The sequence below is a fragment of the Sorex fumeus genome, unplaced genomic scaffold (genome assembly GCF_029834395.1).
Source record: "Sorex fumeus unplaced genomic scaffold, SorFum_2.1 ptg000043l, whole genome shotgun sequence".
In the NCBI taxonomy this organism is placed as follows: domain Eukaryota; kingdom Metazoa; phylum Chordata; class Mammalia; order Eulipotyphla; family Soricidae; genus Sorex; species Sorex fumeus.
The window spans coordinates 45,394,966-45,528,344 of record NW_026606100.1 but is presented as its reverse complement, the minus strand read 5'-3'; the positions used below and the strand labels follow the sequence as shown (position 1 = coordinate 45,528,344).

Sequence of the window (133,379 nt, the reverse complement as noted above, 5' to 3'; positions counted from 1 at the left end):
ATCAAAGGGACAGGTGAGCTCCAGCCTTGAAGTAGAAATGAATCTTGTTTCTTTGCGGTAAGTCTGATGGACAGTGTGGCAGGAGACCGCGTAGAGTGACAGAGCAGAGGATGAAGTCATGAGGCATTTGGGGACAGAGTGGGTCTGGATTTATTGGTCATGATACAACTTCAGCTGAGAATCATTTGAGCGCTGAGACCTGACTTGAGTCTGATTATAACAGTCATTCTGGTCACTCTGTTGCCAATGGCCTAGAGGAAGGCAAGGGCTACTCGGAGGCTTATGCAGTGCCCCTGGTGGGAGATGATGGCAGTTGGGGTCAAGAGGGCAGCTCTGAGGGGGAGAAGTGTGTCAACAGTGCTCGCCAGGTTATTTTCTCTGTTATTTTTTTAATGTAGTGTTTGAAGATGCAATGATATAGAAGAGTCCATGTTTCTTTCTGCAGACAGAGAAAATAATCACTCATGATCCATCCCTTTTCCATTTTATTCTGGAATACTGGATTTTCTATTGAGTTTTGTCAGACTAATTCTTATGCTGTGTGATAGGAAAAACTTTGTTGGTATTTCTGGGTCACTCCTGGCAGTGTTCAGGGGCCCCACTGGCTCAGTGCTTGGGAGATGCTCTGGCAGTACTCAGGGAACCATATAGATATCAAACCTAGGACTCCTTCTTGCGAAGTATGCACTCCAGACCTTTGGGCTATTCCCTAGGAGTCATGGACAACAGTATTTTAATGAATCTGTTTGGTTTTATTTGTTTTGGCAATGCAGTATTTTTCTGAAAATTTTTGGAAAATGTGTTTCTAAAAGAGATTATGCTTCTAAAGTATTTTCTGAGTAAGGCTTTATTTGTATGCATATTTTGCAGTAACACACCATTTGCATGCAGACATAAAACAAGCATCTCATAGGGAAGTATAACCTCTACCAAGGAAATATTGTTGTAAACTATAACTTGGTGAACAATAGACTATAATTAGATAGTCATCACATACTTGTTAAATTATACACAATAAAAATGCACATAGCATCAACACAATTCATTATAATTACAAGTTTCTCTAGAAGGCTACTTGAAGTTTCCAAGTAGCACGCTTTTCATAATAGTAATTTACTATACCAGAATGTGGTATATTAAAATTGCAGTTTGAAAAATTAATTTAAATTCTTCCACATCCAGCAAAGAAATTGGGGTAATATAACATGGAAAATTATCACCATCAAAGAGGCGATTGCAAGGAAAGGAGCCATTCGGAGGATTTATACCAATGTCTAAAACTAACAAATCGTGTGTGTGACTCCACAATAATTTAGAATGCCTGAATTCTAGAAAATAGCTCTTAGGAAAGGAACATACATAGCATGTTGATTGGAGCATGGACATCTGCACTGGATCTTGGTTAAGGACGGGTAGGACTTCATTAACGTGTGATCTTTGGTCTCAGATTTAACTAGCCAAGCTTCTGATTCCTTATCTCGAACACTGGGATGATGTGTAATTGTGAAGGTGTAATGAGATCACGTGAGTTCGTGATCCTCTTAGCTTGGCACGTTGCACACAGTAAACACTCAATTGAGGGGATTTTAAGAATTATTCTTTTATTTCTTTAGCCCAATTCAGTTTCCTGTGCATGCAGAGTGGTGTTGCACCAATGTCCTGGAGAAAGGCTGGGCTCCTTTTCCAAACAAGCCCAGGAGCAAGGCCAGATAGAAGGGAGGGTCCCCCATGGATCCATGTTCTGTGGGAGGTGATGACAAGCAAAGTCAGGATGAAAACAGCTTGAGCAATAATGGCGAAGTGAGCTGAGAGGACCACAAAGGGAGAGAGTCATAGAAAACAGCCTCATTAGGGAGCCTGATGAGGCAGGTAGATAATAGGTGATGAAAGCATGAATGCTGGGTGGGAACTCCAGGAAGAGGAAGAGGAAAAGTATACCCAAGGGCGGGAACAAGAGGTGACTTATGGGTAAGCGCACAGAGAGGGGGCCATGACTTGTTTCACTGTGGATTCATCCAGTGCTCTAAGTTGTCTTTTCATGACCAACAGCATTCCTCACCCTGACTCATGGCTGGGTCATACACTTCCAATCCTTCATCACAAGGAAAACCAAAGCTTGAGCAGATGTGTGTCAAACCCGCCAAACACATTTTCAAACTGTTAGTGAGTAGGCATCAGAGACTCCATTTTATGTTGTTCTTCTTATAACCTCTCTGTCTATCTTGGCCCTTGCCCTGTCTCTGAATCCAAAGAAAGGGTCTTGGGTGCTGTATGTTTTTGTTTGTTTTATTGAATCACCATGAGATACAGTTACAAAGTTTTCATGTTTGAGTTTTAGTCATACAATAATCAAACACCCATCCCTCCACCAGTGTACATTCTCCACCAATGTCCCCAGTATTACACGCCTCCCCTTTTCCAACCCTCCTTCTGCCTCTATGGCAGACAATGTCCCCCATACTCTCTACTTTTGGGCATTATGGTTTGCAATATAGATATTGTGAGGCTATCGCATTTGGTCCTTTATCTACTTTCAGGGTGCTGTATGTTCAATGTGAAACTAGTCTGGTTATGGATGGAGGGGCAAGAGCAAACCTCATGTCATCTGGACAGATTCGTGAAGGTCATCTATCGTGCAGCCCCCACAAGTGGATGGCTGTTTTATCATATTATCAGAAAGCTTTATAAAGAACAGCCCATCATCTCCCAGGACTTATTAGCCACTGGTGCCAGCCAGAAATGTCTCAAGACTGGATTCCTTTTGGCTCTGCCTACATGTATAAATTTCTTCTCATTTCCCAGCAAGTCTTCTACCTCATCCCTAGTCTGAGAGAAAGATGGAGTTTTGAAGACAAGAAGTTCATCATCTTCTCAGATTGTTAGCACCTTAATAAAATCCCTCCCCCACCTCCTCCCACCCCAAATCAACACTTGTCTCCAGATCAATTGTCCCTTGTGCAGCAGAGAGCTGGAATCCTTTAATCTGGAATCTGGGTTCAGTAAGAAAACGAAACTATTTGAATGTCCTTCTGTAAAAGGACTTACCCTGCATTTCAAGCCTCCTGAGCAGCAGCGCCAGACAGTTTCACTAAGATAGCTCGACTACAGTCCCTTCAGGTGCTTAAATTTCTTTGCCCCTACTTTCCTTTTGGCTTCTTGCCTAGTCTGGATGGTGATTCTGGAGGTCGGCAGGGGCAATCCCACACGCGACTAAGGGAAATTTGGAGAGAAGGTTTATAAGAATGAGCCTGATTCCAGCTTGTGATATTTGACTTTGCAATCTCCCCTTTCCTTTTTTTCTTTTCTACCCCATTTTGGTAAACTGGGAAGTGCGCCTGTTTTATCATGGTTGGGTATTTCAGGTCATGCAAGCCCCCTTGTGTGGGAACCTCACCTCTTTTTTTTTTTTTTTTTACTTTTTGGGCCACACCCGGTGATGTACAGGGCTTTCTTCTGGCTTTGCACTCAGGAATTACTCCTGGCGGTGCTCAAGGGACCATGTGGGATGCTGAGAACCAACCCGGGTCGACTGTGTGCAAGGCAAATGCCCTATCTGCTGTGCTATTGCTCCAGCCCCAGAACCTCACCTCTTGACCACCACAAAGTCCTCAGCCTGCTATCACTCCTCTCCTCCCACTGGCCATTCCCAGACCCACATGGAGGTGCCCTTACTTGCACCGCGTCCTTCCCCCCACCCCACAGCCCAAGACTCTTGATGAAAGTCTAACGCCTTTCCCTATTCTCTTAGTATGTAGTATGATTTGTCTTGACACCAAGCCCAAATTTGTCACAGGGAACGGTCTTTTCAGAATGTCCAAACCTCATTTAGTTCACATTTGAACAGTAATGTATTGGGCCCAGGCATGAGTGTGCTCAGTCCTGTGCCTTAGAAGACTGAACAAACACACTCCATGCATATTGATGAATTGGTGACGCCTGATGCCCATTTTTTCAGGATCATCGATGGTATGGCAAGGTGGGTTATTCTAAACACCCACTATTGTGACCAACCCTGTTCAGGTTACATACAAATGCTTCCCATTTCTTGCCCCATGTTCTCAAAATAAGGGGACTTACCTAAGACCAGAGAGATCACTCAAAGGAAACCAACCAGGTGGAGCAACCCCAGAACATGGTCAGATATGGACCAACCTCCTCTAACTCTGTCCCTGCATCCCCTTTCCCCAAAATAAAACCATCAGAGTAACTTCACCTGAACGCTGTCACTGACCACATCAGAAGGGAACACTGATTTCAGGTCTGTGGAAAGTTTGAGTGGTAGAAGGTTCAGACCTTCAAAAAAAAAAATGATGACCTAATATGCTTGACAAATTGCTCCTTCAAGCAGAGTGACAGCAATCGATTTTTCTAACTAAGCATCCTTTCTTAGTCATGCCCCATATTCCTCTTATTATTTCACTTATTACACCGATCTGAGGTTTCATAAATTAGAACGGTTTTTTAAAAGTTGCATGTGGTACGTGAGGAATATTTGACAATATTAAATAAAAAGTCTTTCTTTTCACCAGGGAAACTAAATGAACTAAAGCTATAGCTGGGCAGATCTATCCAGGGTCAATCAATCAAGAGACACAGTGATGGAGAAAGAGCTTTACTGGCAACCCGGTGGCGAGCAGCTGGCAGGATGGAAGATGATGGACTCATGTCCTCAACGCAATTGTCTTGTCTGCATGGCCATGAGGAGGGTTTCTAGTGAAAGCACTGGCAGTTTTCAGAAAGGGTGTGTTGCAGACTGCTGAGTGTCAGACTGAACAATAAAATCCCCTCCTAGATCTGGTCTCTTCCTTCAAGGCACACTGAGTCTCATCTGCAAATCTGAACAAAGCAAGTGGTAAGTCTGGGGAGAAAGACAAAAGCGAGGAGCACTGTCCTTATCTAATGGCTCTCGGGGAAAAGTAACACAAAACTTATGTACTTGTCTACAGGAGGTTACCATTCCTAATTTATTTCTGGGGGGTGGGGTTCACTCAGCAGTGCTCAGGGTTTCCTCCTGACTCTGTGCTTAGGGACGACTCTCAGGGTGTTCTTGGGACCAGTTGTGATGTCGGTGATAGAGCCAGAGTCAGCCTTGTAACGCTTGGGAGGCACCTTAACCCTTGTATTATCTCGCCAGCCCATGAGCAGTTATTTAATAAAAATTAAAATAAAATTTAAGTGAATGTAAGATAACTGCTGCTTTTCAAAATGTTATCACTTATATATTTCTTGATCGAATCACTTAAACTATATAAATTAGAAGTTTTCCTTTTACGTTTGATGAGTTTTTTTTTTCTTTTTGAGTCACACCTGGAGATGCTTGGGGGTTACTCCTGGCTCATGCACTCAGGAATTACTCCTGACAGTGCTCAGGGTATCACATGGGATGCTGGAAATTGAACCTGGGTTGGCTGCATGCAAGACAAACGCCCTACCCAGTGTGCTATCGCTCTAGCCCCAACACATTTGATGAGTTTTAAATATTTTGAAAAAATATTTTTGAATATATGAGAAACCATTTTGATTTCTTATTTTATATTTATATCCATATTTCCTAAATATATTTATTATATCTCATATTTTCTATCTTATATTGATGTTTTAATCCAGAAAACATAAGACTTAGACAAACCTGATTACTACAGTTAAATTAATGATTTTGTTGAAGTGAAGGCAAGAAAAATAATAAGTTACTAGGAGCTGGTCTCAGAATGAAAGCTGTGGTATTGGGAAATAGCACGGTGGTGAGGGCTCAGGTTTGAGTCATTATGCCATGTGATCCCCCAAAACATCACCAGGTATAGCCTTGGAGGCCCCCAGAGCCCCTAGGGTGGCATGAGCATTCCCAGTGTCACAAAGCCTGAGAAAGACCCCCATCCTCAGACCTGTTCACTAAATCACAGGCTCAGTGGCTAAGAATGACCAGTGGGGCCCCCAGGACTCCTGAGCACTTCTTGGGAACCCCTTCCCCTGCAGGAGAGGAGAGGAAGAGAGAAGAAAGGAGAAGAGAGGGGAGATGAGGAGTGAGGAAGGGAAGAGAAGAGAAGAGGATCAGGGAGGGGAAGAGAGAAGTAAGAAGAGGGGAGAGGAGAGGAGGAGAGAGAATATGAGAGGGGGTAAGAGGCGAGGGAAGGGATGAGGAGGGGAGAGGAAAAAGTCAGCAAGCATCCCTGGGCTTGGGCTGTCAAGAATATCCCGAGAATTTCCCATATACTGTCCTCTCCTCAAAAGCCTAATCAAGGAAGATAATGTAGAGGTCAGACTTAGCCAGAAATCCTTGATAGTCACAAATATGTGGCAGATGACATGACTCCCCGTTACTTCACCATGTGTTGTAGATGCACTGGGTGAAGAGCACAGTGAGAGAAGTAGCCTGGAAGAATGGTGCTTCCACCTTACACCTCTATCCACCTCCATCACTGGGGGATGTGCCGGGGAGGGTTAGTCTGGTAAAATGTGCCATGAGCAGCTATGTGGTACAGTGGGAGTGCCCCACTAGCCCATGGGCAGCTGCAAGACTACACCTGCTTGATCTACAAGGTGCAGAGATTAGCTACCACCACCTGAGCTCTCTGGGAGTCACAGACTCAGGCTGTAGCAAGGAATTGCTCTGTAGGAAAGAGAAAATTAGTGCTAACCTCTGCTAATGTTTCCTGGATCATCATCTTCTCTAGCAGAAATGAATTCAGGGAAAAAGGGAAAATGAACAGCTAAGTAAAAATAGTGTTATTTAGAGAAATATGAGCAAAAGGCAGAGAGAGTCAGAGAGAGAGAGAGAGAGAGAGAGGGAGGGGGGACTTCTCCAGAAGGCAGAGAGCCAAGAGTACACATCTCAAGCGACACCTAGAAAGAGATTGTACTGGGCACCACTGGTCTTTTTAAAGATGGGTTTATAGGGCTTTCCCCAAACTGCCCCAGCCCAGGGATTTCTCTGAAGTCAACAGTCTGTTCCTTGAGTGCTGTCAAGGGAGCAACCTTAAAGTCTATGCGGTCCTTTTCATTCTCTCATCACGGCCTTTTGTTTCTCCCAGAATTTCTCCCTTTTTGAGGGATTCTTTCTTGTCTGGTTAGTGCCTCATTTTCTGAATCTCCAAATAGAGCCCAGAGACTAATTCATAATGGAATTATGGAATTTATGGACCATCTCGTGCCCACCAATCCACAGCCCCCCTTTCTGAAATACTTTCCAATCTCTACATCATAAACTAAACTGCTTCTGACCATGCAGGCAAGATGGTTATCGAGGATGTAAATCTACCATCTTCCAACCTGGTGGTTGCTGCAACAAAGCTCTCTCTCTCTCTCTCTCTCTCTCTCTCTCTCTCTCTCTCTCTCTCTCTCTCCCTCCCAATTAATGTGTCTCTAAATTGACTGACACTTTCAAGTAGCAGTCAAATGTACCTTCTTAGTTACAGGAATGCATAAATCAGTGCATAAATTCTATATTTTAAAAAATATTTTTGGGTCACACCCAGCAATTCACAGGGGCTATTCCTTGGCACATGCACTCAGGAATTACTCCTGGCGGTACTCAGGGGACCATATGGGAATGCTGGGAATTGAACCCGGGTCGGCCATGTGCAAGGCAAATGCCCTACCCACTGTGCTATCACTCCAGTAAGCAAATTAAAATTTTTTAAATTTTAATTTACTTACTGGACATTCTCTGTCCCATTATCAGAAAAGACCAGACACAGGAAATAATAAATTTGATTGTCTTTGATAGTTTACTTATTGTAACATATTAAAAACATGATACATATATAAATGGGAACCAATGATTTCTAGGAACAGCAAACTCTGACTGAGTTCACTTGTCTTGCCTTATTCTTCCTCTCCCTCCCACAAAAGCTTAAAGGTAAGGTAGTCTTTCTCGGCTCTTCCTTCCCCAAAAGCCTAACATGCGCTTGGTTTAGATTTGTGTGTAAGACAAAGTATGCCTCAGAAGACCAGCCCATGAAGGTATTTTTACTGTTCATTCTGTTGGGTGCCCACTAGCTGGTAACCCACTCTATCTGACATGCTTTTTCCCTATAGCCCCCACACCCCTTCTTGATATCACACATACAAGATGGTCATACAAGAGTCTGCCATCTTCCAACCTGCTGTTGTGTTGCCAATAAAGTTCTTTCTTGACCTGTTGCTATGTCTCTCAATTGGTTTTCCCTCAAGTCACAGTTAAACATAACCATCCCAGTTACATCCCCTTAGTCTTTCAAAGTAAACATTTTAGGGGAGTAGTTTGATAGAATATGAGATTAGTATCAGATTTATTTCTATAGTTGAAGTTCAGTTCTTCAGATAATCTCCATTTAATAGTCATACTATGTCAAACTGATTTTTGCAACTTTGTGCTTTCTATCTTGCCCTGAGAAATTTAAGATTCTCTGAAGTTAGGAAAAGTTAAAACAGTCTGGCCTGAATGGTGCAATCCTGAAGGTGCTATAATCTCTCCCAAAGAGAAGCTGCCCAGTGGCATTCTGTTGGCTCATATTAGTGGAATTTTAGAAACATATTTGCATAAGGACCCCAGGAGCCTGGCCAGCTGGTACCAGCCAGACTCCTCCACAGAGCTCTTTTTGACCTTAGACTTCTTGCTCTTCACCACCACACTAAGAAAACACTCAGTAATACTTCTCCACCCTTTCCTATATGTGCAACATATGTTCTTTGTATGTTTCTCAGTTGTGCATACTTGTTGCTCTCCCTTAAGAATATGTATGAATTTCCTGAAGAACTACTAGAGTATGCTGGAGTTGTTTCTCTCTGTGTGCTGTGCATAACCTAGAAGCCATTCTCCAGCCTGTGCTTGATGAAGTTGCCATAAAGTCTCTCCTCTATTCTGTTGCTCCTGTGCTTTTTCAGGTGAATACACATGGTTCTCTCAGTACACACATTTGTTGCAGGGCATGGGAAGAGTGAGTCTGAAGAGTTTTTGTGTTTTTGATTTTTGTTTTGGGGGCCATACCTGTCAGTGCTCAGGGCTTACCCTTAGCTCTGTGCTCAGGGATTGTTCCTGACAGGGCTCATGGGGCCATCTGTGGTGCTGTGGATGGAACCTGCACTGCCTGCATTCAAGGCAAGTGCCTGAACCCTGAACTCTCTCTCTAGCCCCAGTGTTTGAAGTTTTACCAAATAATTTAAAGGCATCAGCAATACCATAAAAAACACCATATCTGTATTTAATGTTGTTGTTTCTATAAAGGAATATTATTATTAAAGTAGAAAAATTGAGTATATATTTTTATTTATTTATTTTTAAAATTTTATTTATTGAATCACCGTGAGAAAAGTTACAAAGCTTTCAGGTTTAAGTCTCGGTCATACAATAATCAAACACCCCTCCCCTCACTAGTAATTATTTTTTACCACCAAGAACCCCGATATACCACCCACCCCTCCCAATGCCCGTGAGGCAGATGATTTCTACTTAACTCTCTCTACTTTGAATACATTCATTATTTCAACAAAAGATGCACCATTATTATTTGGAATTTTCCCCCAACTTGGGCGATAGCACAGTGGGTAAGATGTTTGCCCTGTAAGCGGCCGACTGGGCCGATTCAGGTTCAATTCTTCTTCCCCTCTCCAAGAGCCTGGCAAGCTACTAAGAGTATCTCGCCCACACAACAAAGCATGGCACACTACCAATGATATATTCTATACGCCAAACACAGTAACAGCAAGTCTCACAATGGAGACGTTACTGGGCCCACTCGAGCAAATCGATGAACAATGGGAGGACAGACAGACAGGACAGACAGACAAATAATTTTAAACTTATCTACAGCTTGATTAATAACTTATAAATACTTTACATATGAATAGTAAGCCTCCACCTGTGCTCTTGCCCAACACCCCATGGATGTTAGCAGCATAACTAATAATAGGATTAGTTGTGTTTACTTATAACTTCCTGGTAAAGATTATATTATTGTCATGTAGGTGTAGGACTGATTTCCAACAATACTGTGCTTACTAACCAGGTCAAAGGTGTCAGCAGACTTTGTCTCATCAACATGAAAAGAAACTCTATGCCTCACTTTAAAATTATAGAAAATTAAGATGTGAAATGTATGAAACTAGAAGATAGTCTGAGGGGCATTCAGTTACCATATATGTCCAGCTGTACACAGAGATCTTGGACTTCATCATTGCCTACTCAGAATGGAAGTTGTCACCTATCAGGGTTCAATTCAGCCACACTATTTGCACCATCTTTTTTTTCTTTCCTTAATGAATATTGGAAGAAATAAAAGCGACCAGAATTCCAGTGTGCAAAGATCTTTCTAATTCGACATAAAAACCGACTTCCACCAAGATGACATGAGCTCATCCTATGACGCTACGAAGAAAATGGTGGTATACGTTTAATGAATGTCCATCAATACAATGAGCATTCAAAAGATTAGTCATTTCCCAGAAAAAGACGAAAGCCCTGAGATCTTAGCACTCACGTGCAAAATAAACTTGAATACTTTGGTCTGCCCAAATTTTACATCCTAAAAAGCCGACGCGTATAGACAATCATCTTCTAATCCTCTGGGTTCTTTAATGGCTGGGTAAAGAAACAAGCAAGTACTAGACAAATATATGAAAGAAAAAACCAAAAAGAAAGTTACTAACAATATGAATACCTCCTGGACATGGGAAAGAGCCAGCAGGAGTATTTTACTCACTTGGCTGCAGACATCAGTTTAAAATCTAAAATCTTAGCTAAAACAAGTGTTATCAGAGTGGAAGGGGAAGGTTATTTCAGGAGACATTTAGGGAGGTTATCCAGGAAGGTAAGGTAAAACAAAGGTAAGCAGATCTTAAGTATAGCTATCTTCAGTGAAATGGTTGGGGAGTAGGTGTTTCTGCACAGTTAGGAAGAAGGCCTGGAGGGAGAGATTTTCCTTAGGCATATCAATGTCTGTTTTCAGAAAGGCCACTCAGCCTTCAGGAGTTCTGCCTGGAGTCAAACCTTTTGTCCACAGCATTTTTCAGAGTCAGATATTGTTTCCTTCTTTATCAGCTAATAATAGACTTGTAATGGAAGGAGACCTTTCCAAACTATATTACATATCAAAATAATTTTTTATACCCTAGAAGAGAGAAAAATTGAATTATTTCTCTTTTTCCCCCTTTTTAAGATTTATTTTTATTTTTATATTTTATTGAATCACCGTGAGATACAGTTACAAGGTTTCATGTTTGAGGTACAATCATACACTGATCAAACAACCATCTCTCCACCAGTGCACATTCCCCACCACCAATCTTCCCAGTATACCCTCCCTTTCCCACCCCTTCCCCGATGACAGGTAATTTTTCCCATTCTCTCTACCTACTTTTGGACATTATGGTTTGCAATACAGATACTGAAAGGTTATCATGTTTGGTCCTTTATCTACTTTCAGCACAGATCTCCCATCCCTACTCATCTCTCCAACCATCATTTCCTTAGTGACCCCTTCTCTATTTCAGCTGCTTTCTCCCTCCACTCATGATGCAGGCTTCCAGCTATGGAGCAATCTTCCCGGCTCTTGTGTCTAATGTCCTTGGGTGTCAGTCTCATGTTATATTTTTTTATACTCTACAAATGAGTGCAGTCCTTCTATGTCTGTCCCTCTCGTTCTGACTCATTTCATTTAGCAGGATACTTTCCATTTCTATCCACTTATAAGTGGTTAGACTTCATGATTTCATCTCTCCTAACAGCCGCATAGTATTCCATTCTGTAGATGTACCAAAGTTTCTTTAATCAATCATCTGTTCTTGGGCACTTGGATTGTTTCCAGATTTTGGCTACTGTGAACAGTGTTGCAATGAACATATAGGTACAGATGTCATTTCTACTGTGCTTTTTTGTACCCTTGGGATATATTCCCAGAAGTGGTATTTCAGGGTCATATAGAAGCTCAATTTCTAGTTTTTGAAGGAATGTTCATATTGTTTTTCCAGAAAGGCTGGCCCAAAAAGCATTCCCAACAACACTGAAAGAGCATCCCTTTTTCCCCACATCCGCACCAGCACTGGTTGCTTTTGTTCTTTTGAATGTGTGCCAGTCTCTGTGGTGTGAGATGATATCTCATTGAATTAGTTTATTTCTTAAAAAACAACTATATAAAAGTATTTCCATATGAATAAGTGAAGTAGGGAGTAAGGTAAGAGGTCCTTGGGGAAAAAATTCAGAAAGCCATAAAGCCAAGAAATGTCAGCAAAGAGTAGGAGTCATTCTTCCCTTGAGGGTCAAACACACTCAAGAGAAAATTTCTAAGCAGGAACAAATATCCTAACAAGACTGAGAGAACAAGGAAATCACCAGAGCTCAAAGTCTTTCTGTCAACAGTACCCTAGCAACAACTCTTTTTGCACAGAGAGCCCAATTGGAAGCAAACTCCTTGGAAAAGACTCTTTGTAACCAGTTTTCTAAAACAATTCTGGGCTTTCTATTCTGGAGCTGCTCACTCCTGTCTTTGATCCCCTTGATTTCTTTATAGGATTCTGGTCTGAACAAACCCACACTGGCCTTGAACTCATATCTGTAACACTGTAGCACTGTCCTCCCATTATTCATCGATTTACTCCACTCCTCTCAGAGAGCCCGGCAAGCTACCGAGAGTATCTCGCCCACACGGCAGAGCCTGGCAAGCTCCCCGTGACGTATTCGATATGCCAGACACAGTAACAACAAAGTCTCCAATGGAGACGTTACTGGGCCCGCTCGAGCAAATCGATGATCAACGGGAGGGCCTTTACTTACTTTACTTACTCGACAGGGTCCAGTAACGTCTCCACCGTGAGACTTGTTGTTACTGTGTTTGGCATATCAAATACGCCACAGGTAACTTGCCAGGCTTTGCCATGTGGGCGAGATACTCTTGGTAGCTTGCCGGACTCAGATCTTCCCATAATAAATATTTTTTCAGAGAGAGTAAAAGGGAATGTGTCTGCCATAGAAGTAGGGGGGTGGGGATGGGGCGGGGGTGGTGGGAGGGATACTGAGAACATTTCTGGTGGAGAATGGCCACCTGTGGAGTGATAGGTACTCAGTCATTGTATGACTAAAACATAATGATGAAAGTTTTTAAGTATGTAATTGTATTTCACGGTAATTCACTAAAAAGTATTTAAAAAATGAAATAGTATTTCAGAAATAACAGAAAAATAAATTTAACTTTAAATTTTCAAAAAAAATTTTTTTGGCTTCACTGTCTTCTACAAATCTTTTCTGTGATAAAAGACAAGGATCTGGACATCAAGTGGAGGATGAGATTGATATCTTTTTTCCTGAGGAGAGAACAACTCACTACAATCTGTATAACCACAACTCCTAGAAAACTCTGGTAGCTGGGATAAGTTCCCAGGTTATGGAGATCAAGGGGGTCTCTGATGCAGCTTGATGGCTACTTGTCAGGTACTGGAGTGTCTATGACATGCAGTAGCCATTGCAAACACTAAATAAATTCTGACATTCCCAGTACTCAGCTCATTGACAACAGATACATCAAAGAATATAAATGAAAAGTGAAAGAAAAACTAATACTAGAAATATGTTAGCCAATAAATAAAAATTTCATGGTCCTATATTATGTAAGGTTATTGGCATTTTCAAAGTTTTGAACCATAATTTTTCTGAATTCTTAAATTTCTCCAGTCACTTTAAAATATATAAGCATCTGCTTTCATATTTTAAGTTCTATAATCTTCTGAAACAATGCCTAACAGCATAGAAACTACCCTTGTGCTTATCATATTTATGCTGTGTTGATAATATTGTAGTTATCAGAAAACAAGGCACATACATTCATCATTGGTGCATTTAAAACTTATTAAGTCTTTACTGCTCAATTGAGCAGATAATATCTACAATGTTCAGATCTCAGATGCCACTACCCAAAATACAGCCAAGAAACATTTCCTTCAGACCTATTGTCTTATTAAGTAACTTGTGATTTTGCAATATCAATAAAAGGGAGGTCAAAAGATAAAATCAAAGCTAGTAAAGATACCCTGTTAGCACTTGACTTCATTCCTTTAAGATCATGGTTCTCAAGAATTCCTTTAGCTATTCTTGGGGGTATTACAAAGCGGTAGTAATTAAAACAGCATGGTATTGGAATAAAGACAGACTGGCAGGACAGTGGAATAGAGTTGAATATCCTGAAACAGACCCTCAAATACATGTTCACTTAATCTTTAATAAAAGAGCAAGAAATATGAAGTGGAACAAGGAAAAGCCTCTTCAACAAGTGGTGCTGAGAAAACTGGGCAGCTATAAAAAAAAAACCCTCAGACCTCTTTCTAATGCCAGGCACAAAATCAGACCAAACAGACCAAAATGGATTAAAGACCTCAACATCAGATCTGAAACCATAGGTCCTTGGAGGGAAATGTAGGCTGTACCCTTCATACACTGATGCTAATGGCATCTTCAAAGATGAAACACCACTGACCAAGAAAGTGGGAGCAAAGATGAACAAATGGGAATACATTAAACTAAGAACCCTGTGCACCTCAAAAGAAATGGTGACCAAACACATAGCTCACAGAATGGGAAAATTTATTTATCCAATACCCATCTTATAAAGGGTTGATATCAAAGATATATAAGGGACTGGGATATGTAAGGCACTGGTAGAACTTTACAAAAAAAAAAGACATTCAACCCCATCAAAAAATGGGTGAGGAAACGAAGAGAAATGCTTTAAAGAAGAAATACAAATGGCCAAAGTGCACATGGAAAAATACTCTACATCACTAATTATCAGGGAGATGCAAATCAAAACAATGGGATATCATCTCATACCAAGAGATTGGCACACATCAAAAAGAACAAGAAAAACCAGTGTTGACATAAATGTGAGGAGAAAGGAACTCTCATCCATTGTTGGTGGGAATGTCTACTGGTCCAGTCTTTTTGGAAAACAATATGGACACTCTTCAAAAATCTTAAAATTGAGCACTTGTATGACCCAGCAATAGCACTTCTGGGAATACACCCTAGGATCCCAAAATCACACAACAGAAGCACTGTCTGCACTTCTACTTTTATTGCAGCACTATTCACAATAGCCAGACTCTGGAAACAACCTGAGTTCCCAAGAACAAATGGCTGTATACAGAAACTATGGTACATCCATACAATGGAATACTATGCAGCCACTAGGAAAAACAAAATTTGCTTATAAATGTATCGATATAGAGAGTATCATGCTGAGCTAGATGAGTCAAAAGGAAAGAAACAGACATAGAATAATTGCACTTATCTTTGGGATATAAATGTAGTATGAGTTATGTGATTTTCTATATGGACATGATGGCCCCAGGAGGATTAGTCCATGAATGGAAACTTGTCACAAGTGGAAGGATGGGGAAAGGAGGGCAGTTAGGATAGAGATGCTGCCACTATGATAATGGTGAAAATGAGAGTTGGAAATGATCATTATGGATAAGATCTGATTGCTGAAAGCAATACACACACACACACACACACACACACACACACACACACAGAGCCCAGCGGGTAGGGCGTTTGCCTTGCACGCAGCCATAACAACTGTAACAAGTCTCACAATGGAGACGTTACTGGGCCCACTCGAGCAAATCGATGAACAACGGGAGGACAGTGCTATAGTGCTATATCCTGTATATCCTGTCAGTACCTGTATTGAAAATCGTTTTACCCAAAAGGGGAGGAAGGAGAGAGGAAGGAGGGGGGAGAGAGAGAGAGACAGAGAGAGAGAGAGAGAGAGAAGGGAGAGAGGGAGAGAGGGAGAGGGAGAAGGAGAGAGAGGAGAAAGACGGAGGGAAAGGGAGAGGAAGAGGGAGAGGGAGAGAGAGAGAGAGAGAGAGAGAGAGAGAGAGAGAGAGAGAGAGAGAGAGCCTGCCATAGAGATAGAGATAGGCTGGAGGGCTGGGAGTGGTGGTGGAAGGAAACTGGGGACATTGGTGGTGGGAAATGTACACTGGTGAAGGAACAGGTATTGTAACACTGTATGGCTGAAACTCAATCATTGTAATTGTATTCAGTATCAATCATTGAATCCCAAGCACTGTAACTGTGTGTCTCACAGTGATTTAAAAAAAATGATCATGGTTCTCTTCCTCCATTCCCTCTTTCCTCATACCTAGCATATCCATTTCCTCTGCTCCTGCTCCTCTTAAATGATCTTACTTCCCTTTGGAGCGATAGCACAGCGGTAGGGCGTTTGCCTTACAAGCGGCCAACATGGCCAACCCAAGTTCGATTCCTCCGCCCCTCTCGGAGAGCCCGGCAAGCTACCAAGAGTATCTCGCCCGCACGGCAGAGCCTGGCAAACTACCCGTGATGTATTCGATATGCTAAACACAGTAACAACAAGTCTCATGATTGAGACGTTACTGGGCCCGCTCGAGCAAATTGATGAACAACGGGAGGACTGTGTGATATACTGTGTGTGTCACATGTTTATGATTACATGCTTTTTAAAAAATATGGAATACAGAAGTTTCTAGCATATTTTATCATTTTATTTTAATTTCTGGCTCACACTTGATGGCATTCAGGTGTTAGTTCTGGATTTCTGCTCAGGGCTCACTCCTAGTGGTTCTCAGGGGCAATTTCAGGTGCCAGGGATCAAACCTGGGTTGGTCTCATGCAAGGCAAGTACTTTACACACTGTATTGTCATTCTGGTTCACAGCATGTGATTCTGTTGTGTTGAGAATGGTACTGATCCTCTCTGTTCTGCTGAAAACATAATCTAAGTCTTCTCAAGATAAAAATATCAAACTGCTCCATATTGAAGAATCACTATCACCTGGTTGTTCATCGATTTGCTCAAGCGGGTGCCAGTAATGTCTCCATTCGTCCCTGTCATGTGCTAGTGTAGCCCGATGGCAGATTGGGGGCTCTTTCAGGGTCAGGGGAATGAGGGCCATCATTGTTATTGTTTTGGGCATGTCGAGTATGGTAGCTTGCCAGGCTTTGCTGTGCAGACCGGATACTCTCAGTAGCTTGCCGGGCTTTCCGAGAGGGATGGAGGCTTTGGGGGCAACCTCCAATCACCTTTACAGGTTTTTCCAGTCAGGCATATATGTGGGCAGGATGCTTTTAGTAGCCTGCCAGATTCTCTGAGAGTGAGAACTAGAGAATAAGAGGTCACGCAGCCACAAATGCGGCTGCGTGCTTCCAGGAGCTTGGTTTTATAGTCTCTAGATCCTGGCCATTGATGGGGTACATGGCAGTTGGTGGGTGTAACTGTCTAGATACTGGAAGATGGGGCATCTGGGTGGAGGAGGCCAGTCCCAAATCGAGCAGGCATGGAGATCTCAGCCCCGGGTCCCGCACACCTGGGTTCCTCTGCCGGTTCCTTCATGTGTGAGGCTTGCCTGAGTGTGTGGAGAGTGGTCTCAGCATGGCTGTGGCTGGGTCCCGGAGGTCTTCAGCTGCCGGAGTTCTGCTCAGGGCAGAGAGGGAAACTCAATCCGCCCTCCTCCAAGGGGCCCTTGTGAGGACAGCTAGGCAAGGGCGCAGGAGACTCTGCGCTGTTCTCTTCCGGGAGCAATATTGAAGAAAATTCTACAATACTGAAGAAACTTGTATAAAATGTCTAATCCGAACTCCTCAAAACTGTGGGCTAGAGAGATGGTAAAGTGGGTAAAGCACTTGCCTTGCATGTGGTCAACCCAGGTTTGATCTCTGGTACTACATAAAAGCCCCTGAGCACTGCCAAGAATGATCCCTGGGCACAGAACCCGGGGAAAATCAGGAGCACTGCTGGCTGTGGCCTAAAAACAAAAACAAACTCCTCAAAGAAAAAGAAAACTCCTCAAAGCTATAAAGGGCACCCGGGGAGCTGGAGAGATAGTACAGCAGGCAATGCACTTGCCCTGCATGCAGCTGACTTAGGGTCAATCCCTGGCACCCCAGATGGTACCCTGAGCACCCCCAATTGTGGACCCCTGATAACAGAGCCATGTGTAAGTCCCAAGCACAACTAATTGTGGCTCAGAAACAAAAGAATTACTAATAAGGGCAACAAAAACAAGAAAAGTCTGAGAAATTGTCCCTGTCCTGAGTAGCCTAAGGACAGTGGCCATTAAATATAATGTGGTACTTTGGACTCCTAGGTCAGGATAAATTCAGTATGGATAAAAGGTGGAATTTGGTTTACAATAATATATCAATCTGAATTCATTAGCTATGACAAATGCACCACAGTTGAAAGATGTTAACAATAGTAAAGACTGGTATAGGCGTGTTAAGGAACATTCAGGAACTTTCTCTATCTTTGAAACTTTTCTGCCAAACCCCAATTCATGTAAAATAAACATTTGCTTTAAAAACATAACCATAAATATCTACATGTGTGTCCCATTTGGCAGATCAGATTCATTCTTCAGAGAGCTACTTGTCAAAACACGGGTAAAATAAATACATTTAGAGTTAAATGATTCCATTTTATATACCCAAAGGATCCATATTTTTCTTTTAAAAATAAAGTGCACATACCAAAGAATAAATTTAGATTGATTCTAAAAAAATTGTAGTATGAAAAATTCCTGTACTTTTTTGTTTTGTTTAATCCAAAATTCCAGGGCTAGTCATCATCCCTAATCCCAAATCCTCTTTAATATTTTTCTTCAACATTACTTCCATGTGAAGTTTAACAACTAGGTTAATACTTGATGTATGATTTGTTACTGATTTTTATCAGTAAACGTTATACCATATATTTTTCATAGTCATTTTAGTGGCTACATAATAACTGCTCTAACCATTTCTTTATTGTCAGATACTTAGGATATTTCCTTCTCTTATTTTTTTCTTCCTGTATTATAAATAAGCTGGCAGAGAATATCTTTGGATATAAAGCTATTTTATATATTAAAGTTATTTCCTTCTGATTGATTCCCAGAAGTGAAATTACTGGGTCAAGAACTTTTAATGCTCTTGATGAATTCACTGCTTGAATTTTTATTGCAAAATTGGCAGGAGTCAGCATCCTTGAAACAGCTCTTTCCCTTGCTTTCAAGCCAGTTGGTGAGCTCCCAACACTAAAGGCACTCAGACTAGATTGTAGTCATTTTCTTATTTCTTGTCATGCTGGGAGAAATGAATAACCAAACATCAGAGCATTGTTTTATTTGATAGGGAGCAGTTGATAGAATAACTAAAGTGAGCTTGTTCTGAGAACCACTGAATTAAACCACTGACTTAAGAAGCAGAGGTGATCTATAATAAGAGGGAGAACATTAGAATAGTAATATCTAACACGTGCCAAACTTTTCCCACATGTCCCTCCTAGAATAAAAGATTAATGGAAATTACCTTTTTTTCACATCATACTAACCCCAGGAGGAAGTGTGGCAGAGGATGCCAATTACCTTCCAGAGCCAATTCCCCTCATCTCTGATGGCAACACAAACCTGGTTTCCATTTATCATGATTCCTTCAGGAATAAAGACTCATTTCCTAGCTTCCATGCAGTCATGGGACTAAGTGTTGGCTAATAAGTGACAGGGGAAGTATTTTGTAAAAGTTTTTGGAAGGTTACTTATAAGGAATCGGGCCCATTTTTTATCCCCTTCCTTCCATTCTGCTGCATGGGGCATGGATAAGATAGCTGGATCTAGTCTTGGAACACAAACATAAGAAAACCTGGAACGAATCACGATTCACTTTGACCTCATTCCTCACTTATCATTATTAAAAATATGCTTGCCAATAGAAGCACAGAAAATGTAAGTCTTTTAGAAAGTATGAAGGAATGACATGGCCATGGGTAAGCAATTTCCAATCCCATCTGAGATATAATATATATATATATATATATATATATATAGAGAGAGAGAGAGAGAGAGAGAGAGGGAGGGAGGGAGGGAGGGAGGACATGCAACATTGTGGAAAGAGCCTAGACTTCAGTCTGCCACATAACCTCATTTTATCTTTAGGTATCAAACGCCTTCACTTCCAAATGAGTTACCTGTGGCTGGTGTTTAATGTTCTGTCATACCCTGACCCAAAGGTAGAGTTGCTTGGAAGATGTGTTAACAAAGGACAAGATAATTGAGCAGCTGGAGGTCAAAGAACTCAAACTTTCAGTTATCAGAGAGATGAAATCTGGAGACTGGGAGGTGACTCATGGGAAAGGAATATGCAAGGGCCTGTGTTCCATTCCTGGCACTGTAGGCTCCCTGCCCACCCCCACACTGGATAGGGTTGTGGTAGCCATAGGACATCACTGGGCCCAATGACCAAGCTATAAAATTTGCAGGGAGCATCTGAGATCCCCTCCTCTGTGTTCTCTCTCTTGCCACAATGCTCACAGAGCAGGAGAGGATTCTACCAGCTACCACAGTGACTAGACACTGGAGCATATATTTGAAATGTTCCTAAAAGTCAGTCTTAAACTACAGATCACAGGGGTTGCTATGTGAAGTGATTAAGTTGACTGCTATTGTCATTTCTCAGTGTAAGTGAAAAGAAAGTCATCAGATTGTACACATTGAATATATATGTTTGAAGCCACTCTAAGCAGTAGCTAGAACCCCTCCTTTGCAACCTCACCTGTGCATGGTCTTGTGTCAGATTCCTGCTATATCATTGGTGTCAAGTATGATCCTAATACTTCTCTGAAATCCCTGTGGTCACAACAATTAAACAAACAAATTTGATATAATTTTGTCAACTGTACTTTGCCAAAGCTTAAAACCAAAAGAAATGAATCACTGGATAAAGGAGTAAAGGCAAATCTATTAATATTCAAAATACAATTTTACCAGAGGTGATATAATGGAACAGATACTCATTTCTTAAATCAGTGTGCAGAGGGACTGCTGGAACATCCAGTCACAGTGACACAGGAGTCACCCACGGAGTCAGGTCTTGCCTAAGACATGACTTGTATCATGAAGCAATTTGAATGACAGACCTGCGGGTCAAGAAAAGTAAAGGAGGAGAGGAAACCGACATTTCCCAAGTTCCTTTGCTTTCCTGTATTAGATATAAAAGATACATGAGATCATGCTGTTCTTGCAATTACTCCCCCACAGTATTTTTTTCACTTCCGTTTCATTTAGATAAGGAAGGTTACCTTATGGAAATGAAAGACATAATGAAACTAGGACTTGAACTCAGTAGAAACTGTAAATACTGCAATGTCTTACAATAGTCTTTCAAACTGTTAGTGCTTTCTTCCCTCTCTTTCAGTGTCTTTCTGTTTGTCTGTCTGTCTCTTTCTCTCTCTCTCTCTCTCTCTCTTTCTCTCCTCACCTCACTTCTTTCTCCCCAATACTTGGAATCTATCATTGAGCCACAAGTAAGCCTTATTTATTCCCTTGCTCTTGAAATATAATTATTCCCATAATTCTCTCTTTTCTTCATGCTTTGGGGAAATTTTCTCCCCTGGTAAGATTGCCCCTCTGTGCCTTCACCCTCTGTCTCCACACAAGAAATTTCCAAGGCCCAGTGTGGCAATAATCTTGGGGCCTTTCTATTTGGGTGTTTGATGGAATCATGAAGAAACTATATTCTCTCCAATGAGCTTTTCCTTAAGCCTTTCCTGTGCTTGCTGTAGGGCTTGCCTGTCTTCAGTATAAGCTAAAAACATCCACATTGTCTTTGATGGTCTCTGGGAGGGAGAGAAGGAGGAAGGAAGGGATAGCAGATGGAAGGAAGGAAGACGCAGAATGGTAAATGAACTCATCCTGACTTAGCTAAACATATCAAAAAAATAATATTTGTGTTTGTGACTCAAATTCTGTAATTACAACCTTCAGCACTTATGGAGAAGGAAGCAATGATTCAAATTTATCCACTCTATTCTTTGTTAATTTTTAGTATGTATATTTAGACACTGGATGGTGGAGGGTGGATCGACTCCAAATCTGATTCTCAGTCTCTGAAATCCAAGCATCACTATTACGTATCATTTTCTTTAATATATCCAAATTAACAAATGTAACAAATGTAGATATAAGGTAATTATATAAAATATTGAGAAGTACAAGGATATTTATAATCTGTAATATTTAAAATACATATTCTAATTATGTGCAAATATTTTCCCCCACAATAAAAAGTTCTAGGAATTTATCTTTGATACTGATGATTACTCACTTCTAATCAGCTAGATACAGGAGGGTTTTCAATGTTTTTAAATTTGGGGAAAGGCCCAGGTGTGCTCAGCTGTAACTAGGGACCACTCAGGTGGTGGTGCCAGGCAAGGCATGTGGTGCCAGGCATATGTGGTGCCAGGCAAGGCAAATGCTTTAACTTCTATACTATCTCAACTACCCTAACATAGGAAACTTTTATTAATTAGTTTAATAGTATTTATTTGTGCTTCTGTATTTCTAATATGTCTAGTTCACTTGATCACTTGACATCCTTTTATTCATAGATTTGCTTGCGCAGACAAAAGTAACGTCTCCATTCATCCCTGTTGCATGCTAGTGTAGCCCAATGGCGTCTGCTAGTTCTAGGAACATGAAGAGCCTCAAACTGACCATTCAGGGTCTTGACGGAGAGGTCTGACCACATTGTAGGTGGGCGACCGGCCATGCGATCTTTTGATGTCCCATGGAATCAAGAACATAATTGCTCCAGTCCAGCGGTCGTCTCCAAATCGCATTATGTGTCTAGCCCATCTGATCTTGAATGCCTCGGCAAATGAGACAGCGTCCCTGATTCTTGGCCATTGACGGAGGTCAGAACTCTGGATTCAGGGCTTGAGCAATAGCACAGTGGGTAGGGCGTTTGCCTTGCACGAGGCGGACCCGGGTTCAATTTCCAGCATCCCATATGGTTCCCTGAGCACCGCCAGGGGTAATTCCTGAGTGAAGAGCCAGGAGTTACCCCTGTGCATCGCTGAGTGTCACCCAAAAGGAAAAAAAAAAAAGAACTCCGGATTCTTTCTCTCATTTGAGTGAAGCAAGATACTCCAAGCATAGCTCTTTCAGTTCCTATTTGGGAGACGTGAATAGTGTTCTCATCCTGTTTTCATAGGGCCCAGGTCTCTGAGGCATATGTTAATGCAGGAAGAACAGTGGAATCGAAGAGATGTGCTTGGAGTCGAAGGTTCTTCTTCCTCTTAGTTATTTCTTCGACGCTCTTGAAGGCGTTTCAAGCCACTCTCTTCCTCCTGTGCAACTCAGGTGCCAGGTCATTTGTCATGTTCACTTCTTGACTTAGGCACACAAAACTGTTGCATTCAGAGATGTTCATTCCATTGAGAGCAAATGAAATGTCAGGAACTAAACCATTTCTCATAAACATTGTTTTCGTGAGATTCACCTGTAGTTCGACCTTTTCACACTCATGGTCGAAGTTGGCCAGCATTTGTGCCGCTTGGCTAATGTTTGGTATTATAAGAATGATGTCATCGGCGAAGCGGAGGTGGTGTAGTTGCCAACCATCTCTCTTCACTCCCATTCCTTCCCATTCCAGTTATTGCAATGATGTTCTCGAGGGTGGCACTGAAGAGTTTTGGTGAAATGGTATCACCTTGCCTAATCCTTCTCTTGACATGGATGATCACTTCCTTGTAGAATGGTGAGATCCTGGTAGTGAATCCGTAATACAGCTCACGGAGGATCCTGATGTATTGAGTTTGAACACCCTGTTTGACTAGGGCTAGTTGTCTAGTTATCATCTTTATTTTAAGAAGTAAATTTTCTGAGGCAACAAGTCAGCGATAATGTGAAGATAACTGGATTTTCTATTTTAATAAATGCAGCAGTAGATTTTCTATTTTAACAAATGCAGCGGTACTTGGGCTGCTGTCAAGAGTGGCATGCAACTCTTGAAGTTGACTGAATAAAGTTTCTTAGGCTTACTACATGGGTTGGAGCGATAGCACAGGGGGTAGGGCGTTTGCCTTGCACGAGGCCAACTTGGCCGACCTGAGTTCAATTCCTCCACCCCTCTCGGATAGCCTGGCAAGCTACCGAGAGTATCTCGCCTGCACGGCAAAGCCTGGCAAGCTCCCCGTAGCATATTTGATATGCCAAACACACAGTAACAACAAGTCTCACAATGGAGACGTTACTGGGCCCGCTCGAGCAAATCTATGAACAACGGGAGCACAGTGCAGTGCTACGGGCTTACTACATGATAAATTTTTTAAAAAAATACAAATTACCCCAACACATTTTAAACAAAGAACTTATTTCCCTCTGGAGGTTTTCATATTTAAATTTTCCACAACAATATATATGATCTAGTGTCTTTAAAAAGCATCCTGAGAAAACTCTGGAGACAGAGAAACAGAAGGAAGACATTTCTGTCTCTGTTCTGCCATCAGCCAGTCCTGACTTAGAACAATGCCCTTTCTGAGTCTGAAAGAGACCCTACTGCACTATGAAGAGTTTGCTCTTTGTAATTCAAGGTCCTTCCTGGCTCTCAAACAGTCTCTCCTTTAAATCTTAAGGATCATTTCCAGTTGAGTAAGTGCTTTTGAGAAAGAAAAGGACCACTTCGACTTTTCACCATGATGCTGATGTAGCAACCAACGTGAGGTGCCACCCTCAAGTGGCAGGACTTCTTACCCTCTGGGCTGACTCGGTGTTTCCTCATAATTGGGCCACAATTCTGATCTCTTCCTAGAAAGCAAGTCTTCTCCTAGGGCAGGATTTCAAATTCAGTAAATTAAAGCATGGCCAGTGACCTGAACTGAAACTGAAGTAGCCCATGAAATCAAGGTGTCTTGGTGAGTGAAGGGGTTCACGTGAAGGGGAGATGCTGCAGAGGGCAGAAGTGAAATAAACGTGAGTGCTAATTTTTACAGAACAGGCCCTGACATTCCTTCCCAGGTCCCCCTTTGTAGAAGTGGGAAAGCAGGATGCAGAAACAAAGAGCACACCACCTTTCCATCTCATCTTAGAGAACCAAAGTCCAGCAAGAATCCTAAGAAAGGAACAAGATACCAATGACAGATGAATGGATTATGAAGATGCGGAATATGTTACAGTGGGATGCTATGCAGCTACAAGTAATAATGAAATCGTGCAATTTTCTGCAACATGGATGGAACTGAAAGATACCATGTCGAGTGAAATAAGTCAGAAGAAAGACAAACACAGGATGATCTCACTTATCCGTGGAATACAAATTACTGGATGAGGAAATGTATTCTAGCAAAGGAGGGGGATACCTATATCACCCTTGAGCTCATTGTTTAGAGAGGAAACAGACAAAAAAGGAAAGAAATGAAAGGGGGAAGAAGACAACGAGAAGTAATGGGGTAACAGGCATCAGGACTTCAGTTTTACCAGTGATAGAAGTGAGGGGTATAGCCATATACCCCAAACATAGACTCAACAGAGCTGAAAACATGAGATTCAAGCGGGCAACCATTGAAACTTTGTAATGCGCCCTGTCAAGTTGACAGGTGGGGGTGGGGTGGGCGATGGGGATGGGGAGGGAGTCTGGGAACACTGATAGAGGGAAGTTGACACTGGTGGTGAGATTGGTGCTGAGTTATTGTGTGCCTAAAACTCAACTATCAATAACTTTGTAAATCATGGCTCTTAAACAAAAAGGAACAGGACCCACTGACCAAAGATGAAGGGCTTCTCAGAAGAAAAACATCTTCTAAGGTGCAGGACCCCAAATGAGAACTAGTGAATTACTCCAATAACCTATTTGACAGTGTTATTATGTCTGTGGAGGGACGTGCACTTGTAACAAACAGGGTGTTAGGGATTTAAATATTCAATTTGCCCTCAAGGAGAGTACATTCTAGTAGAAGTCATGACATACACATTGAGAACTTTAAAACCAGAAAGAAAGTAAAATTTATGAACTGAGGAGAACAGTAGTAAATTCAATGTCACAGGCAATGTTCAAGGAGAGACAGCATCACTACTGGGGTGACGTAACAGAGATTTATACATCTGGTACAAAGTTAAACGACATGACCTTCAGGATCCTTTCCACCACATGCTTTGTGATTTTATTAAGAATGTCACTACAAGAATCTTTTTTAAAAAAACCTGATGGTCTTATTTTCTGTTCCACTTAGATTTGAGTTAGGTGTTACTGTCAGCTGCAGAAATGAATCTGTGTTTTATATTATCACTTTTCAACACTAGTTCTTAGAATATTCTTAATTAATTAAAACACATCTGAGAATTCAATCAGAAAAAGTCAATGGAGCATATTTAAAACCATTTCTGAAAGGCAGATACCAACATTTTTCTAATAGAATATAATATAATCAAAGGGATTTTTTAAAAGGAAAACAATTATTTTATATAATACAAACCAGGAAAAATGGGTCTAATATAAACTAATTTACAACAATCTATAATTTCCATTTACTCTTCTTCTATTTAGCTTTAAGATTAATTGTTCAGAATCTTATTTCACAGTCACTCAACTTTTATTGACTTTGATATTGACAGACTTGGTACAAGTTATAAAGCCTTATGTGGCATGAGATATAATTAAAATACATTGTCTCATAACTTACATTAATGGGTGCATGTCAGAGAATGCCTGTTCACCAGAGGATAATGCAGGCCCAAATTAAGTAATTTATTGTAGAAATGCCTATCAGTGCCATTATCCACTTTACCTTTGCTTGACACAGGCTGTGCCTGGGAGCTTACCCCTTCCTTAACTGGACTCAACATACCCTTTCCTTCATGGGACTTCTGTTCATCGTAGTCATATTCAGCTAGTGATTAGGTAAGTGTAAGATATAAGTCCTCTAGATTAAAATTATTATTTTTTTTGCAAACTCATAATTTTGTTTTTAATTTACGGGCCATCCCAGTGGTGCTCACATCTTTAACCCAGCTCTGCCTTCAGGGATCATTTTTTTAATTTATTTATTTTTTAATAGTGAGGCACCATGAGGTACAGTTGTAGACTTACACATTTTTGTGCTTGGGTTTCGATTATACAATGATCAAACACCCATCCCTCCACCAGTGCGCATTTCCCACCACCACGGATCCCAGCATCCCCTCCCCCCCCCCAGCCCCCATCCCACCCTGCCTCTGTGGCAGGGCATTTCCCTCTCTCTCCTTTTGAGTGTCATGGTCTGGAAAAGAGGCATTGAGTGGCAATCATGCTTGGTCGACAGTCTACCCTCAGCATGCTCTCCCATCGTGGGCGGATCCTCCCAACACCCTTTATTTGGTGTTCCCTTCTCTTTCTGAGCTCCCCCTTCCCCTAACATGTGTGGTTGTTCTCCGGGTCATTGAGTAAAATTCCTGGTACTAATCTCTGCCATACTTGGGTGTTAGTTTCCTATTTTGTTACTTTATGTTCCCCAGATGAATGCAATCTTTCTATGTCTATCCCTTTCTTTCTGAGTCATTTCGCTTAACATGATACTTTCCATGTAGTATCACTTGTATGTAAACTTCATGATTTCGTCTTTTCTAACAGCTACATAGTACTCCATTGTGTAAATGTGCCAGAGTTTCTTCAACCAGTCATCTGTTCTCGGGCACTCAGGTTTTTTCCAGATTCTGGCTATTGTAAAGAGTGCTGCAATAAACAGACAATTGCAGATGTCACTTCGGCTATACTTTTTTGCCTCTCTGGGATATATTCCCAGGAGTGGTATTGCCGGGTCAAATGGGAGCTCAATTTCTAGTTTTTTGAGAATCGTCCATACTGTTTTCCAGAAGGGCTGAACTAGTCGGCATTCCCACCAACAGTGAAGGAGTGTCCCTTTCTCACCACACCCGCGCCAGCACCGGTTGCTTTTGTTCTTGTGGATATGGGCCAGTCTCTGTGGTGTGAGGTGATACCTCATTGTGGTTTTGATCTGCATCTCCCTGATGATTAATGATGTGGAACATTTTCTCATGTGTCTTTTAGCCATTCGGATTTCTTCTTTGTCAAAGTTTCTATTCATTTCATCTCCCCATTTTTTGATGGGGTTGAATGTTTTCTTTTTGTGGAGTTGAACCAGTATTTTGTATATCCTTGAAATTAACCCCTTATCAGATGTGTAGTTGGCGAATATCCTTTCCCATTCAGTTGACTGTCTTTGTATTTTGGTCACTGTTTCTTTTGAGGTGCAGAAGCTTCTTAGTTTAAGATAGTTCCATTTATCTATCTCTGTTTTTACTTGCTTGGCCAGCGGTGTGACATCTTTGAAGACACTATTAGCTTCTATGTCATGAAGGGTTTTGCCAACATTTTCCTCAATGTATCTTATAGATTCCGGTCTGATGTTGAGGTCTTTAATCCACTTAGATCTTACTTTTGTACATGGAGTTAGGCAGAGATCTGAGCCCATTTTTTTTGCATATAGCCGTCCAGTTTTGCCAGCATAATTTGTTAAAGAGGCTTTCCCTGCTCCACTTCACTTTTCTTGCCCCCTTATCGAAGATTAGATGCTCGTATGCTTGGGGGGGGGGGGCGTCAGTATATTCAACCCTGTTCCATTGGTCTACAGCTCTGCCTTTGCTCCAGTACCATGCTGTTTTAATTATTACTGCCTTGTAGTAGAGTTTGAAGTTAGGGAGGTTGATTCCTCCCATTTTCTTTTTCCCAAGAATTGCTTTAGCTATTCGTGGGGGCTTATTGTTCCATATGAATTTCAGGAGTGTTTGCTCCAATTCTTTGAAGAATGTCATGGGTATCCTAATAGGGATTGCGTTGAATTTATACAGTGCTTTGGGAAGTATTGCCATTTTGACAATGTTAATTCTCCCGATCCATGAACAGGGGATATTTTTCCATTTCCTCGTATCCTCTTTTATTTCCTGAAGTAGAGTTTTGTAGTTTTCTTTGTACAGGTCCTTTACTTCCTAGTTAAGGTGATTCCTAGGTACTTGATTTTCTGGGACACAATTGTGAATGGGATTGTTTTCTTCATGTCTTTTTCTTCTCTTTCACTATTTGCATATAGGAAAGCCATGGACTTTTGGGCATTGATTTTATAACCTGCCACTTTACTATACAAGCTTATTGTTTCTAGAAGTTTCTTGATAGAGGTTTTAGGGTTTTCTAAGTATAGTATCATATCATCTGCGAATAGTGAGAGCTTGATTTCTTCCTTTCCTACCTGGATGCCCCTAATATCCTTTTCTTGCCTAATCGCTATTGCAAGCACTTCCAATACTATATTGAACAGCAGTGGAGAGAGTGGGCATCCTTGTCTCGTCCCTGATCTTAGAGGGGAGGCTCTCAGTTTTTCGCCATTGAGGACGATGCTTGCTGTAGTTAGCAGATTATCTTTTTCTTGGAACCACCCACCAGTATCTTTGATTAGCAGTTTAAGTAACTGCACCAATTTCCTATTTCCTCAGAACTTGGCAACAGATTATTCATTCCATGTAGTCTTTTCAAGAGTGCCTTTTTGGGGGTTTTTGAGTCACACTCAGTGGTGCTCAGGGATTATTCCTGGCTCTGTGCTCAGGGATCACTCCTGATAGCATTCAAGGGACCATATAGGGTGCTGGGATCAAACCCCGGTTGTCCATGTGCAAGGAAAATCCCCTACCTTCTATACTATCAATCTGGCCCCTCAAAAAGTGACTTCACAGAGGTAAGGACACCTCTCAACTTTTGTTCCATACCACTCCTACACCAGTGCAACTGACTCGCAATGGAATGGCCCAACCATTTTTAGAACACTAAGCTCTAAATATTAAGATCTGACTGACTGTGTATTCAACAAGTGAATAAAGAATTGTGGTGCTCTCTTGCCACCTGTGCTCAGTGTTCTGGGGCTGCTTCCCTCACTTTGGATGGCCGATGGCATGGGCGGACTAAGGAGGAAACGAAGGCCAGGCTTGCTGGTGATCAGTTGCAGTATTCCAATCTAGTCCTCCTCTGCCTCCTTCCAGTCTCATTCACTGTCCATATTCCTTTTCCTCCAGCCCACTCCAGCCTAGTTATAGAGAACAATCACCAACAGTTGTGGGTAGCAATTACACCCAGGTGAAAAGCACAATCAACATATGTAAAGCCCTTCCTTCTGGGGAAGCTCTTCTAAGACAAAGATCTCCTCCTGCTAGGAGATCATCCCCTCAAGAGCAGAATTTCATCTAAGGACATACTTCTTCTTTCCTTAGTTTATAAAGGATCATCTTAGATTTACTTCTTCATAATCTTTCTCATCATTTTGTATGGACACAGTAGCACTGTAGCACTGTCCTCCTATTGATTATCGATTTGCTTGAGTGGGTACCAGTAACATCTCCGTTGTGAGATTTCTTGTTATTGTTTTTGGCATATCGAATATGCCACAGGGAGCTTGCCAGGCTCTTCTGTGTGGGCGGGATGCTCTTGGTAGTCTGCCGGGCTCTGCTAGAGGAGTGGAGGAATTGAACTCGGGTTGCTGCATGCAACGCAAATGTCATACCTGCTGTGCTATCTATTAAGCTTATAGGGTGGCTCCCTTGGGACCATCTCGCAATAGATCCCAGACCACAGTCCTCAGGACAGATTAGCCCTTCCTAATTCCTACAGGGTCCTTGTCCAATCACTTCTCTTTGGGTCATGACAGAATTCATCTACTAGTGTGCTCTTAGTTTTTTATAAGTTTTATGGCACTTAGCCTGGCCTATTTCAATCCAGCATAGCTTATAGCCTGTCTTGGGTCCATCCAGTCCCTTTATCAGGACCCTGGTTTTGGGGTTCTAGGAACTAAAGGCAACTGAGGCTCAAATCGAATAAATATGACAGATGCCCAGGCGTAAATATTATTCAGAGTCAATTAACTATAGGTTACAAAAGCATAGCATTAACTGTCTTCCTGTGTCTACACAAAAAGGACATTGCTCTAAAGTGAACTATGCAAAGGACATAAGGAAAGAGAAAAGCAATTTTTCATTTACAAATAGAAATCCAGAGATCTCTGAAGAATTTGACTTTCGAGTCACAGGTTCTGGTTAGGAGAAATGAATGATAAATAGTTAGGGGAAGCAGAGCATGGAGAAGTTAAAGATGAATACCGAGGTAATGGGAGTGCTTTGGGAGCATTGAGATGGGTATTACTCAGTAAACCTAAGCCCCTTGCATCAAGGGAGAAAGGACAAATTAATGTTATCCTACTGCTGACTACATATTGATCAAGACACTACTCTGTTTTTACACCCAAGAGTGAGAAGTCTACAGTGACTGATTTAGCTACTCAAACTGACAAAAGTCTTCTCTGTAAACTGGAGAGCAAATTTATTGTGTAAACATTTCACTTCTGAGGAGAAAAGATATTCTAGCACCAGGTAATTGTGGGCTCTCCCCAGGCATATCAATAACACTCCTGTTATTCAGGAGCAGAGTTTCTGATCAAGGGGAACAAGGTGAATGATATTGATGACTAATGGTATCCATCAAGAGAAAGACCAGGCATCTATTTCCCTGGTAACAATATCCTTGAAGTCATTGTTAAGGTGCATTTCTTCCCCCTTGACAGTCCTGAAGTCACACTGAAAAATCCCTGCTCTGCAAAATCTCTAAAGAGAGAATCCACACAACTTGTTCTCTTTAATGCATTCTTTAACCAAAGGATGATTGAGCAAAAGGCTTGGGGTAAGGCAGAGGTTAGTCAACCCAATGTCCTGAGGTTCCAGCTCAAACTGGAAGTCAGTGAAGCAGAGGGTATGTGAGAGAAGCCAAGTGTTTGACAAATAACCAAATTTACTTTGTTTCCTGAGCATAGTATCAATGGGTATGCCTGGTACTTTTGATATTCGAAATTTTAAATAAAAGACAACATTGGAAACATAGAAACAAGTATGACTGGTGTTTTCTTTCATTGTTCTGTTATCTTAGACTTGTTGTGGCGCCTGTGAACCCCCATGAAGACGCTACAATCAGGTCATAAATGTAGACTAAGCCAGAAAGCCTTTACCAGGCACAGAAAGTTGATTTACTTAGCTCTATACTCAAAGATGGAGTTCACAAGCCCGGATGCTATTGCCATTATTATCCAGGGACATGCTCAATTTTGGTATCTCGACATCATTGCACTTAGTTTTCCATTACTTATTGTTAGTATAATAACTAATATTTAGCTCTTTTAGTTTTATTATAACTATCAAATGGTAAATGTAAACTTTCTAACATTTCAGTGTTTATGTTCACAAAGGTTAACATCAGACATGGCATTTTGCTTCCACTTCTACAGTTTTGGAAATGTACTTTAAGCCGTGGCATCCATTTCAGCAAAATGATTTCCATGTAGGATAATGAGCCAGATCTTTCCTTGCCAAATTAGTTTTTAAAAGATACAACTTCATTTCAAGTGAGCAAATTGAATTGCCCATTTGTGCTGTTTGCGAATTTTCTGCAGAAAACTATTCCAAGTTGATAGGTTCTAACTTTAACCCTAAAGGCCAAGTCTTTGATTCATTTTTCATAGTCAGAGATTAAGAATTTTCATTCAAATGGCATAGAGGTGTGAAAAAGTATTACTCAGCACTTAACCATGTAAACCCATGCATTGCAACTGACCACCATAGTGTACATCTAAATCAAACAGAAGCCCTGGACCACCCGGACTTTATGCTATGAGAATTTCATACCCACTTTAAAGAGTTCATTACTGCATTGGGGGGGAGGGTAAAAAATTGTCACTTATTTAGGACAAAGCCATTCTTGGCAAATGAGGTCATCAGGAACACTGGAAATGTTGCCCTCTTGAATTTAAGCTTTCATGTTGACATTCTTCATTGCAGGCATTGAATCATGGATTGTTTTGACCATTTATGGTTTGCCTATTTTGTTGCAAAGAGAAGTCATTTGATGCTCTGCTCCAGATACAAAAATCTCTCATAAATAACTCTTACACAAACGGAGGTAGGGTGTTTGCCTTGTAGGCAGCTAAATGGGGTTTAATTCACCAGGAGTGATGCCTGAACACAGAGCCAGGAGTAAGCTCTGAGCACTGCCAGGTGTGACCCAAAAATGAACCAACCAAAACCAAAAACGTCCTTCCCCCCAAAACACTAAAAAGATCATATTATCAATATCTGTGCTGTCATCTGCAATGCAAATGCTGCAACCAATAAGGTACTATTAGCTGTTTGGGGAACCATATAGTGGTAAAGATTAGATGTGTGCCTCCTCCTACATGCAAAGCATGCACTCTAGCCCATTGAGATATTTCTCTGGCCCAGATTTCACATTTTTAATGCAACATTTCTATAACAGCTAAGACATAAGTTAATTTGCTGGTCAATAGTACTTCCAATAAGACTTAAATTTATAAATGCTTGTCACTGTAGAACACATGATTTCTTCTATCTTCTTTAATGCTTATTTGCTTGTCATCTATAAAAGCTTTTGATATCTGGGAAATATTCTCATTGAATATTTAACCTCTTTTACAGTAGCATCAGAAATTTTGTTCATAGTCAAAGACAACAGAACTTCAGTCCCACTTTCTGGTTCAGTTTTTCATCTTCAACAAAGAGCAGCCATAGATTTCATTGTGATTTATTTTATATTTTATATTTTCCTAAATTCTGATTCTTTTAAATTATGACACATTCACTTGCATAATCTGTACAGAAGAATAATTCTAATTTCATCAAAGAAAGATGATGTCTCCCACCGTATCTGAATCAAGCGCCATTTTTTCTATGTTCAGCGGAGATGCAGGGATACAAATCTCTAGTCTAAGATCAATAAGTACAACTGGCAACTGAAATGAATTTGAGTGTCAGAGAGACAATAGGGATTGATGGCGATTGTAGTTAATCAAAAAGTAAATGGTCTAGCTAAGGACATGGTAGCTGTTGTTCTATATAAGAAAGTGGTTGAAAATTTTCATATAGAAAAGTAGTTCTAATGTTGGAAAATTATATTTGTTTTAGGCAACATCCAGATGAACTGAGGATATACTCCTGGCTCTGCCCTCAGGGATCACTCCTGGTAGGCTTGAGGGTCCATATAGGTTCTGGGGATCAAACCCAGGTCAGTTGTATGCAAGGCAAGTGTCAACGCACTGTACTATCTCTCCTGCTAAAAAACTGATGTTATAAAAGAGAAACTGAATGTTACTGATTCAATTATTAAAAAGAAAGAAAAAACACTGTAAGTCAGCAGCCCATACAGAATAAGCAGCAAGTTGGGTTAATCCCATAGGCATTATTAAAACAATCTCTATTAGAATATTAGGTATTTTCATAGGACTGTACTTCATGTGACAACAGTAACCATCATGATTGGGATGTTTCTTACTTGTCCCAACATCAACAAAGCACTTTAAATTTGTAGTAAGAAGTTCTTATTTTTGTTAGTTCTATGATTTCTCCCTACTAGTCAGATTCCAGTTGCAGGTCCCACCAACCAGCTTGCAAAGAGGGTGCAAAATGTTGGGGGCCCAGTCACAATGCAGGGTTTTGTTGTGGGACACAGAGGTAAAACCAGGTTATTCTGATTCATTTCTGGGTTTTTGATTAAAAAATTAACACTCTCCTTTTGGGGGTTTTACCGCCCCAATGAAATCATCTTTTGTCATCATTTACAATGAGTTTAACTCAAAATTATATCAACCTGAATTAAGATCTCAGAACCAGCTGTAGATATCCTCTTGCACATTTCACCTAAAATAGTGAGTATCTAGGGTACATAAGTTCTTTAAATTGTGAAATGAATTTTAAACACATGATTGATCAATGGACTGGAGCGATAGCACAGCGGAAAGGCGTTTGCCTTGCACACAGCCAACATGGCCGACTGGAGTTCGATTCCTCCACCCCTCTCGGAGAGCCCGACAAGCTACCGAGAGTATCTCGCCCGCACGGCAGAGCCTGGCAAGCTACCCGTGATGTACTCGATATGCCAAACACAGTAAAACAAGTCTCATGATGGAGCCATTACTGGGCCCGCTCGAGCAAATCGATGAACAACAGGAGGACTGTGACCGTGACCGATTAATCAATATTTTAGCAACTTTCACAGTGATCAATGTGTAGAAGAAACGTAATCTTGTCTTCTTAACAAGACAGACCAAATTTACTTTGATAAATAAGTAATAAGGGAACTCTCTTTCTCCCAGGTTTTGGGTCACATCCAGTTGTGCTCAGGGCCTACTCCTCATTTAGTGATCAGGAATCACTCCTGGCTATGCTATGAAACCATATGTTGTGCCAGGGATCAAACCCAGGCTGACTGTGTGTGAGGCAAACACTCTCCCTACTCTCTGTACTATCTCCCTGGCCAAAAAATTCATCATCTTTAAAAATAAACTAGCTCAAGACCTTTCTTAAAGGGTAAAAAATTATAACCAGTATAATTTTCATACTACTATATTCTTAAATTGGTCATTAAAATTGATAAATTGGTAACCTATTTAATTTTAAACTATGAACGCATGAAAATAAGTCATGTAAATTTTAATTGCATGAAAATAAATAAAAGATCTTGCATATACTAAACATTTGAAAGTTTCTACTTTAGACCAGTGTTTCTCAACCTTTTTCCAACCTAGGCCTCCTTTCCACAAGTTTGCTTCCTGTGGCTCCCTCTCTGAGTTGGCTTCTTAGTCTTATGACATAGCCCCCCATTTCTATGATTCTCACCTGCAGGCCCCTAGGAATATCTTGGGGACACAAAGAGGAATAATATGGTGGCCTCTAGTTGGGAAATGCTACTTTTGAGAAACATGGAAATTTTTTTAAAAAATGATAATTATTTGAGTGAAATTTTCTTCCCTTTTCAGTAACCAGAAGAATAAATTTAGAATGTTAAAGCAAGTGACCAAACAAAAGGAAGAGGAATACATCATTAAGAGTCTTAAATAATGGTATTCTAAAATTTTAAGTGAGCAGGTTCCCTCAAAAATCAATGTGCTCTCAATGCCTCTTTTGCAAACCACAACACCCAAAAGGAGAGAGAAAACAGAGGGGAATGCCCTGCTACAGAGGAAGGGTGGGATGAGGGGGATAGGGGGTGGGAGGGATACTGGGATCCATGGTGGTGGGAAATGGGCACTGTTGGAGGAATGGGTATTTGATCATTGTATAATTGAAACCCAAGCACAAAATTTGTAAGTGTACAACATTACCTCATGGTGTCTCACTAATAAAAATTAAAAAAAAAATCAATGTGTTTTTAAATGTGTTGCATAGCTACTATTGCTAAGTTTTTTTCTACTTATCTTTTCTTGGAAAGGAAGATTAAGTCATATAATCTATAAGTACCTTTTTAACCTACATTCTGTCACATGTCCACACAGCAAAAATAATCTACATAGCTATACTTTGGCTTTGCACAGTTACGCATAAATAAAAGGGATTTGAATTTACATTATTTTCTGTAAATTCATTTGCATTTTCACTCTAAATTCACACTAAATTCTCACAAATTAAAAGCCTTCATTTATGTTCTATACCATCCAGCTAATCTATCCAATGTCACATTTATGTCTGCTTATGAAATATTTCAAATAAAAAAGGAAATATCTAATGTAAAGAAAAGGTGATTTCATTACTTAAGAAAGAAGAAGGTGTTGGAGAGATAGTACAGCATTTAAGGAGCTTGCTTTGCACACAGCAGATGTGGATTCGATCTCTAGCACCATACAAGGTTCCCCCAGCCTGTCAGGAGTGATCCCTAAATACAGAGCCAGTGTTAAGTCTTGAGCATCATCAGGTGTGGTCTCCAAACAAAAACAACACACAGGAAACAGGAAGAAAACACATGATTGCTTTCCTACTACACAAAACTGTAATATCTCTTAATAAAATATATCCATCATCTCACTGTGGATCCACAAAATCAATTGTGAGCCTAAAATAGAACTATCCTTAAGACCTACTCTATGAGTCTGTGATTTTTCACAACTGACAATTGATAACTTTCTGAAAGAAGATTTCATTCTCTCTTCTTTTTTCAATAAAAAAGGTGGGCATGGGGAAAGAGGAATAGAGGAGTTCAAGGGAGTAATTCAAGATTAGCACTTTTCAAACAAAGATGAGGTGTTTGTTCTTTCCAGCGTTCAGTCCTCTTGTTTGTAAGTCTTACTCTCCACTGCACTTTGAGCTTGTCAGGGGTTGCACCCCAGTCTCTTCATCTTTCTACCCTCAGCACCTCTTCCAGTTTATAAGAATTAGGAGGAGAAATCTAGTAAGAGTGTTGTAGGAATTATGGTCATGGTCCTCCTGTTATTCATCGATTTGCTTGAGCAGGCCCAGTAACATCTCCATCATAAGACTTGTTGTTACTGTGTTTGGCACATCGAATATGTCATGGGGAGCTTGCCAGGCTTTGCCATTCGGGCGAGATACTCTCGGTAGCTTGCCAGGCTCTCCGAAGGGGTGGAGGAATTGAACATGGCTCTGCCCTACTGCTGTGCTATTGCTCCATGAATGGTTGAAATACCAAGAGCTAAGATTCTGTCCTCAGTCTGGCCACTGATTCTTTTAGAGTAGAAATGAAGACACCACATTAATTAGGACAGTGGGGCCCAAAGAAAAAAGCAGAATAATAATTATTATTATTATTTTAAACCCATGAAATAATGAAAACAAATTTAAAACCATTACTCATCTATCGAGACTTAGATAAAAGTATGACTGGTCATGGAATAGAGTAGAGAGAAATGGGGTTAGGAACTAAACAAATATTTTGCCCATGAAAGCCATTTTGATCATGGTTGAATTTATATTTTTAATTACAAATGTTAACAATGTTTTAGAACAAGGTGCCATTTAGAATTGTCTCTTACCTATTAAAGACCTAAGTGGATAAGCTGGCATACAAGGGGAGAAAAAAAAAGGAAAAACAAAACTCTGCTAAAGGGTGGCATTCTGCTGAAAAGAAAACTGAATTTTAAAAGGACAGAATTACTGGGTTCTCAATACTGTTGATCTCCATCCTGATACTCAGGAACATTATTTAAAAACGAGAGCTTTGAGACATACTGATGTGTTTGGTGTTGAAAGTGTCTGTCCCAGGATTTTCTTACTGACTTTCCTGTGCACAAAATAGATATCCCTGAGCAGTTTCTGGCGCCTGCTCATGTATTTTAACAAGGCTCTTGGCAATACTGTTTCACTTAGAGGAATACTGATGATTAGAGTGATCACATCAAACACTTCGAAGATTAACCCTTCAAAAAATGGAATCAAGAACTGTATATTGATTATGGTAAAGCTGTTTCATATTATTCTTTCATTTATTTTTGCATTTCTTAATTATAGAGAAAAAACAGTAATGCGATATACTAATAAAAATCTTCCTAAGTACACCTTCTACGTAAAAAACAGTCTGAGTAAAATCCATACCCAAGCCATTTCAGATAGACTGCAAGCCCCTTCAAGAAGGCTCCAATTGAGAACAAAAGGGAACGCCCTGCCACAGAGGCAGGGTGGGATGGGTGGATGGGTGTGGGAAGGATACTGGGATCCATGGTAGTGGAAAATGGGCACTGGTGGAGGGATGGGTATTTGATCATTGTATAATCGAAACCCAAGCACAAAAATTTGTAAATCTACAACTACACCTCATGGTGTTTCACTAATAAAATTTTTCTTTTAAAAAAAGACTTCAATTCTAAAGCAGACAGCAAAAAGACCACACTTGAGCAGAAATAGCCAGGACTAAGCCATGTGTATTCCCATGGTTACTGCAGTTCCTGGGAGTCAGTCCACAGGGATTACAGCAGTTCCTGGGAGTCAGTCCACAGGGGATACTTCCTCCCAAGGCCTGCTGTGCTGCTAAGTACCATCTCTGATGCCATTAGAAACAATTTTGAGAAGAGCAACAGCAATCCAGGAAGAGGAAGAGTAGAAGTGTCCTGGCAAAGCAAAGATGATACTGTTCCAAATCCAGCTTCAATACATTATTATAACCACCTCAATCATCATCGCTGCAGTATTTCCTAAAACACCAACTTAGGAACTAGGCATTTATAAACAGAAGCCTAATTTCATCTGGATTCTAACATTACACCAATTTTCTTGAAAGCCAATATCATTTGTTTTAAGGGGTAAAAACTGGAGATCAAATCAGTTTTTTTTCCTTATGGGGGTCACATCCAGCAATGCACAGGGGTTACTTCTGGCTCTGCACTCAGGAATTACTCCTGGCAGTGCTTGGGGAACCATATGGGATGCTGGGAATCGAACCCGGGTCAGCCAAATACAAGGCAAACGTCCTACCTGCTGTGCTATCGATCCAGTCCACGAGATCAAATCAGTTTTAAAGAAAAGAGTAAAAAGAGGCTCTCAGGCCAATGGGACAATTTCAGCCACAATGCAAGTCCCTTCAAGTAGATTCAAACTGAAATAAAACCACAGGAGTGGGAAACCACCAGTGATCCATCCACCAAATGGGAATCTAAGTTTCTATATTTAGTGCTCAGAAGCTTCTTGAATTTTACCACAATTTTGTTCAGTAATTGTGAATTACTGCTGAATTATTTTATGGACCACTAGAAAAATGTTCCATGATACTAAATCCACTAGAAGAGAGGTTCTTTCTGGAATACCAAGCAGGTACTTTGTCCTGAATTCGTGCCAGGGCATTACAAACAAAATCACAATTTCTTCTGCTTTCCATTCAGAAGTCAGATAGTGCTGAGAGAGAAAATGTCCTTTCTTAATGACTGTAATATGCAAAATGGAATCAGGTAAAGAGAGCCCTGGGTTCTATCTCAGAGTCAAGAGGTTCTAGAATTATATCTACAATGATGTCTAATTTACTTGGATTACAAGATGTTCTCTGGAAGATGAACAAGATGATCTACCAGAAGGATCATCTGCTTTGACCTGTTGGACAAAGAAAAGGCATATTAAAGGGCTTTTATGACTAGTTCAGATGTCTGGTGGCAGCAGGGTAAGGGTGGTGAAAGAAATGGAATTCACACTTGCAGACTGCAAAAGAAGGGAGAACCATGTGTTCCTGCCTTAGTGGAGAGGAAAAAATCCACAAGATATTTGCCCTCAAAATCCACCCCAAGCTAGAAATTTGTCTGTCATTTGCCAGAATGCTAGACTCCATCCAGAGATTTGTTTCTTCTCCAAACAGAAGGGAGTCATGAAGGAGAGAATCAAGCGCTGAAAGCTTACAGAAGAAAACAAAGCCCAGTTGACCGAGATGCTTCAGTATAATTCCTTCCTCCACAATTTCCACAATAGCAAAATGCAATTCAAAGGTGTGACTAATGAAAATAATTATGTTTGGCTTGCGGCCACTAGCCAAGAACCAGATGTGGATGGCCCAGTCATAGCTGTATTGCAAGTATCCGCCACTGACTAGAGATAAGGTTTCTGATGGTGAGTGAGAATGAATGAATCGCTTTGTCTGGGTTGATATTGGGCAGCTTGTGCAATCAGGGCTTATGAGCAAAGCTCTCATGACTCCCTCCAGCAAGTGGGCAGGAGGAGAGGATGATGGAGGAAGCCAAGCGGGCCATGTCACTGAAGGCTGGCATCAAGATTCACAAGATTTCTCATCAACACTGGCTCACCCATCCTAGAGTCTATACAGAGAAAGAAAGGGATAGGGCCTCACTTGGCTTACAAGTGCACCGGGCAACCCTCTCGGTTACTCACCCGTCACTCACTCCTTTCTACAATTTTAAACAAGTTGGTCTTTGAAGACTGTCAACTTACCGAAATTGGTTTCTGCCACAAGCACTGTGGACAGCCTCTTCAAAATACACAGTACAATGCGCAGAATGGCCAAACGCTCGGGAAGGGCCAAGCTGGAAATTGTTTTCCCCAAGGAATTCAATGAACCATGAAAATATTTTAAGCTTTCACTGAATCTTCTGCTTAGCTGGATTCCTTGGGATGCTTCAAAGCCTTGGCATTCATTTTGACTTGTTTTGTTTATACAGAGTTTTTCTCTCCTAAAAATAAGTTAAATTGAAGTATATGTAGCATCTGATAAGAAATGCAGATCCTCGGTGCTCATTTCAGTGAAATTTGTCCGAGTGAAATAGAAAGGAGGTAACATTTACCATTTCACCCATATTAAGTGAACCATTTAGTGGCACCAAGTATATCTCAATGCTGTGAGGTTCCCACACCTTTAGAAACAGAACTTCTTCCTGTTTCTAAACTGAACCATGGACCCTTCAGCACCTGCTCCCTCATGTGGAGGGACATCTTTTCTTCTTTTTTTTTTTTTTAGATTTACAATTTTTTGTGCTTGGGTTTTGATTATACAATGATCAAATAACCATCCTTCCATCAGTGCCCATTCTCCACCACCATGGATAATATCCCTCCCATCCCCATCCCCTCCATCCCACCCTGCCTCTGTGGCAGGGCATTCCCTTTTGTTCTCTCTCTCCTTTTGGGTGTTGTGGTCTGCAAAAGAGGCATTGAGTGGCAAACATGTTCAGTCCATAGTCTACTTTCAACATGCATTTCCCCTCCTGGGAGGATCCTCCAAACACCCTTTATTTGGTGCTCCCTTCTCTATCTGAGCTGCCCTTTCCCCTAGAATGCCCAACTGGCCACTAAGCTATGGAGTAATCCTCCTGGTGCTGATCTCAGCTATTCTTGGGTATTAATCTCATATTTTGTTACTTTATATCCCCCAGATGAGTGCAATCTTTCTATGTCTATCCCTTTCTTTCTGACTCATTTCGCTTAGCATGATACTTTCCATGTTGTACCACTTGTATGTAAATTTCATGACTTCATCTTTTCTAACAGCTACATAGTACTCCATTGTGTAGATGTACCAAAGTTTCTTTAACCAGTCATCTGTTCTTGGGCATTCAGGTTTCTTCCAGTTTCTAGCTATTGTAAAGAGTGCTGCAATGAACAAACAAGTGCAGATGTCACTTCAACTATACATTTTTGCCTCTCTGGGATGTATTCCCAGGAGTGGTATTGCTGGGTCAAATGGGAGCTCAATTTCTAATTTTTTTAAAATCGTCCATACTGTTTTCCAGAAGGGCTGAACCAGTCGACATTCCCACCAACAGTGAAGGAGGGGACATCTTTTCATATCCTGTCCCTGCCAGTTGTAAATCCTCTTTGGTGAGGTGTCTGTGAAGGTCTTTGTTCCAAATTTCAGATCTTGGGGAGCTGGACCAAATCCAGTGGTGCTCAGGGCTTACTCCTGTCTCTGTGCTAAGGGGGGGTCTCTCTTGGCAGGGCTAAGGGAGCCATATTTAGGGTCAGGGATTGGACCTGGGTCCTTCATGCAAGGCAAATACCTGTGTACCCAAGGCAAGCACACTACCCACCATACTATCTCTCCAGTCCTAGCCCAATCAGTTGTTTTCTTATTCAATTCTAAATTTTCTTTGCAGCTATTGGATAGCAGTCCCTTTACATTATACATTCAGTCACATGTTATAATAGTTTTAAACTTTATGTAAAGTTATGTAAAGTTACTGTGCCCTCCCACCACCCAAATGCTACCCACTGTCCCTCTGTCCCCTCTATCCACTTCTTCAACCATCACTGCTTGGGCATCTGAGTTTTGTAATCAAAAGTCAAGAATTTTTCACTGTTTGAACTGTTTAGTTACTTGCTTTGTCTCTTTTACACAGATGAGTGAGATCATCCAGTATTTGTCTTTCTTCTTGTTGTGCTCGACATGATGCCCTCCAGTTCATGATTTTATCTTTGTTTACAGCTACGTAGTATCCTGCAATGTATACATACCACAAAACTTCTTTGGGTAATAGTTATTTAGTAGATATTGTTGTTCTCTTTTTTTTTGGAGTCAATACCTGTGGTGCTCAAGGGATACTCCTGGTTTAGTGCTCAAAGATTGCTCCAAGTTGTGTTCAGGGAATCCTGTGATGCCAGGAATCAAACCAAGGTCTCCCACATAGAAAACCTGCATTCTGATTCTTGAAGCCATCTCTCATACCCAATATTTCTTTTGCAATTATTTTCTCCCTAACTGTAACTTATCTTTTGTCTTTCACAGAGCAGAAAATTTTCATTTTAATGGCATCTAGCTTGTTCATTTTTATTGGTTCATTTTAAAATGTTACTTTATAGGAACTTTCTTGATATTTTAGAATAAGCCTTATGTCAGTATTGTGATCTATGAATATTTTTACCAGCTTGTAACTTATCTTTTTACTTTTAAAGAACAGCTTTGATGAACAGAATTTTTAAAATTCTGATATAAATCAATTTCCTACTGTTTCATTTTTAATAAAATGATTAGCACCCTTTTCATCCTTTCCAAATACCTCTGCTTATCTCAAGATCTCTTTTCCTTCTAAAACACTTTGGTTTTACACTTACATCTGCAATCTATCTCAAATCAAATTTCATCCATGTAGAGAGAGGGATTTGAGTGCACTTTTTTCTAGAGGTTTTTCCAGTTTATCCAGAAAATTTTTCTAAAAAGATTTTGTTTTCCCTTGGATTGCCTTGGTACTTTGGCCAAATGTTGGTTGGTTATATTACACGAGGCTACTCATTTACTCGATTCTATCCCATTTGATCTATATGTTTATCTTGAGCCAACATAAAAAATAATGTCTTGATTGAAGATCTAAAAACAAGTTTTGAAATAAGCATAACTCTTGTTTCCTTAGTAAATATGTTTGTGACTGTCCATTCATTTTAATAAGGAACCAGATGCTCTATAATTTATTGCATGCATTTTGCCACTGACATTTTTCCAAAATTTGGGTATTTTGTTACTAAACTGGCATAAACCTGTTTGCAATATTCAAATTCCCTTTGTTATGAGTACAGAACTTGTAGTGATACCCTTTTCATTTCAAACAGTGACCAATTATGTTTTCTCTTATTGGATTAGACATCTTATCAATTTAATTAATCTTTCAGGGGAATATCTCTAAGCTTTTATTTTTTTTGTCTTGCTTTGTTTTTATTTTTGGGCCACACCTGGTGGTGCTTAGGATCTACTTCCAGTGTTTCACAGGGATTGCTCCCAGATGTGCTGGGGAATTATATGGTACCAGGGATTGAACCTGGCCCTTGGCATACAAAGCATGGTTCAGTCCACTGAACTATCTCTCTGGCCCTTGACTTTGTTGACATTTGCCTATTTCACGAATTTCTACTTTTATTTTTATTATTTCCTTTCTTCTTGAGTTTCTTTTGCTTTTTATTTTCTGAGCTTAAGAGTAGCATTATTGCTGTTTCTTCCTAACAGACATTTTAAATTGTTCCCTCTCATCATTGCTTCCACTGAATGCTACCAATATTGAGATGTTGTGTTTTCCTCAGTACTTAGTTTATTTTTAAAATTTCCCTTCTGATTTTTGGAACCTGTGGATTTTTCAGGAGTGCACTGTTTAAATATTTGAGGGATTCTCTACTTTATTGTTAATCTTTTTTAGCAATCTGCTTCAGTTCCCTTTGTTTTGTTTCTGTGATGGCTGAGGGTAGTCTTCTTGAGGTTGTATGCCGTAACTACAGGGCTTGCACACATCGGAGATCACACTCCAGTGTAGGGGTGTGTAAGGGATGAGACCCATGGTCTCAGCATCTTATGTTTCCAAACACGTGCTCTACCAAGAACCTTATCTTTGGATTCAATGACGGATTTCTAATTTAATACTAATGTGGTCAGAGAATATACGGTGTATGATTTCAGTTCTTTGACATTAATAATATTAAGAATTATTTTGTCTCACAGTTATGACCTTGGTGAGTCACTCGTGATTACTTGAAAAGTCTGTACCATGATGTGGTTGGATATAAAAGTTCTATACATGTTCACTAGGCCAAGCTGGTTACAAGTGTTGTACTAACAAGCGTTGTTTCCTCATTGATTTTGATCTACTTGTCCTATTAGTTACTGAAACAAAATCTTCAACTATGATTATAGATTTATCTAATTTTCTCTTCAGTGACATGGATAAGATAGGAACATATTCATTTCTATATTCACATATTCACTTTTGAGAGAATTCTTCAGTGGATATTCTGCCATCAAGGTTTGTTTCTTATACTATATTCATTTCATAAGTATTTACTGTATTATTTTAAATATGATATTTAATTTTAAGGTACATTCAAATAAAGCATTTTAGAGGAAATCACTATTTAGTGCCCATAAATCCAGGTCTTCCGGGGAAATTTAGATGTTTGCATATGTATATTAGGCAGAATAATGCCCTCACAAAGACTGCCACATCCTAATCCTCAGAACCTATAATCATACTATGTTACATGGAAAATTGGAAGTATTTGCAAATAGCCTTAAGGTTGCTCATCAGTTAATCTTGTATGGGGAGATTATCATAAATGCCGTGAAGCATGATAGAATCACAAAGGTCCTTTCTAAGTGAGAGAGAGAAGCAGAGAATAAGAACTAGCATTCCTCATAAGGACAGAATCCCACTGTCTTTGACCACGAGAAATGGAGCCAAAAGCCCAGAAACTGCAAAAGCAGTCTTTCTCTGTACCTCTAGAAGACAAACCAGCAGGCACCTTAATTATACCTAAGCAAGATCCACTTTTGTTTCTGACCTTTACAGTTTTAAAATAAATGCATTATGCTTAAGCCACCAGGTCTGCAGTAACTAGTAACAGTAGCTATAGGAAATGAGCAAATTACATCACCTATCAATATGAAATATTTGTATGCACATATGCAAACTCCACATTGCTGTTTTAAAAGGTTACTTTACCATAGTTTCTAAATTATTTTTCAACTTACTATATAATAAACATTTAAAAAATTTATAATAAAGATATTCCTCAATGTCCAGTTACATATTTATACCTTTATTTTTATACCTTTAAATTAATATTTAGGCCACGAACAATTTTTTTTACCTACCAATGATATGGTAATATTTTCCTAATCAATCATATATCCCATGCTGGTATGTAAAAGGACAACTCAGTTATAATTCATGAAATTTAAATGTTGATGCATTTTCAGAAGTATGGTCAGTAAGAGCAGTTCCTTTCCTCCTATTTTCAGCATGACTGGGCATAATCTTTTGTGTTTAATTTTTGCCAATTTACAGGAAAACTTGCATCTTGTTTTTATTTGCATTTCTTTAATTATAAATGAGTTTGAACATCTTTTCCAATATTACCCTTTGAGTCTTTTCTATTAATTATTTATATCCTTTGCTCAGTTTTATATTATTTCCTTCTATGCTCTTGAAGCTCACTAATCTATTCATGTTAACCCTTCATTTATTAGTTGTAGCAAATATACTTTCTTCCTCTCTCTGTGTGGGGGGGGTCTTTTGTTATAAGCATTAGATTTAGACAAGTGTTTAAAAGTATTTGGCACAATGTCTAGAGCACAGTCAGCATCTAAGGCACAGAACCATAATTATTAATCTTGTCCTGAGACCAGTTTGCAGTATGAGCCAACTTCATCTGCCTGTTCTTATAAGGTCCCAGAAGGTAGCTAAATGCTTCATCTTCTATTCACTTCTGACTTATTTGAGAGTTTATCCCTACATACACCACATCATGTTGTGAATAATTGAATTACTACATTATTTTTGTTTCTGCAGTGCCAAGGATCAAACCCAGGAACTCCTACATGCAAGGTATGTGTTCTCCCACTAAATCACATCTCTGGCCCTTGAAATACAGGGTTCTTCCTGTCACAAGCTGCAACAAACCCACTGAGTTGAAATCTTCTCTTTAATACAGTTCAACTCACATTAAAACTATGAATACCGTTTATCCTGACAAGGTAAAGGTAAAGGTAAAGGCCCTCCCGTTGATCGTCGATTTGCTCGAGCGGGCCCAGTAACGTCTCCATTGGAGACTTTGTTGTTACTGTGTCTGGCATATCGAATACTCTCGGTAGCTTGCCGGGCTCTCCGAGAGGATCCTGACAAGCATCAGAAAATATTTAAAAGACTGTAGAGAAAGCACAGCAGGTAGGCACTTGACTTGTGCACAGCCAACTGGGCACACCATATGGTCCCTCAAACCCTTCCAGGAGTAGTTCCTGAGTACAGATCAGGAGTAATTCCTGAGCACAGCCAGGTGTGGCCCAAAATAAAAAGAAAAAAGAAAGAAAGAAAGAAAGAAAGAAAGAAAGAAAGAAAGAAAGAAAGAAAGAAAGAAAGTTAAGTACTTATGACTCATCATTGTGAACACAGTGTCCTCGTCCTCAGATGGTGGAACCTGGGTGTAGCAGGTGTCAGCCAATATTGCCGTCACTATCTCAGGTTTTCTGGATGAAAAATAATGTACCATGGATACGACATGAATAGTGATGTAATGTACACTTTCTGCCACAAGGGAAAGACTTGAGTGAACTCTCTTGCTCTTGCTTGCTGTAATACAATAGACTTCAATGATATAAACAGTGTCTGTAGAAGTTGTTGAGTACAGGCTGTGTGGGAACCTAGATGAAAAAAAGTGACAGTTGTCCCAGGAGGAGGTCAGGAAGCCCACTTGCAAATAAATCTTCGAAGTAAAAGACTCCTGCAAAGAGCAAGTCCTGCATCCTGTATATCAATGATAAACTCCTTTAGCCCAGATTAATTAAGTCCAACAAATTTTCTGTCATTGAGATTGTGTGACCAGTGAGATGAGCAGATGGCTGGATGCATCTTAGCATTACATTGACACGTATCCTTACATATTTTATCCTATCTTCAAGCAGCCTCATCTATATTTTTAACAAAAATCATCCACCCCCAAATTTGTTTTTTCAACAACTATTCATTAAGTCCTTGCTAAAATTTTTTACTCATCCTTTGCATGTGGGAGCCTGAGGTTAGATCGCAGGGAACACATTGTCCCCTGAGCTTGGCCCAGAGTTACCCATGCACCTCTGGGTATACATCCCCATTCCCATAAATAAAAAGAGGAGTAATAAAATGTTAAAATGCGCCCATGCCTGCGCGCGCATGCACACACACACACACACACACACACACGTACACACACACACACACACACACACACACACACCTACCTCAGGATTTACTGGGGACTTTTTTTGCCTTGCATGTATGGGACCTGGGTTTGATCTTACTTGCTCCCTTCTGGAAAGCTCTATTCACAGACCTCTTTCATGTCACACTCACCTGGGTTTTTCTTCTCCCCCTTACTCACAGGTCTTTGCTTAATCATCACCTACTTGACCCTTAAATTTTGGTAGTACCTCCAGGGTTTGTTAGAGACTCCTTTGAATTCTATTCATTAACTCAGGCCATTTCATCTACCTCCAAGTTTTCAACTATTGTCCATATGTTGACAAGCTTTACTTTCTAATTCAAGTCTCTAGAGTGACAGTGAATTGACAGTGATCACAGAACTAGCTGTCTTGGGATTCTCCACTTAAATAGCATTTCAGTTATGGTCATTTCCATATGGTCATCATAACTAAACTAGAATTCATCTTTCAACTCCCTTCAGCACCCCACAACAGCTCTCTTCACAAAGGACACTCCCATGCAACTTTGCACTCAAGCTGAAACAGGAAGCCATTGGCAGACTTCCATCTCCTTCAGCTTCCCCCACAAATTTTCCAATTTGCACCATCCATATGATCATGGGAGTCTTCTCATTCTAGGACTTCAATGTTTCCCAATCTGACTCTTCCCAATCGTCTCCATCATGACCTTGGTCCAAAGCTGAATTCTCACTCCTCCTCCAAATGCTCTGGTCTCTCCATTTTCAGTCATGCTGTTTCTCTTCTTTTCCGTTCTCAAACTGTAGTCTGTTTTTATGGTTTTTATTTAAATTTTTGGACTGTTGAAGCACACCCGGCAGTGCTCAGGGCTTACTCCTGGCTCGGCACTCAAAAATCACTACTGGTGGGGCTTGGGGGACCATCTAGGGTGCCAGGGAGCAAACCTGGGTCTGCCACACACAAGGCAAATGCCTTACCTGTTGCATTATCTCTCCAGCTGTAATCTGAATGAGATAATTCTGCCCTCTGTTGAAAACCTTTGTCCACTGTCCCTCAGTTAAAATGAGAACAGTTGGAATAACGTATCTTAGGGAGCATCCTGGCTTAGGTAATGATGGTGTCAGATGCTCAAACAGAATAGACTCCTATCCTACCACCTTTTTCATGTTTCCTGATTCACCCAGCAAACTGCCCATGTGGCAGAGAGGGCTTCCTCCAATTTCCTGCAAGTTTTTGGTTTAAGTAGCCTTATGGAAACCAAGTGCCTTTCTCAAATCACACCAGCAAATTTCTACTCTGGTTCTCATTGTCCTGTAGTGGACATGGTGGTGGGCCTGAACCACAATCAATGGTTCTGACTGGTTATGGAGGTGGACAAGGAATCAGATCAGACTCTTGCACCCCCTCACAACAGAGGAAGGGGAGGCATATTTCTCCAAGAGAGATGGAAGTACTATTACCAAGCAAAAGAAGCATGACAGGAAGTACTTATTCTATTCCAAGTACTCAGAACTTCTGTGTATTCAGCAAGGCTTTGTTCAATTATTATTTTCTTTACAAAGTCATTTGGTGCCTTTCTTAATACAGGTACAATGAATCAGCCCCTACCCCAGTTAGATCCATAGCATTACATAATGTCCCTGAGTATGCCAGAGGCCATGCCTCAGATGAGAGCTAAAATGAGTACTTGAGCACTGCCTAGCATAAATGACCCCAAAATTCACTCCCTCCAAAAAGAACATAAAGCTACTTTGAGAGTTGGCAATCTGAGATACTTTTTTCAGTAAAGTATCTCAGCTTATCTAGTGATCAATAAGTATATATTGAAATAGATATAAAATTAATAAGCAGGAAGTATCAAGTATGGTGCCAGGCCTATGGAATAAATAGCATAAGTGAATTAGGAAACAGTCTATATATTTATTTATTTGCCTATTTATTTGTCCATATATTTATTTATTTGTCTATATATTTATTTATCTGTGCATATATATATGTGTACATTGATACATACATATATACTTCTTTTAGATATGATGTATATTCTGTTCTCAGCAGTCTGCAAATGTAAGATTTCTAAGGTCCCTGAAGGCACCTTACAGCTCCTTTATCTCTCAAGTTGCCATATCTAAGAATCATGGCACACTATAAAGAAATGATTTGTCCATATTTGTTCAAAGAAGGATACATATTTTGTTCAAGTTCTGAATAAAAATATTCCAGGCAAAACTAAAGAACTCATTATATCTATATTAAGCTATTAGAATCAATCCTTAAACCAATCATTAGGATGTCATTCTTCATGACAAGCACCAGGAAACAATTCCTATTCTTAATTTATAACCAAGACTATTTGCATAAGCTGTGCTATATTCAAACAGTAAAAATTATGATTAGAACACTGCCAACTCATGATGACATGATTTCACTCTCTTTGGCACTATCAAATTACACATCTATTGAATTGTCTTCTCAACTTGTCTTGTGAAATTTTGATGTTGCAATTTTTCTATACACACAAAAACTTCATTTGTTTCTGAAGACAATCCAAATATAGACTGTCTTTGTTTTATTTCCAGCACACCTTTTTTATTGGCAATCCAAAATTTATATACTAAAGGATTTATATAGCAGAAATATAAAAGAAACCAGATGGCTTTTTGTAACTTTACAACCTAGGGTCTAAACTGACTTTAGCATTTGCTAAAATGCACTCAATGACAGTGATTTGCAGACTTAATTAATATTGAAGATTAAATTTTATTTGTACCTGAGAATCCTGCTAAGTTTATCATGTTTCTTATTATCTTATGAAAGTGACTATAAAATAAAGAAGGAAAGGAGTATAACTCGCAGTTGCTTTGCCTAAATTTCCCATAGTCACTGTACCCATTTCCCAAAAATATCCCATACTGGGTATAGAAGCTCTTAACATAATGAATAATACATGAAAACTGAAGTGATATTTTGGCACTTATAAGTTGGCTTGATAAAGAACACCTCAAAACACTTCCAATCAAGAAAGTTAATATGGCTTGGTGTAAATTAAAGCAGGGCCTTAAGCAGCTGGGGAGATAGTACAGTGGTTAGGGGTAGGGCACTTACCTTGAATGCAGCTGATCGGGATTCAATCTTCAGCAACATATATAGTACCCCGAGCCTCGCCAGTAGTGACCTCTAAGTATAAAGCCAAGAGTAGTCTCTGAGCACTGCCAGGTGTGGTTTAAAAAACAAAAAAGCAGGGTCTTCAAGGATAAAAAGTTATTATGATCAAATCACATTAAAAAGAATTATTACCATTTAACATTCTAGTTTTGCCTGATCTTAAACCTGGAATAAAAGTAAGGGGTGTCCATAGTATTTACTACAATAATAATGATGGAGGGTCCATCCATTAGAGTCTCCTATTCAATATCAAATATCACTGACTCCATCCAATGATGCCAACTACTTTGCTCTTACAAAGATTGGTGAGCATGTTTTCTTCAGTGCCTATTTCGCCAGCCTCTCAGATACAGTTCGGTTCACATGGAAGACTACACCTTTGCCAGCCAAGCCATGCAATACCCATCCAATGCTGCTATTAGCACACCATTTTTGCAAGTTAGACCCTAACTGCATGCACCTCATTCCAGGAGCACAGGTATGAGATTACCTTCTTGAGATCTTCCTTCAAGGGCATTCATTTGATATAGTCACCCAACTTTAGTAGAAAATTTTTATTTTTTTAAAATTTTTATTAGTGAAACAACAGGTACAGTTGTAGACTTAGTAGAAAATTTTTAAAACAATATTTTTTATTGCTACAGAGGTCAAATTCTGGCCCAAATTATAGAGTCACATCTAGTTACTGCTATGGAAGTGAAGGCTTGGTTATTTTGATTCTCTCCTACTCTAAGGAACAAAAACACGTATTCATTCTGGGTTCGAACATATAATGACCCTTAGATTATCCCCCTCCTCACCTACCACCAGTTACATTTATCCCCAGATAAATAAACTAGCTAACTTTTTTTCAACTAGCCAGTGGAAAGGAGAACCAAGAAAGACTACTTCAAGTCAAGACATATTATCCAAAGATGAGATACACAGAAAGCTAGGATCCAAGCAAAGGTGAGTGAGAGAAGAGTTCTTATTGAACTAAGGCAAAAACCCAAATTCCAGTTTCAGTCTAGCTACTTCTGTAGTGATTTGATCATTTATGTGCTACCCACTTACATAATCATTCATGGACAGCTGTCAGTGTTGGGTGTATCACGAAGCCCTAAGTGGAGAAGGTCCCATATCTCCCTTTAGAGTTTCAGTTTTCATGATAAGGCTCTTCCCTAAAGAGCCAATGAAAAGGAGAGGTGCTGGTTGAGTTTCTTTAGTCTTTACTTTCGTCCAAGTTATTGCTTAAGAGTCCAATCATTTACATGCTTCTTTTTTTTTTTTTTTTTTTTTTTTTTTTTTTATAATTTATTTATTTATTGAATCACTGTGGGAAAAGTTACTGAGCTTTCGGGTTTAGGTCTCAGTCATGTAGATACCGAACACATTTCCCTTTACCGATACTCATTTTTAACCCCGAACCCCAATAGACCCCCACCTCCCACCCCTCCCAATTCTTGTGAGGTAGATGAGTTCTAGTTAATACTCTATCTACTTTGACTAGATAGATTATTTCGATAAAAGATGCACAATTATTGTTAAGAGTTTACGACCCACCCCCCCCCCCCAATCAGACATGCTGAAACAGCGTTGTGAAATGATTTGCTTTCTACAACTTGGTTTAAGAATAAAATGATGTCGCGCGGCCGCGATAGCGGCCGCGCGGTTTTGAATTTCTGCTATTTTACTTATTGACCCTGGAAGAATTTCTATTAAAAGTTAGCTAGTTAAGAGATTGGTTTCTGTGTCCTGGAGTCGTGGCCGTGCCGGAGAGCCGCTCGTGGGGGGCAGCTGGCGACCCCGGTGGGGCGTGGGGGACGGCCCACAAAGCCCCCCTTCCCATGAGGTCCCCGCTGCTCCCCCCCCCGAGCCCGGCTCAAACCCGCTTTCCACAAGGCTCCCGTGCGGCCGCCATCTTTCTTTCCAGAGAGGAACGGGCGGGCTGGTCAACGCCCTTCCCCCTCCGGGCAGGCTTGGTGGCGCGGATCAACACGAGTCCATTTGCTTTTCTGCTCCAAGCGGCTGGTTCTCTGTGCTAAGTCCTTGTGCCTCCGGGGCCGTGGCCGTGCCGGAGAGCCGCTCGTGGGGGGCAGCTGGCGACCCCGGTGGGGCGTGGGGGACGGCCCACAAAGCCCCCCTTCCCATGAGGTCCCCGCTGCTCCCCCCCCCCGAGCCCGGCTCAAACCCGCTTTCCACAAGGCTCCCGTGCGGCCGCCATCTTTCTTTCCAGAGAGGAACGGGCGGGCTGGTCAACGCCCTTCCCCCTCCGGGCAGGCTTGGTGGCGCGGATCAACACGAGTCCATTTGCTTTTCTGCTCCAAGCGGCTGGTTCTCTGTGCTAAGTCCTTGTGCCTCCGGGGCCGTGGCCGTGCCGGAGAGCCGCTCGTGGGGGGCAGCTGGCGACCCCGGTGGGGCGTGGGGGACGGCCCACAAAGCCCCCCTTCCCATGAGGTCCCCGCTGCTCCCCCCCCCCGAGCCCGGCTCAAACCCGCTTTCCACAAGGCTCCCGTGCGGCCGCCATCTTTCTTTCCAGAGAGGAACGGGCGGGCTGGTCAACGTACATGCTTCTTTCATGAGTAACTTGCACCAGACTTAGACTTGCTTACCCAGTGAGAACAAGAGAATGGCACAAATTTTTGAGACATTTTTTAGGCACTGGGGACGGAGCAGGGGAAGAATCTGAAATAGGAACCAGATGGATTTAATCAGCAGTAATTTTGCCCCTAATGCATTAAAAAAAAATAGTAAGTGCCCGCCTGGCAAAGTCAGGCAAGTTAGGAGGCCTTCCTGTACTCAGAGGCACATACCCAAGTTCCAGGCAGCAGAGGCACTGCAATCTCTTGGGCAGGGTGCCAGAGAAAATGCTGCTATCCAAAACAGGTGGTCAGAGTGAGAACAAAGAACTCAAGTAAGGGCTTGGTTTTGGGAAAGGGTTGGGTTTAAGAACTTCAAGAAGGCCACACCTTAGAAGAGAGCCTATACCTTAGAGCAAGGGCCATTGTCCTAAGACTAGTTTAGAATAAAAATAGAACCGCCCTAACAAAGAATAATATTCACAGTATCAAAATATTTTCCAGTGTTCTGAATGCCCGTCAGGAAAAAATGCCCTTAAAGAGTTATGATGTATCCCTAACATTATCAGCATCAAAGAATTTTCAATACTATCCAGGGAAATGTTCTGCTCACTGAATGAGTGGACTGTGGCTCCGATGCAAACAAAAACCTATTACAGAATTCATCTGCAAAAATTTTAAGCACAGGCAAAGATAAATAACAGTGAAAAAAGAATCAGAACCACAGTTATCTGAGACATGGCAGTGGTGGGGGGTAGGACTTTTTTGAAAGGAGAAGCTTTCTGGGAATAAACTGTTCTCTCTCTTGGTTTGGGTGATATCTGGACTTACCTGTTCAAAGCTCATCAACTTAAAACCTGTATAAGATTGCATTCATCTGGGGAACGTAAAGTAACAAAATAGGAGACTAACACCCAAGAATGGCCGAGATTAGCACCAGGAATTTTGCTCCATGGTTTGGAGGCCAGCCACACATGCTAAGGGAAAAGGGACCTCAGATATAGAAGGGAGCACCAAATAAGGGGTGTTGGGAGGATCCTCCCAGGATGGGAGAAGCATGTTGAAAGTAGACTCTAGACCAAACATGATTGCCACTCAATGCCTTTTTTGCAAACCACAACACCCAAAAGGAGAGAGAGAACAGAGGTGAATGCCCTGCCACAGGGGCAGGGTGGGATGGGAGGGATGGGAGGTGGGAGGGTTACTGGGATCCGTGGTGGTGGGAAATGGGCACTGGTGGAGGGATGGGTATTTGATCATTGTATAATTGAAACCCAAGCACAAAATTTGTAAGACTACAACTGTACCTCATGGTGTCTCACTAATAAAAATTTTTTAAAAAACTTGTACATGTAACTGCATATTAATGATCTCTCAATAAAATTGATACAAATTAGAAACAAGAGTAAGGGGAAATACAGAATCATATTCACATGGTGACAATGAACTTTTCTGGCAAATAGGAGATGTTTTTAAACAATTTTATTGAAGCCCCTGATTCATACTGCCATGCAATTGCTAAATATTAGGAACTCTGCAAGTGAGTATTTAAGCTGCTGTTAGTGTGAAGCTTGACATGGCTGGAAGTCTTAACATCCCATCACAATCTCAGGCTCCCCACACCTCGCAGAGGACTGAGTCTTAGCACAGCACTGGATTTATCATTTAGAATCAAGTGAAAGGTGCTGTGAGTGCCCTGCGTCAGACCCTGCCCACAAAGAAATCAAGCTTTCCCAAACATTTATACAAAGATTTTATGTATCCACAGAGACTACCAACACCCTTTCCCTGCACCCCATTTCTATCACTCCAGACCCCAGGTAATAATTTCCACTCTTTCTGATTGTTTAGTTTTGAACATTTGCCTCCCAGTGACTAAATGACACACACAGACAGATGCATAGTTCTTGCGGGATTAACAAGATCTGCATCCTGTACTGGATGACAAGAATTTGTCATCCTTTGGACAAGAATTTTTCTTTCCTTCCCAGATGGACATACCTCACCTGTCCTGTACTTCCAACATTATCTGAGTTGTTTCGTTAGACCAATATTAAGGTCTGCCTTCTTCTAACTATGAAAATACCCGCATTATGGTATGTAATAATGTCTTTTTCATCCTTGCACAATTTTTTGTTTTTTCTTTTCTGGAGTTGATTCAACATTTGTATCTTTATTTCATTCAGTTTCTCTGTGCACTTATAGGATAAAAGACCCCAATTTTATCTCAGCTGTTTTTAAGTAAAGAGTTCAAAGCACCAGGTATTTCAGCAGTTGGGTCCTGGAAACACTTTCTGGAGGCTTCTCTGGCAAAACTCTGATCCTGGGAAGAATCTTCCTTATATAGATGAGAGTCCATTCTATCAGGTCTACTGGTAAATAAGAGATTGACCAATAACTGAATTGGTACTCATATGAGTACTACACTAGAGAAGTCTGAAGCTACACTAAACTCAGGGTCCTTTAGGGGTAAGCGTGTTTTTCACCATCAAAGCTTATAGGACCTCTGTTCTTTGTACAATGACATTTTATAATGATGTCCTTTGGGCAATAGATCTAACCATTAACTCCACTGGACCATTAATGGGGCCTTTGGATCTAAAAAAGTCATGTCCTTTAAATCTGAACATTTTCTCTTCTGATTTTCTCTACTTTCTTTCTAGACTATTATTCAGAAAAGTTAAACAAAGTGTAAAAAAATCTCTGATATTTTTGTCTTGTTCTGAAGCCACACCCATCACTGACTGGGCTATTCCAGAGCTGCTCCTGGAACAGTGCTTGGGAGACTATGCTTGTGCTTGTACCAAAAAAAAAAAAAAAAACCAACTCAGACCTCTTGCATGCAAAACATGAAAACTAACCCTTTGAACTGCTTTCCCTAATTCACTCCCCTCCCCCAAATCTCTAATCTCCCATTTTCCTTTTCACTCTTTTGATTGTTTTGGTTTTTTTTTACACACCTGATGGTGCTCAGGACTTTCTCCTGGCTACTCACTTAGAGATCACTCCTGGTGTGCTCTGAGGACCATAGTGGGATAACTGGGCATCAAATCCAGGTCAGCCACATGCACATGTTCAAGACAAGTGCCCTATCCCCCATACTATCATCTGAACCCTCCCTCCTTTTTTCAATTTCTGTCACATTTTTATTTATTTGTACCTTATCATGGCAAATATCTTCTCTCATCTCTAGGAAGATATCAAGAACTTGTAAGTGACTTGGCAGGAGAGATGGGTGAGAGATTGGGCCATACCGGATATAGCTCAGAGCTTCCTCTTGGCTCTGTGTCAGGGCATGGGAGGCTCAGGGAACATGTGATTTTGGGCATTAAACCAGGGTCAATGATATGAAAATAAATGCCTTAACCCCTGTGCTATTTCTCCAGCAACCATAAGAACTTTTCCTTTTAAGTTTCCATCTCCATGTACAATCTCTTCATTTCAGGCTGCATTTGGTCTTGTCCATCCAGTAGACTCTCATGAAACTACAAGGACAGCCTTGCATGCTGATGGTTTCTACTTGACCACAGGGTTGCCCAAGATGAGCTAAGAATTCTGGACACGTGGGTGGCACTTGTCAACTGTGGGCTTCACATTGCAGCCATCTGGCCAGTTTGTTTCATTGAAAACATCTGACGTCTTATTTTAATCTCATGAAATGCCCCAGTGAAGAATAGTCCTGTCTTTTGTGTGAAGCAATATGTTTCTCTTGAGTGTGTATCAGATTCTTGTTAAAATAAAGATTAAGGGCTGGAGAGGTGGTATCGTGGTTAAGACTCTTCCCTTGCACGCAGCCAACCATGGTTTGTTCTCCAGCACTGAATATAGATCCCTGGGCACTGCCAGGAGTGATTACTGAGTACAAAGCCAGTGTAAGACCTAAGCACTGTTGGGTATTGCCCACCTATCCCTAAATGAAATTAAAAGGTTAAAACATGTTAATAAAAAAAATTCTAGTTCCCATTGCTGTTTCTAATTCAGCGGACCTAGCACTTAGCCTAAAACTTCTATTCCCAACAAGTTCCTAGATGACAGTGAATCTGCAATCCTGGGACCCTAGCTGGCCAACACTGACCTAGAAACTATGCAGTGGGTGACCCAAAGGAAGAGAATTTAAAGGATCAGGCGTTGCAGCATTCAGAGAACAAGTTTTTCTTTATTGCTCTGCAGTGATCACCTCAGCAGTGCCCAGAAGGACCTATACAAGGAAAATTACAAAAAACTACTTCAAGAAATAAAAGAAGACATTAGGAAATGGAGACACATTCCCTGCTCATGGATAGGGAGGATTAACATGATCAAAATGGCAATACTGCCCAAAGTACTATACAAATTTAATGCAGTCCCTATCAGGATACCCATGACATTTTTCAAAGAAATAGACAAAAAACTCCTTAAATTCATATGAAACAATAACCCCCCATGAATAACTGAAGCAATTATTGGGGAAAAGAATATGGGTGGCATCACCTTCCCCAACTTCAAACTGTACTACAAAGCCGTAGTAATTTAAACACCATGGTATTGGGCTAGGAACAGACCCACAGACCAATGGAACTGAGTTGAATATTCTGTCACAGACCCCCAAATATATGACCACTTAACCTCTGGTTAAGCTGATTCTGAGGTTCTTGATTTCCTGAGGTACTATTGTGAACAGGATTGTTTTTTTTTAATGTCTCTTTCTTCTCTTTCATTATTTGTATATAAGAAAGCCATGGACTTTTGGGTGTTAATTTTGTAGTAGCTCTGGGGCCACACCTTACACTCCTTGCTGTGGGGCTTGTGCACTCAAAGCTGCAGCACAGCAGAGATCACACTGTGTCCCAGCACTCAGGGTCCCAAGACACATAGCTGCCAGGCTCCCAGTGGCCCCCGTGTAGCCTCCTGCTTACAAGCCCGAAGCTGCAGCTCCAGAGCCATCCCTGGTTCCCTCTCAGTTGCCTCTTATTTTTCTTTCTTTTTTTTTTTGGCTTTTTGGGTCACACCTGGCAATGCACAGGGGTTACTCCTGGCTCTGCACTCAGTAATTACCCCTGGGGGTGCTCAGGGGACCATATGGGATGCTGGGAATCGAACCTGGGTTGGACGCGTTCAAGGCAAAAGCGCTACCCACAGTGCTATTGGTCCAGCTTCTCAGTTGCTTCTTAAACACACACTTATCCAGTTCCTTTGCTCCAGGCCCACCTGCACATTCATTCCTGGAGGCCCCTGGGCTGCTGGTTCCAAGAATGCTGCAGATTCCGTAAGGGCAAATCTTGACACCTTTCTTATTTCTCTCTGCTATGCTGGCCTACATTTTCTCAAGTCTGCTCAGTCATTTCCCACCCACCCATCTCCTTTCCCGCTTTCTCAACAGCACATTACTAGCAACTCCTCTACATATTCTCTTTGCCCCTTAGACTGGAAGAGAAAATCATTTTACTTTTAGTAGGGGTCCAGGGTAAAAGCAAAGGGAAAGGTCCGTGTTCAATTTGCTACCTTCAAATGGAAGCAATTTCCTACCTTAAACCAATTTCCCCGACGCTGTCTATATCTCAGAATGAAAAACAAACATGATTTGCTTGAAAGTTGTGCTAGGTGGTCAGGTTAGCCGGCAAAGATATCAATGGGATGTTCCTAGGAAAGCAGGCTCTCAGCTGCTGGAACCTTGGTCTGTCCCACAGTTTAGTGAGTTCACGACTCTGGGCAACAAACTGAACAGGGAATTCTAGGACCCAAAGCAAGAAATGAGTTTCTGTGCTAGTAAGCTTATCTGTGCGTGCAAAGAGCAAAGCTGAAATATTAAGCCTGGCTATGGTATTCATCTTCTCACACTCTGTCCAGTGATTAAAATGATGACTTCCTGAGCATAAAAGGAAAGTGAGGTTTACATTGATTATATTCCCCATCTTACAAAGTCTTCACAATAACCCAACAAAACAACTAATCTTTTATTCCCAGCTAGGAAACTGAAACCCAGAAGAGTTCATTTCAGTAACTAGCCCAAGGCCAGACAGGAAGGGCAGAGTCAGTACAGGACAGCAGATCTGTCTCACAATAAAACTGCCGATCACAAACCTATTTGAAATAAGTTAAATACAATGCATACACGCATATATATATATACACACACATATGTACACATATATATGTATATATGTGGGTTTTTTGGAGGTGTTGGGCCACACCTCACAATGTTTAGGGGCTACACTAGCTATGTGCTCCAAGATTTCCCCCAGTGATGTTTGGGTGACCTTGGGAGCACTGAGGAATCAAACCTGGGCCCCCAGTATACAAAAATACACTCAGACTTATTGAGCTACATCTCCGGATTGAAATATATGGAATACCAACCAAGCTGATTTCATAATGTAACATGTGCTTTAATGTAAGGTGTATATAGATTAGGGGAAGTTGGGGTATGTATATCTGTGTGTGTTTGTGTGTGTGTGTGTGTGTGTGTGCGCGCGCACATGCACGCGTTTCTCAACAACAACCAGACAGCATAAACAGAGCCAAAACTCCAGAGACACTCTTTAAATTGAAGGCATTTTAAATAAACGTAATTGCTCGTTGAATAACTGCACAAGAACAGGCTCAGTTAATAGTATCATGGATTTATGTATATATTGTAAATAAGTAGATAGATTTCTGCCAGGAGAGTCCATGGAATAGAAAATCTTCAGATATCTGGCCAGACCTGGTTACCTAACTTTACTTTGCAGTATCTTCTCACTTTTTAAATAAAAACCAGATTCTGAACATTCCCAATAGACACCTAGAGGGCAGATATTTTTGCTTTTGTTTATATAAGGTCATTCTGAGCATTTATATCCTTTGGGAATAGTTCCCAATGAAGACTTCCACCATAAAAAAAAAGACTTATTTAGGGAATAAACATCAAATTTACTTTTTAGACGTATAAATCTAAAAAGCAAAGGGAACACAGCTTTCTTTTGTACCCAGGAGTAGAAGTAATCCTGTAAAACAGATAAAAAGCTAACTGTGAGGAACAGGAGTGAGAATGTTCATCAATTTGCTCAAGCGGGCCCAGTAACGTCTCCATTTTGAGACTTGTTCTTATTGTGTTTGGCATATTGAATACTTCACGATAGCTTGCCAGGCTTTGCCATGTGGGCAAGATACTCTCTGTAGCTTTCCAGGCTCTCTGAGAGGGGCAGAGGACTCGAACCCGGCTCAGCCGGGCTGGCTGTGCGCAAGGCAAATGCCCTACCGCTGTGCTATCGCTCCAGCCTGAGTGGAAACGTAGAGGAACATAATTAGGAAAGCATATTTGGAAGCGGTCAGGAAGAAAATATAGATAAGCTAAAATTTAGGAGGAAGAGAAAAAGTGCTGATTTAAAACTGTGAGTGGGATGTATTTGTTATGGGATTGCAGGCCTGCAGAACCCAGTTTACTGGCTGGGGGAATCATTCCACAGCATGAGGTTTTCATTTCATTGTAGGCCAAGAGAACCCGAGAAAGTAGACTGCCTTATCCAAATCCAAATGCATCACTCAATTTAAAAGGACTTTCTAAACAAACAAACAAACAAACAAACAAAAAACATACATGAAATAACTGGTGCAATTTACCTGTTCTAATGAACACAAGGATTTCACTGATGGTCTCCTCCAAAGGTGTCCACATCCCTGTCTCAAAAGCCTATCAACGGGGTCTATCACATGGCAAAGAAGAAATCAGGCAGCAGGTGGAATGAGGTCTTTTCCTCTGACCAATCCTGAGCTGGGAGGAGGCTCTGAATTCTCCAAAGGTACGATAGCACAGCGGTAGGGCGTTTGCCTTGCACGCAGCCAACATGGCTGACCCGAGTTCGATTCCTCCGCCCCTCTCGGAGAGCCTGGCAAGCTACCGAGAGTATTTCGCCCGCACGGCAGAGCCTGGCAAGCTCCCCGTGACATATTCGATATGCCAAACACAGCAACAACAAAGTCTCCAATGGAGACGTTACTGGGCCCACTCGAGCAAATCGATGATCAATGGGAGGGCCTTTACTACTTTACTTTTACCAAGATCAGATGGGCCCTGATAGAGCGAAGAGGAAGCCCTGGAGAGATGCAGTATGGAGAGGATCAGCCAGGGGACAAGAGGAAGATGGACGAAGGAGCCATGAACCGAGGATGGGAAAGGCTCTGATTCTATGGATTCCAGGAGTGTCTACAGGAACCGGTGCTTGGACACCACCTCGCCTCACATCCAGGGAGATTCATGTCACGCTTCTGACCCCCAGAACTATAAAATGGCAAATGGTAGAATTTTGTGGTTATTGTTTGTTGGTTATCATATTTCATTTCAAGTCACTAAGTTTGTGGTAATTTGTCCTAGCAGCAGTGGCTTACAAATACAAACTGACTTGAGTCAATGCATGTAAACTTAAGATGAGTTTACCTTCCTCTAAAGCAAGCCATCACAATCCTGTGAGCAAACAAGGAATGAATTGGGATTTTGAAAAAATAAAAAGCGACTGCTTTCTCGAACTTTTTTTTTTCAAAGTATATTCCCAGTTAAACCTGATGGGTGAATTTTTATGAAAACAGAAATGAGGCCTGACTTCCATATATATCTGTAGTCTATTTAACACATCATGGTACTGTTTTCGTTTGGTCAACTCAGCTTCTTCCTTATACTTGCAGAAAACCAGTCTTGTTTCCTAAAATAACTATTGGTCTATATGTATGTACATCAGTTTTTCAATTTTAGAAGTCTGCCATCAATAATTCTTTTCTAGATGCCTTTTCCAATGTTCCCACAGGGTTGGCTATATAGCTTAGTAGCAGATCCCACGCCGCATATGGTGTGCCTATGTTAGATCCCCATTACTTCCTCCCAAAGGTCAATTTTATGGGCCTGGGAGGTGTCTCAGTGGAAGGGCATCTGTCTTGCATATATGAAGCCAAGAGTTGGATCTCTGTAACCATTTCACACTCTTGGAGTAAGATTTCTGACTCTTCTGGTGGAATCCTGGCATTGCAACCAAGTGTGTGACCCCAGGCCACAACCCCAGCACAGCACCACCAAAAACAACAACAGCAAAGGGGAGGGTGAAAAAATGCCCCCATGTTAATATGACTTTCCCTCTGAACATTTCCCACTGAACACCGTTCACGGTGCTGTGTGAATGGCAAATGGTGGTACCGAGTATAAATCTGAGTTGTTTGAGGGGAAAGAATCATTAGGGCAACTATTTGAGAAAGAAAATAAAAAGTAGATCGCTAGTGTAGAAAAGCTGATGTGAATTTGGTTAAATTTTAGCACACACCTCTTCTCGCCAAGGCCATGGAAAATGGTTGGGTTCTAGGACGGTCTATGGCACCTACCCAATCCACTGATTATATGAAACAGAAGCTAGCCACAGCCAGGAAACCTCCACAGTAACTGCACACCTGCTCTGCACAAGGCACCGTGGGTGGAAAGAGGGTCCCGATTCTGCACGTATTCTCAGGCAGCAACAAGAGGTTTTGTTGATTGGACACATGTGACACTATCAAATATTTAATTAGCATTATATTCATAGAGTCATTATTCACCCAAACTTCCCTTCATTATCAGAAATGCTGCAAAATGCTTTTTATCATGGACAGAATTCTGTAATCGTTAGGTCATAAAGATGTAAAAAATTTTAAGCAAAGTTTTAAAGGAAACACATATCTGGTAATACAGCTAAGGGTCAATTTCCAAAATGTCTAAGCAGATGAACTGTACGTCACCTGATTCACGAATAAATCATTGAGATCATGATCAAGGTTAACAACATATACAGAAGTTATGTAAGTAACAAACTGGAATGAATACCAGCTGTTAATGTGGTGTCAGGCAAATGTCAGTTAGTTAGAGTTTTTAAATTAAAAAATAAAATGCATTTATTTAACGAATATGGATCTTTTAGGGGTAGCAAAGGTAGGATAAGAAAATTTCTAAATATTCCAAATATGTCAGTGTCCTCCCATTGTTCATCTATTTGCTCAAGTGTGCCCAGTAACGTCTCCATTGTGACACTTGTTACTGTGTTTGGCGTGTCGAATACATCATGGGTAGCTTGCCAGGCTTTGCTGTATGGGCGAGATACTCTTGGTAGCTTGCCGGGCTCTCCGAGAGGGAAGGAGGAATTGAACCAGGGTTGGCCGGGTTGGCCGCGTGCAAGGCAAATGCCCTACTGCTGTGCTATTGCTCCAAATACTTTAATATTATTAAAAATGTACTTTTAAAGTTCATTACAATGTACTCTTGAAGGTATGTCATACTAAGTTGAAAATTAGTACCACGTATATATTTGCAAAAATTTATTAATTTCACATTTATACTTAGATAAGTGAAGACAAATGAAAGAAATGAGAAAATGGAAATATTCTAAAGGATGTCATTTCCAAACTTTCTCTGTAAAACTGTTTCTGTAGTACCAGGGAAATCCAGCAGATGGCACTCATACTTTTTTCTAAATTCGTATTGTACAGAATAAAAGAGGATTGCTTAAATTTTGTATTTCAGACGAGAATTACCAAATAAATCATAGTCAGAAATGAATGCATTTCAAAATTTTCTATTACCATGTAGAAATAATGCTTTTAAGCTACTCTAATGCACATTCATAGCTTGTGAGTAACTTAAAATTTTCACTTGCTATTCCAGCTGCTGGGGGAAGTACGCATTCATAACCATTGCCTGCCAGTCATCAGCTTGATAATAAAAAGCTTAAGTGACCATTGAGAGACCCAAGACTTCACCCATGATGTGATATGGTATCATTATTTTCTTGTGTTTTTTTTTTTTTTATCACAGCTTCTTTTGGTCGTTCTACAGAGATAGTTTCTGACAATTAGAAAACATTACTACGGCCATTTAAAAAAAAATTTTATTAGTGAAACACCATGAGGTACAGTTGTAGATTTACAAATTTTTGCGTTTGGGTTTCAGTTATACAATGATCAAGTACCCATCCCTCCACCAGTGCCCATTTTCCACCACCACGGGTCCCAGTATCCCTCCCACCTCCCATCCCCCCCCCCCCCATCCCACTCTGCCTCTGTGGCCAGGCATTCCATTTTGTTCTCTCTCTCCTTTTGGATGTTGTGGTTTGCAAAAGAGGCATTGAGTGGCAATCATTTTGGTCTATAGTCTACTTTCAGCATGCTTCTCCCATCCTGGGAGGATCCTCCCAACACCCTTTATTTGGTGCTCCCTTCTCTATCTGAGCTCCCTTTTCCCCTAGCATGTGTGGCTGGCCTCCAAGCCATGGAGCAAAATTTCTGGTACTAATCTTGGCCACTCTTGGGTGTTAGTCTCCTATTTTGTTACTTTATGTTCCCCAGATGAATGCAATCTTTCTATGTACTACGACCATTTTTAAGCTAAACAAACAGACAGAAAGAGTAAGACATAGACAGGGTTAAGTCAACCAAGAAGAAAATCAGTGGTAAGTAGATCCATTTTCTTTAACTAGAGAATCAAATTATACTTACTTCCTCAATTAATAAATACTGGCCAAAAGAACAAGTTTTTAAGCCACATTTCAACACTTTTATTGACATTTGCTGACACTGTTGCAGGTTCTAAGAGTGATACTTAAGATGAACAACACTTTCCTCCCCCAGAACTTTTGGCTTAGAGGCGACAAGCAGAAAGTCCTGTGCAAAGAACTAGAGTGTGTGATGGGGCCAAATGCTTTTAACTGACTGCAAAAACCAAAGGCTCCTGCCAGGAGATGTTTCAGCTGACACCTGAAGGACAGAAGCAGTCAATAAATGACTTGGAGGAGGAGTCTTCTTGGCAGACTGTCTGGGGAGTGGGTGACTCCAGGAGAATGGTCTGACGCGTGTTCTGAGACGCAGTCAGGAGCCACAAAGTATAGATGAGGGCAGAGATGAAAAGGAAAAGGAAAAAAATGAGTCAGATTGCTAATTACAGGTTTATTTTTTAAAACATTTCAATCCGTGGATCTTTCTGGAAGCTTTCTATTAATTCGCAATCCTGACTTAACAAAGAAGAATGAACATAATAATTTATTGTTTTGTATTTTAACAAGATGCTGTTCTTTGGATTATACTTTATCAATGACCACAGGAGAGCACTGGGAAAAAAAAGCATCTGTAGAAATTGTTACCAAAATAGAAAAATAGGTGTTAATTTCAAGAGCTATCCAGAAGGTGAAGTTTTTCAATAATACTTGATTTGAGTCTGTTATGTACTGATCTTCTCCTTTCTCCTTAAGGAGTAGAAAAGATATTTTTGGTTAATTAAATATTCACATTCACTGATTCTGATTAATCAGTGTTTTCTAGAACCAGAAAAGTGATTTAAATGATTCCCAAATTTCTCCCACTTTCTAATATTTACCTGTTGTATAGATTTTATTATAAGCAAATTTTCAAAAGAAATATATTATTTTAATATTGTTAGAGCCAAATGTCAAACAATTACACTGTAAATACAGAGTCCTAATGGTCCTCTGTATGTCTGAAAATAAAGTTGCCCAAGAGCCTCTGATCTTAGACCAATCAGATCACCAATCAGATCTCAGTTCCTCCTGTAAAACTGGGATAATTATATATATATATATACACACATATATACATATATCCCAGTAATTATATATGTCACTGTCACTGTCACTGTCCTCCCATTGTTTATCAATTTGCTCAAGCAGACCCAGTAACATCTCCATTGTGACAATTGTTACTGTGTTTGGCATATGTATATATGCATATATATACATATATATGTGTGTGTGTGTGTGTGTGTGTGTACGTACATTTGGTCTGCACTAAAAATTCAGTAAAGAGCTTTGAGTTTACTGGATAAAACTATTTTCATAAATACAGCTGCGGTGTTTGACAACTGACACTGGAGTTGGGAGCTGCCCCTCACTTGTCACTCAATCCAACCAGGAGCTTCTTTGCCTGAAGTTCACACACGCACACACACACACACACACACACACACACACACACACACAGAACCAACAGCCACGCAGTTCAACCCTGGTTTGCATTCGCAAATATTCAGCAATCACAAAGCCATATCTAGAAATATTCATTAGTAATTGTATTTGCATCTATTAAATGTAGATTAAGAGGATTTTATTTTAACAAGATTTTATTTACCAACTAATTAGAATGACAATTTATTACAAGTATGAAAATAATTAACTTAGAATAATAGAGTAGTGTAAGCTCTTTTGGTTGTAAGAAAAAAAATCAAATCATTTTTTCTTTCACTCAATGGGCCTCATTTTGCATAGCAACCCATATTAGTCACTGTTATTAATTTCGCATTTTTACTTTATTTTTACAGACATCTGAATTCTGGTGCTGTCGATTTTGTAAAGGCCTTTTAAAGATTAAATTCACTGTGTATCAAAAGCAGTTGTTTAAATAAACCTTCTATTCTGACAGTTTTGCTCTGGATACTCTCAATAGGCAGCTAGGAGAACATTTTACCATCAGTCATCGCTTGCTTTGTTAGGCCTTCATTTTTTTTTCCTTCCTGTAATCAAAGTAAATATGTTCTTATAAGGTGCCATAACCTGAAAAAATTTTGATAAATGTGACCTCAGTACAACGAACAACAAATATGTGATTCTGCTTCTCCCCTATTGAACAAGGAGAGGTATTAGATTATCTTTCTGGACTGGTCCATGCTGTCTCATTATTACTCTTTGTCAAATGTCAGTAACGTAAATAAGAAAAGAAAACTTCTTTGCCGGTAGAGTAATTTGATGGTGAGCAGGTTGAACAAAAACTTACTGAACTTGGAAACAAAATGGTTAGAAAGCACAGACTCACTTTACCATACATCCCACCCGCAGATTTGTCAAGATAACCTCATCCCTCCCCTTCTATCACTGGGAGGAGAAAGATAAAAGGGTGGCAAAACCTCAAGACTTAATTCCTGCTTCAGGCTAATGGCAAAAAATGTTTTTCATTTTTAGTTAACATTCTTCTTTAAAAAATCCCCTTGACAGAAAATGTTCTGAACTAGACCCTGAAAGGCAAATGCATTTGCTTCAGTTGACAAATGAGAGGAGTCAAAAAGAAACATAAAAGTTGACCTAAAATAGGTTGCCTTTAAATGCTAGATAGAGTACTAGGAGGTGCTGGTGAGGTAGTAGTGTGCATAGTTGCCTTCCAAATGTTAAAATACCTTTTAGTATACTAAACAACTCAAAAATTTAAAAAGTGTACTCTTAGTACTTACATGTCAAAGCTTACCCAGATACACCTAGGGTTAAAAGTCAGATTATTTCTATTTCTCGTCATACCACTGAATTGCTACTGTTTTCTGGACTATAAGTGAATGCCTTATTTATAATAGTGTAACACAGTTATGTATGATTTATTGGAATGAAATAGAAAGGAACTTTGTCCTCAGCTGGGGCTGAGAATAAGGCCTGCCCAGTTCATGCTGGTGGTCCATCTGTGTCTAGTCAGCTTGGTTTACGGATGGCCTTCTGGTCAGAGATTTAGTAGATTTTGCACAACATAATTTCCACTCTACAACAAATCACAGATCCCAATGGAGCGTGGTTTGTGATATTTCTTTGTGATATTCCAATTCAATACAATGCAATGACTTCACCCTCATCTTAGATTTTGAAGATTCTGATCAACGTGCTGGAGAGAAAACTCCAAGGCTAGAGCATATGCCTTGCATGCGTCAGGACCATAATGCAATCTTTGTCACTTCATGGCCATTCTTCTCCCTGCACCTCAACACTTACCACCCTGCTTGGTGGGCTATCAGGCCCAGTATTGACCAGGTGTTTCCACTGCTAGAAAGCCTCCACCCGTGTACCCCACTCCATCACCAGCAAATGATTTTCAGACTTCCAGGGGAATAATAATAATCACTTAACTTCCCGTTAGTCGTCGATTTGCTCGAGCGGGCGCCAGTAACATCTCCATTTGTTCCTGTCGCGTGCTAGTGTAGCCCAATGGCATCTGTTCGCTCTGGGAACATGAAGAGCCTCAAACGGATCGTTCATGATCTTGACGAAGAAGTCTGACCATCTGGTAGGTGGGCGGCCACGCGGTCTTTTGACACCCCCTGGAATCCAGTCGGTAACAGCTCTAGTCCAGCAGACGTCTTTAAATCTCATTACGTGACCAGCCCATCTGATTTTCGATACCTTGGCAAATGAGACAGCGTCCCTGATTCTTGATCGACGACGGAAGTAGGAACTCCGGATTCTTTCTCTCATTTGAGTGAAACGTGATATTCCAAGCATAGCTCTTTCTATTCTTCTTTGGGAGACCTGAATAGCGTTCTCATCTTGTTTGCGTACGGCCCAGGTCTCTGAGGCATATGTTAATGCAGGAAGAACAGTGGAATCAAAGAGATGTGCCCGGAGCCGGAGGTTCTTCGTCCTCTTAGCTATTTCTTTGACGTTCTTGAAGGCGTTCCAAGCCGCTCTCTTCCTCCTGTGCAGCTCGGGTGCCAGGTCATTTGTCATGTTGACCTCTCGACCTAGGTACACATAGCTGATGCATTCGGAGATGGTCGTTCCATTGAGAGCGAATGGGGCGTCAGGAACAAGGCTGTTTCTCATAAACATTGTCTTCGTAAGATTCAGCTGTAGTCCTACCTTTCCACACTCAAGGTCAAAGTCGGCCAGCATTTGTGCCGCTTGGCTGATGTTTGGTGTTATTAAAACAATGTCATCAGCAAAGCGGAGGTGGTGTAGTTGCCGACCATCTATCTTCACTCCCATTCCTTCCCATTCCAGTCGTCGCATGATGTTCTCGAGGGTGGCACTGAAGAGTTTCGGTGAAATGGTATCACCCTGCCGCACCCTTCTCTTGACATCAACGATCACTTCTTTGTAGAATGGTGAGATCCTGGTAGTGAATCCGCAATACAGCTCACGGAGGATCCTGATGTATTGGGCTTGAATGCCCTGATTGGCTAGGGTTTCAATGACCGCTTCTGTCTCAACAGAATCAAAGGCCTTCTTTAAATCAATGAACGTTAAACAGAGCGGCATCTTGAACTCCCGAGACACCTCAATGAGCTTGGTTATCGTGTGGATGTGGTCGATGGTGCTGAATCTTTTGCGGAACCCTGCTTGCTCGCATGGTTGTCCTTCATCTAGTGTTCTGCCAATCCTATTTTGGATGACTCGAGTGAACAACTTGTAGATGACAGACAATAGGCAGATAGGGCGATAGTTGCCAATGTCTTTCCAGGGGAAAGAAGGCAGAAAAAGTGTTTCCTAATTTTTGGTGTTTTTTTTATTGTTTGTTTTACATAAAAATACTCTACCATGGGCAAGATAATGAGTAATATAGATCTCTCCCTGATCGTACACATCTTAAAGGTTGCCTCTGTTTAAAACTCTCGTCAATGATTCAGCCAAGAGAGAAGTAAGGGGTGTCAAGTTTCATGGTCATATCCTATATTCTGTAATGTTTATCTCCTGGCTCGAAAGCTCCATTAATCAGGAGACAATATACAGAAAACTGGTCTATACATCCTAATATTATCCCCATGGAGAGCTGAGAAGTAGAAAGCCACTTCTGAAAAACTGTCACAGGAGAATGACAGTGCAATGCCAGAACCTCAAGAACTGTTTTAATTTGGGTTAGTCTGAGTTTTGGTTAAAAGTATATGGACATTGTAGTGGAGTAATAACTCCTGATGAAGGCATGTAAAAATCATCCTTTTACAGTTCCAAAATCTTTGTAATTAAAGTCAATTTGGGACATATTTTTACTTAAATAATTTCAGTTGGGCTGGAGCGATAGCACAGCAGGTAGGGCGTTCGCCTTACAAGCGGCCAACATGGCCGACCCGAGTTCGATTCCTCCGCCCCTCTCGGAGAGCCCGGCAAGCTACCGAGAGTATTCGATATGCCAGACACAGTAACAACAAAGTCTCCAATGGAGACGTTACTGGGCCCGCTTGAACAAATCGACGATCAACGGGAGGGCCTTTACCTTTACCTTGAGCAAATATTTTCAGTTATCTTTTCTACTTAAGAGTTCTATGAATTACTAATGCTTTTTAAAAAACCCTAAAAACTCTACTGTTGATATTTTATTCTGATGGCACAGCTTAGTTTCATACACTATGATTTCTACTGTGAGTTGTACTTCCTTTGTTCAGTGAACTTGTTCCTTTGATTATGCTGATTCTAACAGGCCCAGTTATTCTGACATGCCTCACATGGGCAGTGTTCAGTATTAGTGTGCCATGGAGGACTAAAATAATCATTCACTTGATTGAAAAGAAATTTAAATCTTTAAAAATGCATTTTGAAATAGCGAAAATACTGAGTCTTCCTTTTTATTCAAATTCGACTCCTATGAATCCTAATCCATGACTGAATCTTTAGTCTAGACATTTTGTTTGAAATTCATATAAAAAGACAGTTGTATCAATGTGTTTAGTCTGTGTATGTACCAGTGTGTTTCGTTATGCAAATAAGTGGCTAGTAGACTGCTAGTTCTATTAATATTTTAGTTACAAAACCAGTAATGAACTAAAATTATGGGTAAGAAAAAAATCTTTATAAAATCTGCATATTGATATATGCCATATGGTCTGGAGAGATAGTACAGAGGGTTGAGTGTTTGCATTACATGAGGTCGACCTGAGTTTGATCTCTGGTATCTCAGAGGGTCCCCTAAGCCCTGTGAGGAGGGATCCCTGAGCATTACTGGGTGTGTCCTAAAAAAAAACAAAAAATATGCTGCACATTTAACAATAGTTAAAGACTTTGAATTTAGTATGTGGTTGAGACATTTACATGTATTAAGATGAGACAGAACTGATTCATGACTAATCCAAACTATGTCTCTCTATATATTTATAGAGTGTGATGTAGAGTTCAATTCCTTGTTACTGTTTTTTGTTTTAAGCAAAAGTAGTTTACTACTAAATATTTAAATAATTTAAACAGAAATAATTTCTGACAATGCAAATTAAGTAGATGACATTGCTATCAACCTCAAAAGAGAATTTTAACTTTGCTAATTAAACAGAATTAATGATATAAGACAACATAGAACAACAAAAACAGCAATACTGAAATAAATCTCACTCTGAAACTGGACTGAAGTACTTTAACATCATCAGGTATAAGAATGATAATGCCTCCTATTTAATATTACTCAAGTATAAGCACACACACAAACACACACACATGATCTTAATATTTGCATATAGCACTTTGTTTGGGGGCCAACCCCCAATAGTATTCTGGATTTACTCCTGGTTCTACACCCAGCAATTGCTCTTGGCAGGGTTCAGGGAACCAAACCCAGGGTTGGCCATATGCAAGGCAAGTGCCCTGCACCCTGTATTATCTCTTTGGTCCTACATACAGTATGTTGAAATGGATCTTCATGTAGGTTTTATTCCTCTCCCTACTTACAATCAAGGACTTTGCTGAATAAATTCAACACTTCTTTTTGTAAACTAATGAAAATACACCTTTCTTTTAGTCAGGATTCTTAACAGTAAAAGATACAAGATACATACTTGGTATTTGGTGGGAATAGCAAGTTTGATCCACATTTGGTATAAACTATACATTGTTTTCAGTTGCAATACTTTAGGCCACCAGCAAAAATGAATCTTGGTGTCCATAAGAAGAACATGTACCTCCCAGAAGAAACGGCTTTCAGGTTAACCAGAACTGGAATTAGGAAGAAGACCGACAGGTACCAACTGCTTGAAAAACAACTAAGCTTTAATCTTTGAAAAAAGTAATGGCAAGTGGCTTTTGCAGAGAAAATCACCTAAAACCTCTGAAAACAAATATGACTGAAGGAAGACTCAACGAGAATCACATCTCTGGTGGAGAAAGAGCTTATGATTATGTCAATAATATGAACACTTCTTCCTACATGCAGTTGACTGACCCAAGAAATGGCGTGACCAAGAAAACATCAGAAAGCAGAGATCAGCATAAGAGTCTGGGGCTTTAAGCCCAAGAACATAATGTCTACTTCTCCTTTCATTCCTTTAGAAACAAAATTAAACAACACAAGAACCCTCAATTTAAAGCAAAAAGACAAAATACCATTTTTAAAAAATTGTGGCAAACTAATTCTAGATATTAACAATTTTGAACATTCTAGACCTTATGTTGACCTCAAGGATCTACTGCAATGCATTTCTTTCAAGTGTCAATCACAAAGAATTGATTTTTAAGATGCTTTGATCAAATCTTGGAGAGAAGATCAATTCTTAGTGGTTTTCCTGAAGCTCTTTCTGTGCCAATGTCTGAAAAAAAAATGTAATAAACATTAATAAGAAAAAATGTATTTTTAACAAATGAATTCTGTAATATTTATTTAGTATTTATGTAAATTTGGTAAAACAATTGGGTATTCCTAAATTTTATTTTGAATGTTTTATAAAGAATATAACCCTTTACATAAACTATTAAAATATTTCCAAACCAGAAAATATCTAATATCTATAGAATATAAACATATGACAAGGTGTAACACATTAAGTTAAAATTTAATTAAAAACATACCTTAAGGCTAGTTATATATAACTTCAACTAAAAAAGAGCAAAAACTGATAATGTGTCCATTTCACAAACAACTAAAAAGGTTATAAAACAATTTAAAGTCCTCCCATCACAACCAGAAAATAAATTCCTAATATCTAAATCCAAAGTTCTTGCAATTATAAAAATTTATTGCAAAAAAGTTTCAGGATCAAATATAATGAAAGTATAATTTATACCTATCAGAAATGAAAAGGTATGTATGATAATAGTTAAATTCCTTCAATGCATTATTCCACTGATAACAATTTCAGTCCAAGAAATGTCGGGAAGTCAGATTTTGATTTTTTTAAGTTACTTTGAACTTGTAAATATTCTACTTCAATATGACTCACTATTTTTAACATCTAACTCTGCAGAAACTCAAAACATTTATATTTTTATCTTAGCTTTATTTGTCGATTTTGTTTGTTTGTATCCAACAGAAATCTAGGTGAAGGTGACAAAATATTAGTCAATGACAAGCAGACCAATAAAACAATTCTACTGCATTTAAGGAATGCTGAGTAGAAATTAAGGAATGAATGAGAGCTTACCAGCTCCAGAAACTCTATTTCTGTTTGGAGAGCTTCATAAATGCTCTGCATGTCTTCATCCTTATAAAGTTCTAATTCTTTTTTGAGTCTGTTTTAAGGAAACATTCATACTATTAGTTCAGCAATAACATGCTGTAACAACTTTTTCCTTAGAGGAATAGACAAGCTGATTTGGAGCTTCAGTCATCAGAATTTCAAATGGGCACTAAAGAATTTGAGGAAAACTCTGACTTATCATTCTGTAAGGACTATATAAATTTTTCAAAAACATTCTCACAAAGAAAATACAACAGACTGAATGAATAATAGATAATAATTTTAAGGTAATTATAAGAGCAACACTGTTCAGTGGGTAAAATACCTGAAGGCCCTTGTTTTTCAGTCTTGACCAGTGAACAGCTGAATGACCTTGTTTAAGTCATTCAGCTTCTCTGAGCCTTATCTGAAAAATTTTGGGGAAAGGGGAAAAAAAGACCTCTGAACTACTATACTTCTGCTCTAAAATGAAACATTAGCTTTCCAATATACATATGGACACTGAATATATTTTGAGGTAACATATTGAGGTTAAATATAATTGAGAGTGAAAAAATAACATCGGTCTTTTTCTTCTCCCCAATTAGGTCTTTAGTCTTTTGATTCTAAGATTTTTTTCAAAAATTATTTTATGCTTGTACTTAATACAGAAAACAGTGAAAAAATATTCCTTCACTTCTGCCATAATACTAACATTTCTACCCACCCCAAACTATATGCAAAAATGAAGAGGGATGATTGGAAGGTGAGTCTCCTCCCAGGGCACATACTAAAAGCAACATATTCTCATGAACCTAAGTTGGTTAATCACAGAGTGTTAAAAGGTCAACCTGAACCCTTCTGGAGTCTTCAAAAGGTCAAATGGGGTCTGAGGCCAGTGAAATTCCCTGCACATATGACAGAAAACTTAATATATTTACACTCAGAGATCTCCCACAAATGTCCAAAGTATACAATCTAAGATCACAATGCACCCAGGAAGGCCAACCCCTACATCTGATAATTGAAAAGACAATAAACAACAGATTATATCCAAGATCCATGAAGAATTACAATAAGAGAAATTTGACACAATGGCAAACAGATGCATGTTTACTAACAAATGAGTCACAAAACAAGATATTAAGCGGATAATAAAATACAAAACAAGGAAGCCCACTTCATTATTCATCCAGGGAATTCTAAAAAATAGCACAATTTAATGCCTTCCATCAAATTAGCTAAAATGAAGAAGGTAATACCAATATATTCTTGCAAACAAGAATATGAAGATTGTTTTTTCAGCAGTTTGAATAATAAAAATATAAATTTGAATTAAAAAAAACACTGCATGGATTTATCCGTGTTTCTTGTCTCTGTGCTTTAAAGTATTTCACTATTTTTGCAAAATTCTCTCCCGCTGTCTCTAACATATGGAATAATATGGATAGATCTCAAAAAATATGGTGCTGAAGTCAGACCAAAGAGGCTATACAGCATATTATTCCATTTTTATGACATATTGGTAAAAGCAAAGCTAGGAAAAGATGGGACTGGAGAGATGGTAGAGGGGTTAAGGTACAACAAGCCTTGCAGTGTAACTCCAGTTAGATTCCCAGCACCACATAACCCCCGGAGCATCACTGTGGTGAAGTCCTGGGCTTTCCTGCCTAGCACTGCTGGGCATGTTCCTGAAGCCTCCCATACCTCCCCCACCGCTGCTGCTGGGTGGCCTGGGTAATCCCCCGTGTCCAGGGCTCCAATAGTACCATATGCATAGAATCTCAAATCAAATGCCAGCCTGTTGTCGGAGAATCTCCAGGAAAAGCTCCCAAACTCTCTGAGCATCAATTGGGAGGCACCTCCCCAATATCCTCAATAACGAAATAAAATAGATTAAAGGTTCAGGAAGGGTAGATTGCTAACACTATAAACTACTGTAACTATTGCTGGCATTGGTTATAAACATAAAAGGGTTAAACAAAACATTTGGGAGTAACACATGTATTCTATATCATGGTTGTGCCGGTAGGTACATGAATATATACGTTTGCTAAGGCTAACAAAACTGTATGTTTTAGGGGATTAATTTTATTGTATGCATGCAGCTTTTACTTACATAAACCTGTCTTCCCAAAAAAAAGCAGTAACAATATTAAGCGATAGCACAGCGGTAGGGCGTTTGCCTTGCACGCAGCCAACATAGCCGACCCGAGTTCAATTCCTCCACCCCTCTCAAAGAACCCGGCAAGTTACCGAGAGTATCTCGCCCGTACGGCAGAGCCTGGCAAGCTCCCCGTGACGTATTCGATATGCCAAATACAGTAACAAAGTCTCCAATGGAGACGTTACTGGGCCCGCTTGAGCAAATCGATGAACAAAGGGAGGGCCTTTACCTTTACCTTTACAAAATAATGATGCTCACCTAAATAAAAGTAGTCTCAAGCAGAAGACTAAATAAAGCCATATACAAGTCATGTTTACAGGCAGAAACAGAGAATATTACAAACTTGAAGGTATTTGTAAGGAGGAAAGGAAATGTTTAAATGCAGCAGAAACAGCTCCAAAGTCTTTCTTTACTACTTCAGAGAATGAAAAAGCAGAAATAGAGGTGGGACTGTGTGACCGAACAGGCAAATGACCCCCAGAAAGAGAGACACTGAGTGTGGGCAGACGCTGAGACAGGTTCGAGTCTCCAGGCTGAGAAAACTGGCGTTTATAAAATTAAAGGCAGTAGAAAAATCAATAGTGCTCTTATTTTACAGATTGGAAGAGTTGCTGTTGTTAAAGGGTATAACTTCTTTTTATTTCTCCAGAGCCCTTAATTTCCATCTCTTGCTTCTTTTTTATCTTTAAAAGTTGTAAACCCTTTCAACATTTTTTTTTCTCACTCAATAGTCACTGTGGAAATTTTTTTGAAATTTTCAAATAACTGTACATATTCTATTAATATAAAGAAAAGACACCTTTACATACCAGAAAATTCTAATACTGTCAAAATTAGTCAACAGTACAACAATTAGCCAATTATTTTCATAAGCAAGAAATAACAATGATTACTAAACCTAATCAAGATATTAAACACACATATGATCCAATGAAAATTTCTAAATAAAATACTGGTAAAAATAATAAACATAACATTAAGTAAATAAAATACATTAAGACAAGTTAGGATTTATTCCAGGAATTAATGTTGGGTTGGCTATTAAAGATTCCTTAGTATAATTGACCACATTAATATTTCCAAGTAGAATGACATGATTATGCCCAGAGGTACTTAAAAGAGCTTTGAAATATTCAAAGTTTATTTGCAATATATAAAAATCAGAGCAAGCTATTATACTTTCTACTTAATTAGAAATACATATTTAAACATCTTATTTATTGGGTGACCCTTGAGTCAATCTGCTTACTGTAAAGAACAAAGTTGTTTAATGTATCTAATTTTTTAAATTATTTTGATTGAAGAACCAACAATTGAAATTCCAGAAACTAATCGAGAAAAAATAGAGAAATAATATGTTTAAATAACAGTTACTGACTTTTTCAAGCAATTTGACAACACCCTTGAAAAACATGAGTAAATGACAAAACTAAATAAAATAATTAAATCAAGTAGAAAGATACAAAATTAGGAAACAATTTTCAAAGTCTTAATTGTACGTAACATGACTTTTTCCATATAAAGAAGGTGACAAATGTGAATTACTGTGCTGAGGGGAAAACTCAAAGGGCTAAAGGTCACAGGCAGTGTATGCAGAAGCCCTGGGTTCCAGCCCTGGCACCATATAATCCCCTGATATTGCATAGTCCCCCAAGAGAACAAGGAGTAATCAACACTGTATAGTTCCCCCCCCCAACATATCAAGAAGTAACTAAAGCCTTTGAGAGTGACCAACCTCCCCCCCACCCCCACACACAAACAAAACAAAACAAGACAAAACCAGTCATCCCAAAATGTCAACTATTCCCAAACGAGTTAAACTTCATCTTACCCCAATCAAAACACACCCTTTCCTGGTATTAGATTATGAAACTTGTATTAAAATATGAGCACTATAAGAAAACTCTCAGATGTTTCTTTTTCAGGAAAGTCCTGGGAAAACAAAGGGTGACTAACTCTACTAAATATTAAATAATTCTATTATTTTTTTCAATTCCTCCGTACCTCTCGGAGAGCCCGGCAAGCTACCAAGAGTATCTTGCCCGCACAGCAGAGCCTGGCAAGTTCCCCATGGTGTATTCGATATGCCAAACACAGTAACAACAAATCTCACAATGTTACTGGGCCCGCTCGAGCAAATCGATGAATAACAGGAGGACAGTGACAGTGACAGTTATTTTTTTTAAATAATGAAAACAAGTAGTGCTGACAAATAAACAAATTAGTGGGGCACAGAAAACAGAAATAGATCATTTATTACATGCTAATGCTGGCACCTCAAATCACTGGAGAGAAGATAAACTTTTAATAAACAGTATTTGAAACACTATATAGTGATTTGCTATGGCTACAAATTGGATAAAGTTAAATTTGGATGTATATTTTACAGCATATACAAAAATATATCCTAGCTAGTTCAGATATTAAAATGTAAAAAAGAAACCCCTTAAAGACAAAATGAATGCATGGGTAAGTGCCTTTCAAAGCAAGTTGTGCGAGAAGATTTTAAAATATGGCTCAAAATACAAATATAACAGGGAAGTATTAAATTCATTTACACTTTTGAAAAGATGCAAAGCAAAAAACAATGTAAGTCAAAAGATGAACGAAACTCTGGGATAAAATAACTGCCACATATATCAAGATGAAAAATCTAATATTCCAAATATCCAAAGAAATTTATCAGCAAGGGCAAATAAAAGACAAAAGCCCTGATTTTTCTAATGGAAAATGTCATATTCGGGCAGAACACAGGAAAAGAATATGCAAATTATTCCCAAACATATGAAAAATGCTCAATTGTGCTCATAATAAAAGCCTTACAGATTTACTATATAGGAATATAATTTTCCATCTATTATATTGGTGAGACTTCAAAATTGTGTTCACGCATTCCTTGGATGAGGCTGTGGGAAACAGGTGTACTCAAATTTTGCTGGTAGACATCCAAAATAGTTAAATCTCAATAGAGGAGAATTTGGCAATAATCTAACAAAACTACATTTCTATTCTCCTTTTGATCCTGGTGCCCCACATCAGTAATTTACCTTACAAAGAGAAAACAACATATGCACAAAATTATTTATTAGTTATTGTAATCACAGAAGGCCAGAAACTTGTGTCTATACTTACACTGTTGAATAAATGGGATAGCAATACAATGTGACATTATACAGTACAAAAGGAATGAAGATGACATCTTTTTACTAACAAGATAGATTGTTAAATGAGAACAGACAGATATAAAAGATTATAGTGCTTACGTTTCTGAAAGGGATATATAGCAAGATATATATTAAAGAAAAATAAACCACAACCTAGTGAAACTGGTTACTACAGAAGTACATGAAAGTAGGGTGGGATAGATTTAGGGCAAAATGAAATTCATGTGGGTGTTTTTACATTTGCTTTTGACTTATGAGTCCTACTGACATCTTGCATATTCAATAAATAAGTTAAATCAATGAATTTGAGGGGGAAACCATCAAGCTCAAACAAGATAACAACTGAATTAAAAACAAACTGAACACAGTAAACCTAAGTTCATTTCAAATTTCTAATCATAAAGGTAAAGGCCCTCCCGTAGATCGTCGATTTGCTCGAGCGGGCCCAGTAACGTCTCCATTGGAGACTTTGTTGTTACTGTGTCTGGCATATCGAATACTCTCGGTAGCTTGCCGGGCTCTCCGAGAGGGGCGGAGGAATCGAACTCGGGTCGGCCATGTTGGCCGCTTGTAAGGCAAACGCCCTACCCGCTGTGCATAAAGGAAAATTAAAAAATAATTATAATAATTTTTAAACACTGTAGTTTGCACACCCTCAGTGGAATATACTGAAAGGCCTTAAGAATTCCAAAGGAGTCTTAAATTTTATTTTTTGTGTATGTTATTAGTGGGGAGGACAAAATACTACTAAAACTATTTTGCTAAACTTTAGATGTTAGGAAATGGGTAATTTGGATTGGTTTCAATAACAAGAGTTTTCATTAGAAGAAGGAAAATATTGTATAGAATGGGGAGCAGAAGAAGACACATCCTCTTATTTTCAATTTGTATTGGAAGGGATCAGTATAAACTGCTGATATTTACAAAGTGGAATTTTTATTTCTGTCCATGAGAAGTGCTCAGAAGCAAAGGAGCCCAGTAGCAATGAGCATTTCTAGTCTGATAAATAGAGCTTCAAAGTACTATTTTCAGTGAAAAGATATCAAGACTCCTGGAAGAATTCCTCAATTCCAGAATTGAGGAAAATAAAATTTAAGGCAAATCTGAAACATCTATTGCACCAGAAAATGATTACCAAAAAAAAAAAAATTCCCACAACCTCCCCCCCCTTCTCCCCCGACTAAAGTGAATTTGTCGCGAGACAGAGAAATAAATTTTAAGGTTACACCTCTGGCCAATACTTGGGATAATCTGACTAGAAAAATAATAATGGTGGCTGCATCTGTAGCACAGCGGGTAGGGCGTTTGCCCTGCACACAACCAACCTGGGTTCAATTCCCAGCATCTTGGTTCCCTGAGCACCACCAGGAGTGATTCCTGAGTGCAAAGCCAGGAGTAACCCCTGGGCATTGCCAGGTGTGACCCAAAAAGCAAAAAAAAAAAAAATGAATAACAACACATGAAATTTTAAAGAAATTAACTAATTCATAGAAAATCTGAAGACACTAATAAGAAGAGTGAGAAGGGGAAAAGGGAAAACTTTCTGAAACAGAATTTTATAAACTAAGAAATCCCGTTACTAGAAAAATCACCATTTTGTAGACACTGCTGGAAGAAATAAATCAGGGAAGAAGCATTAATGGATACTGAAATGAAATACTGGGTGAAAAGTCATAATGGGAAAAGTCTCAGAGCACAGACCTCAAAAGAACTGTCCCCTAGATCACATATTAATTACCGATAGTCAGGAGTGTTTTTCGTACTGGAGAAATCTAGCCGGCATAATTGTAACTACGAGATGACATCTAACTTTACAAAAAAAAAACAAATAAAGTGATATTATATAGCTTCTGATACAATACTCTGTGGACAAGCATTCTTTCAGAACCATGTTTCACCTAAATCTAATCTCAAAGGATCAGATGCATGAGATTTGAGAGACATCCTACAAAAGAACTGGCCCGGACTCTTCAAATAATCTTGAGGATTAATTATAAAAATCACTATTAATATAAATGGAGAACTGAATATAAATGCCAAATATGATGACAGTGCTCTAGTGAGGATAATTTTCTTTAGTGTGTTAGATTGTGGTGATGTAGGAACTGTCAGGAACTGTCACAGTATTTAAGGATGAAATTTTGTCATCTGAAACTTAACCTAAAATGATACAGACAGAAAGAAGGGAAGATATACGAACAAAAAATTCACAGTGTACTCTGAACTGTTTATATTTCTGTTTTCAAAATGATTCTTGGGTATTCTACAAAAACTACTATAAATTTTTAAAAATGTGAAATGGATACATTGCTAGAAAAAATACAACTTTCCACATTGGTTCTATGAGTTCTAAGAGTGAAATGAAATGATTGCACACTGCCACGTGCATTGCAGCATAAGGTTCCACTTCTATCCACTAAGGAGCAATATTCAATATCAAGGTGCCCCTAAGAGTGCGGTTCTAGGAAGGAACGGGAAAAACATGTTCTTTCCAGGTAAAGTTCATTGTGTGATGAGCTTTTGGGAATTAAGTAGTAAACTGGACTTCTGAGGGAATTATAAAGTCGGATACATAGACCAGTTGTTAAATACGAGCATCAGATGTTTACACAAGCATAAAATCCCTTGCAGAAAACATTTTAACAAAGGAAGGTAAAATGGAGAGTTAGAATGTACTGTTTGCCTTGCAAGCGGCCAACATGGCCGACCCGAGTTCGATTCCTCCACCCCTCTCGGAGAGCCCAGCAAGCTACCGAGAGTATCTCGCCCACACGGCAGAGCCTGGCAAGCTCCCCGTGACGTATTCGATATGCCAGACACAGGAACAACAAAGTCTCCAATGGAGACGTTACTGGGCCCGCTCGAGCAAATCGATGATCAACGGGAGGGCCTTTACCTTTACCTTTACCTAGAATGTACTGTGCGTACAATGGTCTTGATGGAATTAAGACTTCATTCTAATAAGCTTATTTTTTTTTCTTATAAAATGGTCGAGCTCTTTCTTCCCACTCTATCAATACTTTCTCTCCCTCTTTTCAGTTCAAATGCACTAAGGTTATATAAAACCCGTCATGCCCATCAGAATGGGGCGGTGACCACTTTTCCTTTCAGTTAGCTCACAATAAAGAATGAGAGACTACTGATATTAGGAGGGCATTTAGAAGGAATTATAAGGAGCATTTCCCTATTCAGTGTATAATCAAGCAGTAGAATTTAGATCTGCACTTAAAAGAAAAGATTGCTGTTGCTCGCTTTAAGAGAGTCTGGATGATAATGGTATGAATATTAATACACTTGCAGGCGGCCTGAGCTGCAGCACATGCTTCAGTGCCTACACGGATTGCCTCACTGGGTAGAGGAGGCCCTTCATGTCACTGCACAGTGATGGGCAGTTTACCTGGCTAGTGTCACCTTTCTCTGCATCCTCAGGTGAGGGGATGAGCCCACAAAACCAGTGGGTTTAGGAGAACTTTTCCTCCATGTGTTCCTATGATTTCTCTAGATTTGGATTTCTGATGCTGCCTTCCAGTGCCACAGCGAAGTCTTAAGAAAAAAGCTCACTCAGTTTTAGTTGTAGAACTGTCCTCAGAAGTTCATAAAGCAGAACAAGACATTTTTCTTTCCTAAAAAAAAATTTATTGGGGGCTGGAGCGAGAGCACAGCAGGTAGGGCGTTTGCCTTGCGCGTGGTGGACCTGGGTTCAATTCTCAGCATCCCAAATGGTTCCCTGAGCACCGTCAGGAGTAATTTCTGAGTGCAGAGCCATTAATATCCCCTGTGCATTGCCGGGTATGACCCAAATAAAGCAAAAAAAATATTATTCATCTCTGTAGGAGAGAGGAAAGCAGTATAGCTACACACCTAGAACACAGATTCAACAGCGCTGAAAACATGAGATCTAAGGTGCAACCACCAAACTATGTGATGTCCCTCTTGAGGTGGCAGGCAGAGGGAGGAAGGGAGCACGGTGGGGGGATGGAATATGGGAACAGTGGTGCAGGGAAGTTGACACATCAATGTTGAAATATTATATGTCCCAAACTCAACTATCAATAATGTTGTAAATCATTATCCTTTAATTAAATTTTAAAAATTATTTTAAAAGTTTGTTAACCTCTTGTTTTAATGAACTTTAAAATGAGATTTTCCAAATTTATTTTACTATTTTAATTGGTATTACTTTGAAGTGAGGCAACACTGATTTGCATGACTGTATTTTAGGAGTAAGATATATGCAGACACATCACACCCATTCCAAAGCAATCTACTGATTGTCACTTATCTGTCACTGGGTATTTGGGTTACTTCCGTATTTTACATAGTAAAAAAAGCATGGCAATGAACAGAAGATTGCATATGTAGGCACGAATTTTGTGATCTTTGGATAGATACCTAGAAATAGAATTTCTGGATGAAAATGGCAGGATTCTTTTGCATACAATTCCATAGGAGCCACACCCCACAGGGCTCAGGGCGATAAAAGAAGCCCCTTTTTCTCTGCTCTCTCAGCCAATATTTTCTTTGGTTTTTGCAAATTAGACCGTTCTCAGAGGTTTTAGGTGATATCTCATTGTTATTTTGATTTACATTTTCCTGAAAGAAATTGATAGTGAGCATTTTTCACAGGCTAGTAGACTACCTAAATTTCTTTGGTGAATGCCTATTCAGCTCTTCTGCCCATTTTTGATGGGATTTGTTTTTATGCTGGCAAGTTCAGTAAGTTCTTTGAGTAAACTCAGTATCAAGACTTTTACTGAACCTATAACACAAAAAGCTTTTTCTATCAGTAGAATGTATTTTCATTTTAATGATAGTGGCTTTCATAGTGGAAAATCTTTTCAGTTTGATGTAATCTCATTTGTTTATTTTTGTTTTCCTTGTTGTAGAAATCCCCAAAGGCATATGTGAAACTAAAATTACAGGGTACTTCTATGTATTCTTTGGTTTTAGAAGAAGCATCCAAAACTTTTCACTATTCTGTGCATGGTGTGACCCAGTAATACAGTTTTTCCACAAAATTTCTTGAAAACACTTTCATTTCTCCATTGCATGCTCTAAACACTTCCAGCATGAATTAACTCCGTTTATTTTATGGTGCATTTTTGGGCTACCCACCAACTGGTCCTCTGGTGCCATGTAATCCCATCAACGGCCAAGACTCAGAGACTATAAAACCCAGCTCCAGGAAGAGAACAGCGCAGAGTCTCCTGCCCCCGCACTTGGCTGTCCTCGCCGGGGCCCCTTGGAAGGAGCGGGTTGAGTTTCCCTCCCTGCCCCAACCAGGGCTCCGGCAGCCGAAGACCTCCAGAACCAGCCACCACCATGCTGAGACCACTCTCCACACGCATGAAGGTACCAGTAGAGGGACAAAGGCATGCGGGTCCCAGGGCTGAGATCTCCAAGCCTGCTCAGATCGGGGCTGAGCATCCTCCACCCAGATCCTCCAAATTCCAGTAAGCAGGGGTGACACCCACCAACTGGCCCCCTGGCTCCGTGTAATCCCATCAATGGCCAAGACTCAGAGACTATAAAACCCAGCTCCTGGAAGCACGCTGCCGCATTTGCAGCCACGCGACATCTTATTATTTCATTCCTACTTTGGACAAACTGGCAGGCTACCAAATGTAACCTACCCACATGGCAGAGTCTGGCAAACTCCCTGTGGCATACCCAATATGCCAAACACCAGTAACAATGATGAGTCTCATTCTCCTAACCCTGAAAGAGCCTTAAATATGGCACTTTTTAAAAAAAATCTCAGGGCTAGGATGAAGGAGACATTACTGGGGCCTGCTCGAGGCAATTGACGAACAACAGGATGGTCGTGATCGTGATCGTGATTTTTGGGCTACCAATTCTATTCCACTGATCTGTGCATCTATTTTTATTCTGTTACATAGCTTTATAGTTGGTTTGAACTCAAAGAACAAGATGTCTCTGTTGTTTTTTTTTCCCCCTAAAGATTGTTTTGGCAATTTGAGGTTTCCTCTGGCTTCATTCAAATTTCACTAATGTTTCTTCTATTTCCTTGAAGAAATTTTGATAGAATTTGTTATAAATATGATAGAAATAGAAAGAAATTACGTTAGGATTTTGATAGAAATTACACTGATTTTGAAAGAATGCCAATTATAACCATGCTAGTTCTTCTTATCCTGGAGCATGAGATATGAGAATGAAGGAAAATTTTCACCCAAAGTTCTAGGACACAAATTCATTTGCAAAAAAATTTAGGTGTATTTAGTGGGGGAGGAGGTAACCCCATGGCTAAGGTGCTTGCCTCGAAAGCCTAAGGCTATATTTTCACTCATGGGTGTTGTTACATGGGCTGAGCATGGCAGCATTGCTGAACTGGGGAGCCCAAATGACTTCCATCCAGACAGCGGCCAGATGTGTGAGCACTGCAACTAAAGGGTGAGCTTCCCAGAACTCAAAGATCAGATATGTGAATGCTGTATCCAGTGTGCGAACCTAGGCAAACATGTGTGCGCACAACAACTAGAGTAGAGTGACTCCAGTGAGCTTCACACCTAAATATGGGAGCAACATGAATGAGCCTGTGTGACTCCAGACACTGCAGCATGAACAGAGGGAAGAGACAGGAGAAATAAATTAAAAATTAGATACATTTCATTGCAGTCTTTTGCTTCCATAGAAAAGAAATGTAATTTTGCCTCCTAGTTCTTAGCAGAAATATATCAAATAAATTTCCTCAGCAGAATATGCATGCCAATTAATGCCATTTAAAATAAATATGTAATAGTCCAAGAGGTTACACCACATTTAACTTGATCCTTCCTTTATGGCACCCTGGTAAGTGGTTCCTTTTTTTATCTACCACAAATAACAATATTGATATTTTGTGCATACTCTTCTTTTAAAATGCATAAATATTCTGCCTGATATAGAACTAATAAGTTCAACTATTGAGCCAAATGGCATAAATATTTTAAGATGCTTGCAATAAAGTTATGTATATCAAATTATATTACATGTAAATGTGATGTACAGTTTACACCAGCTATCTATAAGCAGTCTCTAAATACCTCCTTGCAATCTTGATGATGGCCATATAAGAATATATCCTAAATTTTGATAGAAAAAATAATATTCAGTGGTGTTAATTTGCATTTCATAGCTGAGTTGTATGATGACTACCTGTTTTATGCATCTTAGTATACTTAGAGTAGGCTTAATAAATGTCTATTTGACAAATACACTAATGAAAAATTGATTTTCAGGTTCAGAACGTTTTTATCGGTTAATTCAATAAATTGTAATTCTTGATCATAATTACTATAATTCCCAGTTCATCCTTTCATACCTTATTTTATATATGGAGATTTTAAATCTCCTATATTAAACCCATCAATATTATCCTTTTTATTTTCTTAATCAAAAGCATTTTCTTTCTATTTTTTAATGAACATACCTGCCTCATAAGACCCCTATCTTTACTTGCTTTTTGAATTTTAGGCAACGTACTATAAAGCACTATTACTGATAAGGTTTCATGCTAATAGTGTCTCAACACTACAACCTCCACCAGATCGTCTCCCCATCAACCTACCTACCTCCTACCCCCGTTCTCTACTAGAGTGAACTCAGATCTGTACATCAGTCCTTCCTAAGCTCTGTTGCCTTTGGCCATTCTCTATGTTTCAAGGCATTTTAGAAGCAGTCCTTTAGACCTAAGAAACAGTACAGGGATTAAGGCACTTAACCTGCATGTGGTCAACCCAGGTACAATACCAGAACCACACAGTCCCCCAAGAACACAGCCCGGAATAGCTTACTAGTTATACTCTCCTAAACCCCTCAAATAAAAAAATTAGTTTCTTCTAATTGCCAGTTTTCACATGGTTTTGCTTTCTTAATTATTCCTATACTCACTCACATGAATGTTATTTTGTTGGCATTTAAAACCAAAATATTCTATAGCACAGTGGTAGGGTGTTTGCCTTGCACGCAGCCAACATGGCCGACCCAAGTTCGATTCCTTTGCCCCTCTCGGAGAGCCTGGCAAGCTACTGAGAGTATTTGGCCCGCATGGCAGAGCCTGGCAAGCTACCCGTGATATATTCGATATGCCAAACACAGTAACAACAAGGTCTCCAATGGAGACGTTACTGGGCCTGCTTGAGCAAATCGATGAACAACGGGAGGACAGTGACAGTGACAAAAAATTATAACTCACCTCTTTTATACACAATTTACTTCTACAAATAAATTTTAATTAATGTTGTTGTGAAGGCAGAATAATACATTTTCTATCATTCCTTTTTTTGTAAAAACAGTTATTAAAATAAATTTAGAGTGATGAGAGAGAAGAGAAAGAAAAAGAGATACATATTCAAGAGACAACACAAGTTTCTTCAGCGTGGGAAAAGCCAGAATGATAGATTTTCTGGCTACTCTCCCTATGTCTGGACTCTTAGCAGACAGGTAAGCATTCACAGACTTATACAACTGCACCACAAAAATCTGCTGAGATGGGGGAGGCAAGAGAGGGGTGCCACGAGCATTGGCACTCCAAATGTAGGGTTGATTCTGGCTACCCATATCCTCTGAATACATAATTTTTAACTTCTTCCCTGGCCCCATGCCAAAATGGCAGCTTACAAATATAAGCAGATGAAAGTGGGGAAAAAATCTATATTTGATATCTAAAACTTCCAGTAAATTCTGAAAATGAGTACTGACACATTACATATGTCTTGTACAATAAATATAGGCTGGAGCAATAGCACAGCGGTAGGGCGTTTGCCTTGCACACAGCCAACATGGCCGACCTGAGTTCGAGTCCTTCGCCCCTCTTGGAGAGCCCGGCAAGCTACCGAGAGTATCTTGCCCGCACGGCAGAGCCTGGCAAGCTACCCGTGACGTATTCGATATGCCAGACACAGTAACAACAAAATCTCCAATGGAGACTTTACTGGGCCCGCTCGAGCAAATCGATGAACAACGGGAGGACAGTGAGAGTACAATAAACAAAACCATATCAAAATTGAGGGGACAAATATTCAATTTGCATTAAAATCAAACTTTAGCAGAGCCCTCCCCTCCTGGTGGTTCGTAGCACCCTCCACACCCAACCCATGCCATTTTAAGCTCCTGAAGCACAAGGCCACACAACAGATCTAGTCAACAAATTACATGCTGCTCACAGTTATTCTTTGTGTCATTCTGTGAGGATGGGCAGAGAAGACAGAAAGCAACCTCTAGCATAATCCCGAAGCCCCTTCTAGAGTGGTTAACTATTAAGATTCACTCCTAAGCAAGAACACTAGAAAACCAATGGGTGAAAACACATAGGCGACAGCTTGGGAACTGATAACCTTGAAATCAGTTTTGCAAGAAGCATTAAAAGAGCTCCTTTAAAGAGAGGAGAAACTCTCCATAATGTGGCAGTGAGTATGGCACTCAAATAGTGCATATGCTTGTCCTCTGCTAGATAGAGAGTTTAAAAACATACAGCAATTAATCACCACAAATTGACTTTTATTGATTTTCTAATAATTCTATTTGTCATTCTTTTAAGTCTTTTTGAACCAAGCAATATGAAATAAATTTGTTGTATGTCTGCCAAGGGGGCAAAAAGGAAAAAGGCTTCACTTAATGACAGGGAAGATAATAACATTCAAGTAAAAAATAGATTGGGGGTGGGGTTGGCCACACCAAGAGGTGATCTGGGGTTACTACTGGTTCTGCACTCAGGAATTACTCCCGGGAGGATCATATGGACTCCAGGGGGCCATATGGGAAGTTGGGGATCGAACCCAGGTTGGCTTTGTGCAAGGCAGGTGCCCTACCCATTGTAGCATTGCTCCAGCCCACAAAATAAAATTTAATGAAATCTATTTTAGATGCTAGAGTTGAAAACTTAGTTATGTAAATGAGACGAGGCAGTTATGTAAATGAGATTATTGTATTAAATGATTTGAATCTATTTACATAGGTTAACATCATACAGCAATCAATCACTACAAATTGACTTTTGTTGATTTATTTCCTGATATTTCCATTTGTCATTTCTTTGAATTTTGTTGAAGCAAGAAATACAAAATAAATTTGTTACATGCCTGCCAAAGGGGCAGGTTCAGGGGTGTCAGGGAACTTAGGGACACTGGTGGTGGGAATAGTGTCCTATTAATGGCCCAAAACAACCCTATTGTGAACAACTTTGTAAACCACAGTGTCTTAAGAAAAAGAGAGAAAAGGAATCAAACTTTAAGAATTAGCAATTAATTCTTCATCAAAATTTCCGCTATACTTTCTTAGAAGCTTTAGGAACTATAATACATGCCAAGAATTTACAAAATAAGGAACATCTATTCGCTAGAAGGCTACATAATCAATGCTATAAAGATGCATCTGTTAGTAAATAGATGATGGAGTTTTACCCAAAAAAATACTTAGTCAACAAAATTACTCAACAAAATATGTAACTAAAAATGGTTCTGGAATAAAATGGATATTTTCATGTTTTATAAATGTTGAAAGAAATATGATAAGTGTCAGATAAAGATAATTATTTCACTTATATTTCCTGGAAACTCTAAAACTGAAACCTTATTACACTAGTCTACTTCAAAGTCATTCTTATTGATGACACAGATTACTGCCAAGTAGATGTGGATAATTTTTTCAATGTAGCCTAATAACAGTGACTATTATTCACCAAATAATGCTTATATTAAATAATGTTCAGAAACACTTTGAGTAATTAAGGACACATTTCTAAAATACTTCTATTATGAATATTTATAAACTCTTATTCCAGTAGTTGAGTTTATCTAAAGACTGATGTCCATACATTAGCATTAGAAAGAATAAGTTTGAACAATACAGATCAGCATGAGAAATGTCTGTAATGGTTTAAGCAATAAAGTAAATTTCAAACAAGAAAGTGTGACCCCAAGATCCCTCTCTCCAATTTTTCTTTTTCTGCATAACATATGATACACACAAATTCTGGAAGGATCCATCTCAAACATCTAACAACAGTTACACCAATGCTTTCTGGAGATAATGGGAGGAGAGATTGATATTGAATTTTTTTTGTATTGATTAAATCTGAAATCAACATATTACACTATCATGTCACTGTCACTGTCCTCCCATTGTTCATCGATTTGCTCGAGCGGGCCCAGTATTGTCTCCCTTGGAGACTTTGTTGTTACTGTGTTTGGCATATCGAATACATCATGGGTCGCTTGCCAGGCTTTGCCCTGCGGGCAAGATACTCTCGGTAGCAGGCCAGGCTCTCCGAGAGGGGTGGAGGAACCGAACTCGGGTCGGCCATGTTGGCTGCGTGCAAGGCAAACGCCCTACCGCTGTGCTATCGCTCCAGCCCTATACTATCATAATTTAAAAAATTGCCGCATAAACTGGTAAAATTAAAAAAATACAAACATGCAACACAGGTTTTTTTTTATATATTTTTAAGAGATTAAAAGTTCTTTAAGGACCAGAGAAGTAGTATAGCAGGTAGGGTACTTGGCCTTACATGTGGCCAATCTGGTTTTAATCTTGGCACCCAATATGGTTCTCTGAGCCTCATGAGGAGTTATCCCTGAACTCAGAGCAAGGTAGAAACCCTGAGCACTGCTGGGTGTGGTTTCAAAATAATAAACAAAGCAAAACAAAAAGTAAAGATGAATGTACTTTGATACCATTATGTGTTATGCCTGCATTAAAACCTAAAAACTGTCAATGTGACCGCTACAGCCAATGTAAATGGATGACATTTTCTCTAAAGAGGCAACAGAACTGATATACTACTTCCTGCAGCTGCCTTTAGCATCTCTCTGTCGCAGGTGTATATTAACTTTTCTGCAGTTTCCATTGCAAATTTGTTTTTCACAAAACCACACTCTTGAAATGTTCCAAAGGAAAAACCCATACTGTAGACTTTTCAGTCTCAGTTCTGAGACAATTCTCCTTCTCTAGTAAACAAGTACATATACTGAATAAAAAAATAAATAAATGTTAAAGCATTCTAGAAAGAAGCTTTGCAGGTAAGAAAAATGCCTAAAATGTTTCAAGTTGTCCATTATTATTTGAAGTACATAAGAAATCACAACCAAGGACTGCATTCTGGTGACCCTAGTGTTGGGTAATAACAAAAAAATGTGTTGGGAGTCAGAAGGGGCATGATTTATTGCCTTTCCTCCCCACCTGAATTCTGTCCATTTAAGAAATAAGGAAGGGAGGAGGGGCAGGGCAGGAAGCTGAAAGTCTCTCCTCCCCAGCTCACAGGGAAGCTGCAGCTACTCTGGAAGAAACGAGGAAAATGCAGTATACTGGGGGCACAGCAACTCTGCAAGGAAAGGGGTAATGCCATCAGAAAAGGCCAGGCACACCTGAGGCTTGCTCTGCCAGGAGCACAGATGAAGCCTGGGAGCCAAGGTCACGAGGAAATGTAAAGGACTCAGTCTGATCCCTCTTTCCTTCCTGCTGCCCTCTGGGAAATTACGGCTGTCCACATGCAGCGTATCCCTACAGAAAAACTTAGTACCAGGGAGGGGAAAACACACTTTCAGGTGTAGACAATGGAGGCACTTTCCTCTGGAGAACAATGGGATTCATGGAAGTAGCATTTGGTTGGCACAGACCTAGTTAAAGGTCTCACTCTCCGTGACACTAAAGAATAGTGCCTGGATTTCTTGGCTATGGGCTGGAACTCCTTCCCTAGGCGGTCTAAGGGCCTCCAGGAGGGCCTCCTTGCATGTATTACTTGCACGTAGCACTTCTGGAGAAAATCTGTGGCTCTAGTCATGAGGTGATGGGAAGCGGCCCAGCGGCTGGCCCCTCTTGTGGGGGGCACTTGTGGCTCTATCCACGACTGCCTTGTGTGGTTCCAGGAAGCATCTGCTTCTCAAGAGCAGTGCACGCAGTAGGTCTAGAAGATTCCAGGGTTGGAGCCTGAAGAGTAACTGTGGCCTGAGCCTGGTGATGAAGCACGTGCTCCTTTCACCCCACTGGACTCCACAAACTCGCTGGTGGCCTGTTAGACTCTAGGTTTGTAGCCACCTGTGGGAGTCTCTTGCATCCCCATCGTGCACAACTGAGGGAACAACTGCAGCCAGAGACTTTGGGGGAAATCTCAACAGGTGGAAACTGTTTTAAGTTGACAGTGAAGGCCACACCCCCCGCCCCAGTTAGAAATGTAAGGTAGTCTGGGCCTTTGACATTTAGTGAGATTCATCCCACTTCTCACTGCCTTGGCCTCCACACTCTAGGTTGAGCTCTTAGAACATTGGCCCATGGTGGTTCTGGAGATACAGTCATGATACAGTCATCCTGTTTGGTGATAAGACTTATGTCCATACAACAGAAAGTCCAGCAAGAAGATCAACACCCTTGGCTAATACCCTACAACCTTCCATAAAAACACTAAGGTAAAGGTAAAGGTAAAGGCCCTCCCGTTGATCGTCGATTTGCTCGAGCGGGCCCAGTAACGTCTCCATTGGAGACTTTGTTGTTACTGTGTCTGGCATATTGAATACTCTCGGTAGCTTGCCGGGCTCTCCGAGAGGGGCGGAGGAATCCAACTCGGGTCGGCCATGTTGGCCGCGTGTAAGGCGAACGCCCTAGAAATGTGGGTAATTGCCATTCCATAGCAATAAACACAGAACAATAAACACAGAGCATCAAACATAACTGGGGGAGACAGAAGAATTTACCCCTTTGGGTTGGAGAGCTAGTTTATAAGGAAGGTATTTGCCTTGCATTGGGTCAACCCTAGTTCAGTGTTGTTTAAACACACACACACACACACACACACACACACATACACTCAAGGGTCAGAAATATAGTTCGGCAGCAGAGCACTTGCCTTGCATGTGTACAGTCCTGGGAACTGACAAAGGAAAAATTTAAAAAAAACTGAACAAGTTCCTGAAATATATAATGATACAAACCAATGTTACCTCAATATGTATGTGAGAGGGGGTAGGGGGAATAAAAAATCTTTCTGTTCTTAACAAAGCAGATATTGGAAAATATAGTTATGTCTGAAACCAGGAGTTTACTAACACGAAAGTCCAGAATTCAGACTAACGTAACTCACAGAACTCATGCCAGAGAGGCCAACAAACTTTTCCTGTGGCACATCATCACTGTAAAACATAAAGGAAGAAGAGTGGAAGAGAATCCTGGTTTGTGAGGCAGACCAACTTCCAAAGCACGAGGCAACAGAAGGTGTGGGTGGCCCAGTGAACCCATTCAAGCTCACCAATCATACTGAGTTACTGCTTCCCACTTTGGGATTAGTATGGGTGGGGTGGGGGGAAGGGACCAGGAGGAAAAACAGGAGGAGAGAATAATAAAGGTTTTATCCTCTGGAAGAAAAAGTCAGACTTGGACAGAACTCCATGGGTCTATCCCAGTAGTATATATTGCATCCTTGCAAATTACATTGAAAAATATATGAAGAATCTCTATCTTCTCTGTAGCAAATATAAAAGTACACTTAGACTCAACCTTGGTACCAAATGTTGGTTGAACATTATGTGTCTTTGACTCTGCTAAATTCAGAGACTGACAGTAAATGATTAATAAGTAAAGGGAGTTCCCAAACCAAAGGGATAGACTGATGCATGACACTATCAGAAAATACAACTCATGACATAACAGAATCATAAACACAGAGCACAGAGAACTATAAACACCATGAGAACAGAAAGGAATGAATTACTACCTTCATTTATTTCTCTATTTATTTAACTCCTACTATTTGCCTACAGATTACGAGTATACACAAAGGGGAACAAAGTAGCTAAGATCCCTCCTCATGGTGAGCATGCCTCCTGGAGACCAGAGTGAACCCATAAGTACATACACATGCAATTCTAAAGAGAAATATGGACTGTGAAGGAAAAAATATACAGGTTTCTAGTAGGCAAAGGAGGAGAGGCTTCCTGCTATAGAGCAAAAGATAATGGAGAGTTTCTCTACAGACACATTTCAACCAAAACCACCAGAAAAAGACAGGAGGGCAGGCAGGTGCTCATATAATGTCAGGAGAAGGAAGTGCATCAACAGTGGTCCATAGTAAAAATGCTTGGAATGCTTGAGAGAGTAAAAAGAGAGGAGACCATGCCTGAAAATAATACCAGAGAGACAACCAGAGGCCAAATCAGGGTATTGTATAGGCCATGCAAAGGACCTTATGTTTTATTATGTTTTTGATGAAGCTTCTGAATAATTGTCATGCAGAGAGAAGGCATGACTTAATGTACAATAGATTAAAGGGTAAAATAGGGAAAATTAATGAATGAAGAAAAATATGGCCTGTTACTGTGATCCAAGTGAGAGACAGCAATGGCAAGAACTAGGGGGTTGATCAAGAGAGATTGAGAAGTGAGAAGATCGAAGAAATATTTTAGAGGTAGTAACAAGAAAATGTTATGATGTATTGGAGGAGGGCGAGAAAAAGAGTTGGGAATATGCCAAATATTCCTGCTACATTTAGGGTTTGAGCAATACATAGAAAAGAAAAACATATGAGGGCCAGGGAGATTGTTCAGATGGCTGGAGTGCAGGCTTGCATGTGTGAGGCTCCACATTTCAGCAGCAGCAGCCATAGTCCCCTAAGCATCTCCAGGGTTTTTCTTGGAGGCCTTCGGCCCAAAGTGGGGACCTCGGGGTGCCCACTACTGCTGGCTCAAGAAGCATCACCTTACTAGCTCAAAACATTGAACTGAGTATCTCAGGGAGTGCTCTCCGGGCCCCCTCAACACTGTTTGGAAGGCTGCTCCTTTAAAAAAAATTGTTAATGACATGGGGGTTGAGCCTTGAGGATCTTGATTATGCTGAAATTCAGCCAATATAGACGAAGTCAGAAGAAAATTGAGGTGTGAAGGTCTGTGGCCACACTACAGTTTTATAAACTATACTCAGAGGCACTAGTAGACTAGGTATAAGAAAAAAGGCAAGGAGAGAAGCAGTCCACATACGAGGGAGGCCTTTGAACAGCCCCATAGTTACAACAGGGTTAGCATTTGTGGTTTAAATGCATACTTACCTGCCCTCACCACCAAATGGCTCAAGATCTCCACCAATATCCTTATGTTAATGTCCATCTCATCATGAACTCCTTCACCCCCATCCTGGCCCTTGTTTGGTATGCTTGGTTTTGTAATCCAGGCTTATTGTTATTTGTCAAGTCCCTTGTTTTTTTTTTGTTTTGTTTTGCTTTGTTTTGTTTACCACAGATGATGAGATCTTCTAGTATTTTTAGGAAAGCATTTTTTAAAAATAAATAAAAGCATTTTAGATCTATTTCTATGCTTGCACTCTGGGGTTCAGAACAGAAGAGTTAGGCAAAAAAATTGAAAATTATTTGTAGATAGTAAATAAAACTGTGAAATCAAGTGAGAACGATCATGGACAATTTTAAGCAAAAGAACACTCAATGACTAACCCTTACAGAGCCTCTGCATTAAAGAAGCCACGTAAGGAAGAAACCCAACATTCGAATAGTGTAAATCCTCCTCAAGAGTGCAAAATAGAAACAGAATCAGAAGTAATTCTACAACAACCTTAAGATCTAACAAGTACAGCAAACTATCTTATGGGAAACGTACTCACCTTTTTTATAACAAGCTTTGAGGTGGGTGCTATAATTAACCTCATTTTGTAGATGTGGAGACTAAGCATACACAGGTTAAATTGGCCCCAGATCACCAACCTAGCAAATGGCAGAGTTGGAACTCAGAGGGGTTGTAATTTTAACCTCCGTGCTACCCGTTGTCAAGCCCTGAGCTTGATCACTGCTGTTCTCCCCAGACTCAGAGGAAAACTAGCCCAGTCATGGTTCTATAACCCTTTGGGAGGCTTCTTATGAATTAACCCAACCATTGGCTTAAGTGTTACTCAGAGCAATATTCTACAAGTTAGCTGCTTTAACATGTGCTAATTAATAATCCGACACTATTCAAATGAGAGTTTCTTAAATAAACATTTGCTTTTATAAATAGGAAAAGATCACCCACCACAGAGAACAATAAACCACTATGAATGCAAAGGACATTCTCTGTACGAATAGATGACATCAAGTTATGTCCAACAATTAAGCTAAACACTGGAAGATTTTTTTAATACCATAAAGTTCAACAATATTATAGAATATACATCAATTTCTTCAAATTACTAAAATAAGTCAATATAAAATTTAACAAAAGTGGAAAAAAAATGGCTGGAGCAATAGCACAGCAGGTAGGGCGTTTGCCTTACACGCAGCCAACATGGCCGACCCGAGTTCGATTCCTCTGTCCCTCTCAGAAAGCCCGGCAAGCTACCGAGAGTATTCGATATGCCAAACACAGTAACAACAAAGTCTCACAATGGAGATGTGACTGGGCCCGCTCAAGAAAATTGATGAACAACAGGAAGACGGTGACAGTGGCAGTGACAGAAATAAATGGGCCTGCAGAGTTAGCACAATGAAGAGGGCACTTACTTGCCTTACATATGGCTGACTGAGGTTTAATCCCTGGCACCCCATATGGTTCCCTAAATCCACTAGGAGTGATCCCTAAGGGTACAGCCAGTAGTAAGCCCTGAGCATGAGCAGCTATTTCCCCCAAACAAACCAGAAGTAAAATGAAAATAACTTTTTAAAAAGCTGTTTCAACTGAGGGCAATGATGCCATTCCCTCTTTGCCCAGGGACCACTGAGTAACATACGGGAACATTTTTGGTTGTCACCATGTAGGGTATGTATGGATGTGTTGTCGGCATCTAGAGTTCAGAGGGACTAGGGATGCAGCTGAACATCTTACATTGCACACAGCCCATTTTCCAGCAAAAATAGCCTGGCCTGAGGAGTCAGCAATGACACGTGTGAGGAACACTGCAATTAAAAATAGCAGCATTTAAAGAATAGAAGAGTTCAAATCAAAAACTTTTAAAAAAGACAGCTATTAAAGAATTCTGTGTAATCCACGGATGAAAAAGACCATTCTATTGCAAAATTTAGAGACAAAACCAATTTAATTTTGGCCTTCATGATGGAGTGGAATAAATGTCCAATCATTTCCTGCTCTCATTAGCTTCTTATTGTGCTCCTTGTAAGATAAATGGCCCTCTGTCCATAGTACTGTCTTCACATTCAGTACTACAGCCCTTCTCTGCACAGCTAGGATCATCTTAATGGAATATACCAGTTGGGAAACAAAATACATGGTTTGATATTGACTGACAGACAGACAGACAGATGATAGTGTAAGGAGAAAATGATAAATATTAGAATTTCATTTAGTAACTGCTAATATGCAAAGAAGGAACTGCATTTACAGACTGGTGTTTTTATCCAAATTCCTGTCACCATCTGTGAAGGAAAAAGCACTTTGTAACAGACTTTGTGTGTTTAATTTTAACCCAGGGCAAATTTTTATGACTGAGTGATAAACCCACAAACTGGAGTTCATGGAAGCCCCAACACTACTAACTCTAATGACACCAGTGGGCATTACCATTTTTAACAGTGCAAAAAAATCAATGAGCAGATTGTCATTACAGAAACTCATTCTGCATCACACATATCACCCAAGAGATTGATATTTCATGCTTATAAAACTTAACATAAAATTAAATTGCAAATATTTTCTCACAATCTACTAAAATTATAGCCCAAGGCAATGCACTGCTAATATGAAGCATTTGTTCAGCTCTAGTGGACATATTTTCTATATGATTTATGTGAAAGAAGGCTTCATTTGCTTCTTCATAGATTCAGTAATGAGATTTCTTCTCTTATATTAAACCTAGAAAGTATAGGAATTCTTTAAAATTACGCCTGCAAATATAACACTGAATTATTAATAAAAATCATCAATTTAATAAAACAGGGGTTCTTGTTATGTATATGACTATGTTATTTCAAACATCAACCATTCTTTCATTAACCAAATACAAAGCATCTAACTATTTCGTGCAGAAAATATGTTTTCATTCTAGAGCAACAAAAGGTAAAGGTAAAGGTAAAGGCCCTCCCGTTGATCGTCGATTTGCTCGAGCGGGCCCAGTAACGTCGCTCCAGCCCAGAGCGATAGCACAGCGGGTAGGGCGTCCGCCTTACAAGCGACCAACATGGCCGACCCGAGTTCGATTCCTCCGCCCCTCTCGGAGAGCCCGGCAAGCTATGAGAGTATTCGATATGCCAGACACAGTAATAACAAAGTCTCCAATGGAGATGTTACTGGGCCCGCTCGAGCAAATCGAGAGCAACAAATTTCAAGTAAAATTATACATTGTGATTTTTTTACTACTGGAATCTAAAAAGATAAAAAAAAATTTCAACCATTTCCTCCAAAAGATGGGAATAAAAAAAAGAAGAGTTGTAGAACCAACACTAAGTTCATATGTTTGCTTATTAGCATGTTTTAGAATACATATAAAGGAAATATGACTTCACCCAGAACTTAAAAATACATGCTCTGCATTTAGTTTTATATCAAAAACTATCTGACAACTTAAAAAGTTATCAAACCTTCTACTAAAATAAGAAAGGTAATTTTTACCTTAAGCATTCAGCATCATTTTGAGGCTTTTCACTGATTTCTACTTTTTCTGCTTCTAAGCGTTTGGTTGTACAAATTGCTTCATTCTCTTTATCTTCAAAAGCTGAAAAATTAGGAAATGCTTATAATCTTTTAAATTAGATATAAAGGCTCTATATTCATAAGACCAATGCTTTAATTTTTATTCTTCATTAAAAATTATATATTGATTTAATCTTACATTTACATAGCAAATAAAAGCATAAGATGATCTTGACAAAATTGGTGACATTCTATGATTTTAACAGTGATAAATATACATTGTTTTAGCTGTTTTTTTTATATACCAGTAATAATAATACAGGCTGGAGCAATAGCACAGCAGGTAGGGCATTTGCCTTGCACATGGCCTACATGGTTCATCCTAATTCGATTCCTCTGCCCCTCTCAGAGAGCCCGGCAAGCTACCAAGAGTATCTCGCCCGCACAGGCAAAGCCTGGCAAGCTACCAGTGACATATTTGATATGCCAAACACAGTTAACAAGTCTCACAATGTTACTGGGCCCTCTCGAGCAAATCGATGAACAACGGGAGGACAGTGACAGTGACAGAATAACAATACCATACCCCAACAGGTGACTAAATGTTGAAGATTAATAAAATATAATCATGTTTATAACTATAATCACTGGCAAAATTAAGTGACTCCTAAAGGTAATACCTTTAAGGGTTTTTTGGAGTGTAAATAATTCTTGTAACAATTCACTCTTTTGTTTTTGAAGTTCAGCTAACTGGCCACTATCATGTTCCATTGACTTCATTTCTAGAAAAAAAATAGACAAAATGACATATTTCAGTGTAACTAATTTTGTCTAAATAACAGGCAATAATTAACTTTTCAATATAGTTTTAAACAAAGTTTAAAAAACATTTGGCTTCCCTTTGATACCTAGGAACATTTTTATTTGGGCAGGGATCTTTTGGGCCAAACCCTGCTCTACTCTGGGTTTACTCCTAGTACTAGGGCTAGTGTTCAGGGGGTGACTCCTGGTAGTATTGAGGGGATCACCTATGCTGTCAGGGATCAAACCTGGGGCAACTGAATACAAGATAAGAGCCTTAACCCATATACTACCTCTCTGTCCCTGAAATCATTTTGTTTTGTTTTGTTTTTTTAAATGGTCCTAATAAACTGACCAGAATTTATTATGTAATGCTTGGACAGAAAAGATATTATAAACTACCAAAAGAATTCACAACCATGGAGTATCACATAGTAAAACAAATTTCCAACAAGACAATAAGAACACTCTATCGCATAACTAAAGCATATTCAAAAGTGATATCATATAGTATTCACTACATAATTAGAAGATTTCACAATATTGCTAATATTATATATTCTACCTAGATCTCCCCCTCCCACTTCACTCACACACACACACAAACACACACACACACACACACACACACACACACAAATCCTCCTCTAGTTTACCTTCTTATGATTCAACTTCCAAGTTTCCAAACATGTTTCCACTTCTACTGAACTGTAGGGGACTTCAGTCGCATTTCTACAGACTGAAGTTTGTGCCTACTCCCAATTCCTATGCAGAAGCCTAATTTCCCAGGCTTTGGAGGCCTGGGTAGTTCATGAGAGCAGAAACTTCATGAACAGGATGAGGGGTCTTCTTTTGGGAGTACAAGCTTGGCTACACTCAGTAGTTGTCAGGGGCAATTTCTGGCCCTGTGCGTAGGAGCAAGGCCCAGGGATTCAAATCAGGATCACGGCTGCCACAGCTGCGCAGGGCAAGTGTCTGACCTCCAGCACCATCTCTTCACCCAGGTTTGGCATTCTACTAAGAAACCAGAGGCTTGCTCTCCTCTCTGTCCTCTCTGCTGTGCGAAGATACTAGGAGACATGGCCACCTGCCACAACAAAACAGGTCCACAAGACACAGGATCTCTTAGGTACTAGAATACCTGACACTGTCCCTAAGGTTTCTGAGGATTTTTTTAGATTTCTGAAGTTTTTTTTATTATTATTTTTTCAGTTCTTCAGTTCTTAAAACAATTTCTTCAAGCTTACTCACGTATTTTTTTCCTCCAGAGCTGAACTGTTGTTAATCCTTTTCAGAAAACTTCTCATATCCAATAGTGTACTTTAAAAAATCCCTTTACCATAATATTGCACTATTTAACCTCTGGAAAATTCACTGGTTCTTTTGGTTATAAAAGAATTGTTAAAAATTAATGTACAATTCATCTACCATAAAAGTAACTCTTTTGATGTATACACTTTAGTGTATTTTAGTATATTAAAAAATGTAAGAACCTATTACCACTGCATAATTTAGGAATACTCTATAATTCCAAGAACAGACCCGATGCCCATTTGCATCCTTTTCAAATATCAACTGACCAAACAGATGAGTTTATTTTTGGATTCTTGGTGATACTCCCTGATCTGTGTGCCCAAAATCATCCAAATTCCACCAATGCAGATTATTTTAGCTTTGCTGTAAGACTGAAAAAACAAAGCATTATAAAAAGAAAATTTTATTTTTCAAAAGGTAAAGGTAAAGGCTCTCCCGTTGATCGTCGATTTGCTCGAGCGGGCCCAGTAACGTCTCCACTGGAGACTTTGTTGTTACTGTGTTTGGCATATCGAATACTCTCAGTAGCTTGCCGGGCTCTCCGAGAGGGGCGGAGGAATCGAACTCGGGTCGGCCATGTTGGCCGCTTGTAAGGCGAATGCCCTACCCACTGTGCTATCGCTCCAGCCCTTTTGAAAATATAGCATTCAGTTTTTCAAAATTGAATGCTATATTTTCAAAATAAGTATTTGGTTTCTGCCGATTGCTGCAAAAATAAACCACTGAGATTTTAATAGGGGCTGCATAAATGTATTTATCATATATTTCATTCATCTTTCTTGCCCAATTTTCTCAGCAAAGCTCTCTAATAGAATGTTGACTAGAAGTAGTAAACGCAGATTTCTTAGTCTATTTCCTGTCCTTATGTAGAAAACTTTCAGGATCCATTTCCCATGGGGGCCCTGCATTACTTCTGTCAGAAATGTTCTTCCTCTCGATTTTCATTTGGTTCATTTCATTACCTTTTCAGGATTTTATCAAAATCCACCTTATCAGTGAGATCTTCTGGGGGATACCTATCCAAAGTTGTATCAAATACTACCACACTCAACTTCATCCTGATCTATGTGCATCATTTGTTTTTTTCTTTGCCCTTTCAATAATTTAATATTTCATATTAATTAATATTTACTTATAAACCATACTTGATTATAGATATCATGAAGGCAGGGTTTTTTTTCACTGCACTATCACCAATACCTATAATAGTATTTAATGCACACAAAATTACACAATAAATTATCACTGAATGATAGATGATAATAACAGATGTCTGGTTATTCCATCGCTGTGGAAGTTTACACCTCAGTAAGAGGGAGATTTGAGAAGAAAACTATGGTATTATCCCAACATGGGGTTGGAGTGGGAGTAAGAATCAGAGAAGGATTCCCTGAGAAGTGACACTTGAGCAGAGATCAGAAGAATGAGTTGAGTACATAAAGGTCAAGAGCATCCCAAACAAAGCATGTGAAAAGTTCCTGAGGTACCAGGAAGCCCAGAAAAACCCAGAGAACAAATGAGGCCAGTGTGTTTTTAGAGAAAAAGAGGGGACCGTAAGTGAGCTAGATGGTGAGAGACAGGCAGCCCCTCATCAGGACTCAGAGGGCAACACTGTTAGTACTGCTTGAGGAGTCTTGTGAAACCAGGAATCAAGCTCAGGGTCTCAGGTAGGGGAGACACATGCTTTGAATCTTGAGCTATCTCTACAAATACCTGCTTATCATATTTTTAAAAGAACAGAGATAAACTAAGAGGTTCACTGCTAAGAGTCCAGTAAAAAGTAATTATTTTAAAAAATACATAGTGAAAACAGAATCTAACTCTGGGGTTGAAAAGTAATAAATGAGAGATTTTTGGTATTTAAAAAAACATACAGACACATATGTGGGGGGGGGGGTATTTGGGGGCCAACCCTGGCTGTGCTGAGTTTATTCCCAGCTTTAAGTTCAGGGATCACTGGGTTTGGCTGTGTGCAATGCCTTAATTTCTGTATCTTCTCTCCAGCTTTCTAGTAATTATGTTTGTTTATTTTTTTAGCTGGTGGAAGAAGAAAGATTTTACATACTTTCTGCAAAGGCAAAGGAACACATACAAAAAAGATTAATGTGACTTATAAATATTGATGCAAAAGTCTTTAAAAATATATCAAACAGAATTCAGTAATACTTTAAAAACTAAATGAGGTTAGTGAGAAGACGTTTAATAAAATTATCTATGTTAATAGATTAAAATGGGAAAACTATCTATAATCTCAAAGGGGGAACATGTGTGAGGGAGGGGAGAAAGAGGTTGAGAGAAGGAAAAGAGTGTTTCTATCTGGCATCAAAAATAATAGTAAAACTCTAGAAGTATTTCCTTGAAAGTTAGTAATGAGGAAAAAAGGCCAATTTTATCATTGCTAAAAATCGAATACTGGGTCCTCCCAACGTTCACATGCTGCAATTCAAACCTTTATACTGAAATTCTTTGATGGTACTAACTACTGAAACTCTTGGTGGATGAGTCTTGGCCCTTACAGAAAATGACTCTGAAGTACTACCTAGCTCATACTCTTGAGGACAGTTAAGTTCATGAATCAGAAATCAGGATCTCCCTAGACACTGCTCATCTAGATACTTGATGTTGGACTTCACAACTGCCATGTCTGTGAACAGTGGCCCTTTTTTGCTGAGAAACAAAAAAGTGTTATAAAACACCTATAATCCAGTCTACAGTATACTCTTACGGCGATGTTTTATTCTAGTGACAGGTGTATGGTCATTTATTTCTTTGTTTTGTAGTTTCAAGATTTCTCTCTTTATCTCTAGCTTTCAACATTTTGACTGTTACTGTATGTCTCGCCACATACTTCTTTAGCTTTGGTATGAACAGGTATGAGCATTTTGGATCTGCAATTTAAATTTATCAGTGAATTTAAGTTTTACCACGCTTTCTTCAAAAGTATTACTCCCACTGCAACTTCTCCTTCAAAGAGTCTAATTATTCATATGGTAGGAAGTGTATGTCTTTCAACTCTGTTCAAAGATTGTTTTGGCTATTTGGCATCCCTTGGAATTCAACTGGGAATTTCGGGATCGGTGTTCAAATAGAAAATGCATTATATCTATGGACAGTTTTAGTTATTAATAGTGTTATTTTAACAATATCACACTTTCCAGTCTGGGAACATGATAAGTCCTTCTACATATGCAGGTTTTGTTTAATACTTTGGAGTGTAAGAGAAGCTTACTTCCCTTATAGATTCTCTTTGTTTGGGGGCTACTCCCCCCTCATTGCTTAGGGGTTGCTCTTGTTCAGGAAACATGTGGTGCCAGGGGTTAAACCCAGGGCTTCACATCCACAAAGCAAGTACACAGCAACTGAACCACATCTCTTTCCCACTTCCTATTTAACTTTATTCTGATGCCCTTTGTTCTTTTTGATGCTACTATAAGCAAAGTTAATTTTTCCCTTTAAAAAAGTTTTAACGTAGACGAAAGTCACAACTGTTTACACAATTGTAGAACTGAAACTGGTAACAATATTAAATCAATAATTACAAAATAGTCAATCAATAATAAAATCAGTTAAGTATAAAATAACCTATGTTTTATGTGAAAACTGCTCTATCTCATTAAGGGATTTTAAGTCCTTGTTTACAAATTTCCTAAGCTGTCTGTCCCTAGTTGAGCTTTCTGTGTTGTTTTTGTTTATTGAGTTTAATTGGCTTCTGTATTACTTTCCCATCTCATTTGGTGTGATCCTACTGGCATTTCATAATTGAGGAATTAGGAGGAATTAGTTATGTGTCTACACAGTGGGTCAATGAATTGACATGGGGGATGTGGGTATGGCTACTGGGGCTTCTGGAAGTAAGTAAGGATGGAGGGAGGCTGCGTGCCCCCACTCCAAGAAGACCCTAAATTCTCGGTCTGGGCACCAGGGTACCTGAAAATTATGTGCAGTTTGGTGCCTCCACAGAGAATGTTAGTGAAGCAGATGGAATTGAACCTTTGTTGTGGCTACAGCGGTGGGATGTGGGTGCAGTTTCTGGGGCCTTGGCAAGTCATGTACTCTGCCTCTGGAAGTTGCCCCAGAGTTTTAAGCCATGGACAACAGTGCTTCCATGAATTTTAGTTGCTTGACTTGCATCTCCTGAGAGATTTAGTCATGAATCTGTAGAGCAGGACTGTAGGTGAGTCAACACTGCAGATGTCAGGTTTTTTTCCCATTTGGACTGCTGGTTGCTAGCATACAGAAATGCAACTGAGAGTTGTGTGACTTTATACTGTAACTTTGCTGTACTTAGCAACTTTATTTGTGAAATATTGGGTATTCTACATAAGATCATATCATTTGGACAAAGAAATTATTTTACTTCTTCTTTTCCAATTTGGATGCCACTTATTTTTTTTCTTTTCTAAGAAAAAGATCTGACTGTAATTCCACTATTATGTTGCATGAAAATAGTAATTATCTATGATTTTTTTAAGTTCCAAAGTACCTGGATCTTTAATGATTAACATCTATTCAAGTTTGTGTTTTATATCTTCCTATCCAATGAAACAGTACCTACTCCACCTTGTAAACATAGTGACCCAGTTAAAATCAGGATCATCGGCCCAGTTCTACTGCTATAGCATTGATCATATTTTATTTCTCAGTTTTCTATCTTTAAGACTAGTATTGTACCTATCACAAAAGATGAGTCAAGATGTTACTGAAAAAATAGTAAATTCTCATACTGAGCCCTGATAAAAAAGGTAAATTCTCATACTGAGCCCATGTCTAAAGAATTTGAGTCTACACAAGATAAAAATGTATTTTCACAGAAAATAAAAAAGATAAAAGTAAAATAACAGCAGAGACTAGAGAGATAGTAGATAGTAGATTTTAAGTCATTTGCCATCCATGCTGCCAATGTAGGTTTGAATCCCAGCACTGTATATAGTCTCCCAAGCACCATCAAGAGTAAGGCCTTATCACTGCTGGTGTGATCCCAAAACCAGAACAAACAACAATTAAAACGATAGCTAGAGGGGCTGGAGCAATAGCACAGTGGGTAGGGCGTTTGCCTTGCACGCACGCGGCCGACCCGGGTTCAATTCCCAGCATCCCATATGGTCCCCTGAGCAATACCAGGAGTAATTCCTGAGTGCATGAGCCAGGAGTAGCCCCTGTGCATCGCCAGGTATGACCCAAAAAGCAAAAAAAAAAAAAAAAAAAAAAAAAAAAAGGATAGTTAGAAAATTAGCTAATTTGTTTAAGACAAAGTAAAATTTCTGGAAAACCCACTATTTGAAATAAGTAACTTTCACTAATGCCAAATAAATATGTGTTGTTATACATTCATACCCATTTTCAAAGTGTTTGCCTGGCTTTCTAAGTCAGATATTTCAATCTTGACATTTTCTTTCATCAAAAGCTCTCTTTTCCTTGTTATTTCATATTCATTGTTGAAATCTGTAATTTCTTTAATAAACTTTTCCTCCTCTTCTGTTAACTTTTTCTTTAGAGTCTCCTTGAGAAAAAAACAAACAAAAGATCACGTCTAATTGCAAGAGGAGTTTGGTTCTTTAGTGATTTAAAATAAAATAATTTGGAATTACTAACAACAAAAGAACGAAAATATACTTTTACAGAACACTTTGTTTCTCCAGTAATGTTATTAAAAGGCTGAAGTTATATATACCAACAATATTTCACATTAGATTTATGTTTAATATTTTGGGAAAATTGTTGAGGTACAGGGGCCAGAGAGATAGTACAGCAGGTAAGGTACTTGCCTTGCATACAGCCAACCCAGGTTTGATCCCCAGCATCCCATATGGTTCCCTGATCACTGCCAGGAGTAACTCCTGAGTGCAGAACTAGCAGTAATCTCTGAGCACTGCCAGGTATATCCCTCAAACCAAAAAAAGGAAGTAAATAAATAAAAAGATTGATGTGGAAATTTTGCCACTCATCTATGTATTAAAATTACAACCAAATTCTCCATTTTGGATTGTCAGATGTGATCCTGAGTATAGAGCCACGAGTAAGTCCTGAGTACTTTGGGTATGGCCAAAAAAAAAAATTTAAAACTTCATAAAATTGGGTGGCATAATAAATGACAGAAGTAAAAAGTGAAAAATCTGCATTCCAAAGGAATTACTGTTTCATAGAAATTTTTTAAAAATTAAGGATACATGTTATGGGCCAGAGTGATAGCACAGTGGGTAGGGCATTTGCCTTGCATGCGGCTGACCCGGGTTCGATTCCCAGTATCCTAATATGGTCCCCTGAGTACCGGCAGGACTAATTCCTGAGTGCAAAGCCAGGAGTAAGCCCTGTGCATTGCCAGGTGTGACCCAAAAAGCCAAAAAAAAAATTAAGGATACATTTTATTGTGCTAAATTGGAGGCAGGGATTTGGCCACACACAGCAATACTCAGGGGCTATTCTGGATCTGTACTAAGCAGTAATCCTTGGGGTTGTTTAGGACACCATCTGGACTGCTAGGTACCAAACTGGGGTCTTCCATACTTAAGACCTTACCTCCCTAGTGTGAAGGATACATTTTCGGATATAGACAATGATGGCAAAATTCTATGTTTGTTCTAAACACAGTTCTAAATAATACTTTTTTCATAAAATATCAACAAAATGTCATCATTTTTAAAAACTTCAGACAAAGCCAGAATCTAAACATTTTGATAAAGAAAGAACCTAAACTTTATTGCTTTTCTTTTTTACTTGAAAAGTGTCAATCAATATCATCTCCATTTGGAAACCAATAATCATTCATAGCCATAGTCTGCAGATTCTGATTTGAAAGAGGTAGGGGATTTGGGTCACACCCTGCAGTATGCAGGGCAGTATGCAGGGCTTACTCCAGGCTCTTACTCCTGGCTCTCTGTGCTCTTGGATCACTGCTGATGGTGGTCAGGATACTATACACAATACAAGGGATAGAACCAGGATTGGCTCTATGAAAGGCAAGGGCCTTCACTCTGTACTAGTCTACAGCTATAGCTGGAGCGATAGCACAGCGGTAGGGCGTTTGCCTTACAAGCGGCCAACATGGCCCGAGTTCGATTCCTCCGCCTCTCTTGGGAGAGTATTCGATATGCCAGACACAGTAACATTTTTAACATATTAATATGTATTTCTTTGTGCTGCACAGCAGGTAGGGAGTTTGCTTTGCATGCAGCCAACTCGGGTTCAATTCCCCACGTCCCATATGAACCCCTGAGCACTTCCAGGAGTAATTTCAGAAATGAGAACCAGAAATAACCCCTGAAAATTGCCTGAGGTGTCCCCCCCAACAAAGTACTTTCTTTAAGATATACCTAGTACAATTCATATCACAATCATATAACTAGTGACTAGGTTTGCTTTAAGTTATGAAATGAAGATAAACAAAATATACTGTTTTATCCACATCCATAAACTAGTCCAAAGTATGAGATAGTCTGTCTTTCAAAAGCATTGAAACTTAGGTCTTAAATTCTGAGCAGTTAAAGTCAATTTCACCATTATTTTTGTTCTTACTCAATTGCAAATGATTTCTATATCATATCGCTGCCAGTGAAATTCTACCAAACTATATAACTCTACCAACTGGTTTTAAATAGCACCTAATAGGGTTTAATACTTTTCTGTATCTGAACAGGACTATCTGCCAGTACATAGATGAATAATTTTCTGAAAATGTACCTAAGTATATTTAAGTACCTTTTACACATTAATAAAATAATTTCTTCTGAGTGGCTGGAGACTTACAAATGTATGAAGTAGCATATTCCTTTGGCTTGTAATTTCACTGCACTGTCTTTCTAAGGCTTTTTCTTGTGTTTTCAGAAGCTGCAAGAATAAGGATTTTTCAGAAAGCTGCTGAACCTTTAAAGTAAAAGAGTAGAAACCAGAATAAAACAATCAGACATTTTAGGATGGCCTCTATTTAAAATAGAACAGATCTGTATAATATAAAACATTTCCTGCACTAATCTTTAAAATGCAAAGTAAAATTGTATCTTGCTTTTTGTAAACATTTTAATTATAATTAAAAATAAATTATTCTCCCAACAAAGGCAGAAAGTGTTTTTGTTTCCCTTTCCCTCGCTAGCATATTGCTTAGCTTAGTATTAAAACAAACCTACTTCCAAACTAATTTTTTTTATAATTTATTTATTTATTGAATCACTGTGGGAAAAGTTACAAAGCTTTCAGGTTTAGGTCTCAGTCATGCAAATATCAAACACCTTTCCCTTTACCAATACTTATTTTTTATCACGAAGAACCCCAATACAACCCCACCTCCCACCCCTCCCAATGCCTGCAAGGCAGATGAATTCTAGTTGACACTCTATCTACTTTGATTGGATTCATTGTTGCAATAAAAGATGCACCACTATTATTTAGAGTTTACCCCCTCCCCCCAAATCAGACATGCTGAGAAAGCATTGTGGAGTGATTCGCTTTCTACAGCTGGGTTCAAGAATTAAATGTTGGTTTTGGATTTCTGCTATTTTGCTAATTAACCCTGGAAGTATTTCTACTGAGAGTCAGATAATTAAGAGATTGGTTTCTGTGCTCTGGAGTCGTGACGGTGCTGGAGAGCCGCTCTTGGGGGGCAACTGGTAGCCTCGGTAGGGCGTGAAGGACGGACTGGAACGCCCCCCTTCCCATGAGGTTTTAGTTGCCCCCACACCCCCGGCTCACACCTGCTCTCCACAAGGCACCCATGTGGTCACCATCTTCTTTCCAGAGAGGAGAGGGCGAATGGGGCAACACCCTTTCCTCTCCGGGCAGACATGATGGCCTGGATTAATGCATAGTCTGTTCACTTTTCTGCTCTAAGCTGCTGGGTTCTGCATTAAGTCCTTGTGCTTCTGGGGCTGTGGCCGTGCTGGAGAGCCGCTCGTGGGGGGCAACTGGTGACCTCGGTAGGGCGTGAAGGACGGACCGAAACGCCCCCCTTCCCATGAGGTTTTTGTCGCCCCCGCACCCCCGGCTCATAACTGCTGTCCACAAGGCTCCCATGCGGCCGCCATCTTTCTTTCCAGAGGTAGGAGGGTGGAAGGGAGCAACACCCTTTCCCCTCCAGGCAGACATGATGGCCTGGATTAACGCATAGTCTGTTCACTTTTCTGCTCCAAGCTGCTGGATTCTGCATTAAGTCCTTGTGCTTCTGGGGCCGTGGCCGTGCTGGAGAGCCGCTCGTGGGGGGCAACTGGTGACCTCGGTAGGGCGTGAAGGACGGACCGGAACGCACCCCTTCCCATGAGGTTTTTGTCGCCCCCGCACCCCCGGCTCACACCTGCTCTCCACAAGGTGCCCATGTGGCTGCCATCTTCTTTCCAGAGAGGAGAGGGCGAATGGGGCAACACCCTTTCCCCTCCGGGCAGACATGATGGCCTGGATTAACGCATAGTTCGTTCACTTTTCTGCTCCAAGCTGCTGGGTTCTGCATTAAGTCCTTGTGCTTCTGGGGCCGTGGTCGTGCTGGAGAGCCGCTCATGGGGGACAACTGGTGACCTCGATAGGGCGTGAAGGATGGACCGGAACGCCCCCCTTCCCATGAGGTTTTAGTCGCCCCCACACCTCCGGCTCACACCTGCTCTCCACAAGGCTCCCATGCGGCTGCCATCTTTCTTACAGAGGGGAGAGGGCGAATGGGGCAACACCCTTTCCCCTCCGGGCAGAAATGATGGCCTGGATTAACGCATAGTCCATTCACTTTTCTGCTCCAAGCTACTGGGTTCTGCATTAAGTCCTTGTGCTTCTGGGGCTGTGGCCATGCTCCAAGCTTAACTCTGATTTTCAGGGAGAAACGTTGGGTGATTTACTTCCCATTGATCACTTTGTATATACAGAGATGTTGCGCGGCTTGGAGGAAAAGTCCTAGTTCCCGCATACTCGAGCTATGCTTGTGGAGGCTTCTGGTCACCGGGGTTCCATCTGAGGGAGGCGGGATGCGGCACCTACCCCATCTGGGACTTCCCGGTGATCTCGGCTCTTTTTGGAACCTGTTTTCTTCTCCGGGAGCTGTGGAGCCAGCCCTCCATGTGGTCCTTCTTCCCAAACTACTTTTTGAGTCTGATTCTCTATCCAACAAATTAGATAAATGTTATGTGTATATAAATTTTTGTTCCTTTTGACATTTTAATTGCATTACATTTTGTGAAACTATTTGAAAGATAATTTAAAAATTCTTCATGAAGCATCATTTATTTGTAAGAATCTTACTTCATTTAACCATATTTTATAGTCAAACAACTGAAGTATTTATAAGATTATAAATAATTGGAAATGAGTTGTATACATTTTTGGCTCATGGTGTTTTGAGTGTCTCTTTTTAGTACAGATCTCTGAGAGGAAAATTATGTTCTTGAGGGTTTTTTTTTTTATGTACTATAAAATTAACTTTTAGCTTGCTTAACAAAAGGATTATCACTTCAGAAGTAAATATAACTTAAGCAGAAACCTTAAATAGCAAAATATAGTGTTGTGCAGACTAGAAAGATAGTACAGCAGGTAGGGCGCTTGTCTTGCATGTGGACAATCCAAGTTCAATTCCCAGCACAGCCAGATGGTCCCCTGAGCTCTAAAAGGAGTGATTTCTGAACACAGAAACAGGAGTATAAGCCCTAAGCACTGCAAGTGTGGCCCCAAAATAAACAAACAAAAAGACTGCTTGTTTCAAAGAACAAGATTCTATTCCTATCACTTATAAGGAACATATGAACTAAACCATTCAACAATACAATATTACTTGTAATGACTACAAACCATAAGCAAAAATCCAGTCCTAGTGCTACAGTCACACCAAATATGACATTAATCTGTCAAAGCCCCTCAACTGGGCTTTGGGAATTTTTAATTTTAGTACCTGATTTGGTTCTAACTGACAAAAGCTAAACATCAATAATAGACATGTTGCTTTTATTTCATCTGGGCCGTAAAGAATAACATCTCCTGAGACCATGAATATGAAAATGAATGTTAGGGAGCTTTAGAAAAGCTTGAATGCTGAGCTAGAGACCATCTTTCCACTCTGTTCAGTACTGGCCCTCACAAGACAGCATCACCTCTAGTTCGGGGCTGTTCCAATCTCCACAGAGAAAAGGAAAAGGAAAATGAATTCAACTTAAATTGCAGAAAGCAAGATTTATGTTCGCTATAAGAACTTCTTCAAGGTGAGAGCCGGTTGTGAAATCTCTGTTCCAGAGGATATTGAATAGTAAAGAGCTTAAGAACAGTCTAGTCCAGAGGTAAGGGATTGGTCTAAATGACATTTTGAGATATCATAGCTAAGAATTCCTCGAAAAGAGACATTAAAAAAGAAAGTGACCAAATAAAATAAAAAATATGATCTTACATTTATATAATATCATAGCATATCTGCCCATATGTTCAGTAGCACTTCGTGCTGTTTTCAGCAACTCTATGTTAAGAAAGTACTCAACATCACGGTGATTCACTAAAAAATTTTTTAAAAAAATTTAAAAAAGAAGAAAGTACTCAACAGAGAAAGATTAGCAATATTGTCAACTTAGATGACTAACTAAATTCAGAAAATAGATACTGGGGGAATGGAAAATGGTACCATCATTATACTGTGTAAGAAGGCCAAATTATAAAAACATAACTAGATTTATAAAATCACATAGAAATGTTAAACAATTGCAGAGGAAAATATGATAGTGAGTCCTATCACATTTAAAATAAGAAAATACTTCACAGATATTTAGTATCTATGAATGAGAATAAAATTAACTCTCTAGAAGTTAAATGCTTGGCAAAGATTATGTTATTGTTTCTGCCACTGGTCTAATGTGAAAGGTTTAAAAACCTCCAAATGCAGGAAACACTATACAACTAAGTAAATTTAAATAATATGAGCAGATATGTTATCAAGTTCCAAAAATGCCTTAAATAAGTGTCTCATACTTTAAGGTGTTCTGTTCTAACTGTTATCAACTACGACCTAAATTTATCTATAGGCACTGACAGTCTCTTTCTTGAAAGGGGGCATAATGTATTAAAGCTTTCAGAAATATTGGTATTAAGTAAAATTATTTTATACTAACTTAAGTGAAATGTATAGAATGAAATGTATGAACCCAACCTAAAATGCAGATAGCTGTCCAAAGATTTATAAGGGCATACTTGTAATTTTTTACTTTCACTGAAATTCAATGTAAATCATCCATTTCAAGATCTTTTTGCTACTCTGTGTTTAAGACTTGTCAGCTTCTTCTTTTCATTCCCACTGTCTGTCCTACATTTTCCTTTTTTAATCAATCTAAAGATTCCCAGAGAGTCAATAACTATACATTGCAGCATCATTAATGTTAAGTTTACTTAGACTCTGTCATCAAAACATTTCATGCAAAAAGAGAACTGGAAAGTAGGGGATGCAGTGTTCAAGAGAAAAAAGGCAGGAACTTGGGAAAGCTCCAATCGGGAAGGTCAAGAAAGAATAGTTGCTTACAATATGCTGATTCACACAGTGAGGACAGCAATAAATTAAGAGTTGCAGATGATACATGGGGGCAAAAATTCCTAATAGAGAGTCTTCATTTTTAATGGAACTAAAGGGATAGAAATTTTTGAATTTCTCAAATCTGTGCTACCAAGAGTTATTAACTCTTAAGGACCAAAGAAGCATTTACAGAAATCATTTTGATCTTTCTGTGGTGACAAGTAATCGGTTAAGGTAGTTTTACTATATCACACACGAAATTACAAACTACATCTACTTACAGACAATATTTAAGGAAATATACCAAATATAACCCTGACACATTGGTAAAATCATAGGTTGAGGTCACTTTATAGGAGATATCAACAGAAACCTCCCATTGCAAAAGTAATGGGTGGGACCAGAATTATAAAGACACTAGAAAAGACAAAAAAATGGTTAAAAATATACTTTTGAAAAATGGACTCAATCACTTTGGTGATTAGGCTAAGTGAGGCAAAGAGGAAAAAGATACCATTGAATAATGGATGAAAACAAACTGACGAGAAGCAAAAAAAGTTATCTTAAAGCATCTTCAATGATCTGATAGCACTGGAAAAATCAACAAAATAATAAATAAACAAATGGAACTACATAAAATTAAAAAGCTTCTACATGGCAAAAGAAACATGGGCTCAAACTAAAAGACAGTTAACTGAATGGGGAAAATATTTGCATTCAAAATTTCAGATAAAGGTTTAATATCCAGGATATATAAAGTAGTCACAAAGATCAACAAGAGTAAATTTAAAAACGCTATCAACAAATAGGGAGAGTAAATGAAAAGGCAGTTCTCAGATGAAGACAGGTGGATGGCCAGTACGCATGGGAAAAAATGTTCAGCATCACTTTTCAGAGAAATCCAAATCAAGACGACAATGAGATACCGTCTCACACCAGTGAGAATGACACACATCAAAAAACAGCAGGAATAACCTGTGCTGGTAGGAAAATAGTCAAAAGAAACTCTCTTTCACTGGGAATGTTGCCTGGCACAACCCCTCTGGAAAACAGTATGGAGAGGTCTCAGTAATCTTAAGACCTGAACTTCCGTATCACTCAGCAATTACACTTTGGAGCATCTACTCCCAGGGCACAAAGACATGCTCTCAGTAGGACATGCATATCATTATTCATTGCTTAACTCAGTACAATAGATAAGATATGGAATTAACCCATGGATTATGGTATAGAGACACAATTGAATACTATGCAGCTCCAAGGATGAAATCATGAAATTTGCTACAACCTGGTTGAAACTGAAAGATACCAGATTGAGTGAAGTAAGACAAAAGAAGAAAGACGAACACAGGATGATCTCACTTATCTTTGGTACATGGAATACTGGATGAGGAAATGTATTATAGTAAAGGGGGGTTGCCTAGATTACCCCTGACCCCAGTGTTTAGAGAGAACAGAGAAAGAAATCAAGGGAGGAAGAAGAGAATGGAAGTAATGGGTGAAGATGTATCAAGGCGTCTGTTCTACTTGTGATTTGGGTTAGCGGTATTGCCATGTACAAAAAACACAGGCTCAACAACACTGCAAACATGAGATCTAAGCTGCAACCACCGGAACTTTGTAATCTGCCTGTCAAGTTGAAAGGAGGCTGGGGCTAGGGCTGGGGGTAAGGAGGGAACATTCAAACACTGGTGGAGGTAAGTTCACACTGGTGGTAGGACAGGTGTTGAAATATTATATGCCTAAAACTCAACTATCAATAACTTTGTAAATCACATATTTTTCATTTAAAAATTTATTTTTAAAAAATCAACAAAAACTAACCCCTAGAGAGTGAAAACTATGTTGCTAATCAGAGGCAGAATGGGGAGGGAGGATTGGGGAGAGTTTTTTTGGTGGTGGAAGGCTCTGGAACTTTGTTGATGAGTGCAGTGAGGCCTGCATGCATATAGAGGTATAAAGATAGACCCAGTACTCTAGTATTGTCAACCGATGATAAACAATTAAAAATAAAAGGAAATAAGAAAATTCTAACATCTCTCTCTCTGGATAAGATTTGAATTTAGGAACAATCTATGGCTTCCAGGACATCTTCCAGTAAGTGAAGATTTAAGAAACTACTAATTCTATCTCCCACATTTTACCCAGGGATTCCAAAGAGTTACAAAGAATTAAAAAGGAGAGTCAAAGGTTCCTAGTCACCACAAAATAAATTTATCTTTTGTTATGTCTCTCTTTCTCAAACTGCAATGAAAAGAAGATGTTTACATGCAGTCTTTAAAAGTTCTACAATCAAATAACCAGGCTTAGGTAAAAAATATTGCTACATAGGAAATTTTTAATTCAAAGCAGTGCCAATACTCATTAATTATGCTTCTATTCCCAATAATTTTTTGCCCTTTCCCTGTTATCCCTCTCTGGGACATGTGATTTTTCAATAGTGCCTATAGTTTTCCCAATATGACTAATCTGGCCAGCTAACTCGGTCTCAATTTGTGACTCTTTACTAATGATGCATGGGTACCTTCAGGTATCTCTTTAGCCCCCAAAACCTAAAAACTGAAAATGACTGAGGATTTTAAATTAAAGTATAAGTCCAATTAAGCGAAATTCTTATCTAGTCCTTGCTGTGGTCCTTGCTAATTAAAAGAATCTAAGAATCTTAGCCCTTGAGAACAAAATATTTGCTGAGCCTACAAATAATGCTGTAGGCAAATTTACATAAAACTTAAAAGTTAGGTAGATAATGTCATTCTTTTTTTAAAGGTACAGCAACTGGGAAAGAGTATACTTAATGATGACTATGATGGAGAAAGTTTCAATCACTACAGCACATCAATGAATATTGCACCAATAGCAGATATTAAGATTTTTAATGTTTTTAAAAATAGATATATTTCTCAACCATAAATGCCATGCTTAAAGAAAAACTCATTATGATAAAATAATCCTAGTCTATCAGGCAAAGAAGTTTCAGGATCTGGAAATATTTAGATTTCCAATGACACATCATCGCACTCCTCTCCTCCTTCTCTTTGCTGGTCCCCTCCATCATTCTGGTCTCCTAGTTTTTCTTTAAGATTCCAGAAACACTCCTTCCCTATGGCTTCTGCACAGGCTGGCATCTCTGGGGAAATATCTTTTCACATATTCTGGAGGGGTTATTCCTTTACCTGTCAAGTCTTTGATCCTCTCAGACCTTTTCATTGAGTTTATCAAGGTAATTGACAAAAACCATAGCTATTTAAGCTTCTTCTTAGAAGTCCTAATCTGTTTTTTTCTAATGCCTGTATTAATACATTATGGCAAGAAAAAAAAACAAGAGAAGCAACTTATCCAAAAAGCTGATACAATAATTTTCTTTCTCTTTAGTTTGTTTGGGCAAATATCACCATTATATACCTAAATAGATACAAATATATGCCAAGAAATTATTAGAAGAGATCTATAAATATAGGTAAGTGACAAAATGAATCCTCAAAAGTATCTTTTACCAACAATAGAGGAAAAAATCAGGAAAATATCCCATTCATAACATCAAAAGTATATAAACAATACTAATGATCTAAATCAAAAATGAGTTATATCTGAAATGTTTTGAATAACATAAAATAAGATGCAAATAAAAAGATATGCTGTATTATAAAATGTGAAGATCTAGAGTTGCAAATACATCATTTCTCCTTAACTGAGCACACTGAGTTAATTAAAATGCCTCAACTATGTTTTGCTGGAATATGACAAGATGGTTCTCACATTTATCTAGAACAACAAAACAAAAACTCTGAAAATAGGAAAGCTCTGAAAATAAATTCTGCATATTTTTAAATTAATATAACGAAGTAAATATCATTCTTGTGCCAAAAGAGATGAATTAACTAAAGAGCATGAGACATAACGGATAACACAAATATATATAAACATAACTATCATAATGCTAATGCTTTGAGCTAGTAGATAATGTAATGTGTTTCTAACCAGTAGCTAACTAAAGAAGGGGAAAACCTGAGAAAAAACATTCTTTAAAATCATGAAATGGTCCAGGTTTTCCCACGCATTTCAGAAACAAATAAGAGGATCAAAATTCTAGCAACACGTTCTAAATTTTGATTCCAAAATTTTGTTTTGTTTTGGAGCCACACCCAGCAGTGCTCAGGACTGACTCCTGGCCCTGAATTCGGGGATCACTCCTGGTGTTGCTCGGGAAGCCATATGGGGTGCTAGGGATTGAACCCACATTGGTCTTGGTCGCATGCAAGGTGTGAAAAGACCTACCCTCTATGCTAGCTCTCCAGCTCCTTGACTTGAATTTTTAAAATAAAGGTGAAAAAGATAGTTGGAAATGATCACTTTGGATAGGAACAGCAAGCTGAAAATAGGTAAAGGAACAAGCATAATAACCTCTTAGTATAGGTGCTACAGACCACAATGCCCAGAAAGCGGGGCTTCAGGGAGGGAGGGAGGGAGAGAGAGAGAGAGAGAGAGAGAGAGAGAGAGAGAGAGAGAAACCTCCATAAAGCCCGACTGGGGGAGGGGAGATGGAGGGAGGGAAGAAACTGGGGTTTCCATTGGTGCTGGAAAATGGACACTGGTGAAGGCATGGGTGTTGGATTATTGTATGACTGAAATCTGTTCATGAACAGTTTGTAATTGTGTATCTCACAGTGACTCAATTAAAGAAATAAATTTTTTAAATAATAAAATAAAGGTCAAGCTATGATATCTATAACAGAAAATTTGAGGTAAACTTTTAAAAAGAACATAGAAGGGATATGAAGTTTATTCTCAAAGTAAACAAAAAAATTGATGGTAATTTTATTGTATTTCAAAAATAATTTAAACGGTATTAGTGAAATTGTCAGGAAATAAACTGGGATAAGTTTTCCATAGTACTAATTGGAAATTATCAAAAGTCTTAAATATATATATACATTTATAAAGCAATCTGATTTCTAGAGCAAAGGCCCTTACTGCCAAATAAAATATCAACAGGAAGTGGCCCTGAACCCCTAAACACCACAGGAGAGAGCCCCCAAATATATATATGTACATATATATATAGATGATGTACATATTGACATCACGATGATATTATTTAATCATTTATTACTAGGATAGAATTTTTAATGTCAGTGATGACCAAAAATATAGTTTCTAGAATACTATACAATCATTAAAAATTACTTGTTTACACATTATTTTACTGATATATCCAGAATGTGGTAAACACTACAAAACTAAATCACTTTAAAAAAAATACACAATTACTTTTGAAAAAATACACAAAAATCATTTCTGAGAAAAAAACTCTATGAAAACTAACTATGCAATAAGACAATGGATAGTTTCATTCTTCTCTTGCCTATCTCTGTTTCTGGAATAATTTGAATTAAAGGTGCATTACTTTTATGCAGAATTAAAATAACAAAGCATGTTCAATTAGGAAAAAAGAAACTCTAGCAGATATTATAACCAAATATAATAGAAGTCCTTATATTTTCCTGAGAATATAACCATAAAAATGAAGCAAGCAGGAGCTCATGATAAGAAGAAAAAGGCCATTTTAGAGTAATAATATGGTCTATTTTCCTCCTATGATGGTCACATATCTCCCATTCCTTCCTCTTCTGTCTTTTCTAAGGAGAAATTGATTAAAATTTTAGCCAAGAGAGACTGGACTCTATTTAAAGTTATAGAACAAGCCTAAATCAAAGAAGCTGAGCTAGGCAGACTTTCAACTTAGCTTGAAATATTAATTCAGACAATAACAACGCATGAGACACAAAGCAGTAAAGACTACAGAAGTTTTTTTCCAGGAGCATTGAGATCCTAGGTACAGTTCTAAGTAGCTAGCTTGCCTCTGCCTTTTTCGCTCACCTTCTCTGAACCCTTTGGCTAGTCCAAAGTTCATCGTCAATCTAAATCCACCCTTTTCCAAGGAACTCTAATTCTCCAATACTCTCTTCCTTTTCCCCCAAACAACTGTCAGAGAGCTGCTGACTCAGCTGGATATTAATCTAATTAGGAAAAGATCAGTAAAGTACAAAATACAGATGGGTTCAGAACATTTTGTAATGATACTTCTTAATCTGACTCTCACTAGGGAGATAGATAGATTGAAATAAGGGGACTTTTGTGCTATCCGACAACTCAGGGGAAAGTACCTTATCTTGCCTATCACTACATCTTTCTATTCTGTCAGCATATAAAACAGTGGAATGCTGAGGGTAGTGGTTTTTTCCTGTTTAACAGAAGAACTATGAAATGTCACCAGTTCTTTAAAATGTACATTTCCCCCCCTCCCAATAATCAGAATTCTTGGCACATGAGCAAGAAGAGATTGTATTGGGGATATTCACATCAACTTGTCGATGAGATACTTCTGCTTTAGAAGACAGTTTGTTTCTTAAGAACTCAAGCAAACAAGAATGGGGCAAATAAAAAAGTGTGAATAATTCTCATAAAATATCACAAATACTACCTGGAAATACTATAATAGCTTAGGCTGTTTTGCGTTGTGTTGCATTTTGTGGTGCTAAGAACTGAATTTAGATATCATGCATCCAAATAAGCAATCTTTCGGGATTTTGCTATTGCTGCAGTGGTAGTGGTAGTGGCTGTGGATTTGGGTTGTTTTTTGTTTTGTTTTGTTTTGTTTTGTTTGTATCTTGCAGTGCTAGTAACTGAACCCCAGTCAAAGTGCTTTACCAGATAGCTCCCTTCCCCCAAAAAAACTGTAAAAGAAAAGAAAAACATAATGACCAAAAAATTACAGAGAACAATTAACTGTGTACCTTTGGTTGTTGTTTTTGTTTGTTTGTTTTTTTGCTTTGGAGTGTCATTTATTGAACCTGGGTCAGTAGGACTCTATTTAGGAATCACTCCTGGAAGTGTTTTGGGGTGCTGGTGATTGAACCTGGGTCAGTGGCATCCAAGACAAGTGTCTTACCCATTGTAATGTCTCTTTGGCCCCCCAATATACATTTTTAATTTAGTTTTTTCCTCCGTTTACTTTTTTTTAGCTGAATCACAGTAATATACACATTTACAAAGTCATTCATGACTAGATTTCAGTCATATAAAGTTCTAACACCCATCCCTTCACCAGTATACTTTTCCCACCGCTAATGGTCCCAGTTTCCCTTTCACCCACCCCCTCCAACTGCCTGCCCTATAGCAGGCACTTTTCTCCTCTCTTTCTCTCTCTCTCACTCTTTCCTTCTCTCTCCCTCCCTCCTTCCTTGTCCCCCCTCTCTCTCTTTCCTTTTGGCCCTTATGATTTGCAATACAGATAATGAAAGGTTATTATCCGGTCTCCAGCCACCACCATGCTGAGACCACTCTCCGCACACATGAAGGTACTGGCAGAGGGACAAAACCACGCGGGTTCCGGGGCCGAGACCTCCAAGCCTACTCGGATTGGAGTCGAGCATCTTCCACCCAGATCCTCCAAATTCCAGTAGGCGGGGGTCACACCCACCACCTGGCCCCCTGGCGCCGTGTAATCCCATCAGCGGCCAAGACTCAGAGACTATAAAATCCAGATCCCGGAACCACGCGGCTGCATTTGCGGCCGCGCGACATCTTATCAGAACTTTTTTTATGACATCTTATTGTCTCCTTCCTACTTTGGACAAACTTGCAGGCTATCGAATGTAGCCTGCCCACAGGGCAGAGTCTGGCAAACTCCCCGTGGCGTAACAAATATGCCAAATACCAGTAACAATGATGGGTCTCATTCTCCTAAAGAGCCTTGAATATAATCTCAGGGCTAGGATGAAAGAGACGTTACTGGGGCCTGCTCGAGGCAATCGACGAATAACAGGATGATGAAATGAAAAAATGAAAATTATCCGGTCATCTGCACTTTGATGTTCACTCAACACTGTTCACAATAGCCAGAATCTGGAAGCAATCCGAGTGCCCAAGAACAGATGACTGGATAAACTACGGTACATCTACATCTTCCAAAACAATGAAATACTACACAGCTGTTAGGAAGAATGAAGTCATGAAATTTGCTTATGTATGGATTGACATGGAGAGTGCCATGTTGAGTAAAATGAGTCATAAGGTGAGGAACAGGTTAGAATAACTGCATTCATTTGTGGGATGAGATTAATGTCCAAGGTGAGGGTAAACAGGGGGCCAGGTCAATAGCTGGAAACTTGCCACATGAGTGTGTGGGGGGCAAAGGGCACAGGTAAAGGGATATAACTGTGTATCTTTGTAATACTTTTTACATGGTACAAAAACCATGTTTTAGTCAAATATTTGGTGTGCTCAAGGAGATGCAAGCAAAAATATAGAAAGAAAAAACAAGAGCAAGTAAGGGATTTAAGAGGAAAAGATTGTAATATGAACCGAGAACAGAAAAAGGAAGGCAAATTAATTTTTTTTAAATTTCTCTTTTTGAGAGCTGGAAATCAAAGCCAGGACCTCAAACATGCAAAGCACATACTATACAACAGAGTTATTTCCCTAGATCCAAGAATATGCTCTTTTAAATACTGAGGTCAAGAAGCTTCATAAAAGCTATTTCAAATATTTTATTACATAATTTTTCAATATTTAAGACTTTAGTCAATTTTCTTTTCTTTTGGTGACAGAGATTGAACTCAGAGCCTTGGCCACTGATCAACATCCCCTAATTTCAAGAACTGCAAGTCTTAAAAAGTACAGAGGAATTTTTGTAAGTTATATTTATCAATACATTCTGTATCAAAGATAGAAATTGAGGGGCCTGGAGAGCTGGAATAGTGGGTAGGGTGATTGTCTTCCACAAAGCCAACCTGGTTTTGAACCCAGTACCACATAGACTCAGTCACCCGAACCTCACCTGAAGCGATCCCTGAGCAATGAGACAGGGGTAAGCTCTGAGCACAGCCAGGTATAGACCCTTATCCAAATTAAAACTGGAAAAATTAGAAACACTCAACTCATTTCTGAACAGTAAGATGACTGCGTATTAAGTATACTTTGTAAATTATATTTCCAAGACATAAACAGTATAAAGGGTGTTTGCCTTGCACGCAGCCAACATGGCCGACCCAAGTTCGATTCCTCCGCCCCTCTCGGAGAGCCCGGCAAGCTACCGAGAGTATCTCGCCCGCACGGCAGAGCCTGGCAAGCCACCTGTGATGTATTTGATATGCCAAACACAGTACCAACAATGTCTCCAACGGAGACGTTACTGGGCCCACTCGAGCAAATCGATGATCAATGGGAGGGCCTTTTAAACAGTATAAAAAGAGTTGCCTCTGCTTATTTTGCTAATGTCTGTCTTACCAGATAGCCAGTTTCTTAAATGTCTCTTCATAACAATTTCTATGCAATGCATTTTTTTTCTAATTTAAAGGCATGGAAAAAAATCAGACCTCACACAGAAATGTAGCTGAAATTGGGAGGGTATTTAATTAGCATCCCATTTTAAATTACTGTACATGTTTTTCTTTGATACTAAACAAGTTAAAGTAGTTCCTTGCAGGTTAGTGAATCTGCAACCATTTCAATGAACTTTTATTCTCTGCTACAATAACATTCAACTGGTCTACTTTGCACTTGGAGTGCTAGTCATAACCTTTATCTGTGCATGACTTTGTAACAATATGGTCATTTGGAAAATCAAATTCTCCAAATATTGACAAACTTCAAAGCATAATATTAAAATAATATTTTTAATATAACTGACAAACTCATCAGGATAATCTTTGTGGTATTGGAAAGAAATCAAGTTTCAATGACAGATGAGTCTTCCTGAATTCTAATTTTTGCTTTAAAGTTTAAATATCCTCACTGGCAAAATAACAATAACAACATCAGTTGTTTGCCTCAAAATGTCAAGCTCACTTTGGAAAATTTGCCAAATACTCAAGTCTAAATAAATACAGTTTTTCTGTCAATGATTGAAGTAAAATTGTGCTCCAGAAAAAAGAACAGCTAATTCATATTTCAACTCAAACAATCACACAAGTGGTCTCCCTTGTAACCATCATTATTATACTTTGGAACACAGAAGTTCTGGATGTGCATTTCCCATTTCATCACACACAATATTAAAAACACATATACACAATGGCCAGCTTCAAAAAAATCAATATTTTTTTTACACTTTAATCAAGAGCAAAAGGAGAAGCTGATAGGGTGTTTTTTTCCCTTACTGTGAGTGCATGGCAATAACTCTAATATTGTTTGGTGCCAACTGCCTTGATCTGTGCTAAAGCACCAACAATTTTACCCACCATTGCTTCTGCACCATCAATATGCATGTCAGCACAGTGAAATGGCAAATAATACCTTTGTATTAAGAACACAGTTTGACCTCACAGACCTCCACTACAGTCTTGGTCACTCCTTCAGATCTTCAGATTATACATTGAGAACTACTTCCCTGAAGAGGTTAATGAGCAAAGACCTAACTAAGGTAACCAATCATCAAAATCTGTCCTGGGGTTAGAAGAGCAAAAGTCATGTTCCTGAACAATGGTTAGATGCCCTAGTGGGAGAGATCTAAATGAATGTACATAAAATGCAAATAGACAATAAAAAGAAGCATTTCAGGCAAAGGAGACTGCAAGCTCAAAGGTCCGAAGCCAAAGATTGATTGATATATTAAAAAAAAAAAAAGAACCCGCGACAAGGGTATGCATCCCTAGAAAAATCACATTATCCTCAGGCAGGTGGGCTACGGCCCAAAGATACACTCACCGAACATCCTACAACCTCTTCTATTTCCAAGTTTCATCTAATTATTCATAAAATGTAAGAATGCTGTCTTCAGAGAATCACATAAAGACAATTTTAAGAAACTGTAAACTTAATCTTAAAATGAGAACATCCAGAATTCTGGGCATATAGTTGAGTTTATATAGCTGGAGTTGCTTGGTGCTAAGAAAGTTGTATGTAAGTTGTCAAATATTCATGATGTGATTTAGAAGACGCTAAATTGCTCAATGAATAATTATCAAATGTATGAGTGGAGATATTTAGGAGAAGTGAGGAAATAAAGCTAATTGATTTTCCAATAAGTCTAAAGGTAAATTTTTTAGAGAACATTCTTTTGTGCTGTACAGTATTAGGAGGCTAGCAAATTAAAATTTAATCTCTGGCTTTATGCATACAAATTTACTGACTTAATGTTCTTTAATTAGAGGGCCATTCTCCCAGTTCCTGGAAAGGTTACATTTTATTCTGTTCCAAACATTACTAATATTTCAGGCAAAACAATTTATTTAAACTATCTCTTTTTAAAAATCAGGAAGAAACAGTTAATCAGTAGATTTTGCCATTAGAAACATTGCAGTATATCTTCTATTTTGAGACTCCAAAACAAGCATGTGACTTTGTTGAAATATAGCTACTTGCAAACAAAAAGCTTTCTGATAAACTGTTTGAAATTTTACATAAAAACTATCACTATGGAATATTCTTTGGATTTTCTTACCCTTATGAAAATGAATCTGAGAAAAACAAGTTCAATTAATATTACATGTAATACTTTTCCCTTCTCTTAGAGAATCAGTTCAGTTATATTACATGAAGAGAGATCACTAGTTCACAAAGAACAGACCCCTGCACCATCAAAGAATCACAGCCATGTGCATGACCATTAATCATGCAGCTCATAATGCATATGTCAAATAATGGATATGTCAAACATTCAACAACCCCCCGAGAAGACATTGAACATAACTGTTATGTTCAATATAAACTACAATAGATACCACTTCAAAGATGTTTACTATAAGGAAAAACAATAACGAACAACAGAAAAAAAGTAACAGACAATAGAGAAAACTTGAAACACTCATATACGGTGAATGATAGGAATGTACAATAGTGTTGCCACTTTAGAAACAGTATGACATATTCTCCAAAAAAAAAAAAAGAAAAACCTGGAATTATTGTATGACCTAGAAATTCTACTCTTAAATAGAATTACAAGAGAACTGAAAACATTCGTTTATACAAAAACTTATATATAAAAGTTATAGTTACATTATTCTAACAGCTAAACACAGGCAAATCCCAGAACTGGAGACAGAGTACCAGGGTTAAGGCTCTTGCCTTGCATATAGCCAATCCCAGTTTGATCCCCTGTATCATATATGGTCCCCCAAGCATAGCCATAAATAATCCCTGAGTAGAGAGCCAGGAGTAAGCACTGAGCAGGTGTCACCCAATCTCCTTACACCAAAAAAGTAGACATAACCAAATGCCCTTCAACTAATGAACAAACGTAGCAAAACCACAAAACGGAACATTATTCAGTCACAAAAAGAAATAAAGTACTGATACATGATACACCATGGATTAATACTGAAAGCATACTAAATGAAACAAGGGAGTCACTAAAGTCTCACAATATATCATTCAATTTATATTAAATTTAATTAAATATATATAGGCAAGGGTCAGAGAAGAGCAGAACAGTGAGGCACTTTCCTTGCATATAACCAATCTGGTCACAATCCCTGGCAACTCCTATTGTCTCTTGAGGCCCTCTAGGAGTGCTCCCTGAGTGAAATCCAGGAATAAGCCCTGAACATAGCTGTTTATGGCCCAAAAATCAAACAAAAAAGGATGAAAAGTTAGTTGCCATGATACAGAGGATGAACGGTTAGTTTCATGATAAAAAGAATCTTCCTTGGGAACGATGAAAAGGTTCTGAAATCAGTAACAGTTGCACAACCTTATAAATAAGTTAAAAGCCATTGCTTAATTTTAAAACACATTTTTAGCTCATAAAGTCACAAAATATATGTCAAGCTTAAGAAATAAAACATTACATATACAGCAGAAGAGCCCTGATTGCCTATCTTCTAGCCTATCAGAGACAATCACTATCTTGATGTGCTATTTATCACCCAAGCATGTCATTACACTTTTCCTGTATATTTATATATCTCTCATAAGACATACCATTCTTAAGGACATTTTAAATGGTACTGTTTTGTACACATTTTATAAGTTGCTTTTAAAATGGCAATATTATGTTTTTTGATATATTTAATTATATTTTAATAATCATTTTATAAATACATATTTTCACAATGATATTTTTAGACAACATAAAATGCCATCTAACACTCTCAGGAAAATTAACTGCATCTTTAGACTATCTTTGCCTTTTTATAAACAACTACATCAGATGATTTCTGCAAGCATTCTAAGTCAACACTGAATTCTTGTTCAAAATAAAGAAATTTAAAGTGTCTTTTATAAAATAAGAGGTTTAAGGACTCAAACAAAAAAATATTCCTTATAACTAAGAAACAACTCAAGGTAAAAAACCAAAACACTGCATTTTTCCCATTAAATATGCTAACATATCAAGATTAAGCGATATACATGAGATAAATTAATTAGCCTAAAATATTTCAATCAACTACAGAGACTCACTACATTAATCCTTTTAAAATATTTATCTTAGACACTAGTTTTCTCACTAACATGAACACCTTTTCTACCCTTTTCTTGAAATCTCGTTAATTATTTTTGGAAATTTACTGCTCTCACAGTCAGCTCACTGAATTTCGGAGAAGTTACTATCACTTTATCAAAGTACTAACTCAAGGGTAGTCACTGGTTACAATTCATGAAAATGAAATAGGAGAAGGCATCTGAAGAGATTTAGGAATACATTTCCTGCTCTTCAGAGAAAGCTTCTTCCAGCATCATTCTCTTCCCCTTGATTTTTAATAAGCAAGCAAATGACTTAAGAAGTGTTATTAACAACTTGGGAATAGCAAGGATAACCAGCCATTCTACCATTCTTCTTTAATGCTAAGTGTCAATTGTATTCAGTGCAATAATGTAGTCAAAAACATTCTCAGGGCCAGAGAGCTAGCTCAATGGGCTGGCACACATATTATGCATACAGAAACCCTGGGGTTTCATCCCAGCACCACAAGGTCCACCAAGAATAACCAGAAGCTATCCCCCAAGCACAGAGACAGGAAAATCCTCTGATCACTGCCAGATATTCAATAAATAAATAAATTCATATTCCTAATCTCCTTTCTCAAAATTCTAACTCTTGAGATGCAACCCAAGTTCTTGAGAGAACTCATTTCCCTTGCACTTAAACAAAGGCAAAGTCAAACGAGAAAAACTCTGAAATATCATTTTTTTATTATATTTTCTCTCTGGGGATGAAATAGCATGAGAATGAAAGCCATGTGTTAAGTATAATGGAACAGAAAGACAAAGTACTGGAGTCTTTCAGGATTTCCTTAGGCACTGTAGCACTGTAGCACTGTCCTCCCGTTGTTCATCGATTTGCTTGAGCGGGCCCAGTAAAGTCTCCATTGTGAGACTTACTGTTACTGTGTTTGGAATATTGAATACTTCAGGGGTAACTTGCCAAGCTTTGTCGTGCGGGTGAGATACTCTGGATAGCTTGCCTGGCTCTCAGAGAGGGGCGGAGGAATCGACCCTGGGCCAAAGGCAAACGCCCTACCTACCGGATGTGCTATTCCCTTAGGCAATGTTAAAAAAATAAATAAATAAATGGGACTGGATTGACCACTCTAGTCTTTCTGTTTACATGAAAGGAAAAAAAAAAACCACCTGATTTGGCTATAAGAAACTCTGGAGGGATGGGTATTTGATCATTGTATAATTGAAACCCAAGCACAAAAATGTGTAAGTCTGCAACTGTACCTCATGATGTCTCACTATTAAAAATTAAAAAAAATAAAAGAAACCCTACTCAATCTCACTCAACGAATGAATTAAATGCTGAGTTTTCAAATATATGTCAGTGTCTCCTGATTTCGAACTAAATTCCTATTGATTATTTAAAGAAGGCCTTTGATTCTGTTGAGACGGAAGCGGTCATTGAAGCCCTAGCCAATCAGGGCATTCAAGCCCAATACATCAAGATCCTCTGTGAGCTGTATTGCGGATTCACTACCAGGATCTTACCACCCTCAAGAACATCATGTGATGAATGGAATGGGAAGGAATGGGAGTGAAGATAGATGGTCGGCAACTACACCACCTCTGCTTTGCTGATGACATTGTTTTAATAACACCAAACATCAGCCAAGCGGCACAAATGCTGGCCGACTTTGACCTTGAGTGTGGAAAGGTAGGACTACAGCTGAATCTTACGAAGACAATGTTTATGAGAAACAGCCTCGTTCCTGATGCCCCATTCGCTCTCAATGGAACGACCATCTCTGAATGCAACAGCTATGTGTACCTAGGTCGAGAAGTCAACATGACGAATGACCTGGCACCCGAGCTGCGCAGGAGGAAGAGAGCGGCTTGGAACGCCTTCAAGAACGTCGAAGAAATAGCTAAGAGGACGAAGAACCTCCGGCTCCGGGCACATCTCTTTGATTCCACTGTTCTTCCTGCATTAACATATGCCTCAGAAACCTGGGCCCTATGCAAACAGGATGAGAACGCTATTCAGGTCTCCCAAAGAGGAATTGAAAGAGCTATGCTTGGAATATCACGTTTCACTCAAATGAGAGAAAGAATCTGGAGTTCCGACATCCGTCGACGATCAAGAATCAGGGACGCTGTCTCATTTGCCAAGGTGTCAAAAATCAGATGGGCTGGTCATGTAATGAGATTTAAAGACGACTGCTGGACTAGAGCTGTTACCGACTGGATTCCACGGGATGTCAAAAGACTGCCTGGCCGCCCACCTACCAGATGGTCAGACTTCTTCGTCAAGATCATGAACGATCCGTTTGAGGCTCTTCATGTTCCCAGAGCGAACAGATGCCATTGGGCTACACTAGCACGCGACAGGGACAAATGGAGACGTTACTGGCGCCCGCTCGAGCAAATCAGCGACTAATGGGAAGTTAAGTGATTAAGTGATTAAGTGTTAGAGCATATGCTTTGAATCTATGATATTTTATATGAAAGCATAATAAAAAAAGTACTGAAATCTATCTAGTTTAATCCAATGACATTAAAATCTTAAATCTATTACTTAGGTAACCTTGTAAAAGTTCCTTAATTTTGCTGAGTTCGTATTTCCTCCAAAGAATAATAGTGATAATGCTATTCCCTACCTCAAAAGGTTCTTATTAAATACTTAACATAAGCGCGATATATGGTAACTGTTTGCTAAATGTTATCTAGCCTAAGACTTCCCCCAATTGACTTCCAATTGAGGGAAGACAGCATTCTGGTTTCTATAAAATATGTCTATAAAAGTTAAATGTCCCAAATTTTCAAATGTACTGTTTTAGACTAGAAAAAAACTCATAGGTGCTAAAAACAAACTGCAAATGCTATAGGAGTTCTTATTTTTTATGTGTTTTGTCATTAATACCATAAAATCTTTCCTTATCTGTCTGAAGCTTCTAGTATATTGGTGAACATTAATATCCTAAATTTTAGGATGCAAATCCAGGGCATGTTCTTGTCTTTCTGTTTTCATATTACCAAACCTAACCAGGCATAATGCAGCTGTCCAATTCACAAAGTACTCATACTATATAATCTGAGACTTTTGCAACCATATATTTTAAAGAACTCATCGAGCCCTGAAAGGCAAATGCTATCATTCAAGTTCTAATTACATGCTACCTGGGTTTCACAGAACAGAAAAAAAAGATAAATGTGGTACTCCCTAAACACATTTTGACCACAAGTAACTTCCAAAATAAATGCCCAAAATATTTTCTGAATATATCACTGTAAAAATAGCTTAAGCACTGGCCTATTCAAATTATGTTCAAGCTGCTTCTTATGCTGCTTCCACTTGATAAATTGATCAATAAATGTCAAGCCAAATATCCACATCAATATATTTTCATTGTTATTGGCAGACATATAATTAACTCTGAGAATGAAAGAAACAAAAAATCAATTTATGATTACTTCTTCAGTTCATACCATTAGTCATTTACATTATGATTGTGGTTCCACTTTTAAAATCTTTCTATATACAGACATACACACACCTTTAGACTATATTATAAATCAACTTACTTAAATTACAAATTCGTATGAACTGTGAACCTTGTGTATTGTTTTATTAGTAAGATAAAGTTAGATATTACCCACATATGTGAGCTGATTAAAAAGTAATGCACATTTATGAGACTATATTAATTAATAATCTCAGCAAATGTTTCCGAACATTGTTAGAAATTCACTATCTTCGTTCAAGTCTAAATATTTTAATCAACACTTTTAATGTATGTTTACATGTCAACAAATTACATTTCAATTTTTCTTTTTCTTTTTTGTTTTGGGGTCACATCCAGTGGTGTTCTGGGGTTACTCCTGGCTCTGTGCTCAGGATCACTCCTGGCAGACTCAGGAGACCATATGGGACGCCAATGATTAAATCCAGGTAGGCTTCATGCAAGGCAAACACCCTACCCACTGTACTATCACTCTGGCCCTCTATTTGACTTTTCAACAAAATAGCCTGCTAACAAAGGAAACACCACAAGTAGCAAATGTGTATTTTCAAAAACAATACACAGAGTAAATTTTTTTTACATTCTTTATCTCTCAGGTCAACATTTTCACCAATCCGAGTAGAATACATTTCATATCAAACATTTCCTCAGTAACCTTTGAAAAATAATGTCCTAAAGTAGATGCCAAAGTTTCAGATATATGACATTCATGAAGGAAAAAAAATGTTTAAGATAAGCTCAAGAAACTGTTCTAATAAAATATGCTATAATTACTGAACTGCTACTTTCATTATAATAGCTGGTTTTGAAATTATATATCATGGACAAGTCATTAAACCTCTCAGGTTCTTCTGCTATAAGGAGGGCGCAGGAAATTCTGGTAGTACTAACTGTACACCAGTTATGAGGGTGCCAAAATCTCTTAGAAGCACTACTGACTATGCACTGCCTAACTGCATATGTTTCTCCCTGTTAATTTCTATTTTATGTTATATATTAATTTCTGTTCATTTCTATCAGCTTCTAGTGTTCAATTCTGAAAGTATCTTGAGTATGGTTAAAGAAAAGGCAAATACATCATCACATTCTTAATACCATCACCTAGTCCTGTCATCCAATCAGCAGCTAGTTTATTATTGATTCACAGGGAAAATAAAAGCTGAGGTCTTACAGAAAACAGTTGTCAATTTTATCTTAGAATAAACAGTACCCTATTATTTCTCTAGTTTTACTAATTCATTAAAATACTAATGTGGACTACTTGCTAAGCATAGGCTATGGTAAAAATATGGGTAAAAGAAAAATAATCGTGATGTAGCTCATTAAATAGCAAATCAAAAACAATCTCAAGTCTCTGTTGCTGTTCACTTGTGCGGTGCTATTGAAAATTCTTTTTAAATGCAGTAAAATAACTGAAAAGTTTTCCAAGTTGTCAATGGAAGGGTTCCACAAGTGATATGCAGCAACTTATCAGCTTGGAAAGGTTCTATCATTATTTTGGTCCACCAAGAAAACTGGAAATTCCTTGCAGCGGTAAATCAGACATATTTTAAGCAGAGACTTCCTCAAAACAGATTTCCTGCAGCACAAGGCTGCCTTACTTTATCTTGGAGAGATGAATAAATATTTTGCATAACCATCTGCCTCCACCTATAGTGAGGTCTTCCTTGGGGCTTACTAGGTAGCTGTTCTTAGCTTCCATTCCTAAGCTCAGTCTCAGAAAGATCTCATCAAAACCTGCACCAGTTTCTTTTTCTTCCTAGATCATCAATCCTGTATTGGGACTCAATTTCCCTCCCAAAACGCCCTGAGTGAATCTTCCTTTGGTTCGTAACCTACCCTTGCCCCAGCTCTGTCTCTCCTTTCATTTCTCATAGTCTTTCCAAAATTCCATCATCATTTCCTTGAGGAAATGATGCTTTGGGATGAAAGACGTGTCCAAACTGTGGAAGAGAACTGAAGGGAAGCCAGGCATGGGGGGAGGAGGCTGGCGGTGGGGGGTGGGGGGGCGGTAAGGCAAGGAGACCTCTTTTGCTCTTCTGCAAGTTACATCCAATTGTTACATCAATGGTTCTTATTATTCAAAATTTATAAACCACAACATCTAATTGTCAATTATCTTCCCGCCGAGTTTGGGCTCATTTCAAACGTGGACAACCCCACAATCTGGTCAAATCCCTTAGGATTTAAACCTCTTTCTTTCTTTAGGACAAGTTCATTTTAGAATGCAAAAGCGTTAGAACTTCAGACTTTAGCGAAGCACCATCAGAGCGCCACTAGTAAGCGTCTATAACCTTCTGGTTAACAATATACAACATTTGCTTCCTATGTCTATTACACACTATAATGTGATTCCTACTTTAAAATTAGTTGCACTGCCTTAAAAAGGTAAAGGTAAAGGCCCTCCCGTTGTTCATGGATTTGCTCGAGGGGGCCCAGTAACGTCTCCATTGGAGACTTTGTTGCTACTGTGTTTGGCATATGGAATACGTCACGGGGAGCTTGCCAGGCCCTGCCGGGCGGGCGAGATACTCTCGGTAGCTTGCCAGGCTCTCTGAGCGGGATGGAGGAATCGAACCCGGGTCAGCCACTTGCAATGCAAACGCCCTACCCGCTGTGCTATCGCTCCAGCCTAAATAAATAAATAAATAAATAAATAAATAAATGAACAAATAAATAACACCTAAAAATAAATGCACTCATATTAAATTCAAAAACCCAGCTCGCCCGTGCCGGTGGCAGCAGGCTGGGCGTACCTTGGCTTCCAGCTTGCTCTTCCCCTGCTGGAGCGCGTGGGCCGCCGCCCGGATGCCCTCCCGGCACCTGCCGATGTCCGCCCTCACTGCGACACAGAGACCGCGGGTGACCAGGCCGCTCCCGGGCCGGCCGCCCCCGACGGTGCCCGCGGTGCCCCGCCCCCCCCCTCCCCCGCCCCGAGCCCACCTTCCCGCTGCAGGCGGCGGCTCTCCTCGGCCTGGTGCTCGGAGAAGAGGATGTGCTGGAAGAGGGACTCCAAGCTCATGGTGCGGGGTCCGAGGAGCCTGGAAGCGCAAGAGGAGGAGCAGCTGGGACAGACGCAGGGAGGCCTCCGTGGGGCCAAGCAGAGGGACCCCCCACTTCCGGCCCCGCCACCCACGCCCAGACAGACCCCCGGTCCCCCCCCCCCCCCCGCCACGGCTGTATTCCCCCTCGGACCCTGGCCTCGTTCTTTCCCCCTCAGAACAGCTTCTCCCCCTCAGACCGGCCCCGCTTCGACCCCAGCCCCAGCCTCTCCCCCTCAACCCAGCCACTGCCCCCCCTCGGACCCCGGCCTCGTTCTTCCCCCCCCCGTCAGCCCTGCCACTGACCCCCTCGGACCCTGGCCTCATTCTTTCCCCCTCAGACCGGGCACTGCCTCCTCAGACCCCAGGCCCAGTCTCTCCCCCTCAGACCGGCCACTGCCCCCTCGGACCCTGGCTTCGTTCTTTCCCCCTCAGACCGGCCACTGCCCCTCTCAAACCCCGGCCTCGTCCATCCCCCCTCAGACCAGCTCTCCCCCTCAGG

At 39.5% G+C, this 133,379-nt stretch overlaps 1 protein-coding gene across 1 annotated transcript; it reads right to left on the bottom strand.

Annotated features, from left to right (window-relative positions):
• Positions 1-72,609: 72,609 nt before the first annotated feature.
• Positions 72,610-132,858, bottom strand: CCDC172 (coiled-coil domain containing 172). Its single transcript, XM_056120326.1, has 8 exons — positions 132,780-132,858; positions 132,593-132,678; positions 108,231-108,347; positions 105,822-105,987; positions 99,053-99,154; positions 98,352-98,454; positions 73,477-73,564; positions 72,610-72,645 (listed from the first exon to the last, which is right to left on the bottom strand). The coding sequence occupies exons 1-8, from the start codon at positions 132,856-132,858 to the stop codon at positions 72,610-72,612; spliced, it is 777 nt and encodes a 258-aa protein (XP_055976301.1).
• Positions 132,859-133,379: the final 521 nt, after the last annotated feature.

Bases quoted from the DNA above. Each gene is read 5' to 3' on its own strand.
- CCDC172 (XM_056120326.1), bottom strand. From the start codon at position 132,858: ATGAGCTTGGAGTCCCTCTTCCAGCACATCCTCTTCTCCGAGCACCAG. The intron at 99,155-105,821 runs GTATGAATGTAT...TTTTTTTTCTAG, and splicing joins GGCAAACACTTTGAAAATGG to AAATGAAGTCAATGGAACAT. The intron at 73,565-98,351 runs GTAAAAATTACC...TCCTTAAAACAG, and splicing joins AATGATGCTGAATGCTTAAG to ACTCAAAAAAGAATTAGAAC.